The 144,179-nt window shown below is 45.9% G+C and overlaps 1 protein-coding gene across 1 annotated transcript; it reads left to right on the forward strand.

The window, feature by feature from the left end:
- Positions 1-15,221: 15,221 nt before the first annotated feature.
- On the forward strand, positions 15,222-77,423 carry MARS2 (methionyl-tRNA synthetase 2, mitochondrial). The gene is made up of 3 exons (XM_085607642.1): positions 15,222-15,576; positions 60,355-60,689; positions 76,098-77,423. Exons 1-3 carry the CDS (start codon positions 15,228-15,230, stop codon positions 77,286-77,288), a joined length of 1,875 nt encoding a protein of 624 aa, XP_085463768.1. The 5' UTR covers positions 15,222-15,227; the 3' UTR covers positions 77,289-77,423.
- The last annotated feature ends 66,756 nt before the right edge of the window (positions 77,424-144,179 follow it).

The following is a 144,179-nucleotide window of genomic DNA, read 5'->3' on the forward strand; positions in this document are numbered from 1 at the left end:
TTTGAAAAATGTTTTGGTATAAATAGTGGTATAAAAGCAAGTAGTGATTCATATCCACATTTATTTGTGACAAAATTAGTGGAAAATGCATTACCTCCAGTAAAGAATAGAATATTGAAATTCGAGAGTACCTGGCAAAGTAACACTCCGTCGCAAATGCTACAAATGTTACAGTATCATCACAATAGAATTAGGGATGAACAAGAACACGAGCATAGACGCATGAAGGATACAAAAATGAAAATGCTAGTTTCTCAGACAGTACCAGCAGATGGTCACAAAAAGGGTGTGACACATTCTGGTGATTCTGCAGTTCCTGTAAAAGGAACCTGCAATTACTGTAAACAACTAGGCCATTATGTACACGATTGTCCAGTCCTGAAACGTAATATAGCTACAGGTATTGCAAAGGAGAGACCACGATTAGTTAGACAAGATCAGAATGAACAAGGAGCTATGCAGCATGGACAGTCCATGCCAGTTCAGCAACAGTCCATGCCAGCCTCACAGCAACCCATACAGTTTGTGCCAGCTGCACCACCGTTGCCTGCTACTGCCACACAAACCACAACACGACAAATGTATCAGACTGCACAGTATGAATACCCCGAATATCAGCGCTACGCATGAACCAGCCTAGAGAGGGAAGTTGACTTACCGCTTATCGAGATTCCTGTAGATCAAGAAGGACCTTATGTACATAGTGAATTATTAGGTCAAGATAGAAAATTCTTACTCGATACAGGGGCAAGTCGAACAACTATAAAACGAAGTGAAGTTCCGGGGGCACCCCTCTCAGGCTCTCAAAATGTTTCCCTTGGTTTTTCGGGAAAACCTATTGTTAATGAAGTATCACAGCCTCTACCACTTACGATAGGACCTTTGACACGAACTACAGATTTATTGCTTACTAAATCATGCCCAGAAAATCTGTTAGGAATTAAAACTCTGAAAGCACTAGGAGCCATAATATGTTGTTCTCCGGAAGGAGTAAGGTTGTTTTTGCGGGATTTTAAAGGTCACTATGTGTCTAGAGACATGGATCCCCGACTACAGACTTTACCAGTACATCTATGGGCACAAGGCCCTACGGATGTTGGCTGCATGAACATTACACCCTATCGAGTTACATTGAAAGCAGGAGTGGTACTACCACGAATGCGACAATACAAGTTACCGCATGATGCTGTAGTGGCTTTGCTGAAAATCATTGATGAGCTGATTGCCCAGGGAGTAGTTGTAGAAACAGACTCCAATGTATGTAATTCACCGATAATTCCGATTCTTAAACGAACTGATCCTACTGCTCCGCCAGTATACCGATTGGTTATTGATTTGCGTGAACTAAACAAGTGTATTGTACCACAATTCCCTGTGGTCCCTGATATATCATCATTGTTGACAGCAATTGATTCCGAAGCAACATTCTTTACTGTAATCGATCTCAAGAATGCCTTTTTCAGCGTCCCAATAGATCCGGAAAGCCAATACTTGTTCGGATTCAGTTTAAATGGGCGCAGCTTTAAATTCTCACGCGCTCCCCAAGGATTCACAGAAAGCCCCAGCATCTACAGCCAAGCACTGAAACGAGAACTTGACAGTATCCACATGCCAGTCAATACTGCACTGCTTCAATATGTCGATGATCTGCTGATCACCGCGAGAAGCGAGTCAGAATGTGAAAAAAGCTTCTCTGACAGTTTTACATTTCCTAGCCGACAAGGGGCACAAGGTGTCCCCTTCTAAGCTGCAATTCTGTGTTCAGCGAGTTATTTATCTTGGTCACTCGCTGTCCAAGGAGGGAAGGCAGCTTACACCAGATCGCATCCAGTTAATTGCTAACATGTCAATACCCCAGACACAGAAGGAGGTGCGAGCTTTCATAGGCCTCACTTCATATTGTAGGCAGTGGATCCCTCAGTACGCATTTCTAGCAAAACCACTCATTCAGTTAACCACACAGGAGGCAGCCACATCAACTGTTCTCCCTTGGACTCAGGAACATACACAAGCTTTTGAAAGCCTAAAGGAAGCTTTATGTCAAGCACCTGTTTTAGCAACACCATGTTATAGCAAACATTTTACACTCTTTGTTACAGAACGCGAAGGTACTGCCTTGTCAGTACTCACTCAGGATCAAGCAGGATCACGCAAGCCATGTGCTTATTTTTCCAGTACATTAGATCCCGTAGCTCAGGCTTTGCCTGCATGCCTGAAATCAGTGGCAGCGACAGCTTTAGCAATCAGACAAAGCGATGCCATAGTATTAGGACACCCATTGACAGTACAAGTACCACATGCAGTAGAGGTTCTTGTGAACCGAACACAAACACAACACTTGACCATAGCAAGACTTACCGGTTATGAACTGACATTGTTTCAACCACACATAGAGATCCGACGGTGTAATACATTGAATCCTGCTACACTATTACCTGTAATTGGAACAGACCCACTAGCTCATGATTGTGTTGAAATCATTGAAATAAAGACGAAACCTAGACAAGACTTGACAGACGTTCCATTGTTAGATCCAGACCTGACGTTGTATGTAGACGGATCGTGCATGAGAACAAGTACAGGAGATTTAGTGGCCGCGTATGCAGTCACAACAGACACTGAAGTTATTGAGACACATTGTATAGATACTTTGTCAGCCCAAGCAGCAGAACTTATTGCTCTAACGCAAGCCTGTATTCAAGCCACAAATAAGAAAGTTAATGTATACACTGACTCACGTTATGCATTCGGAGTTGTACACGACTTCGGCGTGCTGTGGCGAGAGAGAGGTTATTTAACCTCCCATGGTGCCCACATTCAGCACGGACCCCTCATTCATGCTTTGTTAGACGCAATACATCTACCCACTGCTATATCGATTATGAAATGTAAAGCACACACGAAGGTTACTGATACCATTTCTCAAGGCAATGATTTAGCTGACAAAACAGCTAAACAGACTGCTCAGAATCGCACATTAGACATGACAAAGCCAATAGTTCAGACACCAACACAGTGTATGACAATTAAGGATCCCGCACTTGACGTAATTGACATACAGACACATGCCACAGCAGAAGAAATAAAGAAGTGGACTGAACTAGGAGGGATCCAGACAGATCAAGGATGGATGACGAAGGAGAAATCTGTATGGTTTCTCCCTGATTCCATGGTTCAAGCCATTATAGCTACAGTTCACAGTCCAGCACATTTAGGAGAGAAGGCTATGCTAGACAGCATTCAGCACATTTGGTTCAATAAACATTTACGAGCAGCAGCTAAACAAAAAGTTCGTACCTGTATGATATGTTGTCAGTTTAATCCAGGAAAGAGTGTTCCCGTAGAGCAGGGTGGATTTCAGCCTCCTGACCATCCTTTTGAAGTCCTCCAGATGGATTATATTCAGATGGAACGTTGTCGAGGATTCAAATATGTCCTCGTAGTTGTCTGCGCTCTCTCCCGTTGGACAGAGGCGTATCCCGTATCAGATTACACTGCCCCGACTACTGCCAAGCAGCTAGTTCGAGAATTCTTCCCACGGTACGGTTTACCACGTGTTGTATATTCAGATAACGGTCAGCCTTTCTCATCCGAATTAATGAAACATGTCTCACTTTTGTTGGGATATCAGTGGAAATTCCACTGTGTCCGACACCCCGAGGCAGCAGGTCTCGTGGAACGACATAATCAACTTTTAAAAATCAGATTGTCTAAAATATGTCAGGAAAAAGGTGTGGACTGGATAGTAGCCTTACCAGTTGCGCTATTCTACATGAGAATGGTAGCACACTCTCGAACAGGGCTATCCCCTTATGAGGTGATCTTTGGTAGACCACCGAATATGTGGGGGACGCCTATACCCCGTAAAATAACTGATGTTGACTGTAATATGCTGACAGATTACCTGGCTTCCTTGATGTCTGCACTACAATCTTGTCGTTCACAGGTAGTCGCAGCTTTTCCCGACAACACCGAGGTGAAACCTCATGATGTAATTCCCGGTGATTATGTTCTCATCAGAAATTTTGATCGGAAAACCCAACTGGAGCCAAGGTGGAGGCTTCCTAAGTTGGTCCTGCTAACGACCAGAACAGCTGTGAAGATCGAAGGGAGGAAAGGCTGGGTGCATTCCAGCCATATCAAAAAATTTCATGGACTTCCTCCTGACACAGACAGTACTGCTCGTGTGTCTTCCCCCATTGACTCAAAGCTACCTTTGGCTGAGGCCAGTAGCACCGAACTCTATAAACAGAAACTCAGGTCCAGATCTAAACTGTCGGACGATTTGATTGTTTAAGTCCTCTCTAAGGTGAAGCGGTTGAATCTGTCCCGACATGTATCCCTTAGGTCTGAATCATGTAGAGTCCAGAATCATAGTGAAACGACATGCTTATTGTAAATCACTGCGTAACCACTGTATTGTGACTTTATTAATTTTGTTTTCCTTGAGTTTTTTAATAGTTACTGCAAGTATATTGTTGCATATGTATTATCCTGTTTCTAAACGTGCTTTCAATATAACTGGTGAACATTCTTTTAGTGACCTACCGCCACATGAGTTGTCCTATAGACTTGCGCTGCGCAATAACACATTCATTAGTATGTTACATCATTCCCATCAGACTAGTAATGCCACCAATTGTTGGGTGTGTGGCCGACTCCCTCCCTATCAGAATAACAAAGGAGTTCTGCCTTTCTTTCCACATCCATTCACACACAATGGCTCCTGTGGAGCATGGTTTAGTTTATTAAATTCCATAGACCCAGACACAGCAGTTTATCAACAACACTGGATATGGGGAAATCTGAATCTAGTTTTATTCAAAGTCTGTCACCCTAATAAGGAGGGTCACCCCAGTAGAACAGGAACTGATTTAGAGAATGAAGTGTATAAATTAGGTAATTTTACGCCTAATCTTATGATTCTGAATGTCAAATCCGAAGTTGAACTAATTCTGCCCACTATGTCAGTATTTCCAGTTAAGGGTGAATTATGTGTAAGAAAAGTTGGTTCCATACATATGGGCCATAGCCAATGCGTTACTACAATAGAATATAGTGATCAAGGTAAATCTTCGTTTAGAGCTTCTCGCCATTCTTACTTTATATGTGGTCAGACGGCATATATGCGTCTGCCTCTAGATTGGGATGGTACCTGTTACATAGCATTCCTTTTGCCACCTGTTTTCCTAGCTCCCCCTGATTATTATCGAAATGTTCATTTAGTACACAATAGAGAGCGGAGAGATCTCCCAGTTGTCGATTATACTGAGACGGCATGGGACAAGTATGTAGATTTCAATAAAGGTATCTTTCCCTATATAGGTACCATATCAAATAGTAAGCTGATACGCAGACTCACCAAGACTCTTGAAGCTGTAGTAAACGAGACTATAGCCGCCCTAGGCAATCTGACAGAGGAACAATCAGTGATGAGAATTGTTGTTCTCCAGAATCGTCTTGTCCTTGACGTCATCCTGGCCGATAGGGGCGGAGCTTGCAGGGTCATCGGATCCAGCTGCTGCATATTCATACCAGAAAATTCGCCATCTGTATATAAAGCTATAACACGCCTTCATAAGATTGTAAGCCAGATACACGAAAATCCAGGCACTTGGACGTGGTCCGGGTGGTTTTGGAGTGTGATATCAGCCTGGGGATGGAGAGTTCTATCCTTCCTAGGTATTGGCCTTCTTATGCTCTTCAGTTGTTGTTTATGCCTACAATGTGGACCAGTGATTTGTGGTCTGTGTGCCACATCATGCATTCCATATCAAAGTTCTCGTTCAAAATGCCGGAAGAAGAAGGAAGAAGAAATGATGCTCCATGAGCAAATCGATGGAATGATGAAGATTGATATCTCTTGAAGGGCAAGAAGGGGACAAGGAGGGAATGTGGAAATGTGGATTTTCCTGGTCAGTTATGTCCCCTATCTTGGACCCCAACGGTTCTATATGCATGTTACAAGTACATGTATGTTCCCTCCAGTTCCAGTTTCTAAGACGCAAACATATGTGTGTCTACCGTCAACATGTTCTCTGTCAGATCCGCCATCAAAGGGCTGGATATTCGATTCATAAGTATAAAAGGCCACCGACTTTATATGGCTAAATTACTCCATTTTTACAGTTCAGGCAAGTAGGCCCGATTCTGTCCTCAAAGCCTTTTCCTCCTCTCTGTCTCTGACAGCTTCAGCTTGAGCTCGCATCTGTATTCATGAACTTTGTCCTACTCCCTGTGCAGCTAACGGTGCCTGCCTCGGCCAGTTTTCGCATGCCTGCCAAGAAGCTGTATTTCACCTTCGAATTATCTATTTTGCTCTTCAGCCGATGCATTCCTGTCTAGTGATTTAGGTAAACATTTCCTTTAGCTCACAAGCAAAGGACTCAGGCCTTTCCGTCCTCCTGCAAGTGATTCATAGCCCTGCTGCCATGGAAAGTTTTCTGCCCCTCGCATCTCATATAGACACTTAGACGCTTGTGCACGCACACAGTCAGTATAGACTAGATTCAGTCCGAGAGTCCTTCCTTGTGGATAACATAGTTCTCCAAACATAGGATGGTAGATATGATTTGGGATTAGGTTGACTTGACCCCCCAGACTTCTCGTCTCCACATGTAGAGCTAAATGTCAAGTCCCCTTCACCCCCTAGTTGCACGTCAATTACACGTCATGCTGCTGCGCGCGCATCTATGCCAAGTATTATCTTATAGATCCACCTATGTCTGATAATGCAAACCAATCATGTTTCTTTTATTCCTTATTACGCCTAGTTTCGATTACGTACCTGTTTTGTCACTCTTCTTATCAAATGTTACGCCTTCTACATTCGTTTCATTGTAATGCACTTATTATAAAAATACATGTCTGTCAATAAATTATTGTACTTCACTTCCTGAACCCTCGTGGTGACGGAACCTGAAGGCCGCGACTCGAGTCGGCCATTTTTGATGGAATAAAGCCCATTTAGAAAACCTCTTATACCACGGATTCTGCCTCTTGTTATTTTGAGCTATTTACTTTATTTTAAGATTCCGTATGAAATTCAGTCCGGTATTTTTATTTACCACAACGCTCTGCCCCAGCATCTCAGATCTAATCCTGATATTCTCTCCTTCCGCAAACAGCTGAAAACGCTCCTGTTCACTACATAACTGTGGAGCTGAATCTGCCTCTTCCTAACCCAAACCTCAGTTGGTATGCTTAGCGCTTGGACGCCTCAGGGCAGCTACGTGCGCTTTAAAAATCTGAGTTCATTCATTCATTCATTCTGCACCCACCCCCATGTCTCTGTCCGCTGCTGGGAGTCCTCTGCACCCACCCCCATGTCTTTGTCCACTGCTGGGAGTCCTCTGCACCCACCCCCATGTCTCTGTCCACTGCTGGGAGTGATGGGCACCCACCCCTCACATCTCCCTGTCCACTGCTGGTATTCCTCTGCACCCACCCCCATGTCTCTGTCCACTGCTGGGAGTCCTCTGCACCTACCCCCATGTCTCTGTCCACTGCTGGGAGTCCTCTGCACCCACCCCCATGTCTCTGTCCACTGCTGGAGTTGATATGCACCCACCCCCATGTCTCTGTCCACTGCTGGGAGTCCTCTGCACCCACCCACATGTCTGTGTCCACTGCTGGTATTCCTCTGCACCCACCCCCATGTCTCTGTCCACTGCTGGGAGTCCTCTGCACCCACCCCCATGTCTCTGTCCACTGCTGGGAGTGATGGGCACCCACCCATCACATGTCCCTGTCCACTGCTGGTATTCCTCTGCACCCACCCCCATGTCTCTGTCCACTGCTGGGAGTCCTCTGCACCCACCCCCATGTCTCTGTCCACTGCTGGGAGTCCTCTGCACCCACCCCCATGTCTCTGTCCACTGCTGGGAGTCCTCTGCACCCACCCCCATGTCTCTGTCCACTGCTGGGAGTGATGGGCACCCACCCCTCACATGTCCCTGTCCACTGCTGGTATTCCTCTGCACCCACCCACCCACCCACTTGCGCCCTTGCTGTGGTACACTGCTGTCCTGGGCATACACCAAGCCCAATTTACAGCTGATGTGCTGCACCAAGCCGTACACCTACATCCGTGGCGTGTGTACGCCTTGTATCCATCTTGTAATGGGGCTGTAGGGGTACGCGTGGTATGGCCCGTACCCATGCTCTGGGGGCGTGGGTACGGGCCGTACCACCATTGTGGCGGTGTCGTAGGGGTACGCGTGGTACGGCCCGTACCCATGCTCTGGGGGTGTGGGTACGGGCCGTACCATCATAGTGGCGGTGACGTAGGGGTATGCGTGGTACGGCTCGTACCCACGCTCTGGGGGGCGTGGGTACGGGCCGTACCACCATTGTGGCGGTGACGTAGGGGTATGCGTGGTACGGCCCGTACCCACACTCTGGGGGGCGTGGGTACGGGCTGTACCACCATTGTGGCGGTGATGTAGGGGTATGCATGGTACGGCCCGTACCCACGCCCCCCAGAGCGTGGGTACGTGCCGTACCACCATTGTGGTGGTGACGTAGGGGTATGCGTGGTACGGCCCGTACCCACGCTCTGGGGGGCGTGGGTACGGGCCGTACCACCATTGTGGCGGTGACGTAGGGGTACGCGTGGTACGGCCCGTACCCACGCTCTGGGGGGCGTGGGTACGGTCCGTACCACCATTGTAGTGTTGATGTAGGGGTATGCGTGTACGGACCGTACCCACGCTCTGGGGGCGTGGGTACGGTCCATACATGCGTACCCCTACATCACCACTGCAATGGTGGTACGGACCGTACCCACGCTCTGAGGGGCGTGGGTATGTCCCGTACCACCATTGTGGTGGTGATGGGTACGCGTCCACGCCCACTTCCATTGTGGCGGGACGTGGGATTGGTGGACACGCCCCCGAGGTGACCAGACCATGGAGGTAATTAATGTGCAGGATATATTTGTTTTTTGTGGGGTGTGGGTTATGTTTCCTGCCCCTTGCACCCCCCCCTTTGCCCCTGGGGGTTGTTCTGACCTTCTGCGGCGTCTGTGTCGGTTTCTGAACACGAAGTCGTAGGCTATGAGGGCTGGGATGACGCGTAGGTTGGGGTCCATCGCTGTCCGTCGCGTACCGGTGCTCCTTGTTCGCGTCGTCCTCAATTTCCCGGCAGTTTTTGGCTCCCGTGAAAAATGCTACGTGCGGAGTGACGTAGGCACGAATCGTACTTGCTGGGCCGTAAAACGCTGCCTGACTCCGTCCGGACGTCGCCTATGCGCCGTCCAGATTCAGATTTGTATGTATTTTTTTGCCGGTCGGTCTTTTGTACGACTCGTACGGAAATGGTATTTCTGTGCGAATCGTACTTGCGAGTTTGTAAGGTGTTTTTCCCGGGTACGAGTCGGATGGAGAGAACGCTCCTTACGACCATTTGTACCCGGGTTTTACAGGATTGGAATCGGCACCTTGATGTCAGAGGTAGAACTTGGAGGGGGAAATTGGAGCGTGTATGATAGGCATTAACATTTTATTTTTGGCAGCTTCACAACAATCTGAATCAGGTTTCTGCATGCAAGAATCAGGTGGCGGGAGACTAGCCTTGAAATTAGTAGTCTCCTGCCTGAGTTGCACATCCTCTCCTCCCACCCCTGCCGTTTTCTCACGTCATTGCTCCCTCCGTGTTGCCTCATCCTACAACTCAATACACTGTTTGAATTTTTCATTTTAAACAGCGCATTAGTGTAGCAGTCTAGTTGTTCCCGTTAAGACTGCCCCCATGGCCCGGAAGCATCTGCACAATTTGTATCACTCTCTGGCCAGGCGTGGCCAGAGAGCTTAAATAAACGGGCGGAGGTCGCACAGGACTTCCGGCCCATACTGTGAGCTATGTGTATGCCTCGTCACTTCAGGGTCCTGCTTTATATGCGCAGATGCTGCGTGTAGTTCACCATTACATTGGCGACGGAGGGTGGGCGCCTTTGCCCGGCGAATACTGTCTCCCTACCTCCGTATGCTCCTGACAGGCACAGACGTCCAAGCACCTGCTCCCCGTACAGAAGATCGTTGCACTCCTGCCGATTCCCGCTGTGCACTGGAGGCCGCACATGAGCGGCGAGCGGCGGCAGCTGCGTCATCCCTGGCTCATCGCCGTCCAGGTACCCGGCGGATGTCTGTGTGTTTGCCCGCTGCCTCCACCGAGCAAGTATAAGCACGAATGCGATGCGCGCATGAGGGCATTGCTTGCTGAAGCCCTCTGGCTGTCCCGCTGCAACATTGCCTGCATCGCGCTACTACTCCATTTTGGGGAGGAAGAGATATACAAGCTGTTTGCACATCTCCCGGACACTGGTGCCCCCAACGATTATGACGCAGCAGTCAGGGCATTAAATGCCCATTTTGACCCGCACCGTAACCCAGATTACGAGCGTTTCAAGCTCCGTCAGGCGCGTCAGAGAGAAGTAGAGACTATGGATGCCTTCCACGTTCGTTTGCGAGAGTTGGCCAGTACCTGCACAGACGACGATCAGAATAAGGAGGTAAGGGCCCAAGCGATCCAAGGGTGCCGCAACAAACATGTTCGGACCCTCATATTGCGACAACCAGGAATCACCCTGGAGGACATTCTTATCCTAGCTCGGTCGCATGAACTTTCAGATGCTAGAGCCACAGTCATGGACGCCGCGCTTACCCAACAAGGAGCAAAACCAGTAACAGTAAAGACTGAACGAGCAGATGTGATACGCACCCCAGCCAGAAGCACCCGAGGACAATGGCCGACCAGAAACTCGCGTGGGCCGTGCTGTGGCTTCTGTGGGAATGAAGAACACCCACCTGAGGAAGGCCCTGCACAAGGCCGGACATGCTCCAAATGTGGCATCCCCAACGATTATGCGAGCGTCTGCAGAGGAGGGGCCCGAAGCAGAGGAGCTCATGGAAGTCGACCGCCATCCAAGGCAGTGCGACAATTATCGCTCGATGAAGTGGACAATTCCACAGCAGCTAAGTCGTCCGCCAATCGAAGGCAGTACCTAGAAGATTCATCCACGGAGGACGAGGCGGAAGCATACATGATATCATTCGCAAGTGATCTGAAACGAAGACGGAGACCCCAACCGACGTGCGCCATTGAAATTGCAGGATCACCATTGACGGCTCTAATCGACACAGGGGCGTCTGTAAACGTGATGGGCTGTCAGCATTACAAGCAACTGTAGCCGAAACCTGTATTGATCCCGTCAAGTGTGAAATTCCTGACGTATGGTAGCCAAAAACCATTACCGCTAAAAGGGAAGAAGATGGTGCAAGTCTAATCAGACACGCACGAAGTCACCACGACGTTCCAAGTCATAGACCGTGAAGCTGACATCTTAGTAAGCAGCCACACAGCAGAAGACCTAGGTCTGGTGACATTTGCCAACGCCATCAAGACCCTACAGGCCGACGACAAACTTGAGCTGTTTCCACAACTCTTCAAAGGCCTTGGGTGTATGAAGAGAAACCCCGTCAAGCTGCACATTGATAAGGCGGTCAAACCAGTCGCCCTACGACACCGGCGCATACCTTTCCATCTCAGGCCACTCGTCAAGCAAGAGCTGCAGAATCTAGAACAACAAGGAGTGATCGAAAAGGTCACGGGACCGATGCCGTGGGTGTCACCCATGGTCATTGCGGAGAAACCGAAGCAGCCAGGGAAAATACGCCTCTGCATTGACATGCGCATGCCGATTCAAGCAATAAAACATGAGCGATACCTCACCCCAACAGTTGACGATATACTGGCTGATCTAAACGGATCCCGATGGTTTTCCAAGCTCGATCTCAATGCGGGATATCACCAGTTGAAGCTGGCGGAGGAAAGCAGATATATTACGACTTTCTCAACTTACCTGGGGCTACGCCGCTACAAAAGGTTAAACTTCTGGATATCGTCGGCAGCAGAATATTTCCAAAATGCAGTTCGGGAAATGCTGTCAGGGCTCCAGGGAGTTCTCAACGTCAGTGACGATATACTAATTCACTCAGCCACACTCGAAGAACACCATCACTGTCTCAGGGCCACTTTGCAACGCCTGGTTGACCATGGGGTGACCCTTCACCGGGACAAATGCCAATTCTTCCAAAAGTCCATCGAATTCTTTGGCTATGTATTCAGCCAAGATGGAGTGCAAGTAGACCCCAGGAAATCGCAAGCCATCCAACAAGCACCAGCACCCAGCACGGCGTCAGAAGTTCAGAGCTTCTTAGGCATGGCCACATACTGTGGATTGGTCATACCTAACCTTGCTACCGTGGCTGAACCTTTAAGAGCTCTCACTAAAAAGGAGGCCGTGTGAAAATGGGGAAGCGAGGAAGAAGAAGCATTCCAAAAGGTAAAGTCGACCCTGTTGAGCAAAACCACCATGGCCTATTTCGACACTGCCCGGCGAACAGAAGTAGTGGTGGATGCAAGCCCCGTGGGATTAGGAGCACTCCTCGCCCAGGAAACAGAACCCGGGAAGTGGGTTCCCCTCGCCTTTGCAAGCAAAGCGCTCACACCAACCGAGGCTCGTTATTCCGAAATTGAGCGAGAAGCGCTAGCCATCAAATGGGCTTGTAATCACTTTCATCTGTATATCAGCGGACACCCCTTCAAAGTTGTAACTGACCACCAACCACTACTTCCTCTGTTCAGAGGCACCGCTCCACACCCACTTCCCAGAATCGAAAGGTGGGCCATACAATTACAGCATTATCAAATGGAAATAGAATACCGACCCGGAGCCAAAAATCCTGCTGATTTTCTGTCCAGACACCCGCTAAATGTCCTCCCTGGCAACTCCAGGCAAGAACAACGCACGTAGGAATACGTATGTATGCTGTCCCAATGGGCCTGTCCACGAGCTCTTACCGTAGAGGAGATAAAGGCAGAAACAGACAATGATGCAGTCCTTCAAAAAGTACTAGCAGCTATACGCAGTGGGACATGGGAAGGTTTCCTCCAAGGCATCACAGGATGGAACAAACCGGACCGAGTTCGGCTAGGAAAGATGCGGCGGGTCCATGACGAACTGAGCACTACTGACAGTGGCATTGTACAAAGTGGGTCACGAATCATCATCCCGGCAGGCCTCCAAGAGCGTGCGACCGTTCTAGCACACGAAGGCCATCAAGGCACCGTGAGAATGAAGTCACGGATGCGAGAAAAGGTGTGGTTCCCTGGTCTAGAAGCAGCCGTAGAGGCAGTTGTGAGAAATTGTCGGGCCTGCCAGCTCACCAGCAACCCAGAAGCACCAGCACCGGTGATAACCGAAGATCCAGCACCATCCCTGTGGTCGTGGGTGAGCCTCGATTTCGGGAGCTTCCCACACGGAAGGGTCACCACGGTTCTAGTCGACAGTTACACGAAGTACCCTATTGTAGATGTTATACCGTCTACATCATTCAACCATCTGCAACCAGTACTCGAGAAGGCGTTCGCTCTTTTTGGACTGCCTCAAGTCATGAAAACCGACAACGGGCCACCGTTCCAAAGGGAGAGTTCAAAGAACTACTAACGCAACTAGGAATCAAACATCACCGCATCACTCCACAATGGCCTCAAGCCAATGGTGAAGCAGAACGTTTTATGCGAACACTAAACAAAAACCTTTGGATATCAGCAGCCGAACAATCTGACCCAGAAATGGCGCTTCACCGGTTCGAGAGAATATCGCAGTACCCCGCATTGCACTACGCAACGGTCGCCGTGGGCTCGCATGCTGGCTGGGCCCCCGGCGAGACACCATTCCAGTGGCTGAGAACTGGACACCCAAGCCATACAATCCTGTCTACGCACAAACGCGACAAAGAACCACTAACAATAAAGCTAGCGGTCGGAGAAGAGCACGGCTGAGAGTTATAACACCCGGATGCACTGTCTTAATGCGCCACCGTCGCGGCGGAGGGAAAATCCGCACAGTGTATGAGCCCAGACTGTGGACAGTGTTGAACATTAAAGGAACGGTCCTCACCGCCAAGAAGGGAGGAGAGATCATCACCCGGAACATCTCTTGGTTTAAACAAGTACCACCAGACGATACCAAGCCGTTGCATCCCAGCGAAATAAGTGATGAGGAACCCCCAAGCGGCAGTCTGTCACCACGATCTGACAGCGTTCAAGGCCAGGGTCCCAAAACTGTCACTCCAACCCTGCATGATGGACAATCTAATATCACGGAAGCACCGCCAGCCCGATGAGAAGTCAGCGAGAGGCACACTGCCGGTACAGTTTAAGACCGAACCCTAGACCGAACAAGAAACTGGCAGACTTTGTATGCTGACCCGTCGTTGACATCCCTGTTGAACACTGTTTTGGGATGGGATGTAGCAGTCTAGTTGTTCCCGTTAAGACTGCCCCCATGGCCAGGAAGCATCTGCACACTTTGTATCACTCTCTGGCCAGGCGTGGCCAGAGAGCTTAAATAAACGGGCGGAGGTCGCACACGACTTCCGGCCCATACTGTGAGCTATGTGTATGCCTCGTTAATTTAGGGTCCTGCTTTATATGCGCAGATTCTGCGTGTAGCGCACCATTACAATTAGCATGGGCGCATAGAGCTTTTTGTAAAAAAAATAAATTGCCAAGCTACATACATGCCAATATTTTTAACAGGAAAGAGGGAGCTTGTAACAAACTATTAGGAGAATTTATTTTCCCAATTGACACAGAGGCAATTTTAGGTGAGAGACATCCCAAATAAAGCTGCTTTTGGCTTTAAAATCGGGAGCTTCCTGCCTGAATTGGGTCTGTTAGCAAGTATGAGTCTATCGGTTTTTTTCATACCACGTTCCCACTGTGGTCTAAACTTACCATATTCCCCATATATTAATACTTAATATTATCTCCATAAGACGTGTTTTTGGGTAGCCTTAGCATTTGATAGTAACATTTCATTTGATTGTAACATATTCCATGCCTAGACACCAATCGATTCAACCCTGCGAGAGAGAGAGAGAGAGTGTGTGTGCGTGTGCGTGTGTGTGGAAAACGAAATAAAATAGAATGTTCTTGGGGAAAAAATAAATACAACCTCGCATCCTTTTACTACATAAATTACAAGTGTGAACAGCGTGTCAAGGATTCTGAAGATGTTTTTTCCACCACCAACAACATTTCCAAAACGTGCACACTTCGAGAATAAATACAGTACTTCACTTCATTTGAACTCTGGGGAAGGGATACCCTCCCACTGAATTAAATTAAAGGGATCTTCAACGCCTAACATGGCCGCCGGCATGTGTCCCTCACTAACCTTCTTGCCGCAGTTCAGCTTTTCTTCGGTTTTCGCCGTTGACAGCAGAAGCACAGAAGACAGACGGGACTGTTTCTGCCGTACGTCCAGGATGCTCAGAGCAGCATACAGAACTGGGCGGTGTTGGCGGGTTGTCCGAAGCACCCAGGTGCCACAGAGGCAGGTGCAAGACGGACCCACGGACAAGCGGCTCCTACTGAGCACTCCGATCTTCTATGTGAACGCGGGACCACACCTGGGGCACGTGTACTCGGCGTTGCTAGCAGACGCCATATACAGACACAGGAAGATGGTATTGGGAACTAATGACCCTGGCACACGACTTTGTACTGGTAAGCGACAGTACTGTTTTAAGCACCTACCGAAAACTACCAGACCACGTGTCCCAAAAGTCGATGCTTCATGAAAAGCGTCGTATTCCAATGCTCAGTCGTGTTATCACTTTTGACTTTACCTGCCAAAATTGCACATTGAAGATGACTGCTCGCTTGAACAGGTCACGTCCACTATCGCACCTGTTTCTATACTATGCAGCACGAGGCAGTTACTCTTGTATGACAGAAACGCCTCGGAACAGCGAAGATGAGGAAGAGTTAGTCTTGCTATATTGGAACTAATATTTAAAGAAATACTGTAGGGACGACACATAAGCATTCCTCATCAAGACCCAGATATTATTTTGTAAAAGATTAAGTGTGAATGATTCTGATTGAGATTTAAAGATTTTCATGCGTTTATATTTTTGTGCATTACTAATAGCTTGCAGAATGTATTTTCACACGCAATTACATATGTACACACTGATATAGTACTGTTGCCTTTGAAGCGATACTTTATGATTTGAAAAATTTCCTAGCTAGCATGAAGGAAAGTTTCAATTCTATCAAGGACGCAGAGGCGAGGATTATGCATTACTTTCATCCCTTTTTATTAACAGCACTTTCAAGGATAAAAGTAAAAAACACCAACAGTACTACAACTCCCATGAACCACAGAGAGTAACCATGGCCACCAATAGCCCATTGAAGTAACAGTCTGCGAGTCTATATAATATAGATCGGCCGTAGTCCTTCCTTTCACTGAAGGAAATTAAGCACGTTGGACATCATTCTGTCTTTGAATCCGAACAAAAGAGGATAGGGAAAAACGTTAATACTATCCCACATAAACATATTGTCCCCCCATTCATGGCATAACAGGTCATAAATTCAACAAACTATTATGAGGATACAACAATCTAACAACCGCTACATTAGTCTGTTACTTTAGGTGCACCATTCCCACCATCAGATAACATCTTACACTAAATGTCTGCCTGTCACTGTAAAACTTTCTTTGGGGGAGAAGAACAATTCATAAAATATACTGTTATTGAGTAGAACCCAAATACTTCCCTGTTAGTCAAGGAATTCAGTTCACTAACTTCTAGAATGAATCTAGAGTTAACCCCATTATTTCCCCAGGGAGGGCAGCATGGAGATACGGGGGTAGAGGGGTATAATTCTCGCCTCCGCGTCCTTAATAGAATTGAAACTTTCCTTCATGCTAACTAGGAAATTTTTAATTCTATGTCAGGAGCAGGGGCGAGGATTAAACCTGTTTAAATCTTACTTACCACCAGTACAGCTTCGTCGTAGATTGGTTTAAAATAGAACCTTTTGAAAGTGGAGTCCGAAGACCAATCTGCCATATTCATGATGCCTTCCAATCTGCCCCCTACATATGCCTTGGAAGCCATAGCCCCCCTGGTGGAATGAGCCCCAAAATCAGTGGTATCAATGCCGGCCTCTGCCATGACCCATCTCACCCATCTGACAATAGTCTGAGAGGACACAGCCTTGTAAGGCTTTTAATGGCAATCAACAGTTTCTGTTCTCATGGGGGTCTAACCTCCATTGTCATATCCTCTTATGCCTTCAGGCACTTGACCACACACAGTTTGGGAGTATTTGGAAAACCTGGATAAGATACCGACCTGGTACTTGTATTAGTTCTCCTGGAAATGTTGAAGGTGACCCCCTCGGGGGTAAAAAGCCTAGCTGACCGGTTTAGAGCACGCACATCCGAAACTCTCTTACAAGAAATGAGACAAAGCAACATTGTCCGCTTCATTGATATTTCCTTCCTAGAAAGGTATTGATTGTCTTGCCATGATGCCAATAGACACAGGACCAGATTGACGTCCCACAGACCCATGTATCGGAGCTCGGTGGAATGGGACATCTTGATACCCTTGAGGAGTTTACTTACCAAGGGATGTTCGCTCACCGGAACATTGTTCACCGGTATATGGCCCGCTGAGATAGCCGACCTGAAGGAGTTGATGGTGGAGTATGCCAGTCCCTCCTGGAAAAGTTCTGCCAGGAAAGTTATGATGTCGGTAACACTGGTGGCAACAGGATCCAGGTGTTTCTCCACACACCAATGATGCCATCTCCTCCAAGACGATGCCATCTCCTCCAAGCCGATCTGTACTTCTTGGTAGTCCCTGGGGCCTATGCCTGTTGGACGAGGAGTTCAGCTCCCTGCGAAAGTCTGACATTTTGCCAGCGTCACCTGAAATCCTCCATGCCATGAGATGAAGGTGGCCTTGGAGAACCAGAGGATGTGGATGGCCCAGGGGAGCAACAGGATCTTGGCAAACAATGGTAGACATTCCGTAGTGGCCCATGCAAGCTGGTTTATGCCCTTCTATTTGTACAGCCGACGCGGTGTCAAGCGAGTGTTGAAGGGAAATAAGGCACAAAGCGGACAAACGCTCTAATACCTCAGTGCTACGCAACCGCCGGAGCGCTGACAGAGCTACTCTGCAGCACGAAGTAATGCGTTGGGATGCGCTAAAGAGTGCCACCTTTCGCACCCGCGCGGTATAAAGAGATGCGCTCGGGCAGTTTGCCTACCACACGTTAGAAAATCAACCTGCCGGTCAAGAGATGCTCAAAGTAAAGAGCGAGTGCTCGCAGGATAACCAATACCAGTTATGTAAAACTATGCCAGACAGCACAATTACCCCACTAACTAAACAGTCAGGAAAGCAATGAAAAGGTGACTTAACTGACATAGAGGAGTGAAGAAAGAGGAAACACTTTGGCATGATCTGTATTATATAGACTCGCGGACTGTTACTTGATTGGGCTATTGGTGGCCATGGTTATTCCCTGTGGTTAATGGGAGTTGTAGTACTGTTGCAGTATTTTTTACTTTTACCTTTGAACGTGCTGTAAATAAAAAGTGAAGAAAGTAACGCATAATCCTCGCCTTTGGTCCTGACAGAATTGTAAAAGTACATTTTTCTAATCCATGTTAACTAGGCCTCATTTTAGGTAGAAGCGTCACTTTGTCTAAGATGGAAGTCGCCCTTGTCATTCAAATCTTTAACCCCCCACCCCCGCTCATGTCTCTCCTCACAATTTCTGCAGCACGCAGTCAAGCTGATATGTACTTCTTTATTTCCACAGTCCTAGTTTATGCTACTCTCAATGAACTTTCCCCAGCTCAATGACAAACTGCAACTTTAACCTCAAAGGTCCTTCCGCTGGTTCAATAGGCCCTATTCATTCTCACGTTATTGTTCATATATCTAGTTTGTTCTAGAATCTCAGGACGACATTAGTATAGAGATGGCAGAATTATTATTCATGTATTGGGATAATGGATAGATGTCAAGATAATGTGACGTTTATTTTTTATGTGCTCTTGATTTGCTCATGAAATTATACATTTGCTCATGCCACAGTGATTCTGCAGTTTATGTTAATTTCATGTGAAAAATAATGTATTAAACCCCTTGATTTTGTGGGAGTGCCGGAAGACTTTCCTGTTCTACTCACGATACTGTTCGTTACTCTCCCAGTATTGTAGTCCACTTGGGACTTAAAATAATATTTGATTTTGCATATCTTTGTATTACCCTTTTAATTAAGAGCCTGCATGGCATTGACTGGGTACTGCTTTACTTTTGAATTTTGAAATATCATTCTTAAACTTGTTTGGAGCTAGAACTCAATTATTGAGTTGACCCATTTGCCTAATTGATTGTATTTTTTATGAATTGGGAGGTTCCTTAACGCAGGGACACATTGTCTCATGAAATTGAGGGTTAACACCGTCTTAGATCCAGTAAATGTGGACATTCTGACTGAGTTAAGATTTTAGGGTGTCTACAATTTCAGAGTAGCCCACACCTACAATAATTAGAAGTTTAGTGCATATTGTATGTTGTGCTGTAAGTGGGGGTTGAGGAAATGCACTTCTTGTTGAGATGTGGCATAGGTGCAAATGATCCAGTTGAGGCAGGCAATTAGTAGTTGAATGATTAGCAATTTCAAAGTTTCTTTAGTCATGTTTAGTTACTTAAAATAATTGCATCCTAGTACATATAAATGAATTTCAAGATATAGATATTCCATACGAATGTTAAAAACAAGAATCTAATAAAAAGTAAAAGGTTAAAAATCAGCTAATATTATTGAAATCTAACCACACCTGTATGTCTTACCATAATCATATATTAAGTTTCTTTTCTGCCGACACCAAGAACTTAATGAAACTAGTGTTCAAAATAGGATCTTCTGGATTTAGCAAGCTGATGATGGTCTGCCAACATGTACATATATTGCTCATGTTGTAAGGTTGTCTTAACAGATTTCATCTCTCTCGAATGAGGGCTAGACATATACAGATTAAAAAGTAGGCCTGGGCGGTAAATTCCGTTCCGCTCACGGAATTTGGGTAATTTCACATTCCGCGTAATTGCCAAAAATTCCGCTATCCCCGGCGTTGCGGAATTTTTTACTTGTTCGCGCTTTCAAAATGCGTGTTTGCAAGATATTTTCCCCCCCGAGCACGCAAACGGTGTTCGCGAACAGGAAAAAAGCATCGCAAATGGGCGGAACAAGCAATTCCACGTGTTCGCGGAACTCTGCGTGCTCGCGGAGATTTTTTATCGTTTCGCAGAGCTTTGCATAGCGCGACTATGCAAGTTCCGCCCAGCCCTACTAAAAAGGCTAAAGTCTCCCCTACTTTATTATACAGTCTGCACAAATTGCTTTTCCTCTCCTTATCCTGCTCACTTTGGAATATAATCTAGTGACAGTAGACTGCCAAAGTGAAAAATTATACAGTTTTGTTTTATAGAACTTGAATACCCTGTTGAAAAGTAAGCTTGACAGTGCAAAGATATATAACTATTCCAAACCATCCAAGCATGGGTTTGTTTTTCCAGGACATTTTTGTCCAGGTTTGGCAATACTTTTCCGCATACTTATATTTATTTGTCTTTTAAAAACTTGTAAAGTGACAGATGCGTTCCAAAGTTCTTGTGCTTGCAAATTGGTGAGCAAGTACTCCAGATATAATCTAGCAGGGGATTTTACACTGTGTTAATTTCAGCTCAAAGCAATTTATTTAAAGAGTCCTCGCTTGTTTTATTTTTTATTTTTGCAGATTTATGTAGCGCAAACTCAAGCTGAAGGTATTGGAGCGCTTTAAATGAGCACCAGTTACGTTACACAAGGACATATTCATTTTTGGGAGACATGGGAAGATTTAGTGAGTTGCCCAGAATCACAGGACGCTGTGGCTCGAAACCGGTTCTCCAGCTCCAAAGTCTGCAGCTCTGGCCATAAGGCCACATCCTCTCCCCTTGTTCCGAGTTTGTGATAACATTTTAGGAATGCCTATTGTCTTGCAATAACCTTTTTGGTTATTCCATACTCCAATTGAACCTGGGCTGGGGATGCAGATCTTGGACGGTAAAATAGTTGTTTATATGTTCTTTTGATAATTTTATCCAGGGTTGTAGATTTCCTTCCATGTATTGCTTCACAGCCATAACTGATGGCAGGCAACAACTTGGCATTGATGATTTTCAACATCCAGTCTAATGTTGGGTCTCTTAAAGTTTTGAATAGAGTACTGACAGTTGATGTTAAGGCACAATGCTCGACGTGGATTTGCTGCTTGTGTGGGAGGAGTGTTTCTCTAGAATCAATAACCGATGAAGAAGGTTATGTTTGGTACACCACAGGCTTATCAGAATCGGCTGTCCACTTAGGAGTCAATAAGGTACAGACTTCCCTCCCTCTTAATGAAAATAAAAAATAGGTTAAACCCCTACAGTGTGTGTGGGGTATAATGGTCTGTAAACCTTTCTTTAAAAATCTGTTAATGTTTAATCTGTCCATTTGCAAGAAGGTCAATACAAAGCTACTTGTTCCTGTTGAATCTCATAACATGTTAAGAAATCCACCACTTATCAGAAGCAGATTGTGTTCCGTTGTCTGAAACAAATATTTTGAATAACTTGTACTCTATCTACCAGGGCATTATAGGATCCAGTAAAGCCTATAGACACTTTTACCCGAGGTTGGCCAAGACCTCTGTCAAAGAAATTGGGCCCTTACTGACGTTCCCATGCTTTCAGAGAGTAGGCATTTCTTATACTCGTTGAAATATTTATTCACATGCTTATCCAAGGATGGTCATTAATGGTGTTTTCTGATGTGTTTCTTTGTTGCAGTAGCTCCAGGATGACCACCATAACACATTCTAATAAGCTTCTCTTTCTAAACTGTTGTTGGTGTGAAGAAGTCACTTCTGATCGTTTGTCCCCAGTAATTAATTCAGCTTCTACTTGTGCAAAACCTTTCAAATTGGAATAATCAATTTTCCTACCTAAAGGTCTAAAAGTCACCAAGTGCTTTATTAACACATACCAATTGCTCATCTACATCACATGTATTCAGCCATTCTTTTTCAGTCACAGAAACATCACAGTTCTTTACTTCATCTACTGATGTAACAATGCATTCCTTTTTTCCCAAAACACCGCTGTCTTTTACATCTCCCTGGGCATCTTGGATAACAATTTGCACACTCCTATTTGCCTCCAGGAATGTACTTCACTTAAAAATGAAACTCTTATATTCTGGAGATTAACCTCACCAACCTAAATAAAGCTCTTCCTGCACCACACCTATCTATCATTTCAGTGGCTTGTGATCTGTGACTAAATCAGAGCACTTGCCCATAAAATGTCTCCAGTCGTTACACTTTCCACACGTACACCAATGATTCTCTTTGTGCCCAAACAATTAACACCACAGTGGGCTCATGGGTACCAACAAAGTGGATAAGACAAGCTCCCAACCCTAGTGGGCTCACATCATCTGCCATTTCTCTCAAATAGTTTAAGTGCACATGCATTCACAATCAAACTTGTAACAGACTCGTATGTCTTAGCTTGTTCATTATCTTAAGAAAAACTTGTAGCAGTCTGTAGCATTTTTCTTAGGGGTTCAACATGGAGTGCGTACCTATGGACAACTCTTGCATAATATTTGCTAAGCCTCAAAAAGGATGTTAAATCATAATTATCACTTGATTTAGCTGCTTTTCTGATTGCACTGGCTAAATAATTTTGGGCACAACACCATTCCCATTATTGAATGTCCTAAATAGGCAATGTCTTGTTTTAAAAAGTTGCATTTGTCAGTGCTCACAGTCATACCCTTATTTTTTTTAAACTCCATGTCAAAAATTTGATTATTTGGGGTGGGTGACTACACACCTCATGGAATAATCACAACCTTTTCTAGGGTGAATCCTCATAGGACTAAATTCACCTGAGCTCACCCCCCTGGTAGCTATGGTACAGAGAAGAGTGGTTTAACTTAGGTCAATGTGTTAAGTATTTATACAGTGCTAAAATAGTAATCTGTTCAAAATACAATGCAATAAAAATCCCAAACCAAATTAGAAAACAAGTTTAACATTTAATAAACAAAATGACAAAATCCAATTAAGGAAATCTGATATTAATTTTTAAGTAGAAATAGCACCTAAAATCACAAAGCGCCAATGATAGTCAATAGTCGCAGTAGACTGTGACCTAGGACTAATTTGAGGCTGCAATGGAGCACGGGTCGGATACCTCCACCAGGTTCATCCTGGTCAAAGATTTTACCTTCTGACTCAGTCCTTTAAGTCCCAATCCACCACAGGAGTACCCTTCTAAAGCCGCCCAGGAGCCTTATGACAAGGTGAGTGCAGTAGTTTAGAAAGCACTGGTGCCCTGTGATTGGGAGAGTGCAGTGTTTTTATTATATTCAGTGCCCCAGGACCAGGATAAGTGCAGTGTGTACGGACCCACTAGTGTATCATGCAAGCCGAGGTTAATGCGACTATTGCATTAGACTATTTTTGACCTGCAAGTAAAAGTTCTTGTTTTCTTTAAATGCTCAGAGACACATGTTAGTGCACATATCTGGGTATAACATGCTGATCATTTGCATCCCTAAAGGGCCAGTCTGGCCTTTGAGACATGTAAGATCACCAAAAAGAACAGATTTCACTACACTAACAGTGATGTTTATTTCTTAAACTCAGTCTGGATGGATACAAATTTGACAAACGTTTCTGTAAATATGGTGTCTCCTCTTAAGGAGGAGCAGTTGAGGATTACCATCAGCAAGATACCAATGTTCTTATCACTTTGTTTTCCTGGGCATTCTGAATGTATCTCCTAACAAGCATTGGCAATGCCACTAGGTCTAGCCAGAATGTGCTGCACCCTGCACTCTCACAGGCATATCACAATCTCTGTATTCACATGCACCGGAGCCTTTTACTTCTGGTGTACTGAGAATAGGAGTAACAGCTAAGAAAGTGTCTTCCTGCTTTGGAGTGAAGTACCATGGGAGCAACCAAGAGTGCACGAGAAAAGGAAGGAAACATATGAGAGAGCTTACCTGATGTAGGCCAAAAGTGGGTCAAGCACACGGCAACAGAGCAAAAAGGACCTGTTCACGTCTACTTATCACTACTCTGTATGCTGCCACCACCGTGTTTGTGCTGCTTAACTCTTGGTGAATATGGTAGCCTTACACCACTATGAGGATATCGCTTTGGGCACCACTCAGGGTCCAACAAGACTGCAATCCATAAGACAGGCCTATGTCATGGTGCATACGCATGATCTGTGTTTACCTATAACACAAAAACTAGCATTGGGGATCCAGACAAGAGTAAGATGCGCTGGTTAAATACATGTTAAAGAACTTCACAAAGTAAACAAAATAATTCTTAATAAATCCAACTGTTGTACTTTAAAAAAGAAAATTGTACTTTAATTCATACACAGCTAAATACTAAACGTAAAATTGCAAAAAGCACTCCATGGAAATGAGACATCTGTAGCACCACCTGAACTAGAAATCTTTGTTGGGTCTCTTAATAGAAACAATACACAGCCCCCCCTCCCCTAGTGTTCTTCAAGGAGTTCACAGCGGGGAGTTCTGGCTATTGTAGTTGTCACAGAGTTATTATTGAAACATTTTTTCCCCATGAATTTGTCAGAGAGCTCACAATGTAAATCCCCTTTGCATTGTGCTTTTCTAATAGTGCGCTTTCAAGTCATGCTTAAAATCCAGTTAAATATTTAAAAACAGGGGTTGACAGAAGTGGCAACCAAAACCCTTGTACACTATAGTTAATCTGTGGAAATCCAATGTAGAAAATACTTGTCTACAGGCTTTAACACATTGAAAAATAATCCACCCATAAATGTATGTTGGCTTTAATATGTGTTTTTTGTGATAAACAGTTGAGGCCTGCTAGCATTGTCATAGCTTTTCATAATAAACAGATGAGACTTATGGCATCTGAAATAACGTTTCTCAAAGAACCAATCAGGCCTACATCTTTGTTCATTGACTTGTCTCCATAACCAATGAGACCTACACTACAGTACTGAGCATATTCAGTGCAATACAAGCTCCTTTTTCAGAAGAAACTCATATTTGCCCTATCCAATCCTGTAGTGAGGAAGATTATTAACATGTGGGTGGAGCCAAAACTCCTCTCGTTTGTGCTTCTCAAAGCTGTTTTGTTGTTAATCACATAAGTTCCAGCAATAGCTTTGCTGTCAAACCAGACCGAAAAAGAGATGGGGGAAGACAGTAGCTCGGACAAACATAATTTTAATCCTCCGGGAGAGACTGCCCTTTCTGGAGTGCTGCTGATACAGGCTGGTTGGGACAAACCAGCAGCCAGCAGGCTGAGGTCATACATCAGCATTAAGTTGCCTGTTTGCACCGTTGCCTTGAGTACTGGTATAATCTGCTGGCAAGGATACGTTCCAGTCGTCAAGAGGTGCAAAATGAAGTGTCTTGTTCTGCTAGCCAATCGGTACCTGCCCATATAAAGCTCTGGCAAGACCACAAACATACGTTTGAAGTATGGAAACATAAGTAAATATTGATAAAGTCAGCAGGTTTGAGGTTTGTACAATGCATGCACACAGACACAACTCATCCTTGTATGAATTGGTAAAGATTACATATGGCTTCCCAAACAATACCACTCCTAAAGACATCCATGCATATACATACCTACATGCACTTAAGCACGCACAAGTTATGTTGTACTACCCATGGTGCTACCACAATCCCTCTGTTCAAGCACCAGCAAACACAAGTTCACACAATCATTCAAGAAGATGTTGCATGAGTTGATGCAAGGTGCCATCAAGCCAGCTTCCAGAACCTGTTGATGGCAGTCTACCCATGCTCCTCAGATTCTTGGTGCCATGGTGTTCACTGCCGGTGTCTCTTTGCGGTCAGCCTTGCTTATCTTTCTAAACTGAATCTCATCTTTCTTCTGCAATGACAGATTGTTTCCTTCACTGTTGCCACCATACGTCTCAAGAATTAGGGTGTAACCTAGAGGAAGGAGAGCTGAGGATAGAGGAAATTGAAAAACATTCAGTTGGGTTAGGTGGCATGCTTGTGCCTCCTGATGCTTAAGCTTTCACCACCAACAGTATTTGCCTTGTACGCAATCTCATTACGCAGGAAGAAATGTGGTGACAACTAGGAAAAACGCTATTGGGCCAAGAGTCGCAGGACTGGAGTGGCAGTAAAAACTGAGAATTGGGAGCTTTAGTTTTAATCTATCCATCCTTGAAGATGCCCTTTCTTTTCTACACTATTTTGTTTGATTGCATTTTACATAGGGTTATTAGTACAGTTTTAATATGCATTTCATATTTAGTTTGATTACATTTTAATTGCCCATTTGACTGTTTCAGGGCAAAACTAGAGGTTCGTATTTATCACTTCTAAATCTCATTTTATAGTTTGCATGCATAATTACAAATATTACCGATTGAGACTGTCCCATCGGGAAATTTAGTGCATGGGAAGACTGGGTACTCCTTCTTAAAGTTGGGGAAAAGTGACAGAAGCTTACTTGCGAAAACATCAACTGGAGGATTCTGAGATATTGTATTGTGTGCTATTGAGGGCCAAAACCGTGCTGGGTGAAGCTTCCTCTTTTTTTGATTTTTTTTTTATAACACATTTTATTGGTAATACAACATGGCCTGAAAGGCCTGCATGTACAAACAGTATCAATCATAGCATAGTTCTGATCAATACCAATGTTACAAAACTTCAAAAACCCGGGCACAGACTGGATACTACTCCCCGAACCACACAGAGTATCAGTCCACTGCATTAGAATAGTGGAAGCTATTGGTTGCTGTTGTGACCATGACTATATTACCGTATTTCCTGCTCTGAGGGATTCTGAGGGCTGTGCATAAGGCAGGTGAATGCCTCTCTACATTGCCCACCGCTTCCAGATTTTATTATGTTTCTGGGGGCAGCCCGCTAGTGAAATTCTGCCAGTTCCATCCCAATACATCTGTTCAAGGCTCGCTTCCACCCACCCACCGAGGTACAATGTTGGGCTATATCTTGCTTAGCTAATGTTAACCCTCAAAAAAAATGTGTTGTTGGTACCTGTTGCCTCCAATCCCTTCTGTGCTATGCAGGAGAACTAACTTGGGTTCAAGGGGGATCTGCCAGGACAGCACTTGAGCCAGCTAGGAGGTTACCCTGCACTAGAAAGGCAGGAGTGCGGTGCAGCTCCATACCGTGTGCAGGAAGGTCCCCTCCTCCCCGCCACAGCATATGGGGTAAGATATCACTCCCATACGCCAGAGGCGGGGCCTTGTGTATATATGCTCGATGCAGGTATTTAAACTGAATTGGCTGATAACGTGTTGCAATGGCAGTGCCTCGAGGACCTGCTATGGCTTCCGTCCAGTCATTGTCATTTAGGTCCGCAATATCGCCATCCCAAGTCACCTGCAATACGCCAGAGTAGTGTGGCTATGTGTGACCGTGAGTTTGGTACAGCTATCTGATCTTTTGAAAGACCATATTGACCATTAACCCCTTGCGTGCGCATGACGGAACCACGCCGTCATGAGCCACGGGCGGCGTGTGCTCATGACGGCGTGGTTCCGTCATGCTGCGGCCGTTGGCGGCCGCTTCTCCCACGCGGCACTGATTCCCCGCCTGTGCGGGCGAAATAGAGAGTGGGCGGAGTTGTGACGGAACCACGCCGTCATGAGCACAGCTCGCCCGTGACTCATGACGGCGTGGTTCCGTCATGAGCATGGCGGCGCCGCGCTCACCCCGCACCCCCCCCCAGCGCCGCGGCGGAATTCGCGCCGCAGCGAAGGGGTTAACAGCCGCCCTTCTAATGGGTTAAATTCCAGTAAATTAATCAGGTCCTTAATATATGGTGTCAGTGCATGTCTAAGTAGTAGGCACTTCTAAAACTGGCCACGGTGAAGCTGATAATCATCTTGCAGCTGTTGAAAGGATTTGAGCACAGTCTCCTTCATAATTTCACCTTATGCAGATAAACCAATTGGGTCCAGTGAAACCCAGGGAGCGCCGTTACTTGCCGTATAGAAATTTCATGCCACAGTGGGGTTGCCTGAATCAACCTCCCCCACCAGCCCAACCGCCGGACCGTCCGTCGTCATAGTTGAATAACCACTTTTCCGGTATAACTACAGAGGAAATCTAACCACAACCGGTTGCCCATCGCTCATCTCTCAACTGCATATGCCGGATCTATCTGCGCACTACACCACCACTCAATGTTAAGTAGGTGGGAGGCAGAATAGTAGGCGTATACATCTGCTGCAGCCATTCCTCCACAATAAGTGGACTGTATACAGGTGCGGAGGGCCACTCTAACTGCATCTCCCTTCCACAGGAAATGATTGAGAACTGCATTCATCTGCCTAAACCGTGATTCTGGGATGTCGTAGGAGAAATTCTGGAGCGGGTAGAGCAGTTGCTGCAATTAAACCAATTTGAAGATGACGGACCATCCGAGTAGTGATAGGGGCAGGGAAGACCATACTTTCACCTTCTCTCAGACACGTGGCAGCAAGAGGTTAATGTGCGTCCAGGAGATAATTGGGTTGGGGGAGATATACCAAGGTACTGGACACCATCCACGGCATGGATCAAGTGAGTTGCCCAAGTTCCACGACCTTGGTCCCCAAAGACGGGAAACAGCACTGATTTCAACATGTCTGTGCAAGTTTCCCCGAAAATCCGAAGTATCTGCAGGATTTGTGGGCCTGTGAATCCCAGATCCGTAAGAAATAATAGCACGTCCATTGCGTACAGTATGATTCTGTCAGACGTATCGATGGACCATTCAAACCCTCGAACCAGGGGGTCCCCCCTCAACCATACAGCCAATGACTCGACTGCAAGTGCAAATAATAGGGGGGAGAGCGGGCACCCTTGACGGTACCTCTAAGGATAGGGAATTGGTCTGACAGCGCCTCAGCACACACACTAAGGTCTGTGTAGATTAGACGGATATAAGTCAAATCTTGGGCCACAGTTGAGAGCTTGCAGTAGGAGGAATAGATACTCCCAGCTGATCGAATAGTTCATCTATATCCGCTAATAGAATGGGCCAGGGGAGGGGGGGCATAAAAGCAACAGATCATCAATAATTCCCCAAATAGTGTCCCGTCACAAGAGTGTACCTTCCACCCAGGTCTGTCCAAATCCTGGTGGGTCTATAAAGGGCTCTACGATGGACCAGGATTGCAGTGCCTCGTGAACCACTAATAAACCCAGAGTGGAAGGTCTGACCAAACCCAAAGTGTGCTAAGCACGGTGCCCTTGTTCCCATGGGTTTCTTGCAGTAATAATACGTCAATCTCTAGCCGTTTGGCCTGCTTTAGGATTGTCCCTCATTTAATTTTGTTGAGTAAACCCCAAAATTTCCATGTCATGATACAGATCCCTCTGAACTGGTTAACTAGACATATTGGCAGACATCTATATTCAGGGGGGGCGCCATTTGTGGGCTGGATGCTCGAGAGTAGCAGTGCTGTAACTGTATAAAACCTTTAGCAACTGAATGCAACACCCCCAACTCCCTCCCCCCTTCCAATACCTCAGCAAACATAAGGTATCTGTCGCGGAGGGGGCACCCCCGAGCCACAACGGGAGCCCGGTAGGATCCTGTGCCAATGTTTCCCAAGTCTCCCAGCTCCCTCAACCATAGGTCCTTAGAACCTTCCGGTGTAACTCAGTGGGGCCCATCTGGCCTGGAGGCCCCACAAGAACGGGTGGCACAGGCCATACCTGGGTATAGCATACTTGGATTGACTTGGCTGTCCCCGGGACAGCCCCACTGCTCAGTTATGAATCTTCACCCTGCATCTGAGAGAGCCAGTTAAAACGTGATCTGTGCCTCTGTTTCAACATATATTTCTTCGGGCAGATCCGCCTAGATTCCTGGGATGAGTCGATCTCCAGTGGAGGTGGTGTATGCGGCCTAAGGTGCATAGTCTCATCCGTCCACATGAAAATCGCCCCCGCGTGTCAAAAATCAGGGGCTGGGACTTGTAAATGACCCTCATCCATGCAGGGTAGAGCAGCATATATTCGATATTAAGTTTCCAGAGTCTGCTTTTGGCCGGCACAAACGATTGGCATTGCTGCTGGACTATTTTAGTGTAGTCTGGGAATATCAAGGTAGCCTGGGAATCATGCGTGAGCTTGTCTTTGTGGCCCGGGCAAATTTGATTACAACGTCTCTATCAAGGTAGTTCAGCAGTTTGGCGATCACGGGATGGGGCCTCACTCCCAGGTTGGGAGGGGGAGGTTAGGGGGAGGGAGTGCTGTGAGGGCCCTGTGAGCTAGCTCTATGACAAAGCAGGGGGAAAGCGAGTCCTCCGGCATGCGGGAACGCAGCCACTGTGTCAAGACAACTTTCATTGAGGCGCCTTCGCACCCCTCTGGGAAACCCACGAAGCGCCAGTTATTTCGCTGGGCGCTGCCCTCTGCATTCTCCACCCGTACAGCAAGTTCTTGGGTCACCACTGTCAATTTCTTGACTGTTTGTTGGAGCAATGTTACGGTGTCTTCTACTGTTGATACCCTAGGTTCCGCTTCTGTAATGTGGTCTACTGCTTTCCAGAGATCTTGTAGGAGAAATGAGACCTCCGATCAGGCCGCCTCATCTTGGCGTCCAGTATGTCGCGTGACTGTGTAATTGTGGCGAGCAGGGCAGCATTGTCTGGGACAGACCCAGCACCATCCGATCCACCGTCCGCCCCTGCATTTGTGGTAGCGAATTGATCTAGGGTGCTTTGCTTCGTCGGGGGGTTGGCTAGGGATTTGTCCTTCGTCATGTTAATGTTAGGAAGTCCTTCTGAGCCGGGTGAAGCCACCGTGCAGTATAACCCCACGCAGGGGGGTTCTGTGGGATTCACACACTGCTGCTTCCAGGCCGCTCTGCACACTCTTCAGCAATAACTGGGTCGGGACGTCGCGAGCTGGGCCTCACGGAGACAGCCAACCTTGGGCAGCAAGCTGCATCAGACCTAGCTCTGCCGTTCTGCCACCCAGGGACCAACCGCAGCGTTGACCTCCGGACCACCAGCCCGCTGCGTCCTATCCAAGCAGCAGCGAGGTTGTCCCGCCGCCCAAACCATGCACAGCTTCTCCCACAATGTGCAGGCCCCAGGTGCAGCCCCCGGCTGAAATTGAATCCGAGCATGACACGGTGTAGTGAGGAGTGAATCTAGGCCCAGTGTGGTTGAGCACAAGGCAGAGCAAGATGAAGGGGTTCAATTCCCCCAGTGATGCATTGTTGCAGTGTTGCGCAGCAGAACTAATTCTCCAGGTCCGGTGCAGTGCCGCCAGATGTGTACGGGGTCCTCGGCCACTCAGCGACGGCCCCAGGGTGCAGTTCCAGCGTGCCGCAGGAACAGACTGCACGGCGACGGTCTAGCGGGCTCCCCAGGTTATAGCAAAACTGCCGAGCTGCGGCACCTTCCAGTACGGTGGGCGATGTGGGCTGCCGGAGGGTCCCTCCCCCAGACAGCACGTCCTCTGGTGGTTGTCAGGGCCTCTGTTCCACCGATGAGCTCCGTAGGCGGACTCCCACATCGCAAGAAGGCCCAGGCACTGCCCACTCAGTACAGCGGCCCCCGGCACACTATCCCGCAGGGCTCTTCGTACCAGGTGTTTCACCGGTGGTCCCAGACTCCTGGTAAGGCCACCAGATTACAGGCTTAACTGGGACTGCCGGCGGTATGCAGCAACCTGGACCTGGCCCCCACGAGGCGCAGCCCGGCCTGAACACTCAACAGGGTTGCTCACCCGTTAGATGTTCTCCGCAGCCTCGCTTGTGTCCGTCACCGGTAAGACCGCGCCCGCCCTGGGTACAGTGAGGCCCGCTCTCGGGGAGATTTCGTCAGATGGTATTGGATGCTTAGGCCAGGCAGATCAGAGCGCTCTTAGTTAGCGTCTGCCACGAAGCTTCCTTTTTAATGCACTGCCATCTTTTCGAACAAGAGACTTCTGCTTGGGTTTCCTCCTTTTGCAGGTGATCCACGCTTTCAATCTGAGCACAATAGCCCAGTATAAACTAAGATGAGATAATTTACTGGATACAGAATATAGACATCAAGCCTATTAAATTCATGATCTTCTTCAGTATTGTAAGAAAATGGTTAAAATGTTACTTAATAAGAAATCAGTAGTTCTTTCTATTTAGTCTACCTATCCAGTAGTGAAGAAAACATCACCCAGAGCTCGCACTGCACCAGTCTCTACACTTGCATTAAACAATCCATGTAAAACAACAAAAGGAACAATGGCTTTTCCCAAATTAGGCAGAGTACGTTCACGATAAAACACATTAGTACTCCACCACCATCATTCTAATTTGCCTGTTAACATGTTTGTTTACCTGTCTGAGTCAATGGCACAGAGCTCACTGAAATGGTACCGAGTCCACCCAGAAAGTGACATATATTCAAAAATCGTTCAAGCAAAATGTTTTGCTGCACATAAACTGGCTAAACACTGCCCATGCCTACCTGGAATACAGCAACTGCTGGGACATCTTTTCCTCTTCAGGGGTCATGGGTATCCTATAAGTGGCTAGATTTGTGTGCATATGTATCTGTGTGTGTGTGTATATATATATATATATATATATATATATATATATATATATATATCGCAAAAGTGTAGTCTATTAAATCAAACCAGAGTTTTTTGTACAGCAGACATGTTTAACATATTTGAAGGTGCTTTCATATGTGATGATGAAGGAAATTGAATCTCAGTGAATTAAATTATTTGCCCAGGATCACATAATTTGAAACCAGTTTATGGGTCAAGAGCATTACATTAAGGTTGAGTGCATTATCTAAGTCACTAAACCTGCAGGTCTAATAACATTTTAATGATTTGTTTGAGGCCTAACCATTCATTTGTTTCCAAACTTCGAGCCAGAACTGATGAGTGAGAGGACATGAAAATAACATATGATGTAAATCAGCTGAGTGTCTTTCACAAGGCCAATAATCTGCAGGAGTGGCAGGAGTCATGTTTAATAAAAAAAGGTCTGTTTAGGAATATGTAAGTAAATAATATTTTTAATTAGGTTGGCTACCCTAGAGGATTTACGAATATTGGTCCAAATTGTATTCAATATTTGAAGTGACCAAGAGACATTAAATTATTTTAATCATGGACATTCAGTTTGTGCCTTATCTCTTGTAATGTTGGGTGAGGTAATGGCCTTATAAATACTCGGGGGAGTGGAAGACAACACTATGGGATATGTAATTTGTATAGCGGGAACATTTGATCCATCCGTAGAAGAAATTACTAGTAATGTGTGCGAGATCTTAGTTTGTAATAATGAAAATGTATGAGCCAAAGAATTCGTTAAGTGAAAACACAATTCAGCTTGTTGAAATGATATACATATGTGGCACTTTATACATTCTGTTTAACCCTTTAAAAAGGCCTCTATCCCTCCAAGATTACCAAAAGACGGTCCTAGCCTTAAGCTTGCTGTCTTTATTGAACCAGAAAGAAGATTCGAAAAATGTGTCCAATTCCGAGAGAGAATTATTATTGAATATAGGACATAGTGTTCTACATAAGTTCATTAGAATGGAAAGAGCTAAATACTGAGGTCGGCAATAAAATGTTAATAATTCATCAATTGAAGAAGAAAAGAGTTCAATTTTGGCCCAGAGAGGAGGATTTTGCAAAATATAATTCTTGTTAAAATATTTGGATTAATTTAAAAAAAAAAAAAAAAGCAGTATGGTGGGAACGAAAATTAGGAAAATAACCCCCCCACCCCAATTCCTGAAGTTTTTGTAGTTTAGATAATGACCACCGAGGTCTGTTATTATACCATAAGAATTTGGTTAAGATACTATTTATTAATTTAAAATAACATGTAATCGACGCAGGAATATTAGCTGTTGTAAAAAGAGTAATAGGGACAAGTATTATTTCAATTGTATCATGTCTACCCCAACATGATAAAAATAGTGTACTCCATCTAGAGGTGAAATTACTAAATTGAGATTAACCAGCTCTTGTCTTTTATGGTGTTAGTAAACTATCTGGTAAGTCCATGCCAAATAAGTGTATGCAAAATCACTTTTAAAGCAGAATTTATCAAGAAAGAGAATCTCGCATTTAGCTGAGCTGAGTTTATATTGAAACTGCAGCGAAATTATTCATTCATTAAGGAAATCTGGTATAGAAGAAATCAGATTAGAAATAAACCTCAAAATGTCGTTGGCATATGCCGTCAATTTGACCTGCTTTTCACCATCAATATTTGGATTATGTGGAATTTTAAATAAAAAGGGTTCGAAGGGTAGGATAAGGGAAAGAGGACAACTCTGTCTGGTCCCTCTGTGTAGAGAGAAGGAGGAAGGTAATAAACCATTTACACAGCTAGATGTTGTTGGTGAGCAATATAAAAGAGAAACTAAATTGAGAAAATATGGGCCTAAACCAAACCACTGAAGTGAATAAAAAATAAGCCCAACTCATTCAGTCAAATGTTCTTTCTGCCTCAAGTGCCTGCTAATGAATTATTATATATATTAGATGTAGTTAATATATAGAAGAATAATCTGGTATTGTTAGATAAACGTCTACCTTTATCAAATCCTGGTTGTTCGTGACTTATCAACTTGGGAAGCACTGATTCAAGACGTATGTATAACAATCGATTTTTGCAAAAAAGTTTATAATCGAAATCAACTAAAAATATGAATGTGTAATTTTTACATAATCGCAAATCTTTACCCTTCTTTCTGAATTAGACGCATCAGGGCATCCTGAAATGTGCCTTCTTTCTAATAAAGAAGGAAAAAAAATGAAATATTGTGGGTACAAGTGACTTAGAAAATAAAGGTAAAATTCTATTGAAGAGCCATCGTGACCTGGAGCTTTCATTTTTTTGATCAAATTCATTGCTGATAACATTTCTTTAATGGCAATTTAAATTTCCAGAGAGAAGAAATCAGAGGATGAATCATGTGGGATGTGGGTGAAATATGGCTCGAGGAGGTAGTTACTTACAGCGTATATAATTTAGAGTAGTAATTTTATAATTTCCTCAAGGTTGTCGGTATCTTTGCAGAGAGAAACATTATTGTTTGTTATAATTGAATCAATTTTAATTTGTTCTTTTTTAATTTAAAAATAGTGAGCTGAAATGTTTACCAGCTTTATTTTCATCCCCATAATGCTTAGCACTGTATTTAAGTAAATATAAAGCTGCATTTTCTTTGGACAGTTCATTAAAGTGAAATTTAGTATTGGCTAAATCATCAAGACTAGATTTGGGTTGAGTAGCAAAGTAGAGTTGTTCAAATGGTTTGATATTTTTGATTAGTTCAGATGACTTTTGAAAATTAAACTACCTTTTTTGGCTACATGCATATTTAAAATATCTCTTGCGGAAGCTTTAGATGAATTCCATAAAATCGGTGCTGATATATCAGGGTATTGTTTAGAAGAAAATGTATTGTATAAAAGATTCAAAACCTTGAGTGAACTGAATATCTAGAAGAAGAGGGATTACATCTCCATTGTTTATCGTCTTTAGATACTGGAAGTAGATCCAAATCGACACTCACTGGAGCATGATCAGAGATTATGATAGGACAGATTCCTGAATTTAATAGATGGGAAGGTAAAGACTCAGAAATAAATATATGATCTAATCTGGTTTGGGAAGAATGTACTGGCGAATAGATAACATATTCTCAAAGCATCTACCAGTGCATGTTGATCTAAGAATGATAGAAATTATTTATGCATAGTGGAAGGATTTAATGAAACTTGACATTTCCCATCAATAAAGGGGTCTATAACTATATTACAGCCTCCACCTAAAGTCAAGTGTCCTTTGTGATAGACCTTAGTTTATGTGAAATGTCAGGCCAAAATGTTTTGTCATGTTGTGATGGTGCATATATATATTAAAAACAGATAAAGGAATTGTATTAATAATCGATTGAACAATCGACCAACTCTCATCTGCATCATAGTCTTGAGTTACTATGTGAATATCTAGAGATTTTTTACAAAGGACTACCACTCCATTTCTCTTACAAGTGCCTGGAGCTGAAAACAACTGTCCCACCCAAGAACAAGTTAGTTTATTAACTTCCGATTGAACCAGATGACTTTCTTGTAATAAAGCCACATCTGTTTTTTAACTCAACCAAATGTAATAACACTCTGTCTCTTCATTGGGGAACCCGACCCCCTAACATTCCAAGAGGTTATTCATAAGGACATTAAAGTTTATCTTTAAGTTTGGTAAACGTATTACAAGTTACTTGAATAATACAGAGAAAATTAAATAGAATAAACTAGAAATAAACCATCAGAAACATAGAATAACAATAACATATGAAACATACCTAGGAAACAGACAGATTTTCATGGATGGTGAGACCACATGAGGAAGACGACACACTGGGCCTTCGGGACACAATGGATAGGTAAGTCTGAGGACACCGGCAGATGAACACTTCAGCAAGGTAATGTGCACAACTAAATGAAGCAACAGGAAAGAGAAATAAATAAATATATATCAGTATTAGATGTTAATAACACTACATACGAGTATTCAATAAAATACGGTAATATTTATAGGAACAAGTATTGTAACATCCATTGTTTCTTCTGTTTTTGTAGGTAATCTTAAATAAAACGCAGTTGAAGACGTTCAAATTTTGCATTTAAAGATCTGAGAGCAGGGCACAATTTCTAAAATGTCTTACATTTATCAGCAAGCGCGTTTGGACAAATCTTGAGTAAAAAACAAGTTAGATCACAGCCAAGATATTTGTCTTTTAGTTTTAGCTGCTCTGGGGACCAACAACAGGTCAGTATATTCCAGAAAGAAAAGTATGACCTCTCTAGATTCAGAGAAGATGTCGCTGATTTAGGAGTATACCCCAGGAAAGGTGCTCTTGGATATTTAAAGAAGTAGACTCTGGCAACCCAAGAACTTTGGGAATTAAGAATTTAAAAAGCATTGGCATAGCCAACAGGTCTCGCCTTTGGGACCTTATGTGTTTAGCCAGAACTTTTGGCTATGTTGTAGAGCATTGTGGCTGCTGTGCATCATGCTGAAAAGTTATAATAAAAAGCGTTTAGCATTTTTGTTACTTTTTATACAAACCAAGAGGACATTATATACAACTGAATAACCTGATAAAATCATTTTTTAAACATAAAAAAATGTCTTCTAGTTTTCTTGTAGTTGCACTGCTGGCAACTTCTTCCAGCCTGTTCTCATGCTTGTTTGTTATAATTTTATTTGTTATGGGGGAGCGGGACATAAATAACGGGGGAGTGGAGGTTGGAAAACAGTAATTTAATTGGAACACGAGCAGTGGACGGACACTAGGGGAGAATCAACAGATGCCAGATTCCGAGGGCAGACTGATGTGATGCTTAGGTGATGTTTAGGTGATGCTCAGGTGTGTGTAATTATGTGGCTCAGAGCGGTAATATGTAGAGTGTATTTATGCTGCATTGAATATAGTAATAGTGACGTGTGATTATGAGGTACTAAGTAGTATTATTTGGAGTGTATTTATGTTGCATTGAGTTGAGTGTAATTACGTGGTGTGTAATTATGTGGTACTAAGTGGTATGTGGAGTGTATTTATATTGCATTGAGTAGTCTAATTATGTGGCGTGTAATTATGTGGCACACTGGTATTACGGGAGTGTATTTGTGTTGCATTGAATAGTGTAATTATGGGACGTGTAATTATGTGGTACTGAGTGGTATTATGTTGATTGTATTTATGTTGCATTGAGTAGCGTCTAAATATGTGGCATGTAATTATGTGGCACTGAGATGCAGTGGTCATGAGTGATGCTGTGGTGGCGCTGAGTGATGCTGTGGTGGCGCTGAGTGATGCTGTGGTGGCGCTGAGTGATGCTGTGGTGGCGCTGAGTGATGCTGTGGTGGCGCTGAGTGATGCTGTGGTGGCGCTGAGTGATGCTGTGGTGGCGCTGAGTGATGCTGTGGTGGCGCTGAGTGATGCTGTGGTGGCGCTGAGTGATGCTGTGGTGGCGCTGAGTGATGCTATGGTGGCGCTGTGTGATACTATGGTGGTCCAGAGTGATGCTGTGGTGGCGCTGAGTGATGCTGTGGTGGCGCTGAGTGATGCTGTGGTGGCGCTGAGTGATGCTGTGGTGGCGCGGAGTGATGCTGTGGTGGCGCTGAGTGATGCTGCTTTCTGGCTTTGTGGTGGCGCAGAGTGATGCTGTGTTAGTGCTCAGTGATGGTTTGGTGGAGCAGAGTGCTGCTGTGCTGCTGCTGAGTGCTGCTGTGCTGCTGCTGAGTGATGCTGTGCTGCTGCGCTGAGTGATGCTGTGCTGCTGCGCTGAGTGATGCTGTGGTTGCGCTGAGTGATGCTGTGGTTGCGCTGAGTGATGCTGTGGTTGCGCTGAGTGATGCTGTGGTTGCGCTGAGTGATGCTGCTGAGGCGCTGAGTGATGCTGCTGAGGGATGCTGTGGTGGCCCTGAGGGATGCTTTCTGGCATTGTGCTGCTACTGAGTGATGCTGTGCTGCTGAGTGATGCTGTGCTGCTGCTTCTGGGTGATGCTGTGGTGCTGCTGCGGCTGGGTGATGCTGTGGTGCTGCTGCGGCTGGGTGATGCTGTGGTGCTGCTGCTGCTGGGTGATGCTGTGGTTGGCCTGAGTGGTGCTTTCTGGCATTGGGGTGCTGCGCTAAGTGATGCTGTGGTGCTGCGCTGAGTGATGCTGTGGTGCTGCGCTGAGTGGTGCTGCGCTGAGTGATGCTGTGGTGCTGCGCTGAGTGATGCTGTGGTGCTGCGCTGAGTGATGCTGTGGTGCTGCGCTGAGTGATACTGTGGTGCTGCGCTGAGTGATGCTGTTGTGATGCTGAGTGATGCTGTGGTGGCCCTGAGTGATGCTTTCTGGCATTGTGGTGGCGCAGAGTGATGCTGTGTTAGTGCTCAGTGATGGTTTGGTGGCGCAGAGTGATGCTGTGCTGCTGCTGAGTGATGCTGTGCTGCTGCTGAGTGATGCTGTACTGCTGCTGAGTGATGCTGTGCTGCTGAGTGATGCTGTGCTGCTGCTGCTGAGTGATGCTGTGGTGCTGCTGCTGGGTGATGCTGTGGTTGGCCTGAGTGGTGCTTTCCGGCATTGTGGTGGTGCAGAGTGATGCTGTGGTGCTGCGCTGAGTGATGCTGTGGTGCTGCGCTGAGTGATGCTGTGGTGCTGCGCTGAGTGATGCTGTGGTGCTGCGCTGAGTGATGCTGTGGTGCTGCGCTGAGTGATGCTGCTCAGTGATGGTTTGGTGGCGCAGAGTGATGCTGTGCTGCTGCTGAGTGATGCTGTGCTGCTGCTGAGTGATGCTGTGCTGCTGCTGAGTGATGCTGTGCTGCTGCTGAGTGATGCTGTGCTGCTGCTGAGTGATGCTGTGCTGCTGCTGAGTGATGCTGTGCTGCTGCTGAGTGATGCTGTGCTGCTGCTGAGTGGTGCTTGCGCTGAGTGATGCTGTGCTTGCGCTGAGTGATGCTGTGCTTGCGCTGAGTGATGCTGTGGTGCTTGCGCTGAGTGATGCTGTGGTGCTTGCGCTGAGTGATGCTGTGGTGCTGCGCTGAGTGATGCTGCTCAGTGATGGTTTGGTGGCGCAGAGTGATGCTGTGCTGCTGCTGAGTGATGCTGTGCTGCTGCTGAGTGATGCTGTGCTGCTGCTGAGTGATGCTGTGCTGCTGCTGAGTGATGCTGTGCTGCTGCTGAGTGATGCTGTGCTGCTGCTGAGTGATGCTGTGCTTGCGCTGAGTGATGCTGTGCTTGCGCTGAGTGATGCTGTGCTTGCGCTGAGTGATGCTGTGCTTGCGCTGAGTGATGCTGTGCTTGCGCTGAGTGATGCTGTGCTTGCGCTGAGTGATGCTGTGGTGCTTGCGCTGAGTGATGCTGCTCAGTGATGGTTTGGTGGCGCAGAGTGATGCTGCTCAGTGATGGTTTGGTGGCGCAGAGTGATGCTGTGCTGCTGCTGAGTGATGCTGTGCTGCTGCTGAGTGATGCTGTGCTGCTGCTGAGTGATGCTGTGCTGCTGCTGAGTGATGCTGTGCTTGCGCTGAGTGATGCTGTGCTTGCGCTGAGTGATGCTGTGCTTGCGCTGAGTGATGCTGTGCTTGCGCTGAGTGATGCTGTGCTTGCGCTGAGTGATGCTGTGCTTGCGCTGAGTGATGCTTTCTGGCGGCGCGGAGTGATGCTGTGGTGGCCCTGAGTGATGCTTTCTGGCGGCGCGGAGTGATGCTGTGGTGGCCCTGAGTGATGCTTTCTGGCGGCGCGGAGTGATGCTGTGGTGGCCCTGAGTGATGCTTTCTGGCGGCGCGGAGTGATGCTGTGGTGGCCCTGAGTGATGCTTTCTGGCGGCGCGGAGTGATGCTATGTTAGTGCTGGGTGATGCTGCTGGGTGATGCTGCTGGGTGATGCTGCTGGGTGATGCTGCTGGGTGATGCTGCTGGGTGATGCTGCTGAGTGATGCGGTGGTGCTGCTGCTGAGTGATGCGGTGGTGCTGCTGCTGAGTGGTGCTGCTGCTGAGTGATGCTGTGGTTGGCCTGAGTGGTGCTTTCTGGCATTGTGGTGGTGCAGAGTGATGCTGTGTTAATGCTCAGTGACGCTGTGGTGCTGCGCAGAGTGACGCTGTGGTGCTGCGCAGAGTGACGCTGTGGTGCTGCGCAGAGTGACGCTGTGGTGCTGCGCAGAGTGACGCTGTGGTGCTGCGCAGAGTGGTGCTGCGCAGAGTGATGCTGTGGTGCTGCGCAGAGTGATGCTGTGGTGCTGCGCAGAGTGATGCTGTGGTGCTGCGCAGAGTGATGCTGTGGTGCTGCGCAGAGTGATGCTGTGGTGCTGCGCAGAGTGATGCTGTGGTGCTGCGCAGAGTGATGCTGTGGTGCTGCGCAGAGTGGTGCTGCGCAGAGTGGTGCTGCGCAGAGTGATGCTGTGGTGCTGCGCAGAGTGATGCTGTGGTGCTGCGCAGAGTGATGTTGTGGTGCTGCACTGAGTGATGTTGTGGTGGCGCTGCTGAGTGATGTTGTGGTGGCGCTGCTGAGTGATTCTGCTGAGTGATGCTGTGGTGGCGCTGAGTGATGCTGTGGATTCTGCTGAGTGATGCTGTGGTGGCGCAGAGTGATGCTATGTTAGTGCTCGGTGATGCTGGGCTGCTGCTGCTGGGTGATGCTGGGCTGCTGCTGCTGGGTGATGCTGGGCTGCTGCTGCTGGGTGATGCTGTGCTGCTGCTGCTGAGTGATGCTGTGGTTGCGCTTAGTGATGCTGTGGTTGCGCTGAGTGATGCTGTGGGGCTGCTGAGTGATGCTGTGGGGCTGCTGAGTGATGCTGTGGTGGCACTGAGTGATGCTGTGGGGCTGCTGAGTGATGCTGTGGTGGCACTGAGTGATGCTGTGGTGGCGCTGAGTGATGCTGTGGTGGTGCTGAGCGTGCTAGGCTGGTTCCGTTTGTGGCCACCCGCCAGAAGAAGCAGCAAGCTCAAAGTTGGTAACAAAAAAAATACATATGTGTGTTTTAAGACGTCAGTCACCATACCTTATGCAAAACGCGCCAATTCGGTCACATAGACCGTTTGTCTATACGGCACTCTCTCAATCTGCATCAAGCCTGCAGCGCTACCAGTCCACACCATGTATGAACCGGTCCCTCCTTCACCCAGAAGGAAGTTGTATCACACACATAGTTTTATTCCAATTTAGAAATCTGTTTATTGAGTTTTAAATTTTGCAGCAAGAAAATTATACAATGTAGTACAGAATGGCAAAGAGCATAATTACAACTAATACGGACTCAGAGCATGTCACATATAAGCATAACACTTTACACCAATTGAGGGGCATTCAGTATGGACTAAAGTTGTGACCCGTGAGTCTGTAATGACAACTACCATCACGCGTGATGTTGCAGTCACTGTGTCAGCTGAGGGTAGCAAGTCACCGCCTTATTCACCATAGACGTATGCTGCCCAGTGTACCCCTTGATCAATAATCAAACAGCTTTGTGCACCCGCACTGCAACTGGGGAACTGTCCTTCTTGCCACAGAACAACGAAAACAACATCTAACAGCAGCTCTCCTGTCTTAATTCTAGGCGTCCTTCTCCCTCAAACCCCCCTCCCGTCGAGTCCCTCCTCCGGCCCCCACCCCAGGAACGTCATGTGTATTAACATCCGGGCTGCGACGCGCAGGGATGCCAGAATCCAAGCAAATCAGCCCCAGCGCTGCGGCACCCCGTCAGATCGGACCACCTCCCTGCAGCTAACGCGGGTCCTGCAGCTCACCCTCGACCCCAGCCAGAGTCACCCCATCAGATTGTAGCAGGACCTGCAGCATCTCTCCCCATTGGGATGCGATCGGTGTCATCCGGAGGCACACAGTTTTATTCCAAACATGGAATGCAGGCACAAGGGAGCACTAGTAAGAGTTGAATTACCTTCTAATATATTTTGTACAATACCAGCACCCCGACACTCATTAAAGCTCTTGTGGGCGCTCTCGATCTGTTACTCCCACCCACCGAAATCATCACCCCTTTACACATTGGAGAAAATAGAATTTTAGGGATGTATTTCACAACAATGAAACTGCAATTTTCAAAGCAATTGTATTCCAACTTATTTGTACAAGATTTAAACATAATTATATGACTGTGCAGTGTGTTAAATAGTTACACGGTTATTTGTGTAGTTATATAAAGATAATCGTCAATTGGAAGCAACGAGACCTGTAGAATGGAATTTGGAAGGCGCTGCAGCATCCCCAGATCAAAGTACGCAGAGTAAGGAACACGGTAACTGGCAAACATGTCACCGCTTGTCAGAATGACACCACAGTACCACTGAAAACGTATCGCACACAGCCTCTGTAAAATCATGCACACTAGAAGACTGGCAAATAAAAGGCACATTGAAAGGGATCAACGTATAACGTAGCTTCCACCAAAGCCATGCCGGCATCACAAAACACTGACTCGTACTATACCAACGTGACCAGCGCTGACCGCCATCTGTGTTCAATTAAGATAATTAGTTACAGATGACACTGCTGCTCGCTCCCGCGGACCCTAGGCCAAAGCAGAGAGAAGGCGGGCCATGCACCCGCCTTTGGCCATTTGCGTGCTGTCTTTCTTAGAAAGACGCACGCAAAGCCAATAGGTGTGATTAACAAAAAAAAAGCACACGTACGAGCGTGTGTTTAAAGTTAAAAAGCCCTTACTCAAAGTATCGCAGCGCATGCGCGCTGGCTCAGGCGAGACATAAAAATTATATTGATCCTGCTAAGCTCTCTGCCAATCTATAAATGTGAAGATTATTACACTGGTTCCTATTTTCTAAATCTTTAGCTTGTTTCTTGAGTTCCAAACATTTGTGGCCCATTCATCGAGCCAGGATAATTTATCATCCTAATTTGTGGGCGTTGATATAACGTCCATGGTAACTGGTGAAGAGGACTTGACCGAAGATGGAAGATCCTTTTTTACCCTTCTGTGTGAGGAAAGAGCTGCAGAATTACCCAATTTAGAGTTACTCTTGGAATAAGTTGTCACTGGAGGAGAAGCAACTATTGAGGAAGATGTTGACGCTCTGCGCAGGAAGATAAGAACTCTTCATGGTCAAAAGTAATGAGGCAAAAGGATTAGGGTCAGAAATATTTGAAAATGGTGTAATACGCAGAGAGTTTACATTTAAAATGCACGTATTCCCACCCAAAAAAAGAAATTGTACGTATTCCACATAGAAGATGAGCCAAATATAGGAGACTGTGTCAAGAAACCCAGCTGAAGTACACAGAAGCAAAAGGTTGACTAGAGGTCTTAATTGAGTATGCAATACATATGAGCAAAATTCTGTAGGAAAACAAGAGCCACCATTAATAATTTAAATTGGGGGACAAAAGTGTCATTTTGATATAGTACTGGAAGAAGAAATTAACTTATTGAATTGCATCTTCTTTCAGAAAAAGCGTTGCCAGAGAAAAAATCATCATACATAGGGAATCACAAAAAGATTGGTGCGAGTCATCCTGTCAGCGCATCCGCCGTCTAGATAAATTTGATGCAAAAACTGCTACAGTTTTGTGAATAGAAGGGCTCTTGGGGAAGAGTAAATATTCCGCAAAGGTAAACGCCCCTGCGAGTGGACCTTCTCCTCCTGAGTCCCGGAGCGCACATCTTCGTACGGCACCAAGCTTCCAATCTGTGGGAAGAGTATTAACACAATTAAAATGGCAGATGGGATATCCAAGCATATAAACATAGAAAAAAAAGACACCCAGTGTGAATGTATACTTTTCACAAGGACTTTATAGAAGACATACGAGTCCTTATCCCCTCCTCCCCCTCCTTCCAGAACAGCCACCTTACATTTCTCCTAGACTTCAACTTAACAAACTAGTCCAGCACATAGACCATGAAGGGATCCCGCTGCACACCTCAACACTCTGGAAACATAGCACATCCTCGAGCCAGGCCATGCCAAAGACAATGAGCTAGACCTCATCCTGTCAGCCTACACCATGGAAATATTCAGCTTTGGAAATATCAGTGTTGAAATACCTTCCATCATGTTTTTATGTAAGGATTATAAAGTGATCATGATAGTAGCTTTCCCCATTCAAATACGATTCTGAAATAATGCTGGCATTTTCTGAAGTCCGACATTAGGAGATCATGATGCAGGGCTTTGGTGTCCTGTTTAGTGAAGAAAGATGCAGACTGCATGGTTCTGCTGGTTGTTATTTGCTGCCACATTATCTATGACCTTTGGTTTAAAGAAGTGCAGTTGGGATTTCACATGTAATCCTTCATCAGTATTTTTTGATGGCTTGATTGTGGCAGAACCCAATTAGAATGCCATTTCACTGTATTCCTAGGTGTCACTAGAATGCAGTCTGGCGGGGTCAGTGCGGTATGGAGAGTTAGTTTGGTTACCTAGGACTACATAGAACGAGGAAGGTATGATATGGAGCAGAAGCTTCTTCGTACTAGCCTCTGCTCTCTGGAATGCTCTTCCTTTGATTACTACATCTGCATTCGGTATAGTTATCATTTATGAACCCATTGAAGTACTGGAAGCTGATATTTTCCGTAGGCTGTAGTACACTGTGGTTGAATGGCGATCCTATGATGCAGTGCAGTGGGTGGGTTAGTGTCTCTAGGATACACTGCATTGAGTAGGTCTGGTCAGGGTACAGTGTGTGGGTTAATGTCCCCAGAAAGCACTATAGTAAGTAGTAGTGGTCTATTCCGATAGAATTAAATGTAATGTTTTGGGTTATTGTACCTACAATGCAGTTCAGGGTGGTGTGTGGGTGTCCCTAGTATGTAGTGTTACATGTTGGGTTAGTGTCCGAAGCACATAGAACATGATTGGTATAGCCTTGCAGCACTGTGGGCGGCCTGGGACTAGTCTCCAAATGTTTTCTAGGTTTAGCTTCATGCCGTCTCCATGCAACAATGTCCATTGTACTTCAGTCCTTGAGTCAGTGCCTTATGTCCTTGTCTCCTTGATTCCATTCCCCCATAGATATGGACTGAGTATCTGTGACTACCAATATCTTGTTTTCTGTATTTATACGGTCTTGATGTCTGTGTACACCATTTCTCCTTGTCCTTCTCTTTATCAGCCTTTGCCTAGTTCTGGGATGGAAAGACAGGCACTCTGATATACAGTGTATCCTGGTTCCCTTTATATAGCAAGGTCTCTGACTTAAGTCCCTTTGAAGGGGACGTTTCTCACTCCTGCGGGGGCCTGGAGTACTATAGCGACCAGAGGGCTGAGCCACAGGGAGACACAGGCACACTGTATTGAGCCCCGGGCGGGAGCTTTAAAAGGAGGACATTGTCTCCACAACGCTGGACGTTTTTCACTCCTGCGGTCTGTAGGACTACAGTAACCAGAGTGCTGAGCGGCAGGCATGTAAACAGACATCTTAACAGGCAAATTAGAGTAATGGTGGTGGAGTACTGATGTATTTTATAGTGAATGCTCTCTGCCTAATTTGAGAAAATCCACAGTTCCTCTTGTTTTTGTACATGGTTTAATGCAAATGTAAACACTGGTGCAATGTAAGTTGTGAGTGATGTTTTCTTCACTATTGGACAGGTAGACTAAAGAGAAAGAACTACTAAATGATTCCTTATGAAGTAACATTTTAACAATTTTCTTATAATACCGGTGAACATCAACTTTATAGACTTGATGTCTATATCCAGTAAATTATCTTATCTCAATTTATATTGGGTTATCGTGCTCAGAATGAAAGGATGGATCAGTGTCAAAAGGAGGAAACACAAACCGCTGTCTCTTGTTCGAAAAGTTGGCAGTGCATTATTAAAGAGGAAGCTTCATCCAGCACGTTTTTGGTACTGAATGGCACACAATACCATATTTCCAAATCATACAGTTATTTTTTTCACAACTTAGCTTCTGTGACTTTTTCTAACTTTAAGAAGGGGTAACCGGTCTTCCCAGGCACTAGATTTCCCTATAGGACAATCTCATTCAGTCATATTTGTAATCTTGCATTCAGATTGCAAAATATATTTAGATTTAGGAGTGCTTAATATGTACCTTTTTAGTTTTGTCCTGAAGCAGTCAAATGGGCAGTTTAAAGCACTATTTAAAATATAATCAAACTAAATAAATAAAAATATTAAAACTGAAATAATAACCCTATGTACAATATAACCAAACAGAAAAATGTAGAAAAGAAGGACCATCTTCAAGGAAGAATGGGTTAAAACTAAAGCTCCCTATTTAGTTTTTAGTGACACCCCAATCCTGCAACTCTTAGCCCAATAGTGTTTCTCTTGTTGTCACCACTTGGCTTCCTCAGTGATGCGACTGCACGAATACTGTTGGTGGTGAGAACTACAGCAACCAGAGGGCTGAGCAGCAGGGAGACACAACTGCACTGCATTGAACCCCAGGCAGGAGCTTCAAAAGGAGGACATTATCTCCCCAGTGTGGGCCTTTTTTCAGTCCTGCGGGTGCCCAGTGGACTACAGCGACCAGAGGGCTGAGCGGCAGGGAGACACAGTCGCACTGCGTTATGCCCCAGTCAGGCACTTTAAAAGTAGGACATGGTCTCCCGTAGTGTGGGATGTGCCTGGGCATGGTCCAGGCAAAGGGTGGGTCCATCCATGCCCAGAGGAGGCTGGGCCCCTGCATCAGGTATTGGTGGTTGTTCTGGTTAAGACATTATTTGAAGTTGGATTTCTTTTGCCATATAGTTTCTGATCCCTCATCTTGAAGCTAACCCTTGTCTGCACATTCTTATTGGGGTGTTAGGTTGCTCCCTTATTTCAGTTTTCAATTGTAAAGAAAAACGAGCATTGGCATAGCCAATAGGTCTCGCTTTGGGGACCTTATAAGTATTTAGTTATGCAGCACAATATCCTTGGTGCAACAACATCAACTGTTGCATGGCTAAACCCTTATAAGGTCCCAAAGGCGAGACCCATTGGCTATGCCAATGCTTGTTATTAATGTGAAGGACAGAACCATATGCTAATTACAGCTTATGGTGGATGGACACTACAAGAAAGGTAGAATAGTCATCAGAAATAGTGAAGGAGAATATTTTGAAGGATCAGTGTGTTTACAAGAACTCGATACCAAGCGAGGAACTAAGATAGAGAAGTCGAAGGAAGGTCAATGAGTGAAAGTTGGAAAGGTTGGTAAGTTGCCTAAAGGGGAAAGTAAGTATGCAGAACCCTTGAGAGTGAAGAAGTGTTCATAAAATTCTGTGAGGTTGAGTGATAATAGTGTGCGGCATATAAGTCTGATGGTTAAATGCAATGAGACCAATGGTGCGGAAATGGCAAAAGGATTGTATGAGAATGAATGGTTGTGGAAGGATGTGGTGGTGGAACATGAACATGATTTGGAAGGATTGCAGGCAGAAAGGCGAGCCTCTGAAGAGACGGATGAGGATCGGGGAGGAAGGTATTAGGATGGAACGAACTAGCTGATTTAGGAAGGATCATTCACATTCTGAAAAAATAGATTAATTTTTTTATTGAAGTAGAATGGTATTCATTATTGATCCGTGCATAGTTTAGCATCATTGAATACAACTATTATTGTCATATCATGCTTAAGTATACCTCAAGGAACTGGTTTATAGTATGATTTTATGCCTTTATTTAGGAAGTTATTAATCTACATTTTAAGTAACGTTTAATACAGCTCAAGTGTGTTATCAATGTTTTTATTGGGCTGATTGTTATTTTTGTTTAGGTGTATAAAGAGGAAGGATGTGTGGTGTTGCTGCCTGCGTGCAACAGAATGTGTGAGGTTATGATGTAGTATGGAATGGGGGATTTGAGAAGGTTCTGTGGAGGGCAATTGGAAAAGAAGGTTTGCGCAAGAAAGGTGCGCTTCCCTGCTGCTGCAGAGCTGAGAATAAAGGAATTAGTTACTCTTTCTGGAGTGTGTATCTAATCTACAGAAAAATTCTAGCACTCACGGCAGAACGGATAAAAACTCAAGTTCACCAGTATCCGAAATCACTAAATGCCGCATGGAGTTAGAAAGGACCCGGAGGGGTTTCCAAGAAACTAAATCTTAGACAGCAGGCTGACTGCACAACAGGAGCTACATTTGTGCCATGGATGCTTGCATAGATCGGTATAGACCTAGTCCACTGCATTTTACATTTCTCGGGCTCATATCCACTACTATGCAATGCTCCTTCCCGACCCTATGCCATTTCAATTTGCCTCAACTCCCAGAGTTTTTTGGGAGTGAAACTGAAGATTTTGCAGCAGACTCAAAATGCTCGGCGCAACATAGGAACGAAAAGAGGCTTGAGGGATAAGCGCTGCCAGTGTGCGCTTTACCTTGCTTACTGTAAAAACGTCTGCATCTGTTCCGCCTCTGCCAACGAAGCTTTAAAAATTATTAATATAAAAATTCAAAACACTTCAAATAAATCTGAAGTACGTTTCCATAAGCATTACTAAAGCTGCCAATTATTTTTCTGCTATTAAACGGTACTCAAGTTGATTTGCCGAGAAACATACTTAACTGGTATTGTGTACGAGAATAATCAACATTCTCAAACTTTCCAAGCCATCCATTTTATTGATACTCCCATTACGTTTTTAAGAAGATAAAAAAAGCATAAAGGTTGTTTTTCCTTCCTAAAATAAAGCTACAAAAAGCTGGGCTCACCTAAGCTAATGTCATTTGCAGCTTGTTTTACTGCTAAATAGATGTCCATTACACTGAAAAGGCATCTAAAACTGTTAAACTACACGATGTAGATTGTCGTTTAACACTACGTATGGGATTACCATGGTACTCGCACCGTACTTCTGCCCTTTAAGTCCACAGATAAACACACAAACCATGTGCAGTAGTGATTGACGTCAGCAGTTGCCTAGTAACAGCACTTGGTACAAATGTGACGGTGCCATAACTTTGTGAATTGAAACAGAATGACAGCAGGCAAGGCTTGATCAGAACATCAGCGAAAGGATATTCTACACTGAAACAAGTGTTCTTTTTAACAGAACATTTTCTTAAACGTGCATGGAATGTAAATCTGCACGAATACCTTACTGATCACGCTCATTGGAACATTTAATGTGTATTTCCTTAATTTTTTTTCGTTTCTAAAAAATCTAATCACATCATAATCTAATACTTTAAGATTCATTTTGAAAACACAAATGTGTTAATTAATCATTGCATAGAGGAACAAACTTTGGTAAAGCCAACAGGTTTACCTTTGGGTCCTTTTCGCGTTGCCAATGATTTTTAGGTCGAGGACCGTCCGGTCTGCCGAAGGCAGAACCGGAAGTCAGAGATTTAATGTTTTGGAGAAGAGGGGCTTGCACCCGCCCCTCTTCTCCATTGTCTGGCCTCTTGAATGCTGGCCAGCCATTGGAGAAGAGCTTCGTCACTCCGAACAGGCCCTGTCCTTTTCGGATTCGGGGGCGTGTTTTTTGCGACTTTTCTGATTATCTCCTCCAGCCAATGGCAAGAGGAGAACACGCCCCCGAATCCGAAAGCGCCGCTGCCTTTCTCCGAGGCATTTCTGCTTCGCCTCGGAGAAAGGCAGTGGTGTTCATGGCGTAATCCCCGTCCACCACTCCCCCTGCTCTCGGCTCCCTCGGTGCTCCTCGGTGTAAACACGGTCCCTCCAACTTGGACGGTCCCGCCTTTCCGCTGAGAGAGCCTTTCCGTCCCTCCTCCCCCTCGCTCAGTCTCCTGCTACAATAAACGCAGAAGCTCCCCGAGGCAGCTCAGTCTCAGATGGTAATAACACAACAAACCCAGCAGCCGCCGGAGACCGCTCAGTCGCGGGAGGTCATTCCGATAAAAATCGGGATTGATCAGTCTCAAAAGCGAGAGCTTCAGTCTCACTCCAGGAGAGAACTCCTATTAAAGAGCAATGAAGAGCGTGTGAGCGCTCCGGGCAGAGTCAGCATTCACACCTGCTTGGATTTGGGGGGCGGGGGGGGGGGCAGCTTTTGAACGGTGAGGGCACACCGGGGGAAGCTACCTCACAGCTCCCCAGAGAGCTGCAAGGACACTTCCCTTGCCACCCAAGCGCAAACCTACACAGTATTGACCCCCTATGAGATTAACCTCACCACACCTGGCGTTTAAAATGGCCGCACCTCATATGACTGAGGAAGGCGCCCAGTGAGTCCCAAGCACTTCACTTAGACCTGCTGAAGGAAAAGTACAGCTATTAACACAATCACACAACTACTGTTGTAGCTGTGGGAAGTACCGAGAACTGCCTCCGAGTCAATCACCGGCCTCAACTGGCTGTCATCGGAACAGCAGTCTGCAGAGAACTCCCTCCGCCCAAGCAGCGCCTAGAGCTGCGTTGTACGGTGTAACCTGTGAGGAGCTACACTTCTAACCATGCGGAAGAGACAGGGCAGGAGGGTGCGCAGCCACCCTCACAAAGAGCCCCGCCCCTTCAGGAGGGAAAATGAACCCCACACCCAAATAATGCCCAGCGCCCCCCAGAGTGCACTGGAGACTTGCAGGAACTGGTGATGTTGTGTTCTGTGATTAAAGTCATAAGGGATGTGGCGCAAGCCCTGCAGACCTTGTGCTCTGTCACAGACTCTGTTGGCAGGCAACTCTTTGAAATCTACAGATGGGGGCGACAATGAGCTTCAGAGGGGTCTGCTGGTCGGCAACACAGAACAGATCACGATGACCTCTTTGGTGACGGGCGAGCACCTTCAGGAGAACCTCTGTCTCCCAGATGGATCGACCTTCACGCTCAAAGAGCACTTGTACATTCTCTCAAAAAACGGCACTTTATTTTCAATTGTGAAATGTACTGCGGTCTTGAAAGTGCTGACTGCAAGAGTGAAAAATACTTCATTCGCTGCTATTGAATAAAAGCTGGAATGATTGCAATATTTCTAAATAGTTTGACTGCCGTCTTATAATCTGCGTCATTTCTTGCTGGTGGGTGACTGCCGTTTGGAGAACGCAGCCTGGTCCTGGCCTCATTTGCATAGCCATAATGCCATGGGCAACAATTACCGCTTTGGTTTGCTTTCTTCTTTTTAAGCGTCTGTTTGCTGCAGCAGTGATATGTTTGTGAGCTGGGAGTGGACAAGTAGAGAGTGGTGGGCAGTGGGCCTTTATTTTTAAGGTCACTCTGACTTTCAGGTCTTTCGAGATGAGGGGTTCATATACCGCGGCTTTCCAGATGAGGCGTTTATGCACGGCGGTGCTGTGATCTCCTGTTGTTTCCATTCTGCCTGCAGTGCATTGAAGCCATTCAGCCCCAGTAGCCGCTAGTCTCGGGGTGAGTGAAGTCTGAGGAGCAGCTCATTGGGGTAACTGGGTGATATTTCCACAGCTGCTGAGAGCTGCTGGAACTCGGCATTCGGTGGAGACAGCTCATTACCGGGTACCCACGTGTAACTGGGTGATACCTCCACAGCTGCTGGTAGCTGCTAGAATCCTGCAGTGGGTGGAGGCAGCTCATTCTCGAGTTACCCCGGGGAAACTGGGTGACATTTCCATCGCTGCTAGTAGCCGCTAGAACCCAGAAGTCAGTAGAAGCATTTCAATCTAGGGTTTCCAGTTACTGGCGGGTAACTGGGTTGAATTCCCACAGCAATCCTGGCAGCTGCTGGAACCCAGCAGTCACTGAAGGCAGCTCAGTCATCTCGGGAATGGGTCAAGGTGAATGAATACCAGTGGAGGACGTCTACTTGTGAAAAACGAACCGAATGTAATTGTGACACTAAATTGTACTCTGCGCCAGCCCTGAAAATCTCAAAGAAAGTGTGCCGAGACTTATTTAACTGTCTGAATAAACGCGAGATTCACTGCAAAATTGTCCTTTTTTTTCCCACTACACTTGTAATGTTGGCTTCACTTCTTACAGGTCGCATACTGCAATGTGGAGAACGAAACAGCCGTTCCTGGGCTGATTTGCATACCCATAATGGCATGGTGTGCAATTTCTACTTTGGGCTGGTTTATTCTGTTTAATTGTGCTCCTGCTGGTGCAGTGATATGTTTGTAAGTTGGGAATGGGAAGCACAGAGTACACAGACAGTGGGCCTTTGTTGGCATAGTCGCCCTTGGTGTAAAGTCTTTCCACATGAGACTTTTATATAGCGTGTCGGAGTGAAAAGATTTAATTACCCGTCAGCACATTGTAGCGTCTAGGGTTTCCCCTCGCAGTCGTCGAGGGACAACATTGTGCCGACTCGAGGCTAACGCAGCATCTGAGGCCTCCATCGGTGCAACAGCGAAGGGTGCCAGCAGATAGAGGGAGCTCAGTCTCCGGCTACAATACACTCACAAGCCGGCTGAGGGAGCGCAGATGCGATAAACCCAGCAGTCAATGAGGCAGCTCAGTCTCATGGTCTCGGCATGGTTAAAGTTAGAGCTATTGGCATTGCTCATGACATTATTTTTGTATGTTTTTATGTTTATCTATTGACATTGTAAATAACAATGCCGTTTCTTTAAATGTTTTAAAAACAAAAATGTCATGAGCAATGCCAATAGCTCTAACTTTAACAATGCCGAGACCATTGCATTGTAAATGCTTGTTAGGCATATTGCACAGCACTCTCTACGCTGTGCAGCAAGGCTAAAGGAAACCAAAAAATAGCGCTATGAACATGTATGCACGTGTCTACAAAATGACGCAAGAATAAAAAAAAAATAAAAAAAATTAACGAGTTGGTTTAGTACATAAAATAAGAAGTGGTAGAACAATTGTTTTGAAGCCCGGGTGGAAGGACACAGAGCACCCCATTGGGAGTAGAATACATGAGAGAGTGAGATCTGGAGAGAATGGGGGAAAACCATACAGGTGACAGAGCAACATGTGCGGACATTGAAAGAAGTACACAAGGGAGAGCTGGAAAGCGAAGACACTCATTAATTGCTTTATCCAAAAGAAAACCAGCATTGGTCGCGGGGAATGCAAAGATGGGGGCTGCAGCGGGAGAGAGGCGTGCGCACCGGCGGGCGTGAACGCAAGCATTAGGCCAGCAAATGCTGGTGGGAAGCACTTTTAAATCCCACTTACAAAAGTCGAGTAACAGCGCATGCGCTGCTGTAGGCTCGACCTAAAAACACTGGGATCCAAATGGCATCCACCCCACAGGTAAAAAGCACTTCAGTCAATTGTATGCTCAAAAGGGTCATGGGGGTAATAAGCATAGAAATTCTGCTCACAGAGTGGATGCTCTCGTTGAATATGGGTACATTGTCCCCTGTTACTAACATTGAGGGGAATTTAGGAGATCCCTTTGTTGTGGTTTCGGGGAAAAGTCCTCCTGGTAATAGTGCATTTGGCGGTAAGACACATCCGTCTCTGTTAGAACCTTTGACACCACCATTTTATTCTCAGACCAAGCATTTTGTTCCCCCCCCTCCCAGCCAACAAGAAAATGAAGCGAGTAATCTGCAGCAATAAAAAGACAGTACCAGATACAGCAACCCAGTTCTGTCAAACAGGGTGTGGAATCAGCCCCTTTGTGTTAATGTTAATTTTAGATCTCCTTTTTTTAGTACAAATTCTTCTGTTTGGACCTTTGAGTGGGAAAGGAGAGAGGCCAAAAATAACCTTGGCTCGCCTTGTCTTTTTCTAGAGACCACATAATTTGTCTCAGCAGCCACAAAGTTATCATTTAGCTACCATACCCTCAAATATATATGAAAACACTCGGGTGGGATTCCCTTGTTTCGCCAATTATCCACCTTTAGTTAAATCACAGCCTGATCATCATGCCAATTTGAGGGTCCATGTCCCACATACCACTTTCAAATCACTACGATGTCCTTTCTTGTGTGGTTTGACTTACTGATGGAACTGTAGAGGACAAATTAGCTGTTCCCCACACTCAGTCTGAGACTGGTAATATTCACTAGTGAAGAGCCGCACGAATAGCAACTTGGTTGGTTTCTTCACTTTTATGAGTTGGAATGTTGCTGGATTAAAAGATAAGGATATCAATCCTGCTTGGCTAACTTTATTTGCAAAATATAATATTGTGGTTTTACAAGAAACATGGGGCACCACTTGTCTTTCCTACCCTGGTTTCTCTTGCTATTCTTGCCCAGCTGTCTCTGCTTTACATGGTAGGGAAGTGGGGTCTCTCGATTTGGATAAACTTAAACCTGAAAGTGGAAGTTTCGGTCTAGGATATGGAAAGCTCATAGTTTATGGCTTTGCTTATAAAGAATAGCTTTAGTGCTTTCTGTTTTTATTTAATTAACCTTTACAATACCGATTTCTCAAACTTTGTATGTATCCATTGGGAGTGTTTATTTGCTTTCCTTGCCGATCTGAGGCCTGTAGGAGTCAAGCACATATCACAACTTAACTATCTCCTTGTGGGGACTGTAATACTAAGCTGGTGGGTTTAAAGCGCAGGCACAGGCAGTTCTGTACTCCGTTGGATGAAATCCAACAGCGGGGGGGGGGGGTTTAAGCAGTATCCTTGCTAAGCATGGTTTAGTTGACTTTGTTGAATTGTTTAATATAGATGGGGTAACATTGGCTTCTTATAGAGGGCATGTTAGGTCCTCGATTATCGATTTTATATATTTGCAACAAGACATTTTTCATCATGGTTTCGCATGGTGCCATATTAGCAACAGAATGAGGTGATCAAAATGCCTTGCATGGAGTAGGTCATTTTCCAGTGTTTAAAACCACCCCCCTGAAGCCCTACTAGCTATCATCCCGTACACCATTGATGGATTAAGACTTGTTTGGCATTTGAAATATCCGGGGGTCACCCTTGTCATGCTGTTAAAGTCCCAGTAAATGACCTTACCGTATTGTTTGCCCGATGTGCGGGGGATAAAATGTTAGATTATTTTGATTACCTTAATCTGAGTATTAGAAAACCACTTTCACAGCCGATCAGGAGTAGGGAATCTAACTCGCCTCGGTTTGATACCCACTGATTTGTAGTCAATCGTAAATTAAGAAAGGCCCTTTCTATTATTCCGTAGTCTACGTAAAGCATCTCCGGTACTGGCACTTGGGAAATCCTCGGAATGTCGTTAGTGGCTTTAACCAAGGCGGTACGCAAGTTTTAATATAAATAATGAAGAGCAAGTAGGCCAGAATACAACCTTGGTGCATCCCATTGGCTAAGGTAAATGAGTCCGATAAGTCACCTGACAGGCCATATTGAACCTTCGCTTCCTGTTTCTCATGTAGTGTGTGCTGAAAGTTAACCAATGACAACTTCACATCTAGGTCCATCTACAACAGCCATAGTTTGGATCTATTAACACAGTTAAAGGCTGTTGACAAATCCATAAAAGCCAGGTACAGCGCTTAGTGTTTACCCTAAAGACTCATCGTATCCCGGTGTCCATGGTTCCTTCTAGAATAGGTTATATGTGTTCCAGCATGAAGGTGGCCCTGCAGAATTTTCGTTAGTTGTCAGTGAAGGTGCAGGTATGTGTGTTTTTGTTGGATCAGTGTTGATGCTGGTAGAGTTTACAGCTGTGGAGCAAGTTAAATGGATTCGAGTTCTGTAGATTGAGTTATTTGAGTCCTCTGCCCTCCGTTTACACAGGGTACTCAGCGAGTCCTTTTAAAAAGTAATGCTTTGGTGTTTGCCCAAAAATGTAAGATGGTTTTAGATTTCTGGATTTGTCGATGTAAGGAGTTCCAGTGTATAGAGGGCCCACACTGGGAAGGATCTCCCTTCTGTTTCTGTCTTGGATAAGGTAAGTCATTTGAATAGTGATGGTTCTGAGGATCGTGGTGTGTGGGTAGAAGGCATTTGGTATTTGCTTAGTTTGACATAAATCAATTTTGGTAAATTTTTACTATGCCTTGGTAGTAGTGGAAATAAGGATTTGTGTCGCAGGACCTGAAAGTTGCCTTTGAGTGCTGGTAGTTTCTGCTGTTATCAGGAGCCACTTGGATTTATTTGGGGCTATTGCATAGTTAAGGTAAAGCCTTATATACCAGTAGCTATCCACTGCAACCTGTGTTCCCAGTGCCAGAAATGAATGACTCAGAAAGAACTGCACAACACTGAAGTCCTTGATACGTCTCCAACAAGTGGCAAACCCAGTGCCAACCTCTGAATCTAGTATGAACATGGTCCATTTTGGGCAGTCTGCAGCTGCAGGAACTGAAAGCAACTTGGATTTTAATCTGTGTAGGATCTGTTGATGCTCATCTGAAATGGCTGCTTGAATGCTGACTCACAAGGATACCTTTTGATTGTTTAAATTAAAAAATGTGTTGCTATATGAATGGGTCACAATACAAATATGACCTAGAATAGGGGTAAAAAACGAGCTCCACTTTATTCATCTAAGTATTATTCCGGAAAGAACGGTCTGATTACATCCTCCTGTCTCAGGGTGTTAAAGTTTCTTCCCAACTGTGTAATCAGCATGTTTGTTGTGTCGGTCTGACTGTAAATTAGGAGTAACTGCTTTATTCTGTATTTCCACCTGCAAGATGCAGAGGTCTACTATTGCCCAGAAATTTTCCCTGAACATGCATTCTTAATAGTGCTTGGTGGACAATGGTTATTTCAGGACATGCAGCTCCTCATTGGAAAGGAATTCTGGTAGTTGAATGTCAGTCTGTCATGTGATACACGTCACAGAGGTAATGCCTGGGACAATGACGTAAGCTTAGTTGTAATAACTGGTAAGTAATATGCACTTTATTTCCCTAAGCTTCCAAACCGGCATGGAATGGGACACTATCCTCCTCTTTTTAGGTCTCGCCTGGCGAACGCAGCACTAAAGCGCTGTCGCCAGCGAGATCTATTGTTGCTGACTTGCCTCGGAAGTGGGACAGGAGATGGGCACGCGCAGGGCGATTTGCGATTTGAGCCTGTGTACGCGCACGTACAGCCACGCGGTGTGCACATCTCCTGTCCCTTTTCCGTCCTCGCAAGCCTCATGCAATTTCAGTTTTTTTTTTAATGAGACAGTGGCACACTGGGAATAGAAACAGTGTTTAAACACACGGTAATGACACTGCACTGCCTCGCCCCTTCTCTGTTTATCGCACGGCGGTGACGTCACACCCTGCGCATGAAAGTTGAGCTCGCACTGCGCTAGAAAGTTGGGTACTGCACACGGTTCTGTGTTTAGCAGTGTCGCGTCTCTCAAACTCACAGCCTGGTGAGGCGCTTTGCTTCAGTGCACTGAGTCGGAGCAGCGCGGCACTCGCAGGCACGGCAGTGCCGTCACTAACCTGCCTTGGTCGCCTCCCGGTAGCTCTTCTCGGGCTGGCAGGCTCCTCGGCCGTGCAGCATGGCATGCAGGGGCTTGTCTTTTTGTTGCTTTGGGCGCTTTGGCGGCCCTCTCCCTGGTTCGCACGAGCCGTGCAGCACTTATTCAAGTACGGCGAAGTCCGCAGGCGCCGCCACTGGGCACGAGCTGCAGGCCACGCCGATGTGCACGCTCACAGCGTGCCTACAACGCACGCATGGCGCTCTTTCACTTTCACTTGTTATTGCCTGCCAATGGACCTGGGCCCCCTGGAATTGCTACCACCGGCCAGAGTTTGATACTGTCCTTCCTGACATCAACAGATGGACACTTCAGGGCAGCCCGATGCTTGTTCCATACTGGTGTTGAAGGAACTTTGGTATATTGCTCTATTTAAATCTATCCTTTTCCTTATCGTCCGATGACTTCCGATGATATCACAGAGGTCAAAGGTTGTGCCCTATAGCTCAGATAGCCCGCCCCCACCACCACCCTGTGAAATTCGGACGTTGGTTCTCCTGCCTCCAGGGGCTGGTGGTGGACGCTTCCCCTGTTCTTTGCAGCGCTGTGCCTCTGACCTACTAGCAGGGCAGTGACTGCGGACAATATACTACCAGCACCGCCTGCTCCGAGAGAGCTCAGGCTGCTGTGCCCAGTCCCCACTCCTACCTGTGGGTCAGCGCAGCCACCTGTTTCGAGGGGTCTGGGAATTAATTATCTGCAAAGCCCAAGGCCACCGGAGGGTACCGGAACTGGTTGTGTGTGGCTCTGTATGACGCAGCGGGGAGTCTGAGGCCGGGCGGCCACCCTTCCCTACCGTCCCCATTTCCTCTGCAGCATGCACACACTGGCTTCAGGTCCCCCCCATGTGTTAGTCTGCCCCTGAATAGTTTCAAGCTGTCGGCACCGATTCCTAAAATCTGAGGCTAACTTTCTAAACTGTGACACCCAATCCTCCCCCTCTTAGCACCTAATCTGCAGAACCAGCGCGCTTTGAAGAACTCTTGTAGGAGGACAACATCCACAACACCCACTTCAGTGCATGCTGAGACTATTTGTTTACAACTAATTGAACAATCACGCCTGAAAAGCAGGTGTAAATACAAAGTCGTGCTGCTGTCGTGCACCTTCTGGTGGAAGAGCGAAGCTTCACTACTTGATGGATGTGGCTTGGGTTAACTAAGGGGGAGAGGTAAGAGGAGGCATTTCGAGACTGTGTACAAATGTAAGTTGATGGACACTTCCAAAGCCAGTGGCTGGAGAAGTTAGAATACGGTGTGCCTTCTTAACAGATATACAATTTCTCCCTGAAATTATCACTAAATACATACCAGCTGCGTTACAATCTATCATATGTACTGTAAGGACATGTAGGTGGCCTTCAGAAAGTAGCCTCAGACCATGAGATTGGATCAAAATGCCTGATTCATTTCAGGGTGTCACAGTTGTTTCCACAACAGTAGGGTTAGTGACCTTATATAAGCACCTCCGGGGTGTTGCGCCTCTTTCAGGGCCACGTCTGTATAGTTTCTCACTACAAATACGGGTACTTGCTAATAGTTTTCTCATTACACCGACTTCATCCTTTGGCTTTATTGGAGAGAGTGTAAATTAAAGTGTCACCCCAGTCCTCTCATGTTTTCCCGGTTCATGCGTAAGAAGCTCATGGAGTCGTGTTTTTTTTGTTTTTGTTTTTTTTAATTCTAGCACTTGTAGTCCTGGTATTATAATGGGTTACACATAACTACAAATCCCAGCATGCACCAAAGGAACCTGGCCTGTATAAGCTGCTCATGATGTGCCGAAGTGTGAAACGGGTGATCTCTATACAAAGAACGCACAGGAAAGTCACACACCGTGCTTAATTTGTAAAAGAGAAAGTTCGGGGATTCAAATTGCTCTTAAAACCTGCTGATGACGCTGTCATATGATGGGTTGCCGAATACAAAGGATGTTTAAACTTAATTTCACCTTGTACCGCTTTAATCCCTGCCCCTTTTTCATCCGCTTTACCCCTTTCTCGCTATTTTTCCATATTTCTCTTTCTCATTCTTTCCCCCTTTGCTTTCTTTTCCTTCCTTCTTCTGGGTCAGACTATGATGACTAACCAGCATTTGCAATGCAATAAGACTCACATTTGCGAGAGTTTGAGCTATTTTTATTGTAAATGACATTGCCTTTTATTTATGTTTTAGTTTTTGAAACATAAATAAAAGCCATTGTCATTTACAATGCCAATAGGTCAAACTCGCATAAATGCGAGACCTATTGCATTGCAAATGCTTGTTTTTCGGGCTAAAGGAGACCCTGTCCTCTCTTTTGAAGTGGGAGTAGAAAGCCACCTGCCTGTGTTCACCCACCATGTTTGTCCTGAATGTAACCTTAAGGCAAGGTAAGTTGATAAAATCTAGGTATCCTATTTTGACTTTTATTTATTGTCTGGGGGATGTGCGTATATTTCAGATGTTCAATCAAGTTAATCGGAGTTGCCTATTGCATTGTAGTAACCTTTCTCCTCTCCGTGGGCCTAACTGTTTACATGTGATATGTAGTCAGAGAATGTAATATGTGACTTTAAAAATTAAGTATTTTGATTCAGTCTCTTAAAGTCTGAATTGGCTTTTATCTCTCTTAAAGGAACGGATGAACATGGGTTGAAAATTCAACAAGCTGCGGACACTGCTGGAAGAGACCCCTTGGAATTCTGTGATGAAGTCTCCGAACAGTATAGGAATGTCTTTAACCATCTCCGTATCTCCTACACGGATTACATCCGGACTACAGAGCAGCGTCACAGATCAGCCGTGGAACATTTCTGGACCGTGTTACGCCAAAGTGGTTTTATTTATAAAGGGGTTTATGAAGGATGGTATTCAACACCAGATGAGTGTTTCCTCACTGATTCTCAAGTCATGGATGTTTCAGACAAACAGGGCAATATCATGAAAGTGTCCACAGAGAGCAGACATCAGGTAAAGAACATATGCGGTCAAGAAAATGTATCCTAATGCACACTGTGAACATTTAGGCATTCATTTGACAAAACTCTTAACAGATGCATCAAGTCCCCTTCTCCCCTAGTGAGACTTGCTTATTTGTGGGCTAGAATTGAGTGCTGTCTCATGCATTGTTGAATTTCACTCTGTTTCACGAGTACTGGAAACTGCCCGCTAAATGATTCCCCATTCACAATTAAACTATGAGTAGAACAGCTCTTCATAGTTCCAAGAGGCTTCAGGAATCCTGCACACCACACTGAGCGCTAATACAGCTCCATTAGCCAAAAGGAGGAGCTGCTCGATGCTCAAAAGTCCTCTGCTCTGCTACTTAGATATGTTTAGGTCTCGCTGCGGACCGCTTTAGACATATGGGTGACCTCATGTCATGAATACTTTAAAAAAATACAATACAGAGAAGTATAGAAAGGGAGTGGACTTTGGATCAGCAATGGCGCATTTCTTAGTTTTTTGTAGTTTGAGATTGCTTGGATGGGCGGAAAGCCCACTGCGTTTTGAGGAAGGTTGTTCTTTACAGTTCCCAATAGGTTTTGGAGATGGGCTTTAAGAAGTAGTATTATTTATCTCTTCTCCCTCACTCCCCATCTTTGCTCTGCGTCATTGGGCTTCTGCCTCTTCGTTGCCCCTCCCCCCCTTGATTGCTTCTATCACTTTACCACTATCCTAACTTTTCGAAAAAATAGTGAACGGGTATCCTATTTTCGACAGGTGATGAAATCAGCTAAGATTAAAAAAGAGAGGATGATAGAGGCCTTTCATGAAACTAATCCTTTATTTAGTAATAATCCTGTTGAAGCAGTTCAAGTTTTTAATAACTGGCTTTATCGGATAGAAAGTGAGTTTGCTCCACCTGTTAGCAGTTGGAAAATGAAAAAATTCAATCTGCTGCTTGGTTTTTATAAAGATTTAATAGAAGCTAAACTATGCCGAAGGCACCTGTAGCAGAAATGACAAAGCAAATACGATGAAATATGTAAAGTTAAATATAAGAAAGCTCTAACTAAGTATAACAAAGCATTTGCAATGCAATAGGTCTTGCATTTGGGAGAGTTCGAGCTATTGGCGTTCTAAATGATGATTTATTTTTAGTTTGCAGTGAAGTGGAGGCATAAAAAAAAAAACGCTGCAGTTATCCAAGGGCATAGGGAACGAATCCTGAAATCTCTAGTTCAATCCTGGTATCAAAAAAGACAAGAAACATGAAAACGGGCGGCGTGCTGAAAAATGAAGCGTGGCGCCCGTGTACATAAAAGTTATGCGCGAAACATGAATCGGGCACCGTGATGATTAAATAAACACTGCATGGTACTACAGACAGACACCCACAGTGTAACACGAGAAGGAAATAAAACAAGTAGTCTCCAAAGGAACACACGAACACTTTACAGCGTAATGAAACTGTAGTTGGCCAGTGATCCTGAGCGAAAAACGGAAGTGATGTATTTGGAGCACCAACCAATAAGAATCCAGCAAAGAAAAGCGAAGCAGGACTGAACTAATGGCAAGCAGCAGGCGGGATTATATTCCGTGTAGTGATTACAACAGGTCTTCCAGGCAGCTCATGCCCGCTGCCTAGGCTCGACCTAAAAAGCTGATCACACAAACTAAGATCACCTACTATTCAAACAGTGTTTGCAAAGCCTGGAGCCCCTAGAGAGAAACCCTTCAAGATCATGCAGAGCCTCTCATCTATGGACAGAATTTGTCAAACTACAGTGATTTCTTAAGAACGCTGCAATGTTCTGACTGGGTTCCTTATTGAAAAGATAAGGTCCATCAAAGAGCCCATTACAGATAGCCCTAAGATTGGGATTGAGAAGTCAGAGGAGAAGAAGCAAGATTACATAAAGTTAGCTATCTTTACCTCTTTAAATCAAGGATTTTTACAACAACTGTTGACCAAATAAAATCTGGCTACCCCCCAGATCTTTGCCTGCCCAGAGTTATACAAGCAATATACCCTGCCATTGTAAAACCACTTAATGTCTTACTACATTTCTCCTTGAAAGCCATAATGCTAGCACGATGTAAAAACCCAATGACAACCCAGGGAAATGTGCCAAGCTCCTTGAATCGCATGTTGCTCAGGAACTTGTTAATCATTTGTTCCTGGACCTCAGTAAGCTGGCTTTCATGCTAAACATAACACTGAAACTGTGATACTGTCGGTAATTGATGTCCTTGGACATAGGACATATGTCCTACTTGAACTGTCCGTAGCCCTTTTTACACAGTGGACTATACTATCTTGCTCCGCTGTCTAAGTGCTGCAGGTGTATCTGAGATGGCACATAAATGGATGGCCTCATTTCTGAATAGCAAAACTCGGGCAGTACAATCGACCTTGTTTAGGGCAACTGAACTTAAAGTTGATACTAGAGTTCCTCAAGATTCGACCTTCTCATCTCATTTATTCAACATTTACATTCAACCACGATAAAGGAACTGACTAATAGAGGGTGTTGAATTTTTAATTCTGCTGATTACTCTGAGATCTTACTATGTATGTCTTCGTGGTCAAGCTGCATCTCAGTCTTTATTTCAAGACATAATGTGCTGTTAGTGGTTGGATGAGGAGTAATTATTCAAAGTTAAATGCGGAGGAAACTGAAATAGTGTTTTTTAATGGCAACTCTGCATCCTGGTCCAATCTATTGGCCCAGCGAAATGAGGCCACTACTGGTTTCCAAGCCAGCAGTTAAAAGCTTAGAAATAGTAGAAGACCAACAACTTTCATTAAGACGGCAAATTAATTCTGTGGTCTCAAAATGTAATGTAAATACAATTTATATATCGCAAGTCATGCCCGAGGGCATTTTGGCACTGTGGAGGTACAGCTAAAGGCAGTGGCAATGTCTGTGGCGGGTTATGCAAGTACACAGGATGCCTTCTAATCCATCCTGTGTAAAGAGCCAAGTTTTCCGGGCTTTTCTAAAACGAAGTAGGGAAGAGGCTGTTTTTAGTGCCAGTGACAAACTATTTCAGAGTATCGCGGTGGCCCTGAAAAAACTCTCCCCTCCCCCACAAGGTCTTCCTGAATGAGGGGACTATCCTGTTCCTGGCAGACCCAAGCGCAGTGCTCTGACTGGTACATACCATTTAAATCTCCTCTTGAAATGGTCTGACCCAAATCCGTGCAGGGATTTATATGCTAGGCAGAGGGCTTTGAACTTACATTGTTGTCTAACTGGTAGCCAATGCAGTTTCCTAATGGCATCTTTGGCTGATTCATATTTGGGAATTTTAAAAATGAAGCGGGCAGCAGCATTCTGCAGGATCTGTTATCTTTTCAGAGGACCTGATGCAACAGTGAGGTAGAGACTACTGCAATAGTTGATCCTTGTGAGGACCAAAGCTCTGATTTCTGTTTGAAGAGTTCTGGGGCCAAAATGTCTCGTTGTTTTTGATAAGCCTTAGGGAGCAGAAAGAGGCAGAGGTAATTTTATTGACTTGGTCTTTAAATTTCAGTTCGCTGTCTACCAGGAATCCTAAGTTCTTTACTTTAGTTGAAGGTGTGGGCAATGTGTTCAGCTCTGGAGGCCACCAGTCCAGTGTCCAAAGAGAAGGTTTGTTGCCAAAGATGATAACGATCAAGGTTAAAATGAGTGGAACCCCTCTGGGAAACCAAAGGATAGGGGTACTCAAACAGGTACAGGAAGAGTTTATCCTTTAGTTCACACTGCTAACCCAACACACTTTCAAACTAACCGTTACACTCATTCAGCTCTCAACCACATATATTTCTGAGAATTTCGCCCAAACAATAAATCTATAGTACAATAAAAGTAGAAATTAGTACAAAGTTTATTAAAAATGACTTATACGAACCTAAGGTTGTGTATATCAACAGTAATTAAAAACAATCCATGTATTAAAACCACCAACTGTCTTAGTAGTCTAACAGTACTCTAATACAATAATATACTAGACAGATCTAATAAAGTTGTCAAAACAGCAAGAGAGACATAATCAGACCGTATTATTTGTCATTCAAGTTAGCACATCTTTAAACGAAGAGACAAAGAAGCCAACTGGCACCCTCAGTTTTAATTTCTGTTGGTTTTCGGCTAACCCAGTCAGCATTAGCAGATTGTGCAAAGAAAAGTGTGTCGACGCGTTTCGATGGTATACATTGGTCTTAAACCATCTTTTTCAAGACTAGAAGCTGTGAGAAAAAATAAAATAAATAGCAGGTATGGATCTTTAATTATAAAGAAGCCAATTGAGGGTTAGTACTAAATATGGAGGAGAATTAATCTTCTTAGTATAATTATGTATTTTTATGTTACATGAAAGACTCGAATTGTGAGAGTTGCATTTGAAAGAAAAGGAGCAAGATCATTTGGATTGCCCTTTTGGATACACCTCGCTGCCACACCTGAATAATCAACAGGTGAGAATATTAGGGAAGAGGTTAATCTATAACCCCGGGGTAGTATAAAATTCACCTGGTGGACTGTCCTGACCTTTCAGGTGGGATTCAAAATATCTATAATAGAAAGGTCTGTTTAAAGATTGACATGATGTACATATAGTTGTTTGAAGAGGAATTGAAATAGATGTGTGTGTGAATGTATTTCTGGGGCCCTGGCGTTAAATCATGGTGTATTTGAAGTAGGAAGTTATTAAAATAATGATGTATAATGTTTTTATGAATTGGTCTTTTATGTACACTGACTGCAAAACTTTTATTTTTTTAAACAGGTGTATATTTGGAAATTTCAAAATTAAATTGAACTGTAAAAGAGAGCAAAATTCTAGTCTTGAAAAAGATGGTTTAAGACCAATGTATACCATCGAAACGCGTCGACGCACTTTCTTTTGCACAATCTGTTAATGCTGACTGGCTTAGCCGAAAACCAACAGAAATTGAAACGCAGGGTGCCAGTTGGCTTCTTTGTCTCTTCGTTTAAAGATGTGCTAACTTGAATGACAAATAATACTGTCTGATTATGTCTCTCTTGCTGTTTTGACAACTTTTTCAGATCTGTCTAGTATATTATTGTATTAGAGTACTGTTAAAGTACTAAGACAGTTGGTGGTTTTAATTTATGGATTGTTTTTAATTACTGTTGATATAGACAACCTTCGGTTGGTCTAAGTCCTTTTTGATAAACTTTGTAATAATTTCTACTTTTAGTGTACTATAGATTTATTGTTTGGGCCAAATTCTCAGAAATATATGTGGTTGAGAGCTGAATGAGTGTAACGGTTAGTTTGAAAGGGTATTGGGTTAGCAGTGTGAACTAAAGGATAAACTCTTCTTGTACCTGCCAAACATGATAACCTCGTTTTTTGATGCATTCAATTTCAGGCAGTTGCAATCCATCCAGTTCCTCACCTTGCTCATGTATAGACTGAAAGCCTCGACCAAGTTGTTATCGCAGTTTGCTAGTGACACCACAATTTGGGTATCATCCTCATAAGATGCTAAAGTAAAGCTGGAGTCTTTGATTATCGACGCAGGTGGCGTAACATAGAGGTTAAACAGCGTTGGGCTTAATGCTGAACCCTGGGGGCCTCCACAGGGCAAGGAGAACTGCCTGGAGATGAAATTACCCATAGTCACACTATGTAGTCGGTTATACAGAAATTACTTGAGGAGTTCCAATGCTGTGCCCCCGATTCCCAGGCTTTGTATACGGGCAGCCAGAATCTCATGGCTGACATTATCAAAAGCAGCGGAGAGCTCCAACAGGATCAGTGCCGCCGTCCCTCCTCTGTCAAGCATTTCTCGTATATATTAAAAAAATTGTTTTTATTCTACGGACCTTCAGGAAGCTACAACTGTTTACTTCCGTTGAATCGAAGAGGACTATGGACTGGCAGCTGTCATTGGCATGTGATTAGGTTATGCAAATAGCATTCATCTTAGCCTCCCAAATTGCGACATTGCAAGACTACAACTGCTTCACAGTGCAGTGACTAGGTCGGTGTCCAAGGCTTCTCGCAGATCACACACCCTACCCATTCTGAAACGGCTCCATTGGTTACCAGTGAAGTAACACATTCAGTTCAAAATTTGCTGCTCAGTCTGTAAGGCTGTGCATGGGATGGCCCCGTATTTCTTGACCAGTCGAGTGGGGAGATATGCCCTGAAGAGGGAATTCCGTTCTTCTACAGCCAATTTCCTGATGATACATGTTTTGCAAATCAAGGGTCAGGGGTTGCAGATTCGTTCTGCTAGCCTCAACTACATAGAACTCCCTCCCACTGCACATTCAATCACTAAATTGTAAACTTTCAGGATTGCTTTGAAAACCTAGCTCTTCAAGAAAGCATTTGAGTTGCACTGCTAAGGTTGGCGTCACACTCCATTGTTTCCATTTCTCTCTCAGGTATTGTTAGTTCCATGATACTCTTGGGTAAACGATCGCTCTGTAAATACTGGATAAAATAACGTTACGATTGAGAGCATGGTAAGCATTCATTCAACATGCAAGAACTTCAGTCTGAAAAAAACGAACAATAGATGACATTGATTACTTTCATTCCTGCGGTTACAGTTGTCATGCAGTATTTATGTTATGACCATTTCTTATCCTTTGCTAGAGTCGCTTTATCTTGTTTTCCATGGTTAGTCCATGAGTTAATCCGGCAAGTTCAACACAGGCTAGTAAAATCTGGGTGTGATCTGCAGATCAAAAATGTGTATCCTTTTTATTTCAAATCTTCTTTTTTTTTATATACAAGAAAATTTACAAATTACTTCAGAAAGAATGATCATTAGATAACTATGATTATCAGTAATGATTAACAGATAAGCAATCACTTGCTTTGCGCTAGAACCAGAATATATTCTTATATCGAATACATTGCTAATGAAAAAGGCAAAAAAAAATAAACCTTCAGAAGAGTCACAGACCTGCTGATAGACAATATTGGGATGCGAACAAGAGAAGAAAGATTGAGTAGAGAGAAAAAGAAAGAGCTAAGATAGAAGGTAAAGACACAGTAGTTAGAAGTAGGATCACATTGCCGCATTTGCTCACTCAACACTGCTGTGGGTCTTGGATTCACATTTTGGGCAGGACTCTGGAAATCACACGTTTAATAAGTAGATGTCTTTCGCAGATGCCTGAATGTGGTGAAAAGCATGTCCCTCTCATTCCACAGTGGCCTTGTACTTTTTGATAAGATCCTTTGCATTGATATATGACAGACCGGTCTCAATTGATGATCTAATTTAGGAGTCTACAACTTTTCAGTGGGTTGCGATAAATTTCTTTCTGAATCGTAAATAGGCAGAGCACATCTTTCAGTCCCCCTTCTGTTTCAGATTCAGAATGAGTTGTCAAAACCATTTTGTAAATCAGAAAGGTTTTACGAAACCGAAAAATGGGTTTAGTACATGGAAAAACACCATTTTGCAGTCTCAATTAATTTTTCTGCTAAAGCTGTCTAAATGCTCATGGAGCTCTCTTGTGTTATTCCACTAGTTTGCAAATCACCATCCAATGTAGACTTTTCCTGTTCATTTTATTGTTTATTATGCCATAATGGGATTATGAATGTGTGTTGAATTTTGTGTTTGCATTTTCTATCTAGCATTGGGAGCGCTCCTGTCATATCTGTTAAACTCTGATTGACTTTAATTTGGGGGGCAAAGGAGGGGTTTTAATAGTGTAATGGTATTAGGTTTAACCATCTGTAATTCTTCTTCAACAAAAGTAGGCATTCAGGAGTAATACCATCAGAGCTATCCTTTAATAGCCAGCAGATACCTTGCCTAGCTAGGAAGGCTCTTTGATGGATAGAGCAAGTCAGGAAATTGCGCCCTTCTCTTTTTTTTTTAGTAGTATAAGCTTTTTCAACGACATTTTAGATCTTTCATGGGCCCAAATAAATTTAATATTGAGGTTGTATTCTTTTGAAGAAAATATCAGACATCATCATTGGAACCAGTTGTAATAGGTAGTTTATCACTGGTGCCATTATCATTTTCACCAATTCGATTCTTTCCAACCAAGGTGTATATCTGAGAGATAGTTGTTTATGGTCAAGTCTATTTCACAGATGATGCCTTTTTCATTAATCTGTCTTGTTTCCTCTTATGTGCGTTGGTAGCCTTAAGTAAATATATGCTGTATTTCTTTATTTTAGATCAGCTTTCTGGATCATGTCAGAAGTGTAAATTGAAATACGAGCATAGTAGGTTCTCTCGCCATTCTTCATGGTTTGTCAGTATTCTTTTCTTCATAGTTTGATAAAAATGAATGCCAATGAAGTGGATGGTGTAGAAACAATAAGATAAAGTTGTCTGGTGTTATCGTAGTTCTCTCCATGTTCAAACCGTGCTCTGGGTCATGTGCGACAGGAGTATCTTGGAACATACTTAACAGTGATGACACATTTTGGAACTTGTCTTGTTTTGTGCTTAACCTACACGTTGAACACAACACAGCCAGAAACTTTTCTTGGTAAATTGGACTCTTCGCTGGACCCTGCCTCCAGTGAGCATTTTCCAGTGTGTTGTCTTGACAGGTTCCTGTATTCCGTTGAATTACACTAGTTATGTCCGCGCTTTTCTCCACTCCTGGAGGAGTCAAGTGGTTATTAGGTAGTCGTTTGATGAATAACTATAGTTTACTACTGGTGTACTTTTTCACTGTTCAGTGAGTATTGGGTCTTCCTTTATGCTTTGAGTTTCTGAAGGGCAGCATGTTCAAGGAGTCGAGGCTTATTCTAAGAGGTGATGAAGGGTTGGGATATGCAGAAGTTATCATAGTAAAGGTCTCTATTCAGTTGGACCTACACCTTTGTAAGTTTTTGTTTGTACTATTTTGTGTTTTCCACCGTAAATCAAGATGAACACAAAAAAATCAGAAAGGCACAATACCTTCAGGGGCAGAGATATGACCCTAACATGTATAGCACTTACACTGTAATGAATAGTATTCATAATTACATGGACAACTTTATCGTTTGGTGAGAGTGGGGAACCTGGATTGTTACCTGTATGAAATCCCAGTGCTTCACTCTACTGGTGTGCGGGCCTTCTTTTCAGTAGGACGGACCCTCACCAACAAGGGAACTGCCCCCTCCATTCAAATGGCTGATAACTGAACGAATCACCCATTCCAATCCATGGAAAGCGCGATGCTGCAACAACACGACACAAAGGCTTGGACAACCCATATCTGACTCCTTTTTCCTTTTCCGATTTCTTCATCTGTGTTGTTTGACACCTTATTGGGGACCTGCAAGACAGATGCTACCTTCTTATTAAAAAAATTACAGGAACAAACGCATCGTATTTAAATTAGTAACAACACAGTGTTTGAGAACTGCCACACTTGACTTTCCAGACTACCTACAACTTCTCAAATTGAATATGACCGAAGTAGATCCTGTGTTTTTTGTACTTGCTTGGTGAAACAGAAAATTGCAATTCCAATACCGAACATGCTCTTGAGCTGATTGATAGGCCTCAGCAACAGTAAGTACAAAGCGGTTTATAAAAACACTAAATTCATTTTCTTCACAAATCACTGATTTGAAAAGATATCAGAAATAAATTGTCAAGAAATATTTAAGAACTGTCACTTTCTTAAGCTATTGCACCCTGGAATCCCTGATAACTTTGCTTATATCAATGGCTGGCATTCAGTCATCCAAACCTAAACTGGTGCATTGTCTTATTATAACGGAAAATTATTTTCTATATTTATATTGCATAATTGATTGAAATACTTTTTTGGACAATCGTTCAAATTCTAGATCGACAATGTTGTACCTCACACCCCTCAATGCAACGTCATTCGATGCATTTCGGTCTTGCGCATTGTCCTTCGTCAAATGATAAATACATTTAGGGATTAAGAGGCGCCGGTTCCTCCTGCGTTGTTGTCATTTATATTTCAAACTCGCGCTGTTAAAGTCTCAACAACGCTTAAACACGAAGGACGAAAAATGACAGTTTATTAAATGTATGATTCTGTTTTTATTGGCTCTGAAGTAGGCTCCCTACTGAGCGAGTGCTATTTAAAAGTAATAAATACAATACATAAGCTCAAGATTTTTTTGTAAAATTTATCCATCGCATTTCTATCTTTTTCACATATAAAGAGATAATTGAGCTTTTTACGGGTAATAAGTAAGACGCTGCTGCTTGTATTATGTTTTAGGTCTCGCCTGGCGATAGCAGCGCCTGCGCTGCTCTCGCCATGCGAGTGCCTTTTGTAATCAATTCTCCCAAACGCTTGCATGCACGCGTCTGCATGGACAAAGATGGCTGCTCTTGCCATTTGTCTAAAGCAAACGGCATGCGCGTGTCCGTAGGACTGTGGACAGTCCAATGCCATTTTGCACTTTGGTGTCATAACAACGGAAATGCCGCTTCTTGTACGCAGCTTGCCTGAGTTTGATGAGTTTAGCATGGCCTTCGCGCGATCACTTTCGCGATCGCATTTACTTTCATGGCCGCTTGTTTTTGTTTTTTTGCGATCGCTTTCACTTTCGCAAACGCTTTCACTGCCGCTTGTTATCCCCTGCTTGTTATCCCCTGCGTCCAAAATCTGGGAGGGGGGGGTGGTAAATCCCCCATCTCCCCCACACTTCATGCACCCATGCTTTCTGTAGTAAGGCAAATAACAAACTCCACTGCTGTCACCCCAACAATGATAGTCAAACCCACAGCCTCGGGTGAGTATGGAGCCGCGGTGGCACTGCCGGGACTCTAACTCGTGACCCACAAGTGACTCACAGATATTTACTTAAAACACTGAGGGCCCAGATGAACAAACAAGCTCTAGGTCAACTAGTTAGGTAACAGGTTGGCATCCGCGTGTGGCATGACCGTTCTTGCCCGCCAACCTCAACCTCTGGTCCTTGCTCTGGGAAGGAGGGAGGCTGGCCCCAGAGCACCTCCGACCGCCGCCTTCACCAGGAAGCCTCGCTGTAACCCGGCCCAGCGGCCACACGCTGGTCCCTGGCGGCGGCAGCAGCATGCCAGCTACAAACTGAGCCCCTTCACCCGCGGGAGCGCACAGAAGCCCAGAGCGACCACCGAGGCGTGAGTGGAGGAGAAGGGGGGAATGGCTCCGGCGTGGTCCGGCTGCTAGTGGGGGATGCTGCACTCCTGGGAAGGAGACCCGGGAAGAGGACTGCCGGAGACACCTGAAGCCGTAAGGAAACTTCATTGGCACTTGTATATGCACGCATTTGAAATCATGACGCAACTTTTTTCCTCTTGTGTAAGCCTGGAACGCTGCATATTTTTGTGCTCTGTGGTTGTGTTTTGTAAGCCGCACAATTATTTAATTTGAAAACTAAACTGCTTTATTTAGTGCACGCGGAAAATGTGCTTTATAGATGCATCAGTTCGTGTTTCTATATAGCGTTTAGCCTGTTTCCAAGCACACCCAGTTCTAGAGGATGAAGTAATGTTAGCAAAAGGAAACTTGCAGAGGAGCAAACCTGCGATCAAGTGGGTACGCTAGGATTATAACTTGTTTTTTGTGTGTTTGTTTTGGAGCCGAGTAGTCAGCCATTGGATTGGCTGGAAGTTCATCCCAACTACTTGATTGACACCGGTCAGTCGCATGTGTCATTAAGGACAGCTTTTTATCTCTAAAAGGGTGTATTTGAAAAGTGTAAGTCACGTGATTCCAGAAGAGTCTCATATCCCTGTACTCTGTGCGCTGTTGCCACTTGGTACACAGTTCTAAGACTTTCTCCATGTCTCCTCTTAATATGAGAACTAACAACAGGGTGGCACGAGACGGAAATCTTCTTCAAGCTATTTCATGGGAGACGGATACACGGACTTATTGGTGGGGCCCAGCCGGGTCACGTGGGCAGTGCCATCGTGGTGACCTACCGGATGCCCTCACTCCTGTGTCTGATTTGCTGGGGAAAGACCAGTCAATGAACGTATGTCGCAGACTTCAAACCTGTGGATACGTCACTTTTTTATTAATTTTGTATAGCTGCAACCAACTAGTTTTGGTCACCCAAACTGCACCCCATTGACCCCAGAATGTAGGAAACAAGTCACTGGAAGTAGTGCTTCACTGTAGGAATGATCTAGTGGCTAGAACTGCCAGCTTCGGGCATTAGGAATTACGTTTGAATCCCAGCCTTAACTCAACATCGTGTGATTCTAGGCAATTGACTCCATCTCCTGCGTCTAAAAAAGAGGAAAAACATATCTGACAAAGTCTGGTTCTGTTGTAAAGCGCTCTAGTGACTTTGGGCTAGATAGGTGCTATAAAACATCCTACAAAGTAGGAAGCGATCTAATTAGCTCATTAAGCAATAATGTCTTTCATCACTGGAGTGTCTGACAAAACCATATCATAACCTCCTTCAGGGACGGCTTTAGCGCTGGTGGCGCCTTGTAAAACAATTGCCCACCACATGGCCACCTCCTCCTCGGATTCACTCGCTATCACTGGTCAAAAGTGCCCCTCATCTCTCCATAGCCCCTCTCTCGCATACATTTCATTTGTTTTAAAGCGCAGGTAAAGGCTGGCTTTACTAGTCCACTCAGCTATCCACATAAAACACATATCTGTTCTTTGCAGCAGGCATATTATCCCCCCGGGCTTCTTTATGATGAGTCAAAACTGCAGCTAGACAAAACTCCGATCTCTCTTTCTCTAGTACGAACATTAGTCACCAGAGGTATGCTGACATTTTTATTTCTGCCTAAAAGCTGAATGTACAAGAAACTCTGCAGTAGGTGCTTTTAAAGTAATTTATTGGGCAGCGTCCGCCCCTGAGGTCAGTGCCCCCCTAACAGGTCAGCGTCCAGTGCCGCCGAACCGGTCGCACTGCCCTAAAGCAGGCCCTGACCTCTTTTGCAGTCACAGGTGAGACCCAAACTGCAGTACAATCAAAAAAGGCATGGAATGTGGTTTACAATGAAAGTTTTTCAGGTTCATGTGCTATTGCACAGCAACAAATGTGCGAGAAAGCACATAGGTAAGTAATGTATTGCATGATCAACTAAAACCTTTACAATTCCATCAAAGTGCAAACAAACAGATAAATTAAAACACATTAAAAAAGCATTGAGGTAAAACCATCAAGAACGTGGGACATTGGGTCTCCATAAAAAGAGAGCGCAGCGTAGGAACCATAAATTGCAAGTAAACTGCAAAGTGCCACGTGCCTTGCATCAAATCAATACAGATACTCCATAGCGGAGATCAGAAAATACAGCCCATGTGGAAAAGACAATAGTAAAGTGCGAAAGCTTTATCATATGGTTTTAAAGTGCAGCAGGTGTGAAGGATTTGGGTGAAGTTATAGTGTAATGCATCTTTCAAAGAGCAAAATGTCAAGCAGCCGAACCATGTCAGATATTTCAGGCAACAAGGTGGGTTAACAGTATCATAAAAGGGACAGTAGAGCCTGTGGGAGCAGTTGTCCAACTGGTCCATGTATAGGGTGCCATATCTATGGGCCACCAGTTCATTGTTTGAGTTTGAGCAAGCTTATGCTTGATGCTGCCTGCTAGGATGTTCCCAGGCGTGGACGATTATCCCTCAGGAGCTTCCGGCTGATTTCATTTATGTCCTGTTCCTTTGATAGGAGTTGCCTGTTTTTTTTAAAGTCCTCTTTAAATGCTGCAACATTATGACTGGATGGGTGAGGCATTCCTTGGCCAGATTCAGTGTGGTCATCGCCCTGCTGGCGACTGTGAGATGTATGTCTGTACTAGGATTTGTGTTTTATGTACTGAGACTTGAAATATGCTTGAGTTTTTTGTTTGTTTTGGGAGTATAATTAAGGCTCCGGTTTTATGGTATTTGTTTTTTAACATTGCCGTCTGTATTTATCCATATTTATTTTTGGGCTATTTTATCAGTATTTATCCATATTTATTGTATATTTTGTGAATAAATGTGGTTGTAAAATTGTATGTTTCCACATTTATTTAACTGATAAACCTGCACACATACTTCGATGCCTGATGTGTTTTAGAAAATTAAGCAGCCGAACATTACAATACCCCCTCAGGTAAATATTTGCATTATGCTACAAATGTATGCTGACATACGCCATTATGTAAGGAAATCTCATTCTGTGTTTTGTAACTCCCTATTCTGTCTATCTACTTAGCTATTGACTTGCAACTAATGAAAGACAGCATGGAAAGTCAATCAAAAGGACATATATTTTTTGTATTTTTTTCCAGTTTTTGAAAATAAATGTAGGCATTAAAAATGCAATAGGTCTCGTCTTTCATTAACTTAAAGCCATTTGCTTTGCTATACAATACCATTAGCAAAGCAAATGGCTTTAACTTAATCAAAGGCGAGACCTATTGCGTTTCCAATGCTTGTTTTTAGATGTATCGGTTTGGTGCTAATGTTCAGCTATGAATGTGTAAATTGTAGCCTTTAATTTACGTTAATTATCGCATGTAACACCTTCACATGCTGTTTCAGAAAGATGAGCGGTTCCTGAGATGTCTGAGTTTTGTCATTCCTTGGCTTCTGCTACCCGAGGCAGCTGTCTGGGTACTATATATATAAAATAGGGTGGGTGTTCCTTATGTCGCACCACTCCATCTGCTAACCCCGTTTCCTCTGCTAGGCATGTGTGTGTCTGTCGTGCGTGCACACCAGCACGGAAGCAGTACTGACATACTTTCAGACTCCACTCGAATCTGCGTGGCAGATGTGCTTGCTTATATTACACGCTCATGTTGCAAAGGCTCAGTAGAGGATCTCAAAATGAATTTATTTTTAGGTGGAGGCGATAGGAAGGCAATCGATAGTTGCCATATCTCTATGCTTTCCCTCAAAAGCAGAGGGGAGACATAGAAATACAGCTTGCCCAAATGTGGGAGGACAGGCTAATTTACTGTTCTAATTTTAATACGTGTACTTCGGGGTGTTCCCAATAAGCATTCCCAAATCTTCAAAACCTGTAGTTAGAATGGGAAACGTGTGTTTCCTCAAATGTTTGGGGGTATTTCTGTGCCTTCCCCTCGTTTTGCCTCCTCTTATAGGCACAATAGTATTTCCACGCTTCCCAGCCACTTCTAGAATGAATGTAAATACAGGGGAGGGCAAAAGATGAGAGCTCAAACTGCCAGTTGCCTTGAATGCTGTATATTAAACATTGATGTCTTCAGGGCTTTATATTTGCAATCATTTAACTTTTTATCTTTGTTTCGTTCGAGGTCTCCCACACAGTTCTTCTGTTGGTGTGTAAGTCCTTTACTTAGCTGGACCCTGATATTTGTAGATGAAACTATTCTTGTGCAATACTATGATATAAAGAGCTGCATAAAGAGCTTTTATTCCCGAATTTGTTCATTACTCTATATAAATCGATAAACAAATGCAAACATAACTTATGATGGATAAAAGCTCTATTTTAATATAAATATTTTTTTGTTTTTAGGTACACTGGACAAAGGAAGAAAATTATATGTTTAAATTATCAGAATTTAGACTTCCACTATTAAAGTGGCTTCAGAACAACCCAAGCGCAATTTATCCGGATAAGTTTTACCAGTTGGTCCTACAAGCACTGCAGGAGGATCTACCCGACCTTTCTGTATCTCGAGAAAGAGGTCGTCTGACTTGGGGTATTCCCGTTCCTGGTGATGACTCTCAGACTGTGTATGTTTGGTTGGACGCATTGGTTAATTACCTCACCATTGCTGGCTATCCTGAGGCCCACAGGTCTTGGTGGCCCGGTGCACATCACGTGGTGGGCAAAGACATTCTTAAATTTCATGCCATCTATTGGCCTGCGTTTCTAATGGCAGCTGGCCTGGAGCCACCTTCGCGGCTCTATGTGCATTCTCACTGGACAGTTCATGGTCAGAAGATGTCGAAAAGCCTTGGTAATGTAGTTGACCCAATGCACTGCTGCACACAGTTCACAGTTGATGGCTTCAGGTACTTCCTCCTACGGCAAGGAGTCCCTGACCGAGACTGCGATTATTATGAAGATAAAGTGGTAAAACTCGTGAACGCGGAGCTAGCAGATGCTCTGGGTGGGCTTCTGAACCGCTGCACTGCACCTGCCATTAACTTTGCCCAGAATTACCCTTTCTTCTCCTGTGCTTGCTTTCCAAACAGGCTGGCGCCCTTTGAGGAAGAAGCATTGGCAAGAGCCTCAGAAGAGGACTATAAGCTGCTGGAGTCTGTAGAATGCTTGTCAGCCGAGGTAAACGACTACTATGAAAACTTCCAGGTGTATAAAGCGTTAGAAGCCATAAATCTAAGAGTGAAGCAGACAAATGCGTTCTTTCAGAGACATGTGCCATGGAAGCTTGACAGGAGTAACCCGGCAGATAAGTGCTGGCTGGACACTGTCCTCTACGTGACCTTGGAGTGCCTGCGCATGTATGGTACTTTACTCCAGCCTGTTGTGCCATCTATTGCAGATAAGTTACTTTCCAGACTAGCAGTTGCGCCTCACGAAAGGACGTTGACAGGTCTTCAGTTCTTATCAAGATACCATGGAAAAGCTTGTCCCTTTGAAGGACGGGACTTGGGCCCTGACATGGGCATATTATTTAATAGACTTGAAAGACAAAAACTGCGTACAAAACAAAACCTCTCTCTCCAGCTTTCTGAATAGAACATGCGCCATTGCTGTGACTTACATCAAGCAGTTACTCAGTAAAATGCAGAAACCCTGGTGGACTGTAAAGACTTTAGAGGAATTTTAAGGAGTGGTTTATTCATGTGGAAGTAAAATTAACAAGTCCATGTATTTTTACTTTGGGTGGCAGTTTTTCAGAGAAGGTGATTGTACATGGTATACTCCACACATACATTCCTGTGAACTTGCGTTGTTAAATGAAACCATCTTAATACCAAATTCCCTTCCCAGACATTGCCCAAAACACTCCAGACTCCTAAAAAAAATAGCGTCTCTAAGCTCTAAATTCACATGTGTTTTTTCTCTCACAAACACCAGATCCATGTGTTCAGAAAGCTCCTGGGGAAGGTGCTTCACTGTAGTTCACAGACAGGCACTGTGTGGACTAAAAATCCTTAAAGTAGTCAATTGAAACTAGTGACTTTAGATCGTGGTGTTTGTTAGCCATCCTGCCAGGCATATTTTAATAGTTTGTAACCACAATAACCCCAGGGAAATCCAGGGGGAAGGAACTAGAGGCGCAGGGCATTAGGAACCAGCTAGCCTCCAACACGAAATGTTAAACACAAATAAAGCTGCCCCTAATACAGTGACCAAAGGTGCTCTAAACCTAAGCTGTGAGTGTTGGCATCTCACAAAAAGTGAAGGACGCACCTTGACGAAAGTCTGACAACAGGGGTCTCTCCTCCATTCGCCTCCCATGCGATATTTACCAAGGGCTTGATGAGAGTCCTGTTCCCCGGTGGAGGGTGACAAAGGTCATCCCACCAAGTGGTACCTTCTCACCACTAAGGTTGGTAAGAACTGAGACCTTTCACTGGTCCTGATGAATGCCACGGACCCTTCTGGGCCAAACTGCAGAAACATGTTGACCACCTTCACTATGGTGAGGGGACAATAATTTCCCCATGCTCACCGTCCACATTATGGTAATACCATATAGCTACCTTTCCTATTAAAAATGTAATTGGTAACTTTAATGGGTTTTAAACTTCACTTACTTATCACGGGCCCCCACTTAGCTTTAGAAGTGTCTCCCTGTCTTGAGGTAAAGGCCCGCCCTCTACCAAACCAAGTTTCTAGAGGGCGAGGACTGCCGATGATGAAGCATGACACCTGGTGGTGAGTGAGGACAGTCCTTCACTTTTTGTGAGATGCCAACACTCCCAGTTTAGGTTTAGAGCACCTTCGGTCACTGTATTAGGAGCAGCTTAATTTGTGTTTAACATATTTTAACAGTATACCTTTTGACAGAGGCCTTTGTAGGCAAACCAGATCTCTGTCCCTTAAAGCACGAATGCCAGCCACACTCGCAGTGCTCTTCACTATGTAAGTTATTTCAGTTCTCTTTGCGGTACGTAGTGAGGCGATTCTAGAACATATTTGCTGCCTTTTCAGGCCCTTTTCTCTCCATCCTGTGGTAATTCCTCTCCAGAGGGCTTTTTCATTTTTATTAAAGTATTTCAACTTAATAAAACATCAAAACGTACTAAGAGTTAAAAGAGATGAAAATGATTCGACAAATACTCCTAGTTTCCACTTTAAGAATAAAGAATCAAAAATAGCAATAGCGAACTCTCACAACCCTGCAACAGAAGCGGAGCGTATGGTCAAAGGCAGGGGGTGATAGAAGTGCAAGGGGTGACAAAGTTCAGTCAAAACATTACATTGTCCAACAGAAACTTCCAGTCACAGCGGACAAAACAACTATGATAGAAACCCCATTTACAACAGGCCAGTAGGTATTCAACAAGTAACACACATTAAGGAGAGTAAAACAACAGTTAGATCAAGAATTGGGTTCCGGTTGTGTGAACATTCTGGTGTCTTCTTTTGGGACCAACCTTAACTTTGCCAGGTGCCACAGCGTAGCTTTCATCTCTGTCAATATATAATCCTTCTTGTTATGTTTCCTGAGTTGAGTGGTGTGGCAGAGGTCCAGAAGTGTGTATAATCTCCCCAAAATCAAAGTTCAATAAAGCAATCACTCGGAATATGTGTTTTCACCAGATGATGGTTTTAATCCAGTAACGCGTTTCGCTTGCACAGCAAGCTGGCTTAATTAAAACCATCATCTGGTGAAAACACAAACTCCGAGTGATCGCTTTAATGAACTTTGATTTTGGAAATGGTCTGGCGCGCTCCGCCGGCTCTAGCGATCCTCTCAATATGGTGAGGGGTGGCAAAAGGAGCAACAGTGGATGGATATAGATATATATATATATATTCACTGAAAAAACCATAGGTTTCACACACGTTATAGTTAGGAATTAGCATTTAAAAAACTTGCAAATTCAATGAAAAAACCATAGGTTTCACAAATGTTATAGTTAGCTGGACATTTCGCTCGTAAAAAACCAATGAAATTCCCCCGTTATAGTTAGTTCAGCTAACTATAACTCGCGCACCCGCAATCCACTGCTGATGACGTCACATATTACATCACTCATGACATGGTCAGTGACATCACTGATGACATCTCAAATGACATCACTGATGACATCATCCAGTGAATGTGTGTTTTTGTGAAAATTAAATATGTTTTATATATGTATATCTCAAGGTCGATGGAAGAATAAATGGGTATATAAGTGTCTAAATGGATGATTTGTTTTTGAAAAATTGATTGTGTAACTGACTGATTAAGTGTATCATAGTGAATACATGGCTTAGTGAGTAATGTTTAAATATGTAAATATCTGTATCAGTCTCTCACTTTGTGTATAAGTGGCTGCATGGGTTGGTGAGTAGCGTTACAACAAGCTACATGGGTGTCTATATAGGTTATTAGTTGGTTTTTTGAGTATCAGTCTGAGTGTCTGCATGGTTCGGTGGGGGGTATTACGTAGTGCATAGGTGCATGAATGAGTGACTCACTGTATGTGTTGAAGACAGCATGTGTGCAGGACTCTATGGGTGGATGAGTGTGTGTAAGGGTGTGTTAGTGAGTGAATGACTGTCTCAATAGTGTCTTTATGAGTAACTACATATGTTTTAAACTAGTATATGTGACTATTGGTGTATATAAGTGAGTATATGTGAGAGTGATCGATTGAAAGACTTCCTGTATGAATAAGTATGTGTTTCTATAAGTGAATGTTTAAAAGACTAAGTATGTGTAAGTTTCTGTAGAAGTAAGTGTGGTGGTGTGTGTATAACTGTATATGCAAGTAAATGTATGTTTGATTCTTTATTAGCATGAGTGATTATGTGTGTGAGTAACTATGGATGAGTGGCATTGTGTAACAGGATGTATAGGTGTATGAGTACATATGATGAGTGAGTACATGTATGAGTGACTGTATAGGACTGTTGGTGAATGAGTGGATGTGTATGTGGTTCTTAGAATTACTGAAGAGGTTGTTGTAACTGGTATTGGTATGTCCATTGTTTTGAAAATGTTAGTCTCTATTTTTGAATGTGTGTATCAAAGGTTATATTAGGGTGAGAGGAGGTCTGCCACTCTATCACAAGGATGATGTCATCAGTGATGTCATTTGAGATGTCATCAGTGATGTCATGAGTGATGTCACTGACCATGTCATTAGTGATGTAATATGTGACGTCATCAGCAGTGGATTGCGGGTGCGTGAGTTATAGTTAGCTGAACTAACTATAACGGGGGAATTTCATTGGTTTTTTACGAGCGAAATGTCCAGCTAACTATAACATTTGTGAAACCTATGGTTTTTTCATTGAATTTGCAAGGTTTTTTAAATGCTAATTCCTAACTATAACGTGTGTGAAACCTATGGTTTTTTCAGTGAATTTGCAAGGTTTTTTAAAAGCGAATTTTTAAATATAACGCGTGTGAAAGCTATATTTTTTCTTGTTTTTGCATGGTTTTTTGAATTTTATTTCCTAACTATAATATGTGTGAAACGTATGATTTTTTTATTGATTTTTTTTCTTTTTTACATCATTTTTTTCCATTTTATTTTTTCCTTTAAACACTATTCTACCTATGTATATATTCATGGTTTTAATTAATTCTTCAATTTATAAAGATTCACCTTTTTTAAATTATTGGTTAGATATAGTTGTATAACATAGTTAATATCTTCAACAACCCCTTTTTTTTTTTTTTTTTTTCAAAACATTTTTTTTACCGTGCGCGTACGCTTACCGTAAGCGCACCGTAAGCGGACGGTTCGCTTTATGTACGGTGAGCCTACGTAATATTTCTACTCTGTTTGCGTATGGTTACGCAATTTGCGTATGCATCCGTACTTCCTACGCGACGCGTAAGCGCATGCTTTACACGCGCACGCGCACGTTACGCGGAAGTGTTCGACCGTGCCTGTAATGCGCATGCGCGTGTCTTTCGTACGCGCATGCGTACTTTTACCGTACGCGCTCGGTAAGCTTACCGTGCGCGTACGGTTGGTCATGTGATCAAGAAACAACACTTTTGATTGGTTTAAACTACTTTCAGTTCCAGAATCTTCCTACACAACACCTGTTCCCCTCATTACTGCTTGTGATTTCTTAGGAGAAGGAGCTGAATTGTCTTTGGGATACAATGGCAGAGCAGCAGACCTCTTCTGAGAGTGAGCAGGGCAGCAGCATCATCAGGCAGAGAAGGAGGAAACAAAATAATTCTTTTGTTTGGGAGTATTTTGCTTTTCCAGAGGGGCAGAAAAAGGTAAATGCTCCATTAGTCACCTGCTCACTTTGTGAGCGTGTCTTATCTAGAGGTAACCCAAGGAAGAAGTATTCCTTTGGTAACCACACTATGGTGAGACACATTAGGGATAAACATCCCAGGACTTTTGCTCGACATTCTGAAGCAAATCCTTCAGAAAGTCATCCGAGCACACCCGCAGAAGCTCAGCCGAGTACATCTTCGGCAGCTCAGCTGAGCCCTTCCTCTGCGGTGGGAGCATCACCCTCTTCTGCTCCTCTGGAAATGAACCCTCGATTTCTGAGGGTACAAATGAGGTGCACCAGATGTTATGGTCTAATTGTTCATGGGGAGACCAGTGTTTCCCTAATAAACAATAAGATAGACCAGCACATCTGTAGTACTTATTAATATTCCCATTCTTTCTTTCCTCTGTCCCTGTATTAACACAACGGCTCTTTTAAGAGCCAACCTTACCTCACAACTTTTTTTTTTTTTTTTTTTTAAAACAATTTTTTTTTTTTTTTACCCTACAAGGTCCTTGAGGGAGTACAACGGAAATGAGAAAAGCAGAGAGAGGAGAAGTGAAAAAAAGGGAGCATGAAAATAAATGTGTAATAAATACAGAAATCTCACAAAAAATAAAATATTTATTAATAAATGCTTCATTTAAATTGCTAGAAAAAACGTTTAAAAAAAAAAAAAAAATCTCAATCTGAAAAAAAAGAAAAAGTATTAATATTTAATAATACATTTTAGAATACAATACACATATTTTCATATTTAAAAAACAATTTTTTGCCCTTTTTTTGCTGTTTTCAGAATATATTGAATTTCACTGTAAATCGTGAAAGCAATAGCATTCATCACTTAACAGCGGGTAAAAAAAAAATAACAATCTGAAAGATTGTTTAAAAAAAGCCCAGAATCTCTTCTCACTAAAACATACCTTTATAGAAATGTTAATTATTTTTCAAAATATCATCTAAGAACAATAACTTTTTGCACTACATATTGTCGTAAACATTTTTTTGCATAAGCATAATCACCAAAATAATATGTGTCTAAGAAGTCCACAATACAAATTGTTACCTTTCCTTTAGGCCAAATGGTAATTTTTAAAACCTTTTTTGATGAAATTTCCAATGGTAATCCAATAAAATTGCAAAAATTATTTGTACAGATGTTGCAAATTCTATCAAAAATTTTGGTTTCAGAAAAATTAAATAGGAATTTGCTAAATCAAAAGGCAAACGTTGCATAAAAACCAATTGAGAATCATTACACAGTGTCCAGCCTTTTTCACATTTAAGATAAACTGTGTAATGACCAGAAGTTATCGTAGGTCCATCATGGAAAATTATTGCAACTGTAACAAAAGTTTTTCCTGAAATTGATAATTGCTGTCCTATAAACTTCTTTATTAAAGTGTCCAATTTTGAACCATCAGCTCTACAACGTTGCATCATTAAAATTACATACTGTCCATATTTCTTTAAAAATAACGTTGAAAACATGTCAGATTTACATTCACAGCATTCCATGCTATGATTCGCATCTTTAACTAATTTACTAAAACTCACTGATTTACTTTCTGGCAATGTTAAATAGATAAACCTTTCTGAATCAACATTAGAGCTGCATGTGTAGAAACAGTTTTCACAAGTATGTTTCCATTTAGAAGAGAGACCGAACATATTCTCAATATCTATGCCTTCATCTTCCAGTACCATAAGGACATACATCAAGAATTCCTGTGCATCTTGCTGTACATTTTGAGTAAACTGTGTACGTCCTGAACATACGTCTAAAAGATTTCTAATTTCATTAGCACTTTCTATTTTATTTTTATCAATACTCAGTTTCTCATAAAGGACACTTAGCACAGAACAGAATCTTTTATCATGATTTACTATTATCTGCTCTTGCAAACTTTCAAGATAAAATACAACATTTAGCACTACATTTGCGTAGCAGTTGACACCAGAGCTATTTTCAAAATGACAACCAACAACCTCTTGAACACTGTCCTTTTTCTTTTTGCTTGCAATCACATGAGTCTCTTTTTGTTTTCTCTTCTCTACATCCTCATTACAGATATTGTCAAATCTCCTTTTCCGAGAAACAACACGTTTCTCCAACACAGGATACTGACCTAAATGAGGAGCATAGGTTCTTCTTAATCTATTATACTCCTTTACACAATTTGCATCTGAACTAACTTTTGAGTCATCAAAGTCTATCATGAATAAACCAGATAATGTTTTCACTCGTGACAAAGCAACATATGCCATACCTTCTTTGAACACAGTAGATCCAATGTTTACAAAAGCACTATCTACAGTTAATCCTTGACACTTGTGAATAGTTACAGCATATGCTAGAGAAAATGGAAACTGCTTCCTACGTACATATAAGTCTTTTACAAGCAAAAAACGGACTGAACAACGACTAATATCTTTAATCTCTGCAATCTGATCAAATTTTATTTTTAAAAATTCAATTCCATCTTTTTTCTGGTATTTCACAAAACCCACAACTTTACCCATAGCTCCATTCACTAAAACTTTTTCAACATCCAAATTTCTCCTTAAAAATACTCGACAGGAGGAGCCTAGCGCTTGACCAAGATGGCCGCGTGAGCTCTGAGCTCCCGAGACCCTCGCGCCCTCCGTCGACTATCCTGTCTCTAATCCTGTCTGTATGCATGGCATCGTGTAGATGACCTGTCAGGGAGGCGATTGATGCTACCCGCGATCGGATCGCCCACCGGGAACCGGAGTTATGCATGGCGGAAGATTGCGGCCTATCCCCGAGGGATGCCAGGGGCTAGAGTTGGCAGGATGCCCGACTTCTAGTTGAACAACAACGGCTAGGCGAGGTGTGAACTGTCGGACGGAGGTCCCCATCCCTTTACTTTCGCTTTCTCTCCCTTTGTCTGCCCTGCCCCTGGAGAGCTCTTGGTGGCTTTATTATCCTTTGGACGCTCTACATGCTACTCTGGCGGCCCATTGCAGAACTGATTACTCCTGATTCCTCTCGTTGAGAGAGGGCAGTCTTATCTGAACCGACCTCCTTGGTACCAACCATGTCGGGCAAAGCAGAGGTGGATCGGCTGAAGCCTAAGTCTACCAGGCGGGGAGCCTATACTCAAGTCAATAATATGGACCGCTATGCTCTGCAGAAGGGATCACCGAGTGGGTCGAGCCAGTCGCCGGATACCCAGAAGGAGGCCTCGCCCTTGGCCCCGGAGCTCTCGCTGCAGGATGTCATGGGCGCGCTCGAAGGGATGCAGACTTCGATTGGGAGACAGTTCGATGCCCTGGCACATAAGGTGGATGCCATCTTGGTGGATGTTAACCTGATCCGTGCGGACTTGGGCAAAACGAATGAACGGGTTAAAACCCTGGACCTCAAGACCACGGGCCTCGCCGATGATGTCACGGAACTGCAGACCGAGGTTCGTAAGCTAAGGACCGAGAGTGATCTCACCGCCCGCCGGCTGGAGGACTTTGAGAGCCGGGCCAGGCGCAACAACGTGCGCGTTATCGGGGTCCCGGAGTCCTCGGATGAGGCTTCGGTTGACCTGCTCGTCGAGGACTTGGTGCTTAACCATCTGCAGCCTAAGGGTCTTGGGAAGTTCTTTGCGGTTGAAAGGGCCCATAGAGTGCCGGGTGGGAGGCCCAAGGTGGGAGCCCCACCGAGGCCGATTGTCGCCCGGCTCTTTCATTTTCGAGATCGGGACGCTATCCTGCAAGTATCGAGGGTGACGGGCCCGGTCCCCTTTCAGAACGCGTCGGTGAATTTCTATCCGGACTTCACCCAGCAGGTGCAGAGGCAGAGACAGGGCTTTCTGGGGGTGAAGAGGCGACTTCGGGAGAGGGATCTGAAGTATGCCATGCTCTTCCCTGCCAGACTACGTGTGGTGTACGAAGATCGGACATTCTTCTTTGAGTCTCCTGTCATGGCCGATGAATGGCTGGACGCTTTGCCCCGGCGGCGGACGGGAGAGGACATTGCCGCGAATGGGGACAGTGGCCGGGATGGGCAAGGCTGATTTTTCGGAGCCGGTCTGACTCGATTTGACTTTCTTTGATGACTTGATTAGAGTGCAGTAAATGCGGAGGGTTGCGGGAGGACGAGGGGAGCTCTTTCCTCCCTTAGGGTGCTTTTTGTAGATTTTGGGTGTGGTAGGGCGACAGGCACACTGCAAGTTGGGGGGGCTTTGTAAGCTGCAGCAGGGGTGCAGGGTGGGGGGGATGGTTGGGGTTTTGGGGTTGTTGTTGGGGGGTCTGTTTCTGCAAGGCGTAGTGATCATCTTCGGTATTGTCCCATGGTGGCTCTTCGGGGGGGGGGGGGGGTGGGCCTCTTTGTGTTTGGGGATGGGGGTAGAGGTTTAAGTGTTATTAGCTGGAATGTTAATGGTTTGGGGGATCGCCTTAAGCGCGGGATAGTTTTGCAACACTTGAAACGGTCACTGCCAGATGTTGCCTTACTGCAGGAGACACACCTTATAGGTAACACGTGCTATGCTCTTAATAGGAAGGGTTATAAATTCATAGCTCATTCGGGATTTTCCTCCGGGTCTAGGGGTGTGGGTATCCTAGTCAGAGCCTCGCTACCATTTGAGGTGGACTCCACCGTTGTTGACGATAGGGGGAGGTTTGTGGCGGTGGCGGGGAGGTGGGAAGGTAGAACTCTGGTTTTAGTTTCGGTTTATGTCCCTCCAGCCCTGCAGGCCTCCACGTTTGTAGATCTGGGTAGGGCCTTGCTGGATCTCCCGGGGGGTATGTTAGTGGTAGGGGGGGACTTCAATGCTGTCGGCTCTGGGCTGCTGGATAGGTACCCGCCCAGAGACACAGGGGGGGCTCAGAAGTGGCTTCCAGACTTCCTAGACACACTCGGCCTGATAGACTGCTGGAGGCTCCGACACCCCACACAGCGTCAATACACCTTCCACTCCGGGGCGCATGGTAGCCTTTCTAGGATTGACTATCTGCTCACTTTGGCTGTGCATGCCCCTTTGGTGTCTGAGGCCAGGCACATGGCGCGTGGTATATCGGACCATTCGCCAGTGTGGGTCAGGCTGGATGTCGGCCGAGAGGGAGGGGGAAGGGTGGCTCCTATTAACCCCTGGTACTTTCGAGATTCCAAGATGCGCAGCGCACTGGTGAAGACAGTTAAAAAAAATTTCAAGGATAATCAGGGGTCCGTGGACTCGGCAGTGTCGCTCTGGGAAGCATTTAAGACCGTGCTGCGAGGGGAGGCCCTCTCACTTGTAGTGGCGGCCAAGCGGCGGAGAGATGGCGAGGTTATGAAGGTGGAGGAGGAGATCGTGGCTTTGGAGGGAGCGCTAGAGGAGGAGGTAACAGCGGCCTCACTGCATGAGCGGAGCTTGAAGCAAGCCGAGTATAAGGACCTTGTGACAAATGCCGCTAAGACCCTCAGTAGGGAACAGCAGGGCCGCCTGTATGATGTTGGTGACAAGGCCGGGAAGCTCCTAGCTTGGCTGGATAAAAAAGAACGGGTCAATAGAGTAGTGCCGGAGCTGACGGGAGAGGGGGGAGAGGTGATTGTGGAACCTGAGGGGATTGTCCAGTGTTTTTTGGACTATTTCCGTAAGGTTTATGCCTCAGTGTCGGATAGGCCGCCCGAGGACTCGCATGACCTCTTGCGGGATATCGCTCTGCGCTGAACTCGGGCAAGGCCTCGGGCCTGAATGGCTTGCCGATTGACCTGTATAAACTGTTCACGGATAGGGTAGCCCCTCACCTGCGCGCCATGTTCGTGGAGGCGCGGGGGAGTGGGACCCTCCCGTTGGACCAGAGGCTGGCGACAATTGTCGTGATACATAAAGATGGTAAACCCCGAGATAAGTGTGCCTCATATAGGCCCATATCACTCCTCAACGCCGAGCCGAAGATCCTGGTTAAAATCCTGGCGGGCCGATTGGTCAGGGTACTTGGAGACTTGATTCACCCGGATCAATCCGGTTTTATTCTGCATCGCAACACCGCGTTGAACCTTCGGCGTCTTCATGGGGTGATCGCCAGGGCTGGCACGCTGCGAGAACCGGCTATTGTGGCGTCTCTTGATGCCACGATGGCCTTCGATACGGTGGAATGGGAATATTTGTGGGCTGTGCTAGCCAAGTTCGGCTTTGGCCCTGGTTTTGTGAGCTGGGTGAGGTTGCTGTATGAGGGACCCTTTGCGAGTGTGGTGGTAAATGGCCGGGCATCGCCTCCGTTCCGGCTTGGGAGGGGGACTCGGCAGGGCTGCCCCCTGTCGCCTCTGTTGTTCGCCCTTGCTCTTGAACCGCTGGCGGCGTGGATACGCTGGCACCCGGATATACGTGGCCTTCGGTGGTCGCCCGAACACGAGGACCGCATTTCGCTATATGCTGATGACATTTTGTTGTATCTTGCCTCGCCTAAGAACTCACTCATAGTGGTCTGTGACGTTCTTACATCCTTCGGTAGGAATTCGGGCTTCGTCCTCAACTGGAGTAAATCGTATTTATACGTCCTTAGTGGTGAGGTTCCGCCGGTCCCGCGAACTTGTTCGATCCAGATTGCTCAGCAGGGCTTCGTGTATCTGGGGATCTTTATCTCCATGGACCCCGCTTTGCGGTATGAGAGAAACCTGCTCCCCCCCCCCCCCTGGCGCGCCTGCGGCGGGATGTTGAGGGCTGGCGGAGGCTGCCGCTCTCCCTAGTCGGGCGCGCTGCCTTGTTCAAAATGATGTCCCTTCCTCGGTTCCTCTACGCATTGCAAAATACTCTAGATTGGGTGCCGGCCAAGTACTTTCGGGAGGTCGAAAGCCTCCAACGGAAGTTGTTGTGGGATGGGCGGCCGCGGATAGCGATTGCTAAATTGACGCTTCCATGGTATGACGGGGGTATCGCCCTTCCGGACATCCGACGCTATTACTGGGCCACCCAGTTGTCCGCGATTAACCACGGTTTCTATGGCCCGGCCCTCAGCCCTGGTTATGCCATGGATAGATGGTTGTTGCGCGGTGGGAACTATCTTAGGGCATTGTACTCGCGGTCCCTCGACTCGTCCCTCACGGGGCCCACCGGGGTGGCGGTGCGTGTATGGAAGATGGCGACTGACTCTCTGGGCTGGAAGGATAGGCTCACCATAGCTGCCCCGTTGTTTGAATCTGAAAGGTTGGGTAGGCTTTGGCATACGAAAGGGTTTGATAAATGGGACTTGATCGGCATCTCCAGGGTTGGAGATATGCTGATTAAGGGTAGGGTGAAGTCCTTTGAAGAGTTGCAGAAGGAGTATGAGTTGGGGGCGTCTGAGTTTTTCCGATATGTTCAGGTGCGTCATGCCCTGCGGTCAGTCCTCGTGGAGGGTGAGAAGGTGCCTGAGTCCTCGCCTTTGGAGGACCGGATCCTTGATGGCCATATGCCGGAGAGCACGATCTCGCTCATCTACAAGAAACTGATAAATGTTCGGGCTGATACGCTACTGGGACTGCGGGACCAGTGGACTAGGGACGGACTCGAGTTGGATGATGAGGACTGGCAGTCTGCTGTTTCCTCTCCTAAGGAGGTTGCGATCCCGTCGTGTCTGAGGCTGGTGCAGCTCAAGATCCTGCATAGAGTGTATGTGACGGGGCCGCGACTGGTTCATATGGGATTCTCTGAGGAAGGCCTATGTAGGAGGGGATGCGGTATGGTGGGTACTTTCCTACATATCATCTGGGAATGTGGTGTCATCATGGAATTTTGGAGGCGAGTTCATGCGGTGATGAAGGAGGTGACGGGCATTGCTATGCAGCCGGAAGCGCGGTGTTGTCTCCTGAATGTCTGGGGGCCCACTGACCATGATGAGGCACAGACCCAGTGGGTGACCCTGGGTAACATGGTTGCTAAGAGGGACATCGCGCGCTTGTGGGGTTCCGGGGGGCCCCCCACGTTAACTGCGTGGAAAGAAAATATGGACTGGAGTATGCTCAGGGAGAAGACAGTATATTGTGCCAGAGGCCGCCCTCGGAAGTGGCATGCCATCTGGGGGCGGTGGAACCAATACAGGGGGGGGAATATGTCTTGCCCCTGATCTGGATCCCCCCCGAAGAACAGCTTTCTTCTTGACCTTCTTTCCAGCTCAGTATGCAGATGTGATGGTTAATTGACTTCTTGGGCCTCTGCTTTTCCCCCTTTTTCCTCTTATCATGGTACTGTGACTGTTAGACGATTGGGGTCCGGCTCCCCCTGAGGGGCTATCACCGTGGGTATTCAGTGTTGTTGCCTTGCTGGGGTTTGTTGTGTGTTTGTAATTATTAAAAATGGAACCTTCTCACTGCTCCTTCAATGGACTGTGGACGATTCTTTGTACTCTACTATCGAAGCTGCCGAACCTCCGGGTTGTCGGCTGAATAGCTGTGTCCAGATTTTTGAAGAAATAAAGGTTTAAAAAAAAAAAAAAAAAAATACTCGACAATTCATGCAAAGATATAGATTTTTTTCTAATCCAGCTGTTTTCGAAATGTTCTTCTCTAGAGAATCCAATTTATTTTGCAGTTTTCCTGTTAATGTAATAGTAATTCCTTCATGCTGAATTTTATCAACTGCTTCCATTTTCTTAATCTCTTCCTTTTCCAATTTCAAAAGTTCCTCATTGAATATCGAGCATTCACGTAGTGTTGGCATTAAGCAGATTACAGTATTTTTTTCTGCAATATTCTTGTATATTTTCTCTGCAACTATTTCTTCCTTTGGAAATAAATTATGTAGCAACCGACTCTGTAATGCTTTTCTACCAACTTCTGTCAGTAGTCCAATTCTGATATCTTTCAGAATACTTGCATAATCTTCATTGTTTGCTTGCCTCATATTGGTAGTAAGTTCTTTGTACTCAAAGAACGACCAAATATTCGCATTACCAATGCTTCTTAATGACTTCTTCGTGTCTTCATGTGTCACAGTATTAAACACTGGTTGTCCTTTAACTGGAGTAAGCTGTAGAAGATCCCCAAAAACTATAACATGTTTTCCTCCAAATAACATGTCATAGTCTCTCTTTAGAATTTGCTGCATTCTTAAATGCACAAAGGCAAGTATTAAGTTTGATACCATGCTTACCTCATCAATAATGAGAACTTGCATCTTCTTCAACACTCTTGAAACTTCGAAGCATGCTTCTCCTGTAAGCTTGTGATATTCTATTTTGTTCTCATGCTCCACTGGTAACATTAGCAAACGATGTAAGGTAATTCCTTTTATATTATATGCTGCTAATCCAGTTGGAGCAGTAACAACACAAGACAAAGTTGAATCTGTTTTTTGCTGTAGGTAGCTTCTGATGACTTTAATTAGGAAACTTTTTCCAGTTCCAGCTTGTCCACTCACATACATCCTGATTGGTTCAAATGATGTGCATGTGCACTCTTTATTTTCATGTAGTAATCCGTGATCAATTGTTTTACGGACTTCTTCATAAATTTGTTGTTGTTCTTCATTCAGTTGTTGTTCCAAATTTGGTAAGTCTATTAAATCTTCTTGAGCTTGATTCATAGCTGTTTCAACTTCATTCATGGCTATTGCAGCTTCATTTTCTACAATTGGTTGTCCTAGAGGATCTTGACTGATCGTTTCAGGACTTTGGAGAACTGTCTCTAGCTACTTCAGCTGCAATTGTTGCTTACTGTTCAATTTCTTCATTTAACATTTGGACATAATTTATGAAAGTACTGCATTCAATCGTATCTTTACATGCATTAAAGGAATCTTCATAGCTTTCAAATTCTCCAAGTAATTCGTCCTCTGTACGCCATGGTTTAAACAGCTGTAAAAGTGCCAAGTAGTAAAATTCCTTTTTGTCAGTAGTGTCGCAACTCAGCTTCCTATGATTAATCAAACTTCCTTTTGTTTGCTTCACCAAACATCCTTCTTCACCAATGACTTTATATTTTCCATTTTTGATGTCTTCTGTGGCTTTCCGTGAAAAAATGTAGTTCTTCAACACTTCATAGAGACACATGTTCTCAAGATGACAACTTCTTTTTGGGTAATACGTGTCCAACATGTTTGTTTTCAAAATATCTGTACTTTCCGGGTCGTTCTCAGCCAAATATTCAATTTCTGCAACAGATTTCAGTACCCGATTTCGCATTGCTGCAAGGCCTAAACTTACCCAAATTATTCTTCTGGATTTCGAGTACAGACTTGCAGATGATAACCTATCTGAGCATTCGTAGCATCCAATTTCTCGATGCGATAACATCTTTAAACTGAAACTGTATAGTTTCTTACTGACAGTTTTCTCGTGAGAAATCTCTTCCCACATTTCCTTCAATTCCGTTTTCTCAGATTTAGTAATGTACGATGTGACATACCGAGCAGCAGCAATAGAATTGTCTGCCACATACTGAATATCCATGTTAGCATTCCACATGGATAAAATGACTGGGTTGTAGTCATTTATATATTTTGACTCTTCTTTTCTTAGGTTGTACGTATTTTTTGGAGATTTTCTTGTAATGGTATGTCGCACAGCTGACATAAAACTGTTGACTCTTCCTTTTGAAAGAACAGGTCGTGGAAATCCAAATCGACATTTTGTGTAGAATTTATCTTTACTCTTGTACTTCCGTCGACAGTATTTTCCACACCGATGACTTTGGAAACGTAAAACTTGCTCTTTTAAGTTTTTCTCTTCTGTGCTTTTAGGTATAGCACATGTTGCATATTCTTCGATGAAAGATAACACTGCTTCATCAGCATCTGTTCCAAACTTTGGGGCATCCTTGATCCACAACAGCATATGAATATGAGGAGCACCTCTTGCTTGGTACTCTTTTCTCCAAAAGAAATCCACAACTTCTCCAAGAGGTGGATTTTTTTTATTGCAGATGAAGGACATCATAGCCTCAAATCTATGATTGAAATATCTGCAAACATTAACCGGATCCAATGAGCACAGTTCTCCTGCTGTCTTGTATTCGATGTTTTTAATGTTTGAATTTGCCTCTCGAAGAAAATCCAGAAGATCATCCCAAGCGTACTCCGCACAGCTTAGGGTGAGTAACCATGTAGGAGTTTCTAAATTCCGTAACATGCACTTCAATTCTCCATGGCATCGGTACCAATATTCATTTGTCCCACGCTGACAAGCCATCAGATTGATCAATTGTGATTCCAAATGATCATCTTGCTGCTGCACTTTGTTCATAAAATCCTTAGCAGACACATTATGTAGATGTACTCCACTTTTTAAAATGTGATTTACTGCATAAGATAGTGCAGACAAGTCACTTTCAAATAAAAGATGGAACAAATAAGGAATCCTTTGACAAAATCTGGGATCTTCTGCATATAATCTTGTAGTCCGATACTCTGAAGCAGGAATCTGGACTGCACGTTCATCGTATCGTCCACCTTCTCCTGTAGGAAACAGCTGGGGAAAACAACGAGCTTCCAAGCTCTCCTCCCATACACTCACGGGAGTTCCTTGTGCTTTCTTCATCTGAAACAGATCAATAGTGTTTGCCATAACTTCTTTTGAATGAAGAGGATGTATGCTGAAATGTTCATAAATTTCTTCTTCTTTTGACTTGTCCACTTTTTCAATTTGCCCAGTTGGTGTGTCTGTGTCTCCTACTAAATCTTCTTCATCTTCATCTATATAAATTGATTCATACCATTTATTATTCCTTTTCAAATATAAATTTGCTCTTTGTACTTTCCGTACATCTACCAGCTCCTGCCAAATTTTCTTACTCTTTGTAGGTACACCATTAACCAGAATTACTAATGGTTCAGTTTTCAAAGTATCTGTGTCAATAGTTTCCATATTTTTTTTCAAATCCAACGGCAAATAGACAACTCTTCCTTTTAAACCTCTCTGTAAATCTGAAGGAGGTAATTTGCATGTTTTTGGCTCCATACGTACTATGGTCTGGAACGGATGAACACATTGAATGAGTATAGACTCATACGTATTTAAATCAGAAAGTTCTGCAGGAACTTCAACCAATTCTAAATTATTATGTACAGCTCTAGCTGGCATTTTATTTTCTTCTAACTTGTTCTAACAGTATTTACAAATACGATGATCTTCACCCAAATCAAAACAATTTTCAAGAAATATATATGTTGCAAAATCCTTCCACTTATAATTATCTTCTTCTTCACTTTTTTTGTAGAGATCAACATTCCTTGTTTGGATTTTATAATGGCTTCTCCGGCAACAAATACAAGTAATAATTGGTCTTTCATTAGAGATGATCGCAAATTTTGTTATTTGATCTTCAAATTTCTTATTTACGGAGGGTTCTACATTCTCTTCCATATTTTCCTCAATAACTGTATCATTCCCTGCACTTTCTTGTTCCGGACCAAAGTAACTAAACTGAATTTCATCAGTAACCTTCTCAACATCTGATACAGTTCCACGGAACAGAGCCCTATTCAACTCATTTAACTTTAGTGCTGGACTTTTAGCAAAATACAATCTTCTCACAAATTTTCTAATTTCAGTATGATGAACTGCCAGCATCCTAAAATGGTGAAAAACACTTTGACAAACTTTTCTAGATAGACAAGCCAGAGAGTGTCCTTGCAAACCAGTATTCTCTCTCACTCTGCATGGATCTAGTCCTTGAAGCACCTTAATCTTCTGTTTAACACTCTTTTTACTATATTCTCTTAAAAACTCACGTAATTTATCAATAGATTCCTGTCGCAAAGTACAAATACTACTACAATTCCAAGTATACACTGGGGCTTTAGGACGTCTCCCCATAACCTCATCCGCAATCACTTCTTCCTCATTTCTTGGAACCATTTTCTCCTTTTCCATTATACAACCATCTTTTACTTCATAAGCTCGTCCAGTGGTGTCAACTGCATGCAGCAAACTATTACTTTGAAGATAACTCTCTTCATTAAAAAATGGTTCAGTACTTGAACTATGCATCCATTCTCCTAAAAACACTTTACAAAAGTTATTTCTTTTCACTACCCTTTTCGTTTTGCTTTGTGACTTCATTACATTGACTATTTTTTCTAATGTACGCATCCTGTTCAAAATTAAAATGAATAGTTTTCTTTTTAATTCTAAAGCCTTAGCTACAATGGCTTCAATATCTTTTTTTCTCTTGTAAAATTTAGCTCTTTTCTTATATTTTTTCACATCCTTTAGCAAATTGTACATCACTCTTCTCTAAAACATTTTCCTATGGATCTCTTTAAATGCTGATTTTCTTTTCAAGTCAATTTTTATTGCTTCTGCTTGTACATTAGCATTTAGTAAATTCTCACTATTGTCCTGTTGTTTTCTACTTGAAACAGTTTTTCCAATGGGGACATTTTTTAAATTTTTCCTTTTTTTGAATATATTTTTAAAGAATTCCTTTGTCTGCTTACCAGAAGACTTTTTATTTTTCCCAACATGAGCATCTTCAACTAACTTGGGTCCTCCAGTTGTCTTCAAATATACATGTTTTTTCTGTTGTTTTCGCTTTCTTGATTTTATAGGCATCTTATATTTCCATCACTGCTCTGCAGCAATACCTGAAAGAAACTAAAAAAAAATACCCTTTTGTAATTTAAATATATTACTATATTTTTTATGATCTTTTCTAATCTTATAACACTATCTACCCCTTTCCTACAAGTGAAAAACACAACAAAACCAACACAAATTTAATCTCTAAGAACAATTCCTGTGTGCACACAGACTCTTGGTGTGATTCTAGGCAGACCATGATATTTGATTTGCAATTCAAAAGCACACTTACTTTTTTTTTTTGCAACTGTTAATTACTCTAACAGTCTGACACATTTTCTTTATAGTTTAGAGAGGCAGAAAAGAGCACATGTCCAAACAGCTTTTTCAGAGCATGTACATGTGTAACCTGGCTGACTGACTACACTCCAGCAAAGATAATGAACATTGGTGATGTTCAATGCATTAGCGTTCCTCATCCTACCTAAAACACCACACAGTGCTGATTAGTAAGCATGAGTGTACAGGAATAACAGCTAGCTCTCTGCTAAGAGTGTGGTTCTGGAGACTGTCTACTGTCAGGTGCAAGAGAGACTTGAATGGACCCTTACATAACTGCTTAAACACTGTAAACATGTATGTAAGACTACATGTGTGGTAAGGGTTAATATGAGTTTTTAGCATGTAGCAACTACATGACCCATTGCAAGAGTGGAAGAAAAATCTACCATGTTGATTTCAAATATGTTAGCATTTGCCTCTTATTTGAGATACTGTTTTGGGCTGAATGCTAACCATCACATTTCCAGAAAACAAGCTTCCCCTTTCATACAAATGCAATTCTAAAAGAAGCAGAGTGTCACGAAATAGATCTCTGAGAACAATTCCAGTGTGCTCACAGACTCATGGTGTGATTCTAAGCAGAAAACGAAATTTGCTTGCCAATTTCAAAGCACACTTACTACTGTTTTTTTCTGCAAGTGTTAAGTACTCTAACAGTCTGATACATTTTCATTACAGTTTTCAGATACAGATAACAGCACATGTGCAAACAGCTTTTTGAGACCATGAACATGTGTGACCTTGGTGACTGACTACACTCCAGCAAAAGAAATCAGCCTTAGTGATGTTGAATGTATTAGCGTTACTCACTGCTACCTGAAACACCACTCACTTGTGAATACTAAGCATGATTCTACAGGATAAACTGCTGGGTGTGTGCTAAGGTCTGCTTATGCAGACTGTGTATTTTCAGTTACAAGAGACATATTCATGCATGCATCCAAAAAGAACCAGAGTGACACGAAATACATCTCTGACAACAATTCCTGTGTGCTCACAGACTCATGCTGTGATTCTAGGCAGAAAATGAAATTTGCTTGCCAATTTCAAAGCACACTTACTACTGGTTTTTTCTGCAAGTGGTAAGTACTCTAACAGTCTGATACATTTTCATTACAGTTTTCAGAAACAGAAAAGAGCACATGTGCAAACAGCTTTTTGAGACCATGAACATGTGTGACCTTGGTGATTAACTACACTTCAGCAAAAGAAATCAGCCTTAGTGATGTTGAATGTATTAGTGTTACTCACTGCTACCTGAAACACCACTCACTTGTGAATACTAAGCATGATTCTACAGGATAAACTGCTGGGTGTGTGCTAAGAGTCTGCTTATGCAGACTGTGTATTTTCAGTTACAAGAGACATATGCATGTATACATCCATAACAGCATAAACATTGTAGTAATGTATGTAAAAGTACACGTGTGGCAAGGTTTAATTGGAGTTTTGTATATGTAGGACCAACCTCACCCATTCCATGTTTAGTAGCAAAATCTGCTATATCTATTTCAAATGTGTTATCATTTGCCTCCTATTTGTCTGATACTGATTTATAGTGAATAGAAACCATCACAGTACCCAAAAAAAAGCTGACCCTTTTATACAAATGGCATTCTTACAGAACCAGGTCAACAGAAATAAAATCTGACAACATTCAAAACCTCCCCTTTCCTACCAATGCAATTCTAAAAGAACCAGAGTGACACGAAATACATCTCTGACAACAATTCCTGTGTGCTCACAGACTCATGCTGTGATTCTTGTCAGAAAACGAAATTTGCTTGTCAATTTGAAAGCACACTTACTGCTGTTTTTTTCTGCAAGTGATAATTACTCTAATAGTCTGATACATTTTCATACAGTTTTCAGAAACAGAAAACAGCACATGTGCAAACAGCTTTTTGAGACCATGAACATGTGTGGCCTTGGTGACTGACTACACCCCAGCAAAAGAAATCAGCCTTAGTGATGTTGAATGTATTTGCGTTACTCACTGCTACCTGAAACACCACTCACTTGTGAATACTAAGCATGATTGTACAGGATAAACTGCTGGGTGTGTGCTAACAGTCTGCTTATGCAGACTGTGTATTTTCAGTTGCAAAAGACATATTCATGCATGCATCCATAACAGCTTAAACATTGTAGTAATGTATGTAAAAGTACATGTGTGGCAAGGTTTAATTGCAGTTTTGTATATGTATGACCAAGCTCAGCAATTGCATGATTCGAAGCAAAATCTGCGATATCAATTTCAAATGTGTTAGCATTTGCCTCCCATTTGTGTCTTACAGATTTATGCTGAATGGAAACCATCATATTTACAAAAAGAAAGCTGCCCCTTTCCTACAAATGCCATTCTTACAGAACCGGACCATCACTATTAAAATCTCTAACAACAATTCCTGTGTGCACACAGACTCATGGGTTGATTCTAGGCACAAAACAGTATTCCTCAGTGATACCAGTACACCTTAACTTATGGTAAAAACACACTCCATAATATTTAACTAGTTAAAGACCGTTAAATATCTCCCAAACCACAAAATGTAAAACATAACTTTTAAAGAAGAATCAGAATTCTAATATTTATATAAAAAATCACCACATACATCCTCTCTCAAACTCATATCTCACCTTTAAAATTACTTAGTTTAGAAAGAAATGTGGCACTCAAACAGCATATTATCAGAGTCAGAATATCAGAGCTCTACACCTCTCTCCTCTCTCCAGAACCAGTAAATGGCAATGTTTCCCTCTCTTTTTTCATACATATACATGGTAATTACAAATCTCAGTGCTTCCCACATTTTTTCAAATGAAATCACACATTTCTATTGGTTGAAAACTTCAACCCTTTTCCAAATGTACCCTTCCCCCAACTTGACTTCTGCCTGCTACCATAGCAACAGCTCATGGAACACTGCCGTGAGGAGAGAGGTCAGAAGTTCAGCACACAATGTTTCAAATCCAAAGAGCAAGAGTGCTTCACCTGTCAAACCTAACAGCAAATCCAAATTAATCTTCTGTGGGAACACAATTTTCTGAACCAATACAAAACATGCTTCTAAAAATGTACACATACAGCCTACTTTTTACTGTAAAAAGATTTGAATCAGCCAATGAGTTCTTTTTATTTGAAAAATATGTATGCCTCCATTTTACAACTGTCTTTCATTTCATATTGCCATTCTACTGAAAGACACCTTCTGAGTGCATCCAGATCTCCTTGAAAGATGTTCACAGTGTGGATTGTAGGTCACAGCTATGCAGAAAAAAGAGGTATGGTGAGAGATCTTGCTTTGCCAAATGTAGACATTAAGGTGCCGATTCCGATCCTGGAGAAATTTTCCCCGTACGAATCGTATCCGGATTTTTTTCCGTACGAATCGTACAAGTACCGTACAAACTGGCAAGTACGATTCATATGGGAAAAAATACATACGAATCGCATTGGGAAAATTCCCCGACACGTCCTCGGGTCGGGAAAAGTGTCCGACACGTCCCCGAACGATTTTCCGTACGAATCGTAAAACTGAAGTCCGAGCGCGCAAGTACGATCCGTCCCGTGCGTCCGATTGTACAACCGTATGGAAAAAACACCGTACGGAGCGAACTTCTATAGCAACCATGGAGACATGTGCCCGCATACGCGCCGCCCCCCCCCCCTCAGCCCCCGTATGTACGCGCCGTCCCCCCACCCGTGTATGTACACCCATGTATGCACACCTGTGAATGTACACCCGTGTATGTACACCCGTGTGTGTATATGAGACTTACCCCCACCCGTGAATGTACACCAGTGTATGTACACCCGTGTATGTACACCAGTGTACGTACGAGATGTACCCCCACCCGTGTATGTACACCCGTGTATGTTCGAGACGTACCCCCACCCGTGTATGTACGGTGCGGACCCCCAGCGCTACGCGGTACGTCTCGTACATACACGGGTGTACATACACAGGTGTACATACACGGGTGTACATTCACGGGTGGGGGTACGTCTCGTACATACACGGGTATACATACACGGGTGTACATTCACGGGTGGGGGTACGTCTCGTACATACACAGGTGTACATACACGGGTGTACATTCACGGGTGGGGGTACGTCTCGTACATACACGGGTGTACATACACGGGTGTACATTCACGGGTGGGGGTACGTCTCGTACATACACAGGTGTACATACACGGGTGTACATTCACGGGTGGGGGTACGTCTCGTACATACACGGGTGTACATTCACGGGTGGGGGTACGTCTCGTACATACACGGGTGTACATACACGGGTGTACATTCACGGGTGGGGGTACGTCTCGTACATACACGGGTGTACATACACGGGTGTATGTACACCCGTGTATGTTCGAGACGTACCCCCACCCGTGTATGTACGGTGCGGACCCCCAGCGCTACGCGGTACGTCTCGTACATACACGGGTGTACATACACAGGTGTACATACACGGGTGTACATTCACGGGTGGGGGTACGTCTCGTACATACACGGGTATACATACACGGGTGTACATTCACGGGTGGGGGTACGTCTCGTACATACACAGGTGTACATACACGGGTGTACATTCACGGGTGGGGGTACGTCTCGTACATACACGGGTGTACATACACGGGTGTACGTTCACGGGTGGGGGTACGTCTCGTACATACACGGGTGTACATTCACGGGTGGGGGTACGTCTCGTACATACACGGGTGTACATACACGGGTGTACATTCACGGGTGGGGGTACGTCTCGTACATACACGGGTGTACATACACGGGTGTACATACACGGGTGTATGTACACCCGTGTATGTTCGAGACGTACCCCCACCCGTGTATGTACGGTGCGGACCCCCAGCGCTACGCGGTACGTCTCGTACATACACGGGTGTACATACACGGGTGTACATACACAGGTGTACATACACGGGTGTACATTCACGGGTGGGGGTACGTCTCGTACATACACGGGTATACATACACGGGTGTACATTCACGGGTGGGGGTACGTCTCGTACATACACAGGTGTACATACACAGGTGTACATACACGGGTGTACATTCACGGGTGGGGGTACGTCTCGTACATACACGGGTGTACATACACGGGTGTACATTCACGGGTGGGGGTACGTCTCGTACATACACGGGTGTACATTCACGGGTGGGGGTATGTCTCGTACATACACGGGTGTACATACACAGGTGTACATTCACGGGTGTACATTCACGGGTGGGGGTACGTCTCGTACATACACGGGTGTACATACACGGGTGTACATACACGGGTGTACATTCACGGGTGGGGGTACGTCTCGTACATACACGGGTGTACATTCACGGGTGGGGGTACGTCTCGTACATACACGGGTGTACATACACGGGAGGGGGTACGTCTCGTACATACACGGGTGTACATACACGGGTGGGGGTACGTCTCGTACATACACGGGTGTACATTCACAGGTGGGGGTACGTCTCGTACATACACGGGTGTACATACATGGGTGTACATTCACGGGTGGGGGTACGTCTCGTACATACACGGGGGCTGGGGGGGACGGCGCGTACATCTGGGGGGGGGGGGGGGGGGGGTGGCGTGTACCGGGCCCCCTATAACGCTCGCATCGCGGCGTACTTACCTTTTCCGGCACTTTTTGGGTGCCGTAAAAATATTGCCGTCCGGACTGCTGTCGGTACGAATTGATCTTGCTGGTACGTAAAAACATGCCTAACTCCGTCCGGACGTCACGTCCGCGGTGTCCCGGATCACATTCGTATGTATTTTACTGTCGGTCGATGTTTTGTCCGACTCGTACGGAAATGGTGTTTCGTACTTGCAAGTTTGTAGGGTTTTTTTTCCCGGGTACGAGTCGGACGGAGAAAACGCTCCGACCGACGGTTCGTACCCGGCTTTTCCAGGATCGGAATCGGCACCTAAATGGATTGGTCAGAGAGGGTTAAAGTGGCACCAATTATTGCCTTTGGTGAAAACCTTTCAACATCTCCCACAGCCTAACCTTATTATTGTGCACTGTGATGGAAATGACCTAGGCACTTTAACTGGGGTAGGTCTGGAAATGCTTATTAAGGACACCTTTGTGCAATTGATGTCACTTTTTTCTCAATCTGCCTTTGTATATTCTAACATATGCCAAAGGCAAAAGTGGAACTGGTCCAACCAATTTTGTCCACAGATTGACAAAGCAAGAAAGCACGTCAACAAATCTATTTCTGCTTTCCTCAGAGACTATGGTATGAGTTCTATATACCACAACAACTTTCGTTACAACATGCAAGGCATTTATAGAGGAGACGGTGTACATTTCACTGATGAAGGCAACAGAGTCTTCCTCTTGAACTTTAGACTCTGCAACGGTACTTACTTGTAGGTACCGAAAAACACTTCATAAACACAACGGCTCTTTTTAGAGCCCCCTAATATCTAAACACTTAAATTTGTTTTTTACTTCTATTTTTTTTATTGGGTTTTTTTCTGCCGTACGCGTACGGTAAGCTTACCGTACGCGCACCCCGCGATTTAAAAAAAAAAAAAAATTAAATGTATTTTTCATACTTTTATGACCTTCTTGGACCCCCTGACAAACGCTAGGGGGTCTGCAACTCTCTTCGTTGCCCCCTTTCCACGTTCTCCTCCTTTGTTTATCAGTGTGAGACACACAAAATGGAGGCCGACACTTCCTGATTTCGACCGATTCGAATGTTTACAGTCATGTAACCACCAATCAGAATTAAGCTCGCGCACGGCAGCGTGCGCGTACGGTAAGCTTACCGTACGCGCTCGGAGCGCGCTTATAGATGTATATATTGATTTAAATGCTATTTTCTCAGCAAATACTGAACACATTTACACCAGACCTACAAAAGGCACATCCCTGACCTGAGGACTACCTCTCTGCCAAATTTCAAGTAATTCTGTTCAGCCGTTCGGGCTGTAGCTTGGACTAAAGGTCCTATGGAAAAATGCATGGGGAAAACACGTTTTGGGACCCCCCCCCTTTTTCTCAGCCCCCGCTTGACGAATCCCCCCGAGACTTTCAGGGTAGGAGCGGAGCGGAGCGCCCCACCTATTCTGAAAATTTCGCCAGGATTCGTCAATCGGCGCCAAAGTTATTCAAAATAGAATGTTGCGGATTTCCTATGGAAACACGGTCCTAACTATAACTACCTACTGGTGACCGCCAGTAGGTAATATATATATATATTTTTTTTTTTTCTCTCACTTAAAAAACCACAGGTGTCAGGGACGTTATAGTTAGTTGGACATTTCAGTCGTACTAAACCAGAGAAATTTGGTTGTTATAGTTAGCTCAACTAACTATAACTTGCGCCCCCGCAGTGCACTGCTGATATCACATATTACATCATTCATGACCTGGTCAGTGACATCACTGATGACATCATCCAGTGACTGTGTGTCTGTAAAGTTTAAATATGTTATATATATATACTCCAAGGTTGTATTGAAGAATGAGTGGGTGTATAAGTGTCTGAATGGATGATTTAGTAGGTGCATGACTGTATAAGTGAGTGATTAAACTGCATATGTGAAAGGCAGTGTATGTGAGTGTTGCAGTATATAAATGACTATATGTGAGCGAGTGATTGTGAGTGGCTGTATGGATGAGTGTGTGCGTGTGTCAGTGAGTGTAGAAGAGCGTAAGTATGTGTTAATATCTCTATGAATAAGTGAGGTGGTGTGTGTGTGTATAACTGTATAGGTGAGTAAATGGGAATGTGATAGATTTTTTTGCATGACTGACTAGGTGTGTGAGTAACTATGGAGGCGTGGCAGTGTGTGAGTTTCTGTATAGGTGTATGAGTGCATATGATAGTGATGTATTGATGAGTGGCTGCATGTATGAGTGACTATGGGTGAATGAGTGGTTGTGTGTATAGACCTGGGAATCAGTGAGTGGGTATATAGTAACTGGTATTGGTGTGTCTATGGTAGTCTGTATTTTAGAGTGGGTGTATCCAAGGTTATATTAGGGTATGAGGAGGTGCATCAGATTATCACTTGGATGATGTCATCAGTGATGTCACTGACCATGTCATGAATGATGTAATATGTGACGTCATCCGCAGTGCATTGCAGGGACGCGAGTTATAGTTAGGTCAACTAACTATAACGGCTGAATGTGCAGAAAGAGGAAGAAAGGCGCTGAAAGAAGCATGATAAATGCAGAAAGAACCAACAGAGGTGCAAAAAGAGGCCTTGTTGCAAAGTCATCCTGTACCCCCAACTTTTTGCTGACTGGTACTGGAGGTAACTGACTGACTAACCAGGCCCGGAGCCAGTGCTATGAAGAAAAACATTTAGAATACAAGGAAAACCCCTACATACAGTAGGGTACACTATGGGTTGAGGTACCCCTGTGATTGGCATGACCTCCCCTGTAAGGCCCTAGTACATAATACGACAGGGGGATTAAAACTACTTCTAAGTCAGAGGTGCAGAAAGAGGCAAGAGAAGTGCAGAAAGAAGCAACAGAGGTGCTGAAAGAGGCAAGAGTGGTGCAGAAAGAGGCAAGAGGTGAGCAGAAAGAAGCTAGTGAGGTTAAGAAAGAGGCAAGAGAGGTTAAGAAAGAGGCAAGAGAGGTGCAGAAAGAGACCAGAGAATTGCTGAAAGAGACCAGAGAATTGCTGAAAGAAGCAAGAGAGTTGCAGAAAGAAGCAAGAGAGTTGTAGAAAGAAGCAAGAGAGGTGTAGAATGAGGGAAGACGAGTGCAGAAAGACAACGGTGCAGAAAGGAGCATTACGGGTGCAGAAAGATGCATGGGAAGTGCAGAATGAAGCCACAGGGGTGCAGAAAGAGGCAAGAGAGCTGCAGAAAGGGGCAAGAGGAGTGCAGAAAGAAGCAACAGAGGTACACAAAGAGGCAAGAGAGGTGCAGAAAGAGAAAAGAGGGGTGCAGAAAGAAGCAAGAGGGGTGCAGAAAGAAGCAAGTGAGGTGCAGAAAGAGGCAACAGATGCAGAAAGACACAAGAGAAGTGCAGAAACAAACGAGAAGTGCAGGAAGAGGCAAGAGAATTGCTGAAAGAAGCAACAGGTGTGGAAAGAAGCAAGATAAGTGCAGAAAGAACCAACAGAGGTGCTGAAAGTGGCAAGAGAAGTGCAGAAAGAAGCAACAGAGGTACAGAAAGAGGCAAGAGAGGTGCAGAAAGAGAAAAGAGGGGTGCAGAAAGAAGCAAGAGGGGTGCAGAAAGAAGCAAGTGAGGTGCAGAAAGAGGCAACAGATGCAGAAAGACACAAGAGAAGTGCAGAAACAAACGAGAAGTGCAGGAAGAGGCAAGAGAATTGCTGAAAGAAGCAACAGGTGTGGAAAGAAGCAAGATAAGTGCAGAAAGAACCAACAGAGGTGCTGAAAGTGGCAAGAGAAGTGCAGAAAGAAGCAACAGAGGTACAGAAAGAGGCAAGAGTGGTGCAGAAAGAAGGAAGAGAGGTGTAGAATGAGGCGAGAGAGATGCACAAAGAGGGGTGCAGAAAGAGGCAAGAGGGGTGTGGAAAGAAGCACACGAGGTGTAGAAAGAGGCAAGAGAGGTGCAGAAAGGCAAGAGTTTGCTGAAAGAAGCAACAGAAGTATAGAAAGAAGCAAGAGAAGTGCAGAAAGAGGCAAGAGAGGTGCAGAAAGAGGGAAGATGAGTGCAGAAAGAAGCATGGGAAGTGCAGAATGAAGCACCAGGTGCAGAAAGAGGCAAGAGAAGTGCAGAAAGAAGCAATAGAGGTGCAAGAGAACTGCAACATGAGTCAGAGTTGCAGAAACAGGCAAGAGAGGTGCAAAAAAAGGGAAGAAGGGTGCAGAAAGAGGTGAGAGGTACAGAAAGGGAAGAAGGGTACAGAAAGAGGCAAGAGGAGTGCAGAAAGAAGCAAGGGAAGTGCACAAAGAAGCAACAGAGGTGCAGAAAGAGGCACGAGGGGTACAGGAAGAGGCACGAGGGATGCAAAAAGAAGCAAGAGAAGTGCAGAAAGAAGCAACAGAGATGCAAAAAGGGGGAAGTGGGCTGGAGAAAGAGGAAAGAGGGATACAGAAAGAAACAAGAGGTGAAGAAAGAAGCAAGAGGGATGCAAAAAAAAGCAAGAGATGTGCAGAAAGAAGCGAAAGAAGTACAGAAAGAAGGAACTGAGGTGCAGAAAGCGGCAAGAGGAGTGCAGACGGGTGCAGAAAGAGGCACGAGGGGTTCAAAAAGAAGCAAGAAAGGTACAGAAAGAAACAAAAGAAGTGCAGAAAGAAGCAACAGGTGTAAGAAGAGAAAGAGGGAAGAGGAGTGCAGAAAGTACAAGATAGTAGCAGATAGAAGCAAGAGCAGTGCAGAAAGAACCAAAAGAGGTGCTGAAAGGGGCACGAAGGGTGCAGAAAGAGGCAAGAGTGGTGCGGGAAGAGGTGTAGAAAGAGGCGAGAGAGTTCCACAAAGAGGGAAGAGGGGTGCAGAAAAAGGCAAGAGGGGTGTAGAAATGGCAATAGAAGTGCAGAAAAAGGCAAGGGAATTGCTGAAAGAAGCAACAGAGGTGTAGAAAGAAGAAAGAAGTGCAGAAAGAGGCAAATAAGATGCAGAAAGAGACGAGAGGTGCAGAAAGAGGGAAGACGAGTGCAGAAAGACAACAGGGGTGCAGAAAGAAGCATGTGAAGTGCAGAATGAAGCAACAGGGGTGCAGAAAGGGGCAAGAGAAGCACAGAAAGAAGCAACAGGTGCAGCAGGAGGTAAGATAACTGCAGAAAGAGGCAAGAGAGTTTCAGAAACAGGCAAGAAGAAAGAAGTGCAGAAAGAGGCAAATAAGATGCAGAAAGAGACAAGAGAGGTGCAGAAAGAGGGAAGACGAGTGCAGAAAGACAACAGGGGTGCAGAAAGAAACATGTGAAGTGCAGAATGAAGCAACAGGGGTGCAGAAAGGGGCAAGAGAAGCACAGAAAGAAGCAACAGGTGCAGCAGGAGGTAAGATAACTGCAGAAAGAGGCAAGAGAGTTGCAGAAACAGGCAATAGAGGGGCATAAAAAGGAACAAGGGTGCAGAAAGATGCAAGAGAGGTGCTGAAAGGGAAGAAGGGTACAGAAAGAGGCAAGAGTAGTGCAGAAAGAAGCAACAGAAGTGCAGAAAGAGGCAAGATGGGTGCAGAAAGAGGCAAGAGAGGTGTAGAAAGAAGCAAAAGGTGCAGAAAGAAGCAACAGAGTAGCAGAAAGAGGGAAGAGGGGTGGATATGAGGCTAGAGGGGTGCAGAAATATGCAAGAGAGGTGCAGAAAGTAACTGCAGAAGTGAAGAAAGAAGGAACAGAGGTGCAGAAAGAGGCAAGAGGAGTTTTTGAAAGAGAAAAGGGGTGCAGAAAGAGGCATTAGGGGTGCAGAAAGAAGCAACAGATGCAGAAAGAGGGAAGAGGGGTGGATAAAGGCAAGAGAAGTGCAGAAAGCAACAACAGACATGGAGAAAGGCAAGAGGGGTGCAGAAAGAAGGACCAGAGGCACAGAAAGAGTCAGGAGGAATGGAGTAAGAAGAAAGGGGATACAGAAAGAGGCAAGAGAGGTGCAAAAAGAGGGAAGAGAGGTGAAGAAAGAGGGATGTGGAATAGGCACGAGGGTGCAGAAAGAAGCAAGATTGGTACAGAAAGAAGAAAGAGTGGCTTGCATACCATTAGTACCAATTTAACACCCACATTTAGCCATAAGTAACAGGTGATCATTCTAGGTTTACAAAGGACCTTCCACCGCGCGGTAACACTTGTCGCTGCATTTTTGGTAACGTTTGAGCTAGAAACAAGGCTTTTTTTGTTCAAATCTGCAGATTAGGCAGCAGATGATGAATTATGTGACTAATGCTGAAAATGTATAATTGTGCGAAAGTCGGTGCAGCCAAACAGTCACATATCCAGTGGCCCTGCTCATACCTCTGACTAGGTCCAGAACTTCTCCTCGGTGATTCCTTCTGTTTTCTTGTCTCATTGAGTTTGTAGGTATCTTCTATGGAAACCAGGAAGACTAAACCTGAGGTTACCACTCCACAACACAGACTATCATACCACATAATTACTCGCTGTGACACACAATCCCACTCTACATAATTCCTATACACTAAATACCACATACTTTCTATCCACATAATTTCACTGCACAACATACCACATAATTCCACTACACACAACCTAGATCTACTCCACTCCAAGTAACAAACACTTTTAGATTTATAACGCTAATAGCTCTAACTTGCAGATGCGAAACCTATTGCATTACAAATGCTTCTTTAACTGGTACTCGCGTTTGCAGAGTGGTGGTGAAAGGGGGCTGGGCCTCTAACCAGCGCTCAGGAATTCCACTGCATAGGACTTACAGGAGGTACCAGGAGGGCTACTTGGTCGCCAAAGTCCCTCAGAGGTAAAGTGGGCCATATACTAGGGACTGATAAGGGTATCCCAGTATCCAATCTGTGGTGTACCTAAAGGACATGCAATCAATTTAAGGGAGAAAGCAGAAAGACTGGGGTCCTGGATAGCGTGGTTTCAGTCAGACTAGTCAAAACCAGCAAAACACCAGGAGTAAAGTGGGGGTAACCATGCAGTCAGATTCCACCCTCCTACATACCCCCCCCCCCCAAATGAAAAGAGATAAGGCTAACCTTGCCCAGTTCAGATTCTTTTTGCCTAAGTGGCCATATAAGGAAGATCCTGCACTAGCATGGGTACCCCCTGTCTTATGGTCCACTAAGGAGTCCCTAACCCTAAGGCTATTTGTTTTTCTCCAGAATTGGGGATTACTACCTGTAGGGTGTTTTTGCAAAGAAAAAGGCTAGTGGGGTGCCTGAGTGGATAAGTGAGGCCCTACATAGTTGGTCTCAGCTTCCTCAGAGCACTGGTCACCATGGAGGGCTTTCTTTCCATGACTGAGTTATATCTGGCCCTAGGGGTCAACCTCTGGCTGCCTACAGCTGGGGGTTGAGTCCCTTTGGTTGGAACACTGGAGGGACATGGTAGGTTTGGAACCATTTGGTCCCAGGTTTGCCTTTGCCCAAGTCCATCTGGGGGATGTCACTACCTAAGGGTAAGAGGGATCCCGCAGTGTATGGAGGAATTTTTACCTGGCTAGTACTACTAGACTGGGTGTCCCTAATCTTTTAATGAAGGGGTCCACTGACCTCCCTGACCTCTGCAGCTCTAGGCTGACTGAGGCAGGGTAGAGAGGGGCAGGATACCTGCTCCAGACCGGGTACCACCTTGGAAGGGTCCCCTAAAATCAGGGGGGTTCCCCGGACAGGCCTGACCATCTCTGGGGCAGCTCCTCCACAAGGGGTAGGATCAGTTCCCTGAGGAAGCTGACCCTGACCTATAGTCTGGGGGGAAGAAGACTTTTCTTCAATCCCTTTGCTCTCTGGTGGAGTAGAGTGGGCCATTCTTTCAGGCTCCACTCCTCCAAAATTTCCCTGGGGTTGGGCTGAGGCCCCAAGGGTCCCACAAACTTTCTCAGGGAGGCCCAACATTTTTAAATGGGCCTGGTATTCAACTTCAGCCCAGGCTGACATTTCTAGATCATTACCCAACATGCAATCTACAGGCAAGTTTGGGGACACTGCCACTCTCTTTGGGCTAGTGACCCCTCCCCAGCTGAGATTGACTATAGCCATGGGATGATCTGTCCTGATACCATCAATGTTTGTCACCTGGTACTTAAACTCAGGTAAAAGCTGTTGAGGGGGGTACTAGGTTCCCTGTCACCATGGTGACACTAGCCCCTGTGTCCCTAAAGGCCACAGCCTTCTGAACATTTATTATTGGCACCTGTCTGTACTTGCCCAAGGAATTAGGACTGACAGTAAAAGTGGCAAATCCCATGCCACCATAAGACTGAGGAGGCCTGTGAGGGGGACCTTTCTAACCTAGGGTTCCCCTAGTTCCCCATTAGAACCCACCTGACTTTTTGGGTACACTGCTACCACCTGGGGGATTACTACTTGTGTACCAGGAGGAATGGTAGTAGTATTGGGAGGAACATTTTCCTTACCGCTGAGCTTTGGACAATTGAGATCAGTTTTTCAGCGGCCTGGCTTTTCACAAACAAAGCAATAAGGTTTCTTTTCAGGGGAAGAAGGAGTTTAGGACCCAGCCCCAGAAGAGGACTTTTGGGGCCCTGTAGTGGATTTATCTTTTGATTTATCCCCATCTTTCGCTTGGTACTTGAAAGAATCTTTCTTCTGGTCACCACCCTGATTCTTTGGCTTCACCGTGGTTCTGACCCATTTATCTGCCTTCTTGCCCAATTCTGGGGAGAAGTCAGATCTGAGTCCCCCAGATACTGGTGTAAAAGCTGTTTTTGACAATTATTAAGGATCTGCTCCCTCATAATCACATTGTACAATCCTAAAAAGCCATGCACCTTTCTGCCATGTATCCAACCTTCCAGAGCCCTTGTAGCACAATCTACAAAGTCAACCCAGTCCCGAGTCTATGCCTTCTGGGTGTCTCTGAACTTAATCCTGTATTGTTCAATGGGTAAGCCAAACCCATCAATGAGAGCACTCTTCAAGACTGTGTAATTATCAGCATCCTCTTCTCTTACAGTGAGGAGTTTATCTCTACCTTTTTCAGCAAAGGAGAGCCACAAGATAGCTGCCCACTGCTCTTGAGGGACCCTCTGTACTTTACAGGCCCTTTCTAGCACAGTTATCCATTTGTGGATGTCATCCCCACTCTGATAGGGAGGGACTGTCTTGTTCAGGTTCCTATGGTCATGAGTATATTCTCTACCTCTAGGGACACTGTTGCTGCCGCCATGGGGCTCTAGCCCCAACCTTCTGGGAGCTCTCTGGAGCTCTAGGGATTCCCTAAGGCCAATTGTTCCCTCTTGATTCTGAGTTTGGTCATATTCAAGTAACTGACACTTCTTCTCATAAGAGGAGTCCCTTTTCTGAGAAGCAGAAGTCCCTACAGAAGTACCAGAATGATTAGATTCCTGAGAAGGAGATCTTGATCTTCTAGGTAAACTGTGTACTCTCCCTGGTGGAGTAAAGAGAGGGTCACTGGGGCCTTCTCCCCCACCTGAAGGAAGAGTTGGATTTTCCAGGTTAGAATCATTTTGATCCTCCTGGCCAGGGTTTGAGTCCATATCAAAGAAGTGTTCACTTCCTGCTCTGTCCTCATCTCCTGTCCCACCCAACTTGCCTGCCTCGTCAGACCCTGGGGTCTGAGGTCATCTAAAAGCAACATCTCCTTGAGAAGTGGGTGCTTGCACTTCTCCCTGTCCTTAGTTTCCTAGATGTACACATATTTCTCAATTCTTGAAATGAGAGCTGGTCATATCTAGTTGTCAGAGGCCCACTGGCTTCTGGCCTAGAAGACATACTAGTGTTATGTGATGTAGGCACCTACCTAACCTAGTGGGAACTAAACTCTCTTGAGTTGGAGAAAGGGTGTGCTAGACCCTTGACTACCCAACTCCAAGTTCAGTAGAACTTACTTATTCTAGTCTTGATTTATATGTTCCTAATACCTTTAGTGGTTTTCAGTTAATCACTCAATGAGATTTATCTGGTAAAACAATAGCAAGCTTGAATCCCAACCGCTGCACCCCAATGTGAGAAGTTGGCCTGGTATATGCTGACCACTAATTAAAGTGGGCACCTTGTACTAGTCCAAACGACCCTTATTCATGATTAGGTGAAAGACAACCTTTATTGAAAGCTATCCTAGTAGTAGCTATGGAGAGCAGCCTTCAAGCTACGTCTCGAAGGAATGTAAACAGCTTGTTTTACCAGATCAGAACCTCCTGAATGACCAAATGAAAGGAGAGCCACACAAGAGATATCTAAAATATATGTATTTATTACTAAACACTCTCTGCTAACCTCTTTATGAGATTAGAGCACAAAGCACACAATATTAAAATCACTAGAACGACAGTAAACAGCACAATACACAGCGGGCTCCAGGGGAAGACCGAACCATATACTAAAAGTGGTATAACAACCACAACTTAATTAGACACAGTGCCTAGAGCATGTAGAATCACTGGGACCCCAAGGAACCACCCAAAGTAACGACACAGGGGACCCACGGAGGACGGGTGCAGTGTGTGAACACAGGCGCGAGCTCCGTACAATCCTATGGGAAGTCACGGTTGGAATTTTAAAGATTAAGGACACTTTGGAGAGGACTTTAAACAAACCCTTTCAAGCATAGAAGGTTCTAAGGCCAGCACCCTTGAGAGTACCGAGATACCCGTGTTACCTATCCCAGAGGAGCCGGGTGCATAGGGGTCAAGTGATGTCGGATACCTTGGTCGTTTTCAGTGGCGTGATGTGAAAAAGTGCTGCTTGCAGGAAGATGAAAAGTGTCTGGTGAGGTGAGAAGAACCTAGAAGCAGAGGGGACAGAGTCTGGGTCACTTCAGGGTGACCAGGGGCACGATAGACGAATGCCCTCCGATGTCGGGTGCTTCAGGTGAGATGATGCAATGCTTGACTCTGCAGCCACGGGGACCAGGCGACGTCGACGATGACCAAAGTCCAAAGGTGAGCTGTCCCAAGAAGGATGTTGAGTGCTGGGGTATCAGTGTCCGGATGAAACACCAACAAGCCTTGGCAACTGCAACCCACGTGGGCAGAGCAAATAAGCTTCGGTGAGGACCAGCAAGGTCCTGGGGATTCTCCAAGCAGTGGAGAGTCAGGGCACATCTGGAGCAACCAGGAAAGCCCACTGAAAGTCAAAGTTACCTTCATAGGGACCCACAGGCCAACGGACCAGGGATCGCGAAGGGACCTCGAGCTGAATCAAAATACCAGCCCATGGAACACTCGTGGAGTGTAGGCCGGAACTCTTCAGTGGAATTACTGCTCTGGGTTAGGACTACAAGTAGCCCAAAGCACAGCCTCAGGGATTGCTGAAAAGCAGATGCTGCTGCAAAAGTACAAGGTGCACAGGGATTCGGGTTGCACGGTCCCCACGAGGGACACTGGTCTCAGGATTGCTGAGAGAACTGATCGACCTCCGGGACTCTCGGGAACCCACCTCCTGTGTTGCAGAAATCTTCGGAGTCCTCAGGAGATCGGAAGATGCAAACCGGTCAGATGCGTTAAAGGTGGCTGCCTTGCAGGGGAGTAACTCCTTTACTCCAAGGGAGATTCTTCAGACATCCAGCGTGGTGTAGATCGTGGAAGTACTTGGTTTCTGTGGCAGAGTTTAGTCCAGGTAAAATCTAAGGAAGGGGTTGGACAAACTCTGGGGACCCTATTAGGGGAGGTACAGGACAGAGGGGTGGTTACACCCATGTCCTTTGTCCAGTTTCATGCCAGAGCAGGAGCAAATGGTTCCTGCAACCGGTTTGAGCTGGACTATGCACAGGGACACCAAATGTGCCCCAGTGCAGACTTTCAGGCACTCTGAGTGCACCCACCCAGCCCCAATACACTAAAGCCTGTCTGGGAGGTGGTCACACCTCCCTGTGACAGTAAACCTATTGTCAAGCCTTCCCCTGCTCAAGCTCAGCTCAGCAGCAGGAGGGCAGACTCTTGTCTGTGGCTGGCAGCATCTATTTTGTGCTGCACAGGTTGAGAAAGCTGGTACCAGGTAGACCGGTGACCCACAGTAGTGGTTCTAGAAGGGAGGAATCATACCTCCCACACCAGTTACTGGTGTGGAGGTATGATTCCAAGGTGTTTGACACCAAACACATGTTTCTAAGCAGCCGTTTTAAAGTTAGCATTTACCACGAGGTTATAATGCAATTAAGTATATATGGTTTGGCTGCATCACAGACAACCCTGGAGAATAGATTCCGAAGGCTGCAGAGGGGCTCTGCTCATGCAGGGGCACCCTCTCACACAAAACCCAGCACCCTGCCTTCAGAATTGATAAGGCCTGCCTTAGGGGTGACTGATAGGTTCATATGTGCAGTGATTTAGAACAGATATAGGTAGCCTATATCTAAGCAAGGGATGCATGCACCACCTTACACAGGCTGCAGTAGCAGACCTGTGCTCCCATTTTGGACGGTTTCTCAGGGGTGGCATAATACATGCTGCAGCCCCTGGGAGGTCTCTGGGGTACCTATGCCCTGGGTACATGGTGTACCATATACTAGAGTCTGATAAGGGTACCGCAGTATCCAATCTGGAGTGTACCTAAAGTACATGCAATCAATTTAAGGGAGAAAGCAGATAGACTGGGGTCCTGGATAGCAGGATCCCAGTCAGACTAGTCAAAAACCAGCAAAACACCAGGAAAAAAGTGGAGGTAGCCATGCATTCAGATTCCACCTTCCTACAAGCGTGGCCTCCGAAGATCTCTCAGCAGTCCCACTGTGCGGGACTTACTGGAGGAAACAGGAGGGGTAGTTGGCCCCCAAGGTGAACCTTGGAGGCTAACTACCCCTCCTATTACCTCCAGTAAGTCCCACACAGCAGGATTGCTAAGTTGTAATAGCAGGCCACACACCCATTCCCCAGCACTCTGCAAACACACTTTCTGGCACGCTCTTGGGTGAGGATTATAGTCCCCTTCACTGTTGGGGATCCTTGGGGGCCAACTAGCCTACCTGATATCTCCAGTATGCCCCAGATAGTGGGATTGCTGAAAGGTGGACACAGGCCATGCCTCCTTTCTCCACCACTCTGCAAACGTGCCTCCTGGCGCGTTCTGGGTTGGGGGATTAAGTCCCCTTGAATCCTGAGGGTCCCTAGGGGCCAACTAGCCCACCAGGTACCTCCAGTAAGCTCCATACAGCTGTATCGCTGAGAGTGGTCCGAGGCCACGCCCCCTTTTTACGCCACTCTGAAAACGCGCCACTTCAGTCCTGAGCTCCTCAGGACCCAAGGGGACCTCATCACCCCACCAGCAGTGCGCCCAGAGTCACGTTTGCAGTGTGGTGTAAAAAGGGGCTTGTCCCCTTCCCCCCCCCCTACCCCCCTTTCCTGGGCAATTTTTGGCCCCGGGGACCCTATCCCCCGGGGCTTGGCGATTGCTTTTTTTTTCTCCCTCCTTTCTTTATTGAGTTTCATAATGCAGTTCACAGACAAAAGTCAGATAAAAACAATACGGTACATAAACAGTAACATTGTACATGAAACAGTCTGTAGTCGGCTACATCAATTAGCATAGTACACAGTAGCATTGTTTTTCCGCTTCGATAGTAGGATTAAACAGTAAGGACACAGAGACAGAAGGGGAACATTGTACTCCAACATTCCAGAGCTTCAATTGGCTATCGTCTTCAGTGCAACCAGCAAATACGTTGGTAAACATCTGGCATACTCAATGTTAATACAGTAACTATAGTGCAAGTGTTGTCTAGGGGCTTGAATCACCTTGGTCTGTTGTACATCACCTATGGTTTCGGTGAGTTTAGATGCTAAATATTGCGTGTATAGGTCCCAGATACCTTTTGGTGGACTTCGGGGAGGCAGCAACTCCTTGTAGACATCTGACTGGGTGTTACAATACATCATATCCCGCTCTCATTTCGTTACTGTAGGCACGTGACCTCACATCCAGCGCATTGCTATCCAACGCTCAGCCAGTAATAGAACCAAAGCAACTAGTCTCCTAATATCTTTTTTGAGAGGCTTCATATGTCCCAAAAGCGCTATCTGGGGTCAGGGATAGCTGTTGTTCGGTAATGGAAGTAAGTGCGTGAAAGATCTGCCTCCAGAATTCAGCCACTGCAGGGCACAACCACACTACATGAAAGTAGCCTGCCTCCACCTCACCACATCCTTCACAGCGGTCAGTGTCCCTAAGCCCATATCTAAATAGTCTCTCCGGGGTGTAATATACCCTATTGAGATACTTGAAATGGGCTAGTCTGTGTCTTCCATTTAACGAGATCTTTTGCGTAGCAGCACAGCAGCCGCGCCAAATATCATCTGTCAGCACTTCGCCAATCTCGTTTTGCCACTCGATTCTAGCTTTGGTGTATTGCGTGTATTTAAAGTCCTCCGACATGGCGTAGACTTTGGAGACTAACTTTTTTTTTGTAAATATTTTTATTGAGTTTTTTCAAACATAAGGCAACATACATTGGCATTGAGTCCAGCAGTATAACAACCCATCGAGAGTGCAACGAAGCTTTCAGGGCATTCTCAAAAAACACTGGTACCCCTTCGGTATCACATGATAGTGTCCACCTCATTCTGCAAGCAAGCGATAGTTCGTCTAGTCGTGGTCACTTAGTTCAGAGTCTGAAGTATCGCGCGGGGGTTCACATATATTTCCTCTATAGGCATTCCACCCACCCCATACCTGGGTCCATTTTCTGGGGCAACCTCTATGTATGTATACAGTTTTTTCGACATTCATTATGGAGGCCATATCCCGGGACCATTGAGCGAGGGTCGGTGTTTGCCTAGATCCCCATCCCTAGGCTATATTACGTTTCGCTAACATCAGTCCCAGTGTCACCCTGAGTTGTGCCACTCTATTGAGGTCTGTCGGTTCCCAGATGTTGAGGAGACACCTGCGCGGCTCCGGGAGCGTCAGAACTTTGGTCACCTGGGAGAGTGTGCGCAGTATTCCCTTCCAGTACAGAGTTATTGCAGGGCATTCCCAGAGAGTGTGAAAAAGGGTTCCCTCCATACCACACTGCCTGAGACATAGGGGGGAGTCAGCTCGTTTAAGTTTAAATAAGAGTGTACGGGTGTAGTACGTGCGGTGCAAAATTTTTAGTTGGACCAGCCGCAGTTTGGACGATATGCCCACCTCCTTAGGGGAGGAAAGCGCCGCCTGCCATTCCGCTTCATCAAAGTCCCCCAGCTCTGTCTCCCATCTACTCTTAAGGGCCGCAAATCGGTCTGGCCGATTGTTTAACATCTTTCGGTATGTTAGGGACGTTGCTCTTTGCGTCAGATGTTCCGTGAGGAGTCGGTCTTCCAATGGCGACGACTCCGGAAGCCGGGTCCCGGGCGGGACCGCCGCTTGGAGTGCGTGACGGATTTGTATGTACCTGAAACGTTCGGTGTCGGCCAGGTCGTAATCTGCTTGTAATTGGGCAAATGTGACCAACTCCCCCTTCTTCCAAAGGTCACCGACCCTGGAGATGCCAATTAGATCCCACTGATGGAACCCCTTAGTGGTGTGTAGCACCCCCAACTGTTTCGCCTCCCACAGAGGTGTGGCCTGGGTTACCTTTCCGGCCCAGCCCAGAGCCCGCTGCGCCGCAAACCATAGCTGGAGGGTATGCGCCGTGGGTCCCGAGGGGCAGTGGCCCCTCTTGTGGTTGTAGAGCGCTCCCATGACCCCCCCGACCCCCAGCAGCTGCCGATCCATACGATACGCCGGGTCATCCCCAGGCACATGAAGCCACTGATTTATTACCATGAGTTGAGATGCCCAATAATACAGTCTTATGTCAGGGAGGGCGATACCTCCGTCGTACCACCCTCTGGTGAGCTTATGGAGCGCTATCCGCGGCGCCTTATCTTCCCACAATAGGCTGGTGACCTCCGCGTTGATGGCGGCGAAATACGTTGGCGCGACCGGGAAGGGAGTATTCTGAAGTATGTATAAAAATCTAGGGAGAGCCATCATTTTGAAGAGGGCGGCCCTCCCCAGCAGTGTCAGGGGTAAAGAACGCCAGTGTTTGACGTCGCTGCGAAACCTATGCAGGGGATTCGCCAGATTTTCGGCAACAAATCTTTCCCTATCAGTGGTCACATAATTCCTAAGTATTTGAACCCGTCCTCCACCACCCGAACCTCCCATCCCCTCGGGAGCCGAGGCGGGAAGCCTCGGAGCATATATACAATAGACTTCTCCCAGTTTATCTTATAGCCGGACACCCTCCCGTACGACGCACAGATGTCCAGGAGACAAGTGATCGAGCGCGCCGGCAAAGCTAGGTACAGCAGGACATCGTCAGCATAGAGGGAGATGCGGTCCTCCCACCCCATAGTCCATTTTAGTCCCCGGATCACCGGGTCCTGCCACACCCAGGCCGCAAGCGGCTCCAAAGCCAGAGCAAAAAGGAGCGGGGAAAGAGGGCAGCCCTGTCGCGTCCCCCGCCCCAACGGGAAGGGGTCTGAGATATGCCCATTGACTACCACCTGTGCCAATGGCTCGGTATACAAAAGCTGGATCCAGGCGCACATCTTGGGACCAAGTCCCATGTGGCGAAGAACGGCGAAGAGGAATGGCCACTCCACCCGGTCGAACGCCATCCGAGCGTCCAGTGAGAGGATGGCCGCATCCTCCTCTAACGATGAGCGGCGCGCGAGAATCCCGTGGAGCCGCCGTATATTCAGGGCGGGATTTCGGTGAGGCATAAATCCCGACTGGTCCGGGAGTATCCGGGTCGGAAGGTAGGGCTGTAGCCTTGTCGCCAGCACCTTTGCCAGAATCTTTGCCTCGGCGTTCAGCAAAGAGATTGGGCGATAGGAAGCGCAGTCGTGCGCGGGTTTGTTAGGCTTCGGCATGGCCACTATGGTAGCCACTCTCTGGTCTTGGGGCAGAATCCCTGTCGACAAACTCTCCTTGTACATGGCCAGTAGGTGCGGGACTACGTGAGTAGTGTTCTTCTTATAGAATTCCACCGGAATTCCATTTGGCCCCATCGCCTTCCCAGCGCGGAGAGTGAGTATTGCTAGCGTGAGCTCTTCAGCCATCAGGTCTGCCTCCAGGGCTTCCACCCCAGACGGGGCCAACCTCGGCATTGCGATGTCCCGAAGGAAGGCCTCGTTATCCGCCACCGTAGACGAGGCCTCCGGTGTATAGATCTTTTGGTAGTGAGCCGCTAGGGCCTCCGCGATTTGCCGTGGCTCCGACGTAAAGTCTCCCGAATCCAGCCTAATCCGCGCCACCCAACGCGCCGCACGCTCCCCCTTCTTAAGCCAGGCCAGCAGTTTACCTGCCTTGTCCCCAGCTCATAAATCGTATGCTGTGTTGCCACCTGTTTAACTCGTGCGGCCTCCCAAAGATAGGACTTATATTCCTGCTGTGCCATATGGACTCTATGGGTAGTGTCATCATCAGTATGTGTGGCATGGTCGGTCTCTGCCTCAATCACCCCCTGCTCCAGCTGAAGCACCGCTAGCTGTTGGGTTCTCTTATGGTCGGTTACCATCGATATTGCCTGTCCGCGAAGCACTGTTTTGTACGCCTCCCACAACGTCGTCGGGCTTACAGCCGAGTCCTTGTTTTCAGCGAAATACTGTTTGGTCGTCACCTGAAGGGCTTTACTAATTTTAGGGACTTTGAGATAACCCGGGTGAATTGGGAATATCCTGCGTTTACGTGGGGCGAAGGTTGCAAATGTAATGACTACCGGAGAGTGGTCCGAAATGCCCCTGGGTAAGTGAGAAACTTCCGTCATTCCCCTCAACCCCGTGGGTGGTGTGAAAATGTAGTCTATGCGGGAAAGAGTGTTGTGGGCCCCCGAGTGAAATGTGTATTGCCTGTCCTCCGGACAGTGCGTTCTCCAGGTGTCTATGAGGCCAAGTGCCTCCGTGAATTCACGCAGTTTGGGGGTGGCGCTACCATGGTCTCTGGATGATGACCTGTCCATTAGCGGGTCCATAGTCGCATTAAAGTCCCCGCCCATGATGAGCTCCCCTTGCGGTAACGACAGCAGGAATTCACCCAGTGCCCGGAAAGTATCCTGGTGGAGTGTCGGGGGGATGTATACAGTCACCAAGTTATACAATTTCCCTTCCCATTGGCAGGTCAGCGCCGCGAAGCGGCCCTGTTCCTCCCTACGGGAGTCAACCATGATCAGGGGGAAGCGCTTGTTAACTAAAATACCCACCCCTCGGGACCCAGATGTGAACTCAGAGTGTATTGCCATTTTGAATCCCCATCTGTCCAGTGCTTTCGTGGTCGTGCCTACTAGATGTGTTTCCTGCAAGAGTGCCACCGCCGGCCCCCTGCGCTTGAGATACTGTAGGACCAGCCCTCGTTTAATCTTATCTCCCAATCCATTCACATTCCATGACAGAACACTGAACAAGGGGCTGTGTTGTTGCACATGTCCCTCAGTGGATCTAGCGGTGGCCTCCTGGGTATCGCTATGTGTTTCCCCCGTCATGTAGGGTGGTTGAAAGTGATCGCTGCCGTGCACCCCTCCTTTGGTCTGAGACAGGCCTAATTTGCAAAGTCCGCCAATGAGTAGTTGCTGAACCTAGAACAGAACACAAACCAACTTTACCAAGATGCCCCCGTCCCCCCACCCTCCTCCCTGCCTCCCTGCCCAGCGGATTTAAAACTACCCGCCACCCCAACTTAGCAGAGTGCTTAAATCCCATAACTTGCTACTTGCGTATGGGGGAGGAGCTGCTCACTGTCCCTCGTCTGATCCCCGCACCATGTGCTTGTCCATACAAGAAATCGGTTATCAGAAGACAGCAAAGTTCAAAGACAACAGCGCCCCTGCAATGTCCGAGCCTCCTGTGATCGCCAGGACCCATCTGGCACTCCACACCTCCCCGTCGTCAGAAGTTCGTTCGCTCCATCCCAGCCTCAGTCCCGCCGCGTGCCGTCACCCTCTCCTGACCCAGTTTCCTCCAGATTCTCGGGGGAGGCAGAGTGGCTTCGAGGGGTACGTCCCGCTCGGCCCGCAGGTCTCGCCGGGCGCCATCCCTCCAACCACTCCCTGGCCTCCGTCGGCGTGGCGAAGAACCATGTGCGCCCTTCGGCTTCCACCCGTAGTTTTGCTGAATAAAGCATCGCGTACTTAAGTTCTTGAGCGCGCAGCTCCGCCTTGACCGCGAGGAAGTCTCGGCGTTGCCGCATCACTGTCGTGGTGTAGTCTGGATAGAGGGTAACTGTGCAGTTGTCCACCCTCAGCGGGGGGGCGGTACGCGCCGCCTGGAGGATAGCGTCCCTGTCCCGGAAGTTGAAAATGCGGGCCAGGATCGGGCGCGGGGGGGCCCCGGGTCTCGGCCTCCCTCCAGGCACCCGGTGCGCCCTCTCCACCGAGAAAAATTTTGAGAGCCCACGTGGCTGCAGCTGTTCCGTGATAAGTTTTTCAACAAAGAGGTCCAGCGCCGGCCCCCGTTCGCTCTCCGGCACACCCACGACGCGCACGTTATTCCTCCTGGACCTGCCTTCCTGGTCATCAAGCTTGACCAACAGCTGCTTTTGTACCAGTTCCAGCGACTGTATCCGTTTCTTACTCTCAGCCGCTTCGTTTGTGAGGGTCGCCGTAGTTGATTCGACCTCGGACAGTCTCGTGTTAATTTTTGCGACGTCCGCTCTCAGCAGCGTTACGTCTGTAGAGATCGTGCCTATGGAGACCTGCATCTGGGTCAGCGTGGCCATGACATCTGCCAGGGTGATCTCTTTAGTCTTTTCGGGGGAGGGGGGGCAGTCCGGTCCTTCTGAAATGCATACTTCTCAAGCCTGGCCTGTGCTCCCCCACGGTGGCCCTTTCCTCCCATGATGGCCGGCACAAGTGTACTCCGCGCCCCTCGGGCTGTGTCCACCGGAGGGTTGTGGAGGGACCGGGAAATCGGCGGGGATCCGGCAGGCGCCGCCGCCAGCTGCGGAGACACCCACGCACTGCCCGTCCGTTGCACCGGGGTCCTGCCGCTGCCCCCCTCCAGTCACGACACTATGCAGGTCCCCAAGCACGCACTGGCGTCTTACCGGGTTAAATGCTGTCCACCACGCTCCGCCGGTGCCTTCAGCGCCAGTCCTCCGGTATGCATGCGTCGCCCACCATAAGGCCACACGGGGCTCCAGGGGATGCCTAGGACCCCCCCCCCCGGGGGTTTCACCAATGGAGCGGCGCCTCTTCCTCGCTGCCGGCAGCTCTCAGCGCCTCAGGTGGCCTTCACGTACGCTTCCGTTCCGGTGATCTCGCCGCCATTGCCCCTCCTCCACTCCAAAGGTGGCGCCGCGCTATGCCGGTGTCTCCGCCGCAGGACGTGCAAAGTGTATAGGGCGACAGGGGAGGCGCGGCTCCAGGGCCCCGTGCCTCGCCGCTGCCGCCGCCCCGGGGGCTCCGTGCTCGGCGCTCGACTACCGACGCCGCGAGTCATCGGCCACGCCCCCTCAGTCTCTTCAGGATCGGCAGGCCGCCACTCGATGCCCCGGCGCCGCCTCTGCACTCAGGCCCGGCGCCCGCCTCGAGGCAGCCCTCGGGCCAGATGCACACCACCAGGCGCCTTCTTCGTCTGTCCGGAGCCCCGGGTGCTTAGGGGATGCCGCCTTTAGATTTTTGCCGGTTTTCGGCCAGGATTACTGCAGGAGAGGTGCGGGATCGGGCGGTGGGCTCCGGAGCCGCACTAGGTTGCGGCCATCTTTGTCGGCTGCCAACCATGCCCTCCCGAGACTAACTTAATAGGGGATTCAGACCGCAGTAGCAGCGAAAAGGCGGGGATTTCCGGGGGTTCTTGCAGCTCAGGCCCAAGCAGTTCTCGAAGTGTGTGACTGGTTCAGAAAAAGTGGAATTACGTGAGGGGAGTGAGGCGTGCACTCCTTCTGTCACCTCATCCCATGTACACATTGTGCCCTCCTTAAACAAATCACCCATGGTGTATATACGTAGGGCTTCTAGTGATCTAAGTGCGCCCTAGTACGAGCTAATAACCAGCCAATGACACCACTCTATGGGCATAAGAGGGGAGTACAGTAGGGCACCGGCTTGCTTTTTAAGCAGATCGTGCCAAGCATGTGCAGTGGAATTAACTGAGTCTAGAACACTACAACGCCTAAAAGAGGGTTGGGGCAGACGGCGCGGGAGAGGGTCAGGGTTAGCGGCTACCTTCTCTGTTTGGAGATGAGGTAAATTATGTGGTCCATGTATCCAACTGTGTGCATGCGAGCTCTGCTCCACCCTGTAATACAGTTCCAGATCTGGCTAATTTGACGTGAGGGGTTTTCCCTGCCCATGCCAATTTGCACAAAAAGGTTTGCAGCGTAGTAAAGAAATGTTGAGTAAGGACCATAGGAATATTAACAAATAGAAACAGGAATCTAGGAAGGACGATCATTTTCATCAAGAATATGCAGCCTACCAGCGAAAGAGGAAGGCGGATCCATCTCTCTATATCCTGTTCCAACCTATAAACAGGTGTGCCGTAGTTTGCCCTGAAGACTAGCTCCGCGTCAGGGTGAACCCGTATACCCAGATATCTCACAGGGTCTGAGGACCATTGAAGGAGGAATTCTAAATCTGTCTGTGGTGTAGACGGGGTTAGAGAAAAGTTGATAGATTTATCCCAATTGATTTTGAGCCCTGTGATGCCTCCAAATCCTCCGTATTATTGGAGAGAGGTTTGAGTCAGGTTCTCGAATATACAGCAACATGTCATCCGCATAAGCAGAAACAATAAGATTGTAAATGGGGAAACAAATCCCTCTGTGTCCGTGATACTCACGGAATGCGCACAACAAGGGCTCCTCCGCTACCGCATAGAGTAGCGGGGACAAGGGACACCCCTGTCTCGTGCCTCTAGCAATTTGGATTGGGGAGGAGATGGCCTCTCCTACGCGCACTCTTTCTGTAGGAGAGTTATGGAGTACCGAGATCAATTTTAGAAAGATGTCTCCCACTCCCATACCACGCAAAACCACCATCATGAATTTCTATTCGGCTGAATCAAAGGCTTTTTCAGCGTCTAAAAACACTGCTGCCACGCTAATATCTGGTTTAGTATGCTGCAAAACCCCAAAGATTGTAAGTAGATTATAAGATAGCGTACAGTCCGGGACAAAGCCCTCCTGTTCAGGGCCTATGAGTGTGGGAAGGAGAGGAGCTAGTCTATTGGCCAGAATTTTAGCGAAAATTGTAGTGTCCACGTTTATTAACTACAGTGGTCTGTAAGATGAGCATTCCTGCGGTGCCTTGCCAGGTTTCAAGATCGTAACAATCAAGGGCTCACGCATGGAGGGGGACATTATACCCGTTTCTCCCATCTCTTGAAACAGGGTGCTTAAGTGAGGAATCAACAAGTCCTTAAAGGTCTTGTAAAAGGACATTGAAAGCCCATCCTGACCTGGGGCACTCCCATCCCTCATTGAGTTGAGTGCCATTCGGATCTCTCCCACCCCAAGGGGCCTCATTAGATACTCTCTGTGGCCATCCGTAAGCCAGGGCAGACAAATGTATTCCAGGTAAGTCTCTATGTCCTCCTCTTAAAGTATAATTTTAGAGCTATACAGGTTCTGATAATATCTCCCAAATCGGTTAACTTTATCAGCCTGTTCTCTAAGCGCACTGCCGTCCTCCCCGTGGAGCTCCTTAACAGTACCATGTTTGCAGCGGCTGCGGGCAAGTGCAGCCAGTACTGATCCCGGTCTGTCACCCTCAGGACTGGTCACCCTCCCCATACGATTTAGCCATGGCATATTTCCCCTTGTGCTTTACCTCACTATCTGCCTCTGCGTGGTATTCTTCCAGAGTTTCTTTCAGTTCTTGAATCTGCGGGTCATCTCCACACAAAGCCTCCTGCTGCAGTGCTTCCAAGTGAGCTTCCAGTAGGGCAAGTCTCCCTCTAATAGAGCGGAGCACCCCAGAGTGCTTATTCATAGCAACCCCCCTTATAAAGACCTTGAAGGTCTCCCAAAATGTAGCAAATTGATCAACCTATATTGATATAAAAAGCTCTGTGATGGCTGTAGCCAACTCTGCTTTAAACACCGTATCTAAGAGGGAATAAGGGGGAAATCTCCATAGGTAGGGGGTGGGGCCGCACATGGGATTTCAAGCTCCAGCAATATTGTGGAGTGATCTGAAAAAGAGCAGGGTAGCACCGTACAGGATCATACCCGAGACCCAAGTGACTCCGAGATTAGCCAGTACTCTATTCTAGTAGTGTGTATACCCTACCTTCCCTGGGGACCCTACAAGTGTCTATCAAATTCAATTGTAGCATTATATCTCCAATAGCTCTAGCAGCTGCAGATGGACACCTATTGGGATCATTAGAGCGGACAAGCGTGGGGTCTAGAACACAGTTAAAATCCCCACCCCAGAGAAGTGGAAGAGCCGGATTGGCTGTCATGAGGGATGGCAATGTATTGTAGAACTGGGGGTCGTCATAGTTAGGCCCATATGTATTAACAATTTGAAAGTCCGCCCCGTTGCAGAGGCATCTGGAGATAGCATATCTACCGGAGGGATCTGCCGTGTATGCATCAAGCGACCTACCAGATTTTGGGTTTACCCAAGTAAGCACTCCCCTCGAATGAGAAGTGAATCCGTTTGCCTGATATGGCCCCAGAAGCCTGTGCCTCGTCAGCATAGGGCTGTTGGGCGCAAGATGCGTTTCTTGAAGTAGAGCAATATCCACTTCCTGTCGTTTCAGGTATGCTAAGATCTTTCGCATCTTCCTATGATCGTTTAGAACCCTCATGTTCCATGTCAGAAGATACAGTCTCCTTTTACGTCCCTGATCTGTTCCACTCTGTGTCATTTGTTACATTTACCTGACATGACTGTCATGGCTATTATTGTGAAGATAGTACCGTTATAAATGACAACCCACATATCCAGGTGAACTGTGGAGAAAAAATAAAAGGAAAAACCCACCCCCCTCCCACGCCATGCCAACAGCAACTAGGCACAGGCGGTCTACCAAACCCTCCCCAGAACAGTACCAATACATTCAAATCAAAAATCATTGTATAGAAAAAAAAATAGCTTAATGTGGTTAAGCATGTAACGCATGGGGGTGAATGTTACCGGCCATTAAACCTCCGTTAACCAATCCTGCATCGCCACCAGCTAGTAGATGGAAGACATCGCTGGGAAGGGAGACCCCCAGAGAGTCCTATTAGGAATCCCGTATACTCAATGTCCCTCATGCTAAATGACACCCTTTAGCAATGACTTGTAAGATATTGCTTGTGCAGGTGGGAACCTGGGTTGATGCTCAGTCTCGTACAGGGTGACAGTCAAAGTGTACATTAGAAAGCTAGTTTAATGAGGTAGGCACCAAAGACTTGAGAGACCACAACATCAGGTCAAGTCCTGTTGACAGATCACAGAAATGATCCTACAAAGAGAGGGGGGGAAGGAACCCCCTGTGCTCGGCGCCGTCATCAGTCATTTTCATCGAGACTGCCGCATACATTGTCATTACAACCCTCCTCCGCTTGTCCTCCGATCCGTTTGCCAGACCTGTCCCATACTTTGAGTGCTTTCTGGAGGGACTGTGGGTCCAAAAAGAATTTCGCCTTACTGTTTATCATCACCCTCAGCCTCGCTGGGTATAGCATCGCGTATTCCATCTTCTGTTTCTGTAGTTTCTGCTTCAGTGGCACAAATTGCCTTCGGGCCTCCTGTACTCTGATCGTAAAGTTCCGGGAACAGGGAAAGCCTGGATCCCTCATATTGTAAGCTGCCCAGCTCTCTCGCCTTTCTCAGCACCGTGTCTCTGTCTCTATTATTCAATAATTTAGCTATTACAGGCCTCGGAGGGGCACCCGGGGGAAGCTTAGGGCCCAGCGAGTGGTGTGACGGTTCAACGGCAAACATGGAGGAGAAGGTGTTAGCTCCAAGCAGAGTGGTGAGCAGCCTTTCGACGAAGACCTCCATATTGCCCGTAGAGGTGGACTCTGGAAGGCCAATAATGCGCAGGTTGCTGCGCCGGGATCTGGCCTCCAAATCCTCAACTCTATCTTGCAAGTGTAGTAGGGCCTTCTCCATCTGTTTCTGCGTGCTATTGGTGTCTGTTTGTGCTTCTTCAGTTTCAGTGATCCTTCGCTCCGCCATGTCTAACCGCTCAGTGTGTTTATTCACCCTCTGTCATTCGGTCCATTCTATAAGACAGTCTATAAGACAGGGAGTCTATTTTTGCGTCGGTCGCCGATAGGCCCTTTTGCATAGACGCAAGAATTGATTTGATTTCTACAATGGGGTCTTCAGCCAGTGTTTTGGGTTCCGATGTCGCAGTCTCCAGCATCCTCCTTATGCCTCGATTTGGGCTGGTCAAAGCTCAGCTTGGGCTGAGACTTATCTGGCTTCCCCATGTTGGAGCGTCGCTGTGCCGTTACATAAGTCCTAGGGTGCGCCGAGGACAACCGCTAGGCCAGAGGCAACTAATGCCAGCAGTGCAGAGCAAATGGTAATAGAGGGTCCCACACTCTGTAGAAGGGCAGTCGCCTCATGCCACAATTACATCCTGTTATTCCGCCAGCAGTTTCAGCCTCCCCAGCTTTCTCCTTCGGATGCCTGACAGAGGCAAACGACTATCCCCCAGGCACTCCGGGTTTAGTTAGGGAGCAGGCCTGCCGGGCCAGCCTCTATGCGGTAGGCAGCTGTATTATCAGTGTCTAAGTGCAGAAAAGATACCTCCGACCGGCCCACAGTCAGTTCATGCAGCACGGATATGCCAGTGTGAGTAGAGACCCTCACCACCTCAGCTCCGTGATGCACCACAGTCAGTCAGGCCGCCCGCCAGGAGGCTGCACCGCGTCACGATCCAGGCTGCATCCGCTAGGCGCGACGGCGCCAGCCAGCTCCCACAGCACGGCACCAGCCTTGCATGTCTTCACAGGGGGGGCGCTATCAGAGACTGCGCTGCTTCACCGGTCCGGAGTCCTCGCAGGGAAGACAGCCTTTCAGCCTGGTCCCATGGCCGTTGCCGAAGAGGAAGCTAGGCCTCTGTAGGCCTCAATGTCGCAGAGAGCAAGTGAATGGAGTGTTGAGTCCGGTTAGTGCTCCGGGACTGCGGTAATTACCGCAGTTTCGAGTAGCGCCGACTGCGCTGCACACTCGACCCGGAGCCTCAGGCAAGTGTAATGGGATTTTCTATGAATAGATGCCGGATTGTTGTGGCGATGTGACGGAGCTCGCTCAGGCAGCAGCCATCTTTGGACCAGGCAAGCTCCGATCCCACTTTTTTTTTGTACATATAAACTGAGGGGGCCGAGTGGGCCCCTCCTGGGCCACTTCTGGCCCCGGGGACCCCATCTCCCAGGGGCGGCCCTCAAGTTGGGGATAGTGGGGGGAGCCCCAATGCCCCCACGGTCCCTGCCGGCTCCCCGCCTCCTGTGGGAGCCGGCATTGCTTTTGGACAAGGGGAGCTGCTAACATGCAGCTCCCCTTGCCCAAAAGCAATTCTGCTTTGCTTTGTTGAAGCAAGAGCAAGTTTCCTGTTCTCGCTTCAACGAAGCAAAGCAGAGTTTGCTATGACAGGGCCATGCCATAGGAAACGGCAATGTGCCGGGGGTGGGCACCCCGAGACATTGCAGGAGCCGGCCCTGGGGGACGGCGGTCCCCAAGACCATCAAGGGCTCCAGGAGGGGGCCGTGCAGCCCCCCTCCCAACTAATTTAAGCCCCGGGGAAGTGGTGGTCCCCGGGGACCCACAACGGACCCCTGCATTTCAATAAAGAGTGCCCTGGGAGGTGGTGGTCCCCGGGGCAGTGTGGAAGGGCTCGAGCCCCCAAACACTTACATTTTGTGTAAACGCCCCGGGAAGGTGGCGGTCCCTGGGGCTGCGGGGGGGCATGGTCCCCTGCATTTAAATCATGTAGACCCGGGGAGTTGGTGGTCCCCGGGGCTTGGGGGGACCCGTGCGGCCCCCCCCCATCCAAAATAATTATAAGCCCCGGGGAGATGGCAGTCACCGGGGCTGCGTGGGCCCCCGCGGGCCCCTGCTAATTATTTCATTGTGGAACCCCATGAGCGGGCCTAGGGGGGTCAGGGTGTTTGTACCCTGCCCCCTTGTCATGGCTTGGCAGTGCGGGCTGGACTGTTCCCATAAGGCACAGGGTCAAGACTGATTTGCATATGGCCATGTCTGAAATGGGGTGGCGTGGTGAGCAAAATAACGATGGATTAAACCCAGATCTGTGACTGGGGGTGAATGTTTTGCCAATGTGCAACATTCCGTCCATCATCTTGTGTGTTTTCCTGTGGGAGCCGGCATTGCTTTTAGACAAGGGGAGCAGCTAACATACAGCTCCTCTTGCCCAAAAGCAATTCTTCTTTGCTTTGTTGAAGCGAGAGCAAGTTTCCTGCTCTCGCTTCAACGAAGCAAAGCAGAGTTTGCTATGACAGGGCGGGAGCCATGCTCCCGCCATGCCATAGGAAACGGCAATGTGCCGGGGTGGGCACCGCGGGACATCGCTGGAGCCGGCCCTTGGGGTGGCGGTCCTCAGGACCATCAAGGGCTCCAGGAGGGGGCTGCGCAGCCCCCCTCCCAACTAATTTAAGCCCCGGGGAAGTGATGGTCCCCAGGGACCCACAACGGACCCCTGCATTTCAATAAAGAGTGCCCTGGGAGGTGGTGGTCCTCGGGGCAGTGTGGGAGGGCTCGAGCCCTCAAACACTTACATTTTGTGTAAACACCCTGGGGAGGTGGCGGTCCCTGGGCCTGCGGGGGGGGGGGCATGGCCCCCTGCATTTTAAATCATGTAGCCCCGGGGAGTTGGTGGTCCCTGGGGCTTGGGGGGACCCGCGAGGCCCCCACCATCCAAAATAATTATAAGCACCGGGGAGATGGCAGTCACCGGGGCTGCGGGGGCCCCCGCGGGCCCCTGCTAATTATTTCCTTGTGGGACCCCCTGAGCGGGCCTAGGGGGGTCAGGGTGTTTGTACCCTACCCCCTTTTTTTTTTAATGTTTTTTCACCCTCTTTCTTGTGACTCAGTTACCGAGTCACAAGATGGCTGCCAACACTTCCTGGTTTGGAGTGTTGACAGCCAATCCAAATGAAGCTTTTGCACTGGAGGATTCGCAAATCCTCCTTGGTGCTCAGATATCGATATTTTTATTTTTTTAATTTCTCAGCAACTACTGAACGGATTTACACCATTTAAAACAAGCATTTGCAATTCAATAGGTCTCGCATTTGTGAGAGTTAGAGCTATTGGGGTTGTAACTGGCAATGTGCTTTTCTATGCAGTTTGGTGTGGAGTGGATGTATGTGGTATGAAGTGGAATTGTGGGTTGGATTGGAATTGTTAGTTGTGAAATTGTGTGCGGTGCAACTATCCCAATGAAAACAAAATAAGCAAGACCGGAGGGGTGGGGGTGAAGCGGTCAGCAACATGTAAAGTGGTGGGTGGGAGAGGAATGCAGCAACACGTGTAAAACAAATAGCACTTCAATTGAAGAGCACTTTAATAAAGGCACGAGCGAATAGAGAACAATTAAATGTAATGAATCTGTGCCTTGTCCCTGTGCCATACAAAGGAATGGAAGTGACGCATGGGCTCTAGTGGCTATTTAGGGTGCAGTAAAGCAGAATAACAGAGATTTCAACAAAGTGCCAAGCAATGGCTGGGTTGAAAGCCCAATACTGTATACATTAGAGGTAAGCCCTCATCTTCTGATAAGTTAGTAATTAATACATGCCACACTCTCAGAGCTGCCGACTTTGGAACTGAGAATCAGGTTGATTCCTAGGATATGCTGAATATCCTGTGATCGTGGGAAAATCACTTAATTTCTTTGGGCTCACTCCGATTATTTTCCTGTTTACGGTGATAAAACCAGTATAGTTGAGAGTAGTAATAATAGCATGTGCTATTAAACGTGCAGAGTGTCGAAATAGCTTTTAGTGAGCCGCTATTTACAAGGAGATAAAAGATCCCCGATCTTGAACCAGTATTTTGCTGTAAATGTGTGCTCTAAGCAAACACGTTTAAAGCTTAAGCGTTACCTTCTAATCTACCTTTCCGTATATAAAAGTGAATGATAAGCGTATTATTTCGTCCACAGCCTGGCGCCCAGAGCCGGTATATTAAATGGGGTAGTTGGCGTTCTGGTTTGATATGTTGCCTTGTGTAATGTAAAAAGAAAACAAGAGTTTGTGCTATTGGCATTGTACATGACATTGCCTTTTATCTCTATGTTTTAAAACCTGCAAGCGTACTTATAGTCCTTGCTTTCAAGAAGCAAGGCTGGCAGTAAAAGAGGCGCAGTTACTGCCAGCCTTGCTTCTCATATGCAATGACTATAAGTACAAAGTGCGTGTTTACGCAGCACTTGCAGGTTTTCAAAACACATAAATAAAAGGCATTGTCATTTACAATGCCAATAGTTCAAACTCATGCAAATGCAAGACCTATTGCATTGCAAATGCTTGTAGAATTTTGAAGAGGCATTATCACATTTTATTTAATGTGTGTTGTATGATTTACATGGCAATCATTTTCAGGGCTCGGCTCGTGCATGGGCTTTAAGAGCGGAGCCAGAGCCTTGGCTTGGCACTGGTTTGGCTCCCCCTGTTAATTTAATGGCTCGCCCACCTCTAATAAATAAAAACACACACAAGCCTTCTCACAATCTGTCAAACAAGCAGCCAGTACTATGGACAGTGACAGATAACGAGGTTATGGCAAACAGAAAGAGTGATAGGAAACAGTCTCGCAAACACAGTCGGGGCACAGACATGAGGTGGCACAGACATACAGTTTCACACACAATGCTAGATAAACGCAGTGAAACAGATCTACGAAGTGACATAAACTTGGTCTCTGTAAGACTGTTACTGGTAGGGGCGGGCCACTCAGGGTTATGTAAAAAAAAAAAAAAACACACTGGGGAGATTTCTTTCTTGCGGTCTCCTATGAGGAGGTTTCTGTTTTATTTTAAGGAGATGTAAGTAATACCAACAAAAAAAACGATCGCGTCCTGCTTAATGCCCTCCTGGTCCGGATTCAGGGCTGAATTGGGGCATAGGGTAATGAATAGGGTAAAGCTGAGTTCAAGTCCGGTTGGGGTTCTTTTCTTCTCTTGCTACAGAGATGTTGCCTGGTATCCCTGGGCATCCTCGGAAGGTGACGGGAGTCTGTGGCTTGTCAGTGGACGTCACGGGGCGTGGTAGAGAAACAACAGAAGAGAAAGAAAACAAGAATCAGATCTCTGATCTGAGGTTTACAACATACATTAGGGGGGGGAGTGCACCCTTCACCAGTGTCCCTGCCGTGCTGTGCCTAAGTGCAAGGGGGAGGCTTAGTGTAGGAAGGGTGTGAGTCTTGACTCCTGCCCACTAGCCCCGCCGAGAAAAGAACCCAGCCTCGGGTACTTGCCTTAACCCATGACCCTCCTGGGCCGTGTGGGAGGGAGTCCCAGCTTCTTCTCCAACCGTTGGAGGGCTGGACTCAAGCGCGTTGCTCTTGGAGCGGCCGTCGGTGTACTGCTTCTCCTGGGTTGGGTGCTGTTCGTCCCCGGACACCGTCTCCTTCTCCGCCTCTTCCTTGTTTGTTCCTCCGATGTTCGTCTCCTTCTCCGCGTCCGTGTCTTCTTCTTTCGCTGCTGCAATTCCTGGTATTCCCTGCTCCGCCTTTATATCCCCCATAGCTCCGCCCGAGTTGGCTCTGATTGGTGGCTCGTTAGGAAAGTCCGGTTGGTCTACTAGACTGCTAACCTGACTTCCTGTTTGCCTTGTCGCGGCCGCCATCATACATTTCTCGGGTGTCACGGTGTGTAGAGGGGACTCCTCACAATACCTCCCCTCCTGGAATGGACGTGTGGGCCATTCGGATGCTGGATGTCGGGAGAGGAAGTCAACGTTCGTCTGTAGTCGCCCTGGGGCGTGCATGGTCCGGAAAGAGAAGGGCTGTAAGGCAAGGAACCAACGAAGAATTTTAGGTTTGGAGTCTTTGTTTTGAGAGAGCCAAGTCAATGGGGCGTGATCTGTCAATAACAGAAACTGTCGTCCTAACAGATAGTACTGGAGGGCTTTGATGGCCCATTTAATGGCTAAGCACTCCTGTGACATAACGGGTTTCCCTAGGGAATAGCTTGTGGCTCAGGTACAGGATAGGGCGGAGAAACCCGTCTTTGTCAGGTTGGGAGAGAACCGCTCCTAAACCCCTACCTGAGGCATCTGTTTGAAGCACGAAGGTCTTTTGATAATTGGTGCATACAAGTACAGGTGCGTTACTTATGGCCTTTTTGAGTTGTGTAAAACTGTGCTCTTGTGTGGACGACCAGTGGAGGGGTTTCCCGGACATGGTTTTCGTGAGAAGGTCGGTGAGGGGGCTTGCAAGGGCTGAAAAGTGAGGTATGAACCGGCAGTAATAACCTATGAGCCCAAGGAAGGAACGGACCTCTTTCTTTGTGGTGGGATGGGGTATATTGTTTATAGCCTCTAACTTATCTGTGGCCTGATTTGTCCGGCTTGGATGTCATACCCGAGATAACGAATATGGTCGGTACCAAGGGTAGTTTTCTTGGGATTGATGGTAAGACACGCCTTCTTCAGTGTCTGTAGGATGTTACGTAGATGTACAAGGTGCGTCTCCCAATCAGGGCTATGGACAACGATATCATCTAGGTATGCTACAGCATAGGTGTGATGTTCACGCAATAAGATGTCCATTAGCCTTTGGAACGTTGCCGGGGCTCCATGTAGCCCAAAGGGGAGAACTTTGAAGTGGAACAGTCCGAAAGGGGTAGAGAAGGCGGTCTTTTCTCGGGAATCAAAGGACATAGGAATCTGCCAATATACTTTGGTGAGGTCGATTGTAGACATCACTCTGGCATCTCCTAGACGATCTATAAGTTCGTCCACTCGGGGCATGGGTTAGGCGTCGAACTTTGAGATGGAGTTTAATTGCCGAAAATCCATACAAAACCCAATACTCCCTTCGGGTTTAGGGACTAGCACAATTGGGGAGGACCAAGCACTCTGGGGGGGCTCAATGATATCTGCTGTCAGCATTGCTTGTATCTCTTGGTTTACAGCCTGTCTTCTGGCAGCGGGTATCCGATATGGTCTTAGTCTGATTGGTTTTGCGTTTGCTGGAGCGGCCGTCGGTGTACTGCTTCTCCTGGGTTGGGTGCTGTTCGTCCCCGGACACCGTCTCCTTCTCCGCCTCTTCCTTGTTTGTTCCTCCGATGTTCATCTCCTTCTCCGCATCAGTGTCTTCTTCTTTCGCTGCTGCACTTCCTGGTATTCCCTGCTCCGCCTTTATATCCCCCATAGCTCTGCCCGAGTTCGCTCTGATTGGTGGCTCGTTAGGAAAGTCCGGTTGATCTACTAGACTGCTAACCTGACTTCCTGTTTGCCTTGTCGCGGCCGCCATCATATATTTCTCGGGTGTCACGGTGTGTAGAGGGGACTCCTCACAGTCTCTTACGGTAAAAGATATACACGGGGACTGACGGGCAGGCCCTCTTGCGTTTACACGCAAACACACACGCACGCACATATAAAGCTAATCGTGTCTGCAACCACATACACACCCACGCGTACTGAAGTCAAAGATACACCGAGTGACCAGCATACAGCGAGATAGGCACGCAGTATTCCATGCGCGCAAGCACACAAAGTCATGAACACTAAGCGACAGCTACAGAAAGTGGTCCACGCACAATCCCACCTGGAGGTGCACAGATATACTGACTGAGCGGCCGATACCCTGCGTGTCCTTGACCAAAAATAGCTTTGCGAATTGAGTCTGCGTTGTTATAATCTACTCGATATGGTGTAGACATGATAAAAAGTTCACAAGGTCAAAAAGTCTAAACTTTGCTCTAGCCGCAGCACTATCAGTCTGAGGAGGTCATTCCACAACAACCAATTCAAAATCTGTGTAGTCACAGGACAGGAACAATCAGGGAATTGTTTCTGCAAAGGCTCATGGGAGTCAGGGATATGCAGGGCCAAAGTCAGCCTTGCACCTCGATCTTGAGGTTTGTTAACCCAACAGACCTAACCAAGATAAACTATTGACCGGTTCAGCAATCCAATGCAGATATTTTAGGAAACTTCTTAATGAAATCTATGACATTTGCTCTACCTTGCACAAACACACGCCTCGCTGCTTCATTATTGTGGTTTATAAAACACACACACCCTAATAAAGTGCTCCATATTTTCAGTTAGTTCATTGAAAGTTTTCAGACCCTGTAGAGATCGCGCAGATTGTAGAATGACATAAAATAGGGGGTACACAAACACTGGACGAGGTGAGGCAGAGTGGAAACCGCATTGCTTTATGGCTGGGGCAACAGCAAAACGCTCAACTCATATCACGGGGGGCAACGTATGGTGGCCAATTCACGAGGATCTGAGGCCGCGCTAATAGTTAGAATGTACTGCCAAGTGCGGTGTACAAGCCAAGCCAGTAAACTTGTAATAATTTAATGCTGTAATAAAAATATACATTTTGTGCTAGTGCCATCCATATTACAGACAGGGTTGCACAAGCATCTGAGGTCCCTTCTGTAATACCAATTAAAGCCCTGCGGACACAATGTGCGGGCACAAACGCCAATTGTGTCCGTGGGGCCCTTTGTAAAATACGGTCTAATATTCTTCCCAGCGTTGCTCTACCATAGCCCAGTGGGACCACAGCAACACTTTCAATGTCATCCGGATCCAGATAAAGCAGAAAGCGTAATTCACAATGTCCCCGTCCAGTTCCTGGTTTTAGCGCAGCCCACTGACAGCACTCGTCTAAGAGGTGATGCACACTGCTCCGCACTGGTGTTCGATCTAGAAACTCAAATTAAAGTTGCACCAACAAGATTTTTTCCGCTACATTATGTTCATTTTCAGGCTACTCTAATAAATGGATTAACCAGCTTTTACTGCTATCTGGGTTTGTATTTTACCCGCTTCCTATGATGGCACCCGCTATGTTAGGTACACACGAGACAGGTAAAAACCTGTCAAATTGAAGAATCGATTTCTTAATCACACCAACGTTTTTGTGAAGCTTTAATATTAACTGGGTGTTTGCATTGTATTGGAGCGGCCAGGCTGCAGGAGAGAATCTCCCAGGAAGCCTTGTTCTGATCTTCCAGTTGAGTTAGAGCATTATTGTGGGGATGGCATGAAGCCCCTTAATGGTACTGACTGACTGACTGAAACATTTATAAAGCGCGCTTATGCCATGGTGTCTTGGCACTGAGAGGACCAAACACACATCGCGAAGCCCTAGAGTCTTGGAAAAAGAAAGGTCTTTATCTTTTTCCTAAAGAGAAGCCTGTTAGGTTCAAGCCTGACAGACTCCGGAAGAGAATTCCACAGATTGGAGGCTTGATATGAGAAGCCAGCTCCACCCCATCTAGCTCTTTTAATTCTAGGGACACAGACTAGCCCTACATTGGCAGATCTAAGGGTACGAACAGGTCGGTACATAGGAAACATCAGTTGAATGTCCTGGGCTCCGCCCCCATAGATTGCCTTATGCACCAGACAAAGAGCTTTAAATTTTACCCTCTGGCCTACTGGAAGCCAATGCAGCTGTTTAATTGCTGCTGAGGTCAAATGGTGTTTGGGCAGATCGTAAAGTAATCGCGCTGCCGCGTTCTGAAGGGATTGGAGTTTTTTCATCTGCCCCTGTCCCATCCCGAGATAGAGCGCATTACAATAGTCCACTTTTAAAAGGACAAGGGCTCCCACCACTGTTTTAAGAAGAGACAACGGGATAAAAAGTAGAATCTTCCGAAGGATTTTCAAGGTAAAGAAACAGGCTGAGGTGACTTGATTGACTTGAGAGGCGTACTTTAGATCTTTATCCAGTACCACTCCCAGGTTCCTTGCCCTGATTACCTGGACTGGACAAGATCTTGCCTCAGAGGGCCACCAAGTTTGGCTCCAAATAGAACTCCACTGCTCCTCAAGAAAGCTCCTCTTCAGCAACAGCGGGCGTACATTTTGGAAATGGTATCCAACTGAAAGTTTGTAGTGGCGCCATCTATGTGAGCCGTTAGAGGTGGGCCAGCCTACAAATTACCAGGGAAGTCGAGCCAGAGCTGAGCGAAGGCTCTGGAATGGGCCCTAAGAGCCCTGCAGGAGCAGAGCTGATGAAAATATTTGCCAAGTAAAAAATGTAAAAATCTGCTAAAGTCTTTTCAAAATTGAAAAAAGTTATAGCTCTTTAACATGCAGATGCGTTTCACCTCAGTACATTAGTTTATATCACTACAAGGAAAAGCATTTAATAAAAGAGATTTTATTTTAAATAGGGGTTTAGAAAGATTCTCCACTTCCTGCCCAGACGACACTATTAATGACCTAAAAATGCAATTCAGTAGTGATCTGTTACTTATATGTGGGCAGAATTATTATTTTAGAAAGACCGACATTGTAATATTATCAATGAAACACAAGGTTTACGTATTGCATACACCCTGGACATAAAATAATTATAGGTGCTCTTGTCTGATAACGAATTAAAGAGTGTTGGTGAAACAAAATATTTGCCTAGGATCACACAATCTGGTAAAGTAGGGAAGCCGGGATTTATCCGAGGTTTTCTGGTTTCGCAATTCAACCACTACATAGGTGCCTCTTTGTCTCTACTTTTTTACATCAAAGGTTAATGCTTTGGGTTTAATTTTGGGTGCATGCGGTTAGACCATGAGTGGCAGGCAGGCAGGCCGAAGTCAATGCTCATGTTGGGCCAAAGGATTCAAGAAGACCTCGAGTTGGACCAGAGCCATCTTGTCTGAGCTTTCAGTGACTTGCTCACCTCCAAGGTATGTAGTATGTTCCATACCACTGCACCCTGGTAGCAGGGGGGAGCAACACTACTTTGTTAATGGCCTGCTATAAAACAAGATAGGATTTAGTAAGTAACTGTCTGCTTTGCAAATGACAAAGGGCCAATGGCAATGTGTGGTGGCCATTTTGAGCAAGCCGTTCTTCTTGTATCTATTTTATGATATTTGAAATTCAACAGAAATAAGGGGAAAGGTGAATGACATCATCGCTGGCAGGTGCACAAACATCTGCTAAATAAAGGTAGATAATAACGTTAGTCTTCTTATCAAGGGCTCAGTGCAGAGATCACGCGCACGGGTAATGATTGAATTATTTAATTAGCTGCTTCCTGCGCTGCAAGGCACACTCCTGTGGGCTGCATTAACCAAGGCTGCAGCCCAGGGCATGGCCGCATCCAAAGGATTTTTGACCGTAAATCTTACATACTTCGGGCTTTAAAACCTCAAGCGCCTAGAGGCTATTCAGCTCGTGTGCAAGCGCTATGAAAAGTCGACACCCACCAACTAATGGTAAAATACTTACTCCTAAGAGAACTCGCCCCCAAAGACATTGCAGCATAATTAGATAATTAAGTCAACATCCCACCCCACCCCACCCCACCGCCATACACACACACACAGCACTGGCCGCTAGCGGTTTTGGTGCTATGGATACTTCTATTATGCCTATCACAAGCACTATGCACATCAAAAGTGCACGTAAGGTTTCGCATATTGCGCGCAATTTGGAACATTTCCCAGATTTCTAAAACTGGACTCTTCAATAAGGGTTCTGAAAGGGTTAGGTCAAGGATAGAACTGAAATTTTACTTGACACAGGATAGGTGACAGTCTTGAGAAGAAAAACAAATCAGGACGAAACACTGTAAGGTGTGATTTTCTTTATTGAAGAGATATGCTGCTGAAGAAAAGTCAATGAAGAATACAGAATGACGCAGATTGGGATAATTATATGGATCTACAGCCAGTGACGTGCAGCTTTACTGATGTTTTGTCTGAGAATAGGCATTTTAAAGAAAATATTGTTAAAGATAGCACTTAACGAGAGCAGAACCTCACAAACGTGGTTAGTTGATAGCGCGTCTCAAGAATGGGGAAAATGTGCTGAAATAGCCCTAAGCATTTCTACGAGTTCCAGATGCAAGGCCAATGTAGGTAAATCCCTGTACTGTACGTCTAGGGTAACGACTTTCTTGAGGACCAAGACTACTCACAATGTTCTGAAATGCAGAAGGCGTCTTCAGGGATTCAGATTTCTATTATTATTTTCCTGATGAAAGTGACATTTCTATGCTTTTAAATAGAAAAACACAGTACCTTAATATTTCCTCTTGAAAGCGATTGTGAAAGTGAAAGCGATCGCTAAGGGGAAAACAAACACGGCCGCGAGTGGTGCGCGCGCGCGCCACTGCAACCCATATGTTTTCATTTATTGCGCCCGTATCTGGGCACGATAATTGGAAACATATGGGCGTAGGTGCGCGTAACGGACACCAATAGGCCATGGGCGGAGCAATGCACCCGCCTTTGGCCTATTGCGTGCTCTGTTTAAAAAAAAAACACGCACGCAAAGCCCAATAGCGGAACCCAAAAGGAAAAGCACACGCACGAGCATGTGCGATTCCTGGGTCCGTTTCTAAACCTCCTACAAAAGGGCTCGCCTGCGCGAGCAGTGCTGCGCACTGCATCGCGTGGGGGGGAGCCCTAAAAAGGGCACTTTCTGAATAAGAGCTACCTTTTTTGATAAATTTGGTGTAATTCTGTTCAGTAGTTCAAGCTGTAGCGGTGTCTAATGTTCCTATGGAAATTAACATGGGGAAAACGCGTTTTGGGACCCCCCTTTTTTCTCGGCTCCAACTTGACGAATCACCCCGAAACTTTCAAGACTGTAGCTGACTGGAGCGCCCCATTAGTTTGGAAAATTTCACGAAGATTCGTCAAACGGCGCCAAAGATATTGGCAAATCAAAAAACGCTTTTGCTATGGAAACTAGGTCCTGACTATAACTACCTACTGGCGACCGCCAGTAGGTAATATATATATATATATATATTCTACTGTCCCTGAGGATCAGAGCGTTTTTCTTCGCCACAGCCCTCTCAAGCTCTTCTCTTGGTCTCGTTAACCCCACATCTCTTCCCAATTCAGAGCAGTAAGGCATGTAACATTGCTCTGTGTCGAACTTGCACCTGTAGAGGGTATCTGGGTAATATAAATCCCCTCCTGTCCATACTTGCTTTATTCTTAGTCTCTTTACAAGGTATTGTGTGCTGCAGTATTGGGTGTGTCTTTCACTTCAGTTCCCTTGGCCAGCCAGTGTAAAGACACAGTTTGCAGCACTCCAGCGCTATCTGGTGATGGTCATGAAAGCTGGAATTATGTAAGATGACACCTGTCCTGTGTGCCCAGTCCTGCCCCTGGTGAGACCACTTGGCTCTCAGCTGCCATGCCATCTCCAATGCTTCACTCTGCCATTAGTTTCTAGCAGCTCTTTGGCACTCTGGCTCAGGAGTGAGACCCCACTAAAAACAGTCTTAGTAGTGGCATTGAGAACCAATAGGCATGAACTTGATATGCCACCTTGGAAGACCTGGCCTCGTTGCTGAAGAAGGGCCTCTTTCATGGTTTTCTCTTTTACCACTACAGTCCACAGAAACCTCAGTTTTAGATGTCGAAGTAGCCCCACTTCCTCTAGCATCCCAACAAGTATCGCAGTAGTTTGGGTGTCATAAGACCATCAGATGCTGCACCAGCCAGGAGGCTGCATGGGAGCCCTGCAAGAAAGCATCGGTCATAGAACTCCACTGGCTACGACCCCTGCTCCTCCAAGGGAACCGTCTTTTTTTCATTTTGTATGCTCTTTTAAAGGTTTTACTTTTACTCAGTGTTTAATATGTCTCAGCTTTTTTTCGTACCAATAATTGTTTATGACCAGATTGTGTTGGGTAGTTTGTTCACTTTTAGCTCTGATCTTTCTGTAATGCTCCAAATACGTTTGTAATATGGGATGGAAATACAGACAACCTGTCTCTTCGATTTCCAAAACCCCAGAATTGGACAAGTGACATCACTTGTGGTGTGATGTTTAACAGGGCACTTTAGGCTTGGGAGAGGAATAGGCGAGAGATAGAGACTGGGACGAATTGAATGAGAGCATATTACTTCAGCCTGTCCCTGACTTGTTGATCGGAAAACCCAGGCATGAAATATCTGGAATTTACCTCGCTGAGCATATCTGCTATGACTCTCAGAAGCCAAAGCTCAGATAGAAGGTAAACAACCTGATGCTTTTCTCTGTCTGGCCTGCCACATGGCACTTTAGCACGAGACCCTTTGTGACACTTGTTAGAAATGAGATCTCTGGTTGGCTAAGGCTTGCGCCAAAGCCAGGCAGAGACCACCCCTCTAGTCAGGGCAAGGGAGTTACACGCCAAAGATAACCTCTGTTCACCACCTTGGTGGCTTGGCACAAGCAGTCAGGCTTATCCCGGAGGCCATGTGTAAAGCATTTGCGCAACCCACACAGCAACAACATACTAGGCACACCACAAAAGGAACTCCACACAAGGTTATATCAAAAATAGCCTTTGTATTATCCTAAAACACATTAGAATAGTAATCACACAATATACACTGTGCCAACTGGCACTGGATAATATTTACAGGGGGTTATATACGCATGACAGGGCCACTAAGACCACTGTCAGAATCATCACTTAGTAAAAATAGTAAATGTAGAACATAGAATAAACATAGAACACAACCAGTAATTACTGGCAAACACTGTACTCAGCATCATCCTGTAACACAAACCATATTATGCACAGTATCACATTAGGTGTGAAATATATTCTGCGCCAACCCCATAAGCATAAACACATTATGCAATCTTCTCATAAGTCTAAACGCATTAGACCATAACCTCCTAAGCATAACTCACATTAGGAAATAATCTCACTAGGATAAACCACAGTAGGCAAATAACCTAATACCTAAACCATAGTAGATAATAACTCAAACATAACACAGTATGCAAAACCTCATAATCACAAAACCACATTAGAGGCATAAGACAGGGTGCGTAAATTATACTATATAAATCACATTTCCTAGCACCAGATAAATCACATTAGGGCCTGGCGCCCTACAAACCTAATAGTCCCCCTGGCCAACTGGCCTTCTGAAAGGGGCTAAAATGCCCTATGTCCAATAAAGTCAGGGCAGCTGCCAGGGCAGCAATATCCAAGAAGCGCGCAATTGCGCTTGGGCAGAGGAGTGTACCTCACTCCTATCCTACTCAAACATGCCCCCAAAGAACTGTGGCCTAAACGTGGCAGCTGGCACTAAGTGCTGCGCAGCTGTAAAGCAAAGTAAGGCCCTGGCACCACTGTGCCTCCTGTCCCATGCAGGGACTCTCTATCCATTGTGCCCAATTCGCGGCACATAGGCACTGGCACCGGGGCGGGCACTGACAATGTGCCCCGACACACCCCCAACCACCATATACTGAGATCTACTCACCGGGGCTCTGTTTGGAGACTTCTGCAAGTCCGCCTCCTGTAACGTCACATCTTCGCCCGGTTTCTCTCCTAGGACTGGGACTTCACATGGAGCCTCTGGACGGCTGGGGCTGCACGTGGAGCTCTCCTCACCAACACGGGAGCCCTGCTTCACTCTGGCAGCCTTCCCGCGTCCCACTCGATCTCCTATGGACTTGCGGCAGGGGCAGGCACCGACAATGTGCCTCGCGCCCTCTCCGCCTTATTCTCCCCAAAAGCTGCTGAATGCGGGGCTTCCCTTGGGTCACGGGAGCCCCGCTCGGCATCGGCGGACTATTTACTTGCGGGGCTTCCCTTTCTTCTCGGAAGCCCCACCCACGGGAAGCGCAGCCTTGCTTGCCTTCTGGGTCGCGCTGGGCAGCGGCCCAGAAGAGATTCCTTTAGCGGCTCTGGCCACGGTGGTAGCATGCGGGGTGGGCACCCGCCATTGTAACTAAATACCCAGCGGACATGTGGGGTGGGCCCCCACCATTAAATAGCGGAATAAGCGTGGTGGGCACCCGCCGCTTGGGGCATTACAGGGGAATCCTTCACGCCGGTATTCCCCCCAGCAAGTCGAGCAGCCCAGCGCTGCGGAGCCCTCATGCTCCTTCTCATGGGAGCAAGTAGGAAAATCCAGCACAGCGCTCATGAGGCGCTAAGAGTCCAAGAAGACCTGGAAGTCCTTATGGATAAAGGGGCAATGCAGGGCCCAGGGAGGCAAGCCCTCCTGGCAGCCCCCCCTGGGCCCCAGCAGCACGCCCCAGCATGATCAGCACCAAAGTACAGAACCCCCCATTATGGGGTCACAGACCCTTCTTTTATACACCCTTTCTTCTTTGTGTCACAGCACAGGGCTTGGGGATACCAGTCAGAACTGGTTTAGGGGGGATTTGGAGCACTTTGTTTGCCAAGCTCCTCTTCCCCTTTGTCAGGTGGGGGTTCGCCATCAGACACACCACAGGGGATTACCCCTCCCACCACTCTTACTCCAGGTGTCCCATTCAGCTCAGCTGACTCACCCTGCCCCTCTTGGAGCCACCCACACCTCTCAGCTCCTGTCACTCACAAGCCAGACATGCAATTCACATCAAGCAGGCAGACACATAGCACGCAGAAAAGCCAACTTCTAAAAGTGGCATTTCTAAAATAACCACAATAAATCTGCACACCCCAATGCATTCCTATGGGATGGCAGGGTATCCTTACAAATGTAACACAGAGAGCGTATGCACTTTACACTGGACCACAGTGCTAAAGTGCCCAGAGGCCTAAAACCACCAACACCATGTCAGAGCTAAGGCAAAAAGTTTAGGGGTGAACCTGCCAAAAAGGGCCAAGTCCAACAACACTCCTTTGGAAAATGGCTAGTTACTGCTTGATATGGACTCTGATGATAAGATGTTTATTGTTTTTTTTTTTTTATTTTTTTTTTATTGTTGTCCTTGGATTACTCAATGATAAAAAGTGACTTCCTTTCTAACAAGTGCTTTCTAGTTCTGTAGACACGGCTCATCCTTAAAATGCTGCCTTTTTAGTATGAAGAACGTTTATTATTTGTATAAATCTATTTTTATTTCTTTAACATAGTAAAACAGGGGGCTTGGCTTTGCGATCTAAAATGGTGGTCGCACTCTAAGAGGGCTCCGGGCCCCTTCACGATCCGTCTCCATCCTGTAGCTCATCCAGTGGCATCCTTCCAACTGGGGCACTTCCAGCTTTAAGACTCCCCCCCCCCCCCCCCAAACCCCCCCCCCCCCCCCGCGTGCAGCAACCAGATGACAAATAAGCACATACGGCGGACAGGGGAGCTGGCAGCGGCGACCTGATGATCAGCCCTGAGCAGGTAAAAATGGCGGCGGCTCGGCTCATCACTTTGAGGCTGAGTCCGTGATTCTGTCCCACTGTGGAGGAGTGCACGGGGGCCCTGCTGACTGACCAACTGCCCATGCGGCAGGTCGCTCCCTCCACGAGGTCGCCCTTAGCAGCTCTGTGAGCCCGGAGGAGCCGCGGTGCCTGGATTGGCAGCCTGCCTCTGAGAGGGACTGTTGGTGCTCATGCAGCTGTACGAGGTGGCAAGGGGGCCATAGGGGAGGCGGCAGATCTGCCGCGCTGCCCCTAAAGTCAGTGACGATCCTGAGCCGTCCCTGGCGAACAAGTGTAAAGGTAACTGGCCTGGGCTGTTATCGCGCCCAGAGCGGATTGGTGGCTGCTGCGGGGCGCGGGCCTTGGTTCACTACATCACCTATGGGACCTGTGGGCTAGCGGCACGCTCCCCTGCTGTTGAGTCCTGTTCCCTTGGATCTTCTGATCTTGCGCGGGGGTTGCCTCCCCATGCTCTGCGGAGACCGACCCTGCCCCGCGCCTGGCCTCTGGGACCTGTGATCACTGGGTGTCGGGCCGGCAGCCTGCAACTGTGGTGGTCAGATGAGGCCCCCAATGAAGTGTAAGGTGAGGAAGAGGCACCTGGGAAGGGGGTACGGCCTTGACCATCGAGGAGCTCCTCTCGTGGACTTTGTAGAGGCAGTCGACCTACGATTGGCAGGG

The sequence above is a fragment of the Triturus cristatus genome, chromosome 5_2, assembly GCF_964204655.1.
Source record: "Triturus cristatus chromosome 5_2, aTriCri1.1, whole genome shotgun sequence".
In the NCBI taxonomy this organism is placed as follows: Eukaryota; Metazoa; Chordata; class Amphibia; order Caudata; family Salamandridae; genus Triturus; species Triturus cristatus.

What these genes read in the sequence shown, in the direction of transcription:
- MARS2 (XM_085607642.1), top strand. Translation starts at nt 15,228, where the DNA reads ATGTGTCCCTCACTAACCTTCTTGCCGCAGTTCAGCTTTTCTTCGGTT. An exon ending in TGGCACACGACTTTGTACTG is followed by an intron (nt 15,577 to 60,354) that starts GTAAGCGACAGT and finishes TCTCTCTTAAAG; the next exon opens with GAACGGATGAACATGGGTTG. An exon ending in CCACAGAGAGCAGACATCAG is followed by an intron (nt 60,690 to 76,097) that starts GTAAAGAACATA and finishes TTTTGTTTTTAG; the next exon opens with GTACACTGGACAAAGGAAGA.